General features: G+C 43.1%; 2 protein-coding genes across 2 annotated transcripts in view; both read left to right on the plus strand.

The window, feature by feature from the left end:
* The first annotated feature begins 12,818 nt into the window (after positions 1-12,818).
* LOC103346610 (zinc finger protein 569) lies at positions 12,819-64,333 on the plus strand. The gene is given in 7 exon segments (XM_051839864.2): positions 12,819-14,041; positions 48,916-48,972; positions 50,601-50,658; positions 53,683-53,809; positions 54,048-54,140; positions 57,187-59,062; positions 59,064-64,333. Coding segments are annotated over 6 exon segments (2,478 nt in total). The 5' UTR covers positions 12,819-14,041; positions 48,916-48,949; the 3' UTR covers positions 59,365-64,333.
* Positions 64,334-134,290: 69,957 nt separating this feature from the next.
* LOC138843444 (zinc finger protein 569-like) overlaps positions 134,291-144,179 on the plus strand; it is a 16,473-nt gene continuing 6,584 nt past the window's right edge. Inside the window, 5 exon segments of the mRNA XM_070047300.1 lie at positions 134,291-134,714; positions 138,496-138,552; positions 140,181-140,238; positions 143,270-143,396; positions 143,635-143,727. Coding sequence (XP_069903401.1) covers positions 138,530-138,552; positions 140,181-140,238; positions 143,270-143,396; positions 143,635-143,727 — 301 coding nt within the window. The 5' untranslated portion in view covers positions 134,291-134,714; positions 138,496-138,529.

A 144,179-nucleotide genomic window follows, 5' to 3' on the forward strand; every position in this document is an offset into this window, starting at 1 on the left:
AAACCCAGACCCACTTCTGCCCCCTGTGTTCCTGGCCTCCAGGGCAGGCATAGGAGCGGTCAGCACCATCTGCCATTTCGCCTGCGGAGACTGTCAGACCCCTGGCTCTAGGAGGCTGCCCAGCTGGCATTGCAAACTGGCCCCAGGTGCTAGCTAGAGGAAGCGGCCGGCCTCAGGAGCACACATGCGGACATGCCCATGCCACAAAAACATTCTCTGGGGGAAGCAAGAGCCCCAGCAGTGGCAGCGCTGTCCTCTGGCTTGCTGGCTCCAGGGCTCATGCATGTGCAGTCCAGGATTCCTCCACTGAGAACTGGTAGTGCGGGCTGTACCAGGGGGCTGCCGCTGGGACACACCCACTCCTGACACCCACTGGAGCAGTCTAGGCGAGATGAGTTCAGAGCTGGGGTAGGGGCTGTCCCACCCTGGCCTCCTGAGCCTGAGCGCACACGCGTGTGCCCTCTAATAGTGCCTGCAGGAACGGAGTCTGGGCCCTCCTGCGTTTCTGGGCATCTCCTATGTTCCCACCACCACCCTTGTGCCAGAAAGAGGCGCAGCCCCAGGAAACCTCTGCCATCTTGCACGTGGAAGCCCCGCCCATGGGCAGGGCAGCAAGCTAATAGGCCCTTGGCCGCCACCAACCCTGCAGCCCGCCTGGACGGCTGAAGGCACAGAGACGGGAGGTCTCCCCGGGCCAAGCCAATAATTGGCAGCACGCACCCCCAAAGCTTCCACTGGTCATTCCTGGGAGGATGGACTTGGCTGCACCTCGGCTGGCTGGACCCTTCTGTCTGGGCATTGCAAACCCAGACCCACTTCTGCCCCCTGTGTTCCTGGCCTCTAGGGTGCACCTAGGTGTGGCGGCCCCCCTGGGTTCCGTTTGCCATTCGCCCGCGGAACCTGTTGGACCCCTGGCTCTAGGAGGCTGCCCAGCCAGCACTGCCAACTGGCCCCAAGTTCTAGCTATAGGCAGCGGCCGGCCTCAGGAGCACACCTGTGGGTGTCCCCAGGCCCTACAAACATTCTCTGAGGGAAGCCGGAGCCCCAGGCAGGCTTGTCCTCTGGCTTGCTGGCTCTAGGGCTCATTCATGTGCAGTCCACGATTCCCTCCACTGAGAGCTGGTAGCTCGGTACATTCCCGGGGGCTGCTCCTGGGACACACCCACTCCTGACGCCCACTGGGGCAGTCCACGTGAGTGAGCTCGGAGCTGGGGTACGGGCTGTCCCACCCTGGCCTCCTGAGCCTGAGCGCACATGCGTGGGCCCTCTCATAGTGTCTGTAGGACCAGCGTCTGGACACTCCTGCGTTTCTGGGCGCCTTCTAGGTTCCCTCTACCACCCTTGTGCCAGGACAAGGCACAGCCCCAGGAAACCTGTGCCACCTTGCCCTTGAAGGCCCTCCCACGGGCAGGGCAGCAAGCTCCATAGGCCCATGGCGTGCCCGACCCTGCAGCCTGCCTGGACGACTGGAGGCACAGAGACAGGAGGTCTCCCCAGGACAATCAAGAGTTGGCAGCGCGCACCCCCAAAGCCTCCACTGGCAGTTCCCAGGAGGATGGACCTGGTTGCGCCTCGGCTGGCTTCCTTCCTCTGGTTGGGCATTGCAAACCCAGACCCACTTCTGCCCCCTGGGGTCCTGGCCTCCAGGGCTGGGTTTCCATCTGCCATTCGCCTGTGGAGCCTGCTGGACCCCTGGCTCTAGGAGGCTGCCCAGCCAGCACTGCCAAGTGGCCCCAGGTGCTAGCTAGAGGCAGCTGCTGGCCTCGGGAGCACACCTGTGGGAGCCCCCAGGCCGCACAAACATTCTCTGAGGGAACCTGGAGCCCTTGCCTGCGTAGTCCTACTCAGGCTCCGGGTTCCCTGGCTCATGCACAAGCAGTCCAGGATTCCGTGCACTAGGGGCCTGTACACCCCCCCCCCCAGGCCTTTACTAGAAGCCAGGTGGCCTCACGGCCTAACCACTGGTAGGAAGCTCCACTCTCATTCGAATGGGATTCACTGCTCCTGCTCATCCCTGCCTGCCCTCCAGCTAAGTTTTAGAAGGAGTTGTTCCTGAACATGGGGTTCTCTCCTCAGTCTTGCTCCCTTCTCTCCTCTCCCGTCTCCCTCTCAGCTGCTCTCATCTCTCTCTCACTCTCCTCTCTCTCTCTTTCTCTCCATCTCCTGGCCTATATCTCTCACATTCTCCTTCTCCCTCTTTTCCTTCCTTGCTCCTTCCCTCTGGCCTGCTGCGTTTTAGTCAATAAACCCTTTCCCTTACTCCAGTGTTTGGTGTGTTTTGTGGCGACCTTACAATAAGAGAACCTGCAGGAGAAGGAGACCTGAAAAATGGAGTGGAGTTTTTTTAACTAGCTTGTTTTTGTTAAAACAAAAATCCAGCTGAATAGTAGTTAGGTAGGAAGTCAGTTATGAGCTTATGTGTGTGTGTGACATGAAGGCCTAGAGAGAAGACATCTATGTCCAGCATATGCTGCATCTCAAGGTCGTCCTGATGGTGTTTCAGGGGCAGCCCAGTATTCACATCCTGTCCTGCCCTGCCCCCTTCCACCTGATAACCTGCCAGGTGGGGGTCCCCGCCCCTTCTGCCTGACAAGTCTTCCACAGTCTCCCAAGTGCAGCCCAGTATCTGCATCTCAAACACCCTGCTCCCTTCCTCCTGGTCTGATAACATTTGCATCCATAAAGTCCTTTGTTTCAGACCTTCAAGAGAAAACTCAGAAGTTTTTCTATTTACATCCAAAAAGCCCTTTGTTCCAAGAGGAGCAGGGGTGAGGAAATAAGCCCATCTCCTTAAAAACCCCCAGCCTCAACCAGAAGGCAGGCTCAGCCCTCTGCCTCTCTGCTGAGCCACCGGCCTGGTCTGGCCAGGTGTACTTCACTCAACTATGTAACCTCAATCCTTCCTCCCCTCCCTCCCCCCCCCCCAGTCTGAGCGAGAGCGATTGCACTCTCTCTCAGGTCCTGTCTGGAGAGGTGCCCATCCGTTCTTGCGGATGTCCCTACCCTAATAAACTGCTACTTTTACTTTCCACTTCTCTGTCTCACACCTGAATTCTTTCTTGCGCAAAGACAAGAACCCTGCAATTTCTCCGGTAACATTTCCATCCAAAATCACCTTGAGTTGCATCATGGCTGATTGGGCAAGATATAGTTACGATCTTATGACTAAGAAAAAAATGGTGTTCTATTGTAATATTGCATGGCCTGCATATGTATTAAATTTAAGAGAAGGTGGTTGTTAAATGGAATTTTTTAATTTTTATTTTATTTGAAAAGCAGAGTTACAGAGAGACATGAGGGGGCCTGTTAGGAAAAGAGGCACAGAATAGAGAGGAAGCAGTGTATGAATTGATAGCCAGACCAAATTTATTCAGAGAAAATAAATCCACAGAGATGGGTGATCAACTGCAACTGCCCATGTGCCCATGATGGAACACCTGACAGAAGGCCCTGACACCCAGGGACCGGACCTTTTTATATTTTAGGAAGCTGGGGATGGGGGTGGGGTAGGGGCAGCAGGCAGAGGGGAATTCCTGGAACTGGTCTTTCAGGTGTTCAGAGCAACTGGTCTTTCAGGTGGCTGTAAGGGGTGGAGTAAGGAGACAATGGAGTGTGAGACCCGACTGAGGTTTGTTGTTTTTTTTTTTTTTAAGATTTATTTATTTACTTGAAAGTCAGAGTTAAACAGAGAGAGAAAGAGAGGAAGAGAGAGAAAGGTGGCTTCCATCCTCTGGCTCACTTCCCAGATGGCCACAATTGCCAGAGGTACACCAATCTGAAGCCAGGAGCCAGGAGATTCTTCTGGGTCTCCCACATGGGTGCAGGGCCCCAAGGACTTGGGCTGTCTTCCACTACTTTCCCAGGCCATAGAAGAGAGCTGGATTGGAAATGGAGCAGCCAGGACTTAAACCAGCACCCATAAGAGATTCCTGCACTGCAGGCAGTGGCTTTAACCGCTATGCCACAGCACAGGCCCTCCAAATTGTTTCTTGGGCCAAGAGTACATTCCAATGTTTATCTCTTTTGTTCAATGCAGGAGAATGGCTGAGGCTTATGTCCTTGTTCCTTGTTCCATCAGGTCCTTCATCTACTGGTTTACTTCTCAGATGGCTGCAATGGCCAGAACTGGGCCCATTCGAATCCAGGAGCCAGGAGCTTTCTCTGGGTTCACACCCACATACCCGGTGCAGGGGCCCAAGGGCCTGAGCCATCCTCCACTGCTCCCCCAGGGCCACATCAGAGACCTGGATCACAACTGGAGCACCCAGGACCAGCTCTAATGGATGCTGGCACTCACTGCGGGTGGCTGCTTTACCCAAAATGCCACAGTATTGGCTCCTGTTAAATGGATTTCTAACAGTAGAGGTTTTGTGAGAGATCTGGTAAATGGGATGGAGTAATCATTTAAATCCCTTAACCCTTCCAGCAATTGTGTCTGTGGCTGTTGATGCCCAAAGAAACAGGTTAGGAGTCCTTGTCAATTTAGAAAAAGCAGGATCTTCAGCTCTGCCTCAGCCCAATGGTTGAGCAGAGACCCTGGGACTCCCTGATCTCTTAAAAATCTATTGTTAGGGGCCAGCACCATGGCTCCCTTGGTTAATCCTCTGCCTGCGGTGCCAGCATCCCATATGGGTGCCGGGTTCTAGTCCCAGTTGCTCCTCTTACAGTCCAGCTCTCTGCTATGGCCTGGGAAGGCAGTGGAGGATGGCCCAAGTGCTTGGGCCCCTGTACCCTCATGGGAGACCAGGAAGCAGCCCATGCCTCCTGGCTTCGGATCCATGCATTGTCAGCCATGGTGTGCATTTGGTGAGTGAACCAATGGAAGGAAGACCTTTCTCTCTGTCCCTCTCACTGTCTAACTCTATCTGTCAAATAAATAAATAAAAATATTTAAAAATGTATTGTAACTTTCCACAGACATCTCTGATAAAATTGTGAAGTACAAGAGTTAATAATGCAATAAAAGATGTTTCTCTAACAGAGTGCCTACTGAATCTCTAATGAAGATATAATTATCTTTATGTATGTTAGTTTCCAGTACCATTACTAGGACTACAGTTGCTTTCCAAGTTCAATGCTCAAGTAAATTTTTCAGGTTCCCACTGAGGAACAAATAGGGTTAACTGAGGTTACTAACAGCAGGAAGTAATTATATTCAGTTCATTGGAACTTTCAAAAAGCAGTTGTAACCATACTAAAATCATCCTCCTTCCCTTTTCCTTTTCATATTTTATGTAGGAAAAGCAATTACTGATATTCTGAATTACCTGAATTACTCTGGTGAATAGTAGCATTTGTATAATAGTGGACTTTTGCCCCAGCTAACAAAGAAACCTTCACCCAACTGATGCTGAGCCCCCTGGTTAAGAGGTTCCCATCATGGAGCCCACGCTGTGGCACAGCAGGTTTACACCCTGGCCTGAAGCACCAGCATCCCATATGAGCACTGATTCGAGACCTGGCTGCTCCACTTCCAATCCAGCTCTCTGATATGGCCTGGGGAAACAGTAGAATATGGCCTTAGGCTCCTGCACCCATGTAGGAGACCCGGAAGAAGCTCCTGGCTCCTGGCTTCAGGTTGGCACAGCTCTGGCTATTGAGGCCAATTGGGGAGTGAACCATCGGATGGAAGATCTCTCTGTCTCTCTCTGCCTCTCCTCTCTCTGTGTAACTCTGACTTTCCAATAAATAAATAAATCTTTAAAAAAAAAAAAAAGAGGCCTCTTCAGAAAAAAGCTTGGGTATTTACATATTGTCAATTGAGGTGACTCATTGTTTTATTTACCTCCCCCTGAAGCTACCCTTGTCTTTAAGAAACCCTTTATCAATTATGGCCTGGGATAGCAGTAGAAGATGGCCCAAGTCCTTGGGCTCCTGCACCCAAGTGGGAGACCCAGAATAATCTCAGGCTCCTGGCCTTGGATTGACATAGCTCTGGCCATTGCAGCCAATTGGGGAGTGAACCTTTGGATGGAAGACCTCTCTCTACCTCTCCTTCTCTCTCTGTGTAACTTGGACTTTCAAATAAATAAATAAATAAATCTTTTTAAATATTAACCCTTTAACAGATATTACATTTTATATCAAGAGCTCTCTTTTGGGGCTGTACTGTGGCATATAGAGCTGGACCTCCACCTATAGTGCTGACATCCCATGTGGGCACTGTTTCATGTCCCTGTTGGTCCTCTCCTGATCTGGATCTCTGCTTTGTGGCCTGGGAATGTAGTGGAGGATGTCCAGGGGGGCTTGGGACCCAGTACCCATGTTGGGGATATGGGGGAGGCCCTGGCCCCTGGCTTTGGATCAGCCCAGTCCTGGCCGTTGTGGCCATTTTGGGGGTGGTCTTGCTGGTGGAGGACCACTCTCTGTGGCTCTGTCTCTCTAATGAATAAATAAAATCTTAAAAAGAGAGAAATTTCTTTCCCCAAGATGCCAGCTTCTAGAAATAAGCTTTTTCTTTTCTCTTACCAACATTCATCACTGTTCAATTGGCTACCCACATGGTGAGCCATAGGGCCTGATTAAAAGATTTAAAAAGAGTTGCAGAGATTTCTGTATTTTTCTGTGTCATAATGTATGCTATGCATTATGTGTGTAATGTTGTATGTGTAAAAGTTGCTTGTGCTTATTTGTGTTATTTAAAATCAAAACATAATTTTCACCTAAGCACAAACAATATATGAAAAGATGATGCAGTGTTCATTGCTTGCTATGAAGTCCAATTTAAAGTTGTTCTTTGGCAAGATCATGACTTAAGAGAATAACCATACTTATCTAATATGGTAGTTTCTCAGGCAATGTAAGTATAATTGCTGAAAAATGAATTGATGGTCTTTGCTGTGGCACCTTGTGCATCATCAGGTCCCTGCAACCTAAGGGATGTCTCCCTCTCCTCACCTTCCTGAGAAATAGACTCAAGTGTACACTGACTGGAGAGGAGGTAGAGAAGATAATGTAGCAGTGCTGGGTCAGAATCCACAGCAAGGTTCAAGCTGATGCTGCAAGCCTTGCTGGATTCATGGATATGTGTGAGATGGAGCAAACATCAGCATCAAGCCGACAGGTGAGTATTTGTGCCTGATCTTTGACACCACAGGGCCATCTTGCTGTTCACTACATCACAGCAGAAGCCACGTGGTGGCAGACATGAGCTGGAGGTGGTATACAAACTGAACACACACTGAAGAGAATGCCCAGTACAAGCTGTGCAAGGTGAGGAGGATGACTGGGTACAAAGGGAATCCCACCCCTACTGGCTCATGATGCTTGTGCCATGCGCAACCCAGATCCTCTCATCAAGGTGATCATGGGATGGATTACTGATTTGGGGACCCTATCCAATTTGACATGAGGTAATAGACCTCAGGTTTTCCTGCCCAAGTATAAGAGCATCTCTGACTTACAGTGACTGAAGAGAGATAAAGCAGTACAGCAGCTAGAGAGACCAAGGGCTACTCCGCAATAGGATGACTTTTCTTTGCTCCAATAAATGATAAATGCTCATGAAAAAAAAAAATAAAAAATGAATTGCTAAATGTGAAAGATTTTTCTAAATACATGTACTCTTGGCTTCTTAAAATATATAGAAGGGAGCCGGCGCCGTGGCTCAATAGGCTAATCCTCCACCTTGCGGCGCCGGCACACCGGGTTCTAGTCCCGGTTGGGGCGCCGGATTCTGTCCCGGTTGCCCCTCTTCCAGGCCAGCTCTCTGCTATGGCCAGGGAGTGCAGCGGAGGATGGCCCAGGTGCTTGGGCCCTGCACCCCATGGGAGACCAGGAAAAGCACCTGGATCCTGGCTCCTGCCAGGATCAGCGCGGTGCGCCGGCTGCAGCGGCGGCCATTGGAGGGTGAACCAGCGGCAAAGGAAGACCTTTGTCTCTCTGTCTCTCTCTCTCTGTCCACTCTGCCTGTCAAAAAAAAAAAAAAAAAATATATATATATATATATATATATATAGAAGGGATTGGGCCTTTTGGTAAATGTTTTCATAAGTTGTTATATAACTGTTCAAAATTACCTGCTAAGTTTTCACTAAACAGTAAGCTACCAAGGATAAGAAATATTTTTAAGATTTATTTATTTAAATATTTGCAAAGCAGAATAACAGAGAGAGGGAGAGAGGTCATCCATCCACTGGTTCACTCTCCAGAGGGCTGCAATGGCTGGACCTTGCAGATATCAAGCCAGAAGCCAGGAGTCTCCTCCCACTCTCCCACATGGGTGCAGGAACTAAAGGACTTTGGGCCACCTTCCACTGCTTTCCTAGGTCGTTAGCAGGGAGCTGGATTGGAGTGGAGCAACCAGGACTTGAACCAGTACCCTTATGGGATGCCAGCACTCCAGCACTGTGGGTGGAGGCTTAACCTACTGTGCCACAGCACCAGCCCCAATAAGAAATAATTCTAAGTCAACATCCCAAAGTTTAGAATTTTTGAAAGATTTATTTATGTATTTGAAAGGCTGAGTGAGAGAGACAAACATCTTCCATCTACTGGTTCAACCCAAGATGTCTGTAATAATCAAGCACTGGGCCAGACTGAAGGTAGGAGCCTGGAGCTCCATTCAGGTCTCCCACATCAGTAGCAGGGTCCTAAACACTTGTGCCATTTTCCTCTGCTTTTCCAGGCCATTAGCAGGGAGCTTGATCTGAGGTAGAGCAGCTGTGAGATGAACCAGTGCCCATATGGGATGCCAGCATCACAGATGGTGGCCTTACCCATACATCACAACACTGGCCCTAACATAAAAAATTTTCAGAGTGGGGGCAGCATCATAGTTAAATGCAGTCTATCATACCTGCATCCCATAAGAGTGCTTCTTTGAGTCCAAGCTGCTCCGCTTTAATCCAGCACCCTGCTAATGTGCCTGGGATAACAGAAGATGGCCCAAGTGCTGGGACCCCTGCCACACATGTGGGAGAACCACATGGACTTCCCTGGCTTTTGGCTTCAACCTGTCCCAGCTCTGGCTGTTGCAGATGGTTGGGGAGTGAGCAGATAGACAATCTCTTTCTCATTGTCTTTATATTTCTGTAACTCTGTCTTTCAAATAAAACTAGGATTTAGTCCCCCATGTTAAATCACCTAATTTTTTTAAAATATTTATTTATTTATTTGAAAGTCAGAGTTACACTGAGAGAGGTGAGACAAAGAGAGAGACAGGTCTTCCATCCACTGATTCACTCCCCAGATGGCCACAATGGCCAGAGCTGCGCTGATGTGAAGTCAGGAACCAAGAAGTTCTTTCAGGTCTCCCATATGGGTACAGGAACCCAAGGACTTGGGCCATCTTCTGCTTTCCTAGGCCATAGCAGAGAGCTGGATAGGAAATAGAGCAGCCCTTATGAGATGCTGGCACTGCAGGCAGTTGCTTTACCCGCTACACCACAGCACCAACCACTATACCTAGGTTTTTTTTTTTTTTTTTTTTTTTAGCTCTTTTTATTTGAAAGGCAGAGTTTACAGAGAGAGGGAGAGACAGAGATCTTTGGTCTACTGCTTCACACCCCAAATGGCCACAATGGCTGAACTTGAGCTGTTGGGTTCCTGAACTAGGACCCCGACTGGTCGAGATGCGCACCCCAAAGACTCAGATTCCAAACCAGTAGATGCAACATGCAAGAGGATTTATTCAACGTCTGCGCAGATGGGCCATCCAAAAGAAGCCCCGAACAGTTGTTAACGAGCATTTTTAAAGGGAAAAAGCACATAATTTACTTAATACACACAATTTACACGCTAAGTGGAGGGTTTAAATGATACACACACGATTCACACACTGATTGGAGGATTTAAATGAGGGGGTTAGTGGAGGGAAAATTTTTCTGGCTATCGCAGGAGTCACTTTAAGACTTTAGGGTGGGATATCTGCTGTTCACCAGAAGGTGCTCTGCAACTGGGAGCTATCACAAAGCCTCGAGGCGGGGTTCCTGCTGCTACCACATCTCAAGTGACAGCTGGTGCCTAGGACTCTTTCTAGGAACTAGCACACTAAGTAGGGCAAAGGTTACTTCTAAGAACTAACTCACTAAGTAGGGCAAAGGTTACTTCATCTGGGATGGAGAGGAGTGGCTCTTCAGAGCCACAATAGCCAGGAATCAGGAGCTTCTTCTGGGTCTCCCACCTTGCTGTCAGGGGCCCAAGGACTTGGCCATTTTTCATTGGTTTTCTAGGCACATTAGCAGGGAACTGTATCAGAAATGGAATAGTCAGGACTAGAATCAGTGTGCATGTGGAATGCCTGTGTCACAGGTGGTGGCTTTTACACACCACACCACAACACTGGCCCCTACACCTGACTTTTCTAGATGTATTTAAATTGTTCTATGGGATTTTTTTCTGCTTTTGTTTCTAAGGTGTATTTTCTTTTATTTTTGTTAAAGATTTTTTTATTTGTTTAAAATGCAGAGTTACAGAGAGGCAGAGAGAGAGAGAGAGGTCTTCCATTTGATAGTTCACTCCCCAGATGACCACAATGGCCAAAGCTGCAGTGAGCTGAAGCCAGGAGCTTCTTTTGGGTCTCCCACAGGGATGCAGGGGCCTAAGGACTTAGGCAATCTTCTGCTTCTTTCCCAGGCCATAGCAGAGAGCTGGATCAGAAGTGGAGCAGCCAGGACTTGAACTGACACCCGTATGGGATCGCAGCACTGCAGGCGGCTTTACTTCCTAAGCCACAGTGCCAGCAACAGGTGAATTCTTTTCTAAGTTTTTTCATTCTAAATGCTCACAGCCTTCAGTGTCTAAGTTTGGGTGTGGGGGAGGCTGAATCTTGAGAGGCCTAGAGGAAATTTCCTGAGCCTGCCTCCAATTTGAAAACCTGTCTTTAAGTTTGAAATCCCTGGTAGCAAACACCCCAGCCCCAGGGCGCTTTTGCCTAATGATCATTAAGGTGGTAGGTGGTATAATAGGAGTGGCTAAGACTCTTTTGCATTACATCACCCCACCCCTTGCCTGCATCCAGTCATCTCATCTGCTCTGTACCTCCGCTATATATACACCTCCCTTTTATAATAATGAAGAGAGACCCTGCTTTGACTGGGCTCCACACCACGCCTGATTGTCCCCTGGGTTTGGGGAAGGCTGAGTGGCGGGTGGCACACTTCCCCTCCTCGGTCAAGGCAAGCTTTGGGCAGCCTGTCTAATTCTCCGGTGGTGGTGAGGAACAGTCACCACATTTGGGTACCTTTCCATTGGGTTTAACTTCTAAGTAATCTGGAGGAGCTTCCCATTAGAAGAAATACAGCACAAAAGAATTTTCTTTTTACCTTTTGGTTATTACAGAAGGGAAAGAAATTTTGTGTTTTGTCAAGATTATCTCATGTATTCTCTGACTTTGGGTTTAGAAAACTGAGTTTTAAGAGTTGAGATTTTTAGGCCGGCGCCGCGGCTCACTAGGCTAATCATCCGCCTTGCGGCGCCGGCACACCGGGTTCTAGTCCTGGTCGGGGCGCTGGATTCTGTCCCGGTTGCCCCTCTTCCAGGCCAGCTCTTTGCTGTGGCCCAGGAGTGCAGTGGACGATGGCCCAAGTCCTTGGGCCCTGCACCCCATGGGAGACCAGGAGAAGCACCTGGCTCCTGCCATCGGATCAGTGCAGTGCATGGGCCACAGTGCGCTGGCCACGGCGGCCATTGGAGGGTGAACCAACGGCAAAAAGGAAGACCTTTCTCTCTGTCTCTCTCTCTCACTGTCCACTCTGCCTGTCAAAAAATTAAAAAATTTAAAAAAAAATCTTGTGATAAAAAAAGAAAAAAAAAGAGTTGAGATTTTTAATATATTTTAAATGTCTACATTAATTAAATATTCAATATACTTAATATATTTATACATAATTTGACTTAATATTATGTAAGTGATTATTATCTCATAGTGATCAGGGATCCTATGTTGACCAATTATTTTCTTTTTAATTTTTGATCTCTTTTACAGTCTTTTCTAGAAAATCAAAATACTAAATTAACTGTTTTGACCTTGATTTATTAGTGGACCCCTGGAAATTATCAAAGGATTTAGTTTCAACTTGCAGAGGAGAGAGCTAATTAGGCTCACTTTGCGTGAAAAGATCTGCCAGTTGCAAGATCATAAACTTTGGGTACCTTTCCATTAGGTTTAACTTCTAAGTAATCTGGAGGAGCTTCCCATTAGAAGAAATACAGCACAAAAGAATTTTCTTTTTACCTTTTGGTTATTACAGAAGGGGAAGAAATTTTGTGTTTTGTCAAGATTATCTCATGTATTCTCTGACTCTGGGTTTAGAAAACTGAGTTTTAAGAGTTGAGATTTTAATATATTTTAAATATCTATATCAATTAAGTATTCAATATACTTAATATAAACATTTATACATAATTTGACTTAATATTAATGTAAGTGAATGATTATTATCTCATAATAATCAGGGATCCTATGTTGACCAAATGTTTTCTTTGTAATTTTTGATGTCTTTTACAGTCTTTTCTTGGCCAGTTGCAAGATCATATACTTTAAGTTACATTGATATAAAATGTTATTGATGTCAATTTTCCAGGAGTTATATAACATTGAGACAAGTCCGATATTCCTGGTGGGATATTATCAGTTGCTGTTCTTAAAAAAAAAAGGAGGAGGAATGCTTGGGTACTTTTTTTTTTTTTTTTTTTTTTTTGACAGGCGGAGTAAGACACTGAGAGAGACAGAGAGAAAGATCTTCCTTTTTCCATTGGTTCACCCCCCAGATGGCCGCTATGGCCAGTGCACTGTGCTGATCTGAAGCCAGGAGCCAGGTGCTTCCTTCTGGTCTACCATGCAGGTGCAGGGCCCAAGCCATTGGGCCATCCTCCACTGCACTCCTGGGCCACAAGAGATCTCAGGAGATGGACTGGAAGAAGAGCAACTGGGACAGAATCTGGCACCCCAACCGGGACTAGAACCTGGGGTGCTGGAGCCACAGGTGGAGGATTAGCCTAGTGAGCTGCGGCGCCAGCCAACGCTTAGGTACTTTTGAAGATCTTTGAAATTGCTCCTATGCCATCATTGCCTGAAATGATGGACTGGTTTGTAAAATACTGCTGTGCTTTTTAAAGTTCGGTGTGCATCTTCTTGTCCATTGGTAAATTACCTTCCAAATTTCAATTGTGATGATTTTAAGGTATACATGCTATGAGGTAAGGCATTTAGTCCCTTAATCTTGCTCCTAGAAGATACTTAGCAATGTTCTGTATCCAGTTCCCTTCTGTGTTTCTATGCTTGAGGAATTAAAAGATGGTGTAAACTGATTTGAGAAGAACTATAAACATCAATAAAACACAAATAAAATTGTATTATCAAATCTGCATGTTAAACTCTACCCTCTACACCTCTGCTAAAAGGTATATTGCTTTCATAATCATTTATTATGTGAGAGAAGTTTCCAGGAACAATGCAACCTGTAAGATGTTTCTGGAAGAAGACAGAGGTTATGAAGGAGCCAGGATTTGGGATCAGTTAGCATAAGAGAGTGCAATGCTTTAAGATTTTGATTCAGGAAAGAACACCAACTGATCCTTGAGATTTTGGGATGGGAAGGAAAAGAAGGGGGGATGTGAACAGAAGCGAACGCCCTCTGCTGGCCAGTATTTCTCCATCCACTCCACACTGAAGCCCTTGGGGATCGCCCACCGGTCTCTAGAAATGCGCAGCCTGGACTCCATTTCCCAGAGTCACCAGGTGCCCTGACGTATTCTGCGTTCTGAATGCCTGTGCGTGTGGACGTGGGAGTACCTGTGCCTGCATTTGCGCATGTCGGTGTCTGCCCTCTGGTGCAGAGTTGAGAACAGAGGAAGTTTATTCACGGGGAGTCAGCCTGAGAGGCCACGCTGCTCCTTCTCCCACATTCACTGCCACTCTTGCTCTGCACACAATCCCAGGAAGTCTGCGGAGACACCCTGAGCCGCCACCCGCTACTTCTGTGCCTCTTCATCTGCCGCCTGTGGTTCCCACATGCCGGGGACTTTTTCTGCCCCACACTCTCCGCTTTGCTTCCTGAGTGTCCTGAAGAAGGGGGACGGGCTCCCGGGACTTTCCACGGCAAGTATGGAGAACAGAAGGGGGCACAGATGTGTGTGTGGGAGAGAGGTGGGAGAGAGGGCGGGTGGCGGCTCCACAACATGGCTCACTTGCTTCTCAGTGATCCTGGTGGCTTCCCGGGGCATGGTCAGGGCTGGGACCTTGGCTCTCCTGTCTCCCGCCGCCAGTGCCCACCCTCCCAGTGCCGGCCGGTCCGCGTGTTACCTTGCTCAAATTTTCCTCAATGTGCTTTATGTGGTGGTTATGAAACAGAGAGCACTGGTGAGGGCAACTGCACAAGCAGGGCAGGTGAGAGGGTGGGGAAGGCAGGCCATGAGGCTCCCAGTTTGCTCTATTTAAATAAGCCCAGCTTCCACTTCGGGTGGGTCACAGAATGCCTTCTGGCTGCTGCTTCTGCGGGGCGGGGCTCAGTGGCCTTCAGAGGAGTGCGGGAGGCAGCAGGGTGGGAAGGAGGGCAGAATAGGAACTGCTCCATGGCCCCCATTCTGCACCTCATTGGGCCGTTGGATTCCCCAAGGACACACCTAGCAGCAGTGGCCCTGCTGCTGAGCTTTTCGCCAGAGGGAACGGCATGAAGGGTGAGCAGTAACTTTGCGGATTGGTCCTTCTTCCGTGTTTAGTTAACAGACTTTTTCAATCTGGAGTTTGAGGCCACAGAATCTTAGCTGATGATTTAATTGTCTGCTTTTCAATTTCTGTCATCAGCCCTTCTTCCTTCTCCTGTTAGGAAGGATGTCAACTGCTATTGCCTGTCACGGTGAGTGAACTGTGCGGGTCAACAACTGGAGCTATTTTAGTCTGGATTTGCATGAAGTGGAGAACTATAAAAAAGTAGCACTTTCTCTGCCCAGTTCTTCAGTCACCCAGTGCTCCACCAGGCTGATTATCTTACAGTCCATACTTTTTTTTAAAAAAAAAAGATTTATTTATTTATCTGAAAGTCAGAGATAGAGAGGGGCAGAGGCAGAGAGAGTGGGAGAGGTCTTCTATCTGCTGGTTCATTCCCCAGATGCCTGCAATGGCCAGAGCTGGGCTGACCTGAAGCCAGGAGCCAGGAGCTTCTTCTGGGTCTCCCATTGGGTGCAGGACCCAAGGACCTGGGCCATCGTCTACTGCTTTCCCAGGCCATAGCAGAGAGCTAGATTGGAAATGGGTAACTGGGACTTAGAAAAAATTCCCCCCTCCCTTTGAAAAAAAGCCACCTGGCATGGCCCATATGGGATGCGGGCACTGAAGGGGGCAGCTTTACTCACTCTGCCACAACCCTGGACCCCACACTGAACTAATGAAGAAGTCCAGTTACTTGTTCTGTGTTTTATCCATGACATTTTTTTTTAACATAGAATGACATTAGTTCTACATTTTCATAAAGACCGTGGTCTGGGGAAGCATCTGTACAAGTTGTTAATGTGAGGAGCAAAAAGAGGGGAAAGAAAGTTCACCTCTCCCCCAAAAGAGATGTAGAGTAGAAGTGACCTTGCAAACTGTTGCTGAGTGAGTTTCAGTGTAATGCAGTTTTCACATGAATAACTGAGTGATTCCAGTGTCGTGATAGAATGTCATTGTCACCAGATTACCAGTTTATGAAACTCACTTAGCATAATGAGGCCATCTAGGAAGTGAACACAGAAAGTGATTTCTGGATAGAGGGTGTTAGGGTGACAGCATTTCTCCTCTCAGCCCCAGTGTGTTGTTTGTGACCTTTTCCCCAGTGCCCTCCCTATCACAGTGCTTGTGAGTGGACAAGCGTTTTTGTGTTTCTGGTGGGAAGAGCTGCTTCACACCCATGAAACAACTGTAAGACCACTTTCTGAGCAACCATGTTGTTTGCCTGTTAATACGACTTGGAAAAAGCTGAGAACAGGATGCTTAGACTCATCAGGCTAACTGGCTGTCCTTGGCACATCCTTCCCCTCATGGCTATAGGTTTCTGGCAAGTTTTATAAAATGTGTAAGAGAGAAATATTTTGTATGAGATGCATAAGCTGGTAATGAAGTAGCACCTGGACAGTAGGGACTCCATTTTGGAGCACCTGAGACTCCATCTTGAGAAAGCACCCACCCACAACCATGAGACTCTGGTCTGAAACTATGATCTAAAGCACCATGCATTTGTATCCCTTCCTCCTTCTTTCCTTCAATGCTGGAGCAGCCTTAACAGAGTTAAACTGGGTAGCACTGGTCATTTTGGCTTTTGGTGCTTGGAAAGCAAGAGGAATTGTTTTTTCTGCAGAAAGGGATTGAGGAGGCACTAGACAAAGTCAGCAGTAGCTTTCTTGGCTCCATCATATGTCAAATTGAGTCAGAATATTTGTGGTCAGTTTTTTTTTTAAATTTTTTAAAACTTTTTTAAAACAGAAAGGCAGAATGAGAGAGGGACTTTTTTTATTTGTTCGCCTTAATTTTAATTTTTTTCTATTTTTAAAAGTTTTTTTTATTTATTTGAGATGTGGAGTTATAGGCAGAGAGAGAGAGAGAGAGAGAGAGGTCTTCCATCTGCTGGTTCACTCCCTAGTTGGCTGCAATGGCTGGAGCTTTGCTGATCTGAAGCCAGGAGCCAGGAGCTTCTTCTGGGTCTCTCACATGGGTGCATGGGCCCAAGGACTTAGGCCATCTTCTACTACTTTCCCAGGCCACAGCAGAGAGGTGGATTGGAAGAGGAGCAACCAGGACTAGAACCGGCGCCCATATGGGATGCCAGCGCTGAAGGTGGAGGATTAACCTACTGCACCACAGCACTGACCCCTCTTTATTCCAAGAGAGAGATCTTCATCTTCTGGTTCACTCCCCAAATAGCCACAACAGCCTCTGCTGTGCTAGACTGAGGCCAGGAGCCAGGAGCCAGATCTCCTACTTGGGTGTAGGGGCCCAAGTACTTGATCCCAGACCATTGGCAGGGAGCTGGATGGGAAATGGAGCCACCAGAACTGGTACCTATATGGGATGCCAGTGCTGCAAGGGATGTTTTCAACTAGCTGCACCATAGTGTGAACCCCTTTCTAAAACTTTTTAAAAGAAATTTATTTGATAGGCAGAGTTAGAGGAAAAGATACACACACACACAGATATCAATCTTCCATCCACTGGTTCACATCCTCAGTGGCTACAACAGCCAGGGCTGGGCTGGGTCAAAGTGGGAGCCAGGAGATTCATCCATGTCTTCCATGAAGGAGCAGGGACACAAGCACTTGGGCTATCCTCTGATAATTTCTCAGGCACATTACCAGGGAGCTGCATTAGAAGTAGGGTAGCTGGGACATGAACCACAGCCCATGTGGGATGTCAGTGTCACAGGCAGTGGCTTTACATAATATGCCTCAATACTGGCTCCACATATGCTGGAAACACATCTAAGGGTTATTAGAAGGCCAGTTGATTGCCATCATGCCATTCAGGTCTGTCCTACAGAACCATTTTGAAATAAGTAACATTTCTCTCATGACTGAACGTCAGTCTACAAGACTGCTTCCTAAGGGAGAGAGCTTCAGGGGCAAAGGGGGCAGTGATGTAGAAAGGGAGTAGGAGTGAAGGAGGAGGGAGGAGGTGGAGGTCAGTAGAGAGGTTGGGAAGTGCTCAAAAGCAAAAAGTAATAGGACGCAGGTCATTTGTGCAGATTGCCAAAATTAACCATGTATATTATAGCTTTTTAAAATTCAGAGTTAATTTCTGACATAATTTCTGATATAGTTAACTCTCATTTCTGTTTTTTCATATAATGTTTATAAGCAGTAGAGAATGGGTGTAATTAAATGCAAAACCATACTCCTATATAAGAAATTTGTATTAGATGCCAGCACCACAGGCAGTATTATTTCCTATGAAATTATTCCCATGTTTCCTGATTAACATTCTCTGTTGGTTGAAGAGGATGGCAGGTTGGGAGACCAGGGAAAGAGCGAGCACCTGTTTTCTGTTCAGTCATGCTGAGCTGCAGGGAAACTATCAGGGAAGTTTGTGAGCAGCAAAAGTGAGGTCAGAGGGTGAGAGAAAGCAGTGTAGAAGGTAAATAGAGAGGAAATAATTGCAGAACATATTCACAGATTAGTTTGGCAAAAGCCAAGTGTGATCAGAGACCTAAAAAGAGGGAAAGAAAAGTTGAAGACAGAGAGCAGAAGAAATGGGAAATTGGAAGCATCGGAAGGGAGTTTGACTCTGATCACACACACTTTTGGAAGGTGTGGGGAAACAGGCCCTTGCACTCATATTGGCAGGAGAATAACACAGTACTCTCTTTGGAGGATAATTTGGCAGATCAAAGTTCTTTAAATGTTAATGTCCCTTGCTAGGATTCAACTGCAAATTTATCTAACATATATTTGGTCAAATACATAAAGAGCAAGTCAGGTCTTTGTTGTGTTGTTGAAGATGGGAATAAAACAGAAGCAACCTAAATATATATTGATAGAGAAGTGGGAAAATGCATTATGGTATATCTGTACAGTCAAATACTAAATATGTAATAGGTCTGAAAAATGATGTAGGGACAGAGTACTTGTGTAAAACAAAGTACAGAAAAAATGCCCCTTTTAAAACAAAAGGGCACATGTGTATGTATCTCTAATTTTTTTTAAAAGATTTATTTACTTGAAAGAGCTACATGGAGAGAGGTGAGGCAGAGAGCGAGAGAGAGGTCTTCCATCTGATGGTTTCTCCACTTGGCTGCAATGGCCAGAACTGTGCCTGTCCGAAGCCAGGAGCCAGCAGCTTCCTCTGGGTCTCCCACATGGGTACTCTTGTATATATGCATATAGAAATCTCAGAAGATAATGTAAGAAATAGTTAAGAGTAGTTTGTTCTGCTTTCTCAGGCCATAACAGAGAGCTGGATTGGAAGAGGAGCAGCTGGGACAAGAATTGGTGCCCATATGGATGCTCGCACTTCGGGCCAGGGCGTTAACCCACTGAGCCACAGTGCTGGCCCCAGCCACAGTGCTGGCTCCATGTATCTCTTTTTATAAAATTTATTTATTCATTTTTATTTCATTCAGAAGGAGAGATTTTCCATCTCTCCCTTTGAATCTGCTGATTCACTCCCCAAGTGGCTGCAATGGCTGGGGCTGAGCCAGGCCAAATCCAAGAGCCAGGAGCCAGGAGCCAGGAGCCAAGAGCTTCAACCAGGTCTCCCACATGGACTTTGGCCATCTTTCACTGCTTTCCCAGGCACATAAACAGGGATTTGGATCAGAAGTGGAACAGTGCAACACAAACTAGTGCCCATAGTGGATGCCAGCATTAAAGGTGGTGGCTTAACCCATTTATGCCACAATGCTGGCCCTCTGCATATATATGTTTATGAAGGCACTTCAAAAAGTTCATGAGAAATGGAATTAAATATGGCATTATTTTGGTGCAAAACTTGCAATTCATTCACTTCTTTTCATAATACACACTACACAAATATTTTTGAAACCTTCTTGTATCCATGGACTTTGAAATTAGTTACAAGGGCTGGCACTGTGGTGCAGCAGGTAAAGCTGTCACCTGCTGTGCCCACTGAGCACCAGTTCAAGTCCCGGCTGCTCCACTTCTGATCCAGCTCTCTGCTATGGCCTGGGAAAACAGTGGAAGATGGCTCAAGTCCTTGGACCCCTGTACCCATGTGGGAGATCTGGAAGAAGCTCCTGGCTTTGGATCTGCTCAGCTCCAGCCATTGTGGCCATCTGGCGAGTGAACCAACAGATGGAAGACCTCACTCTCACTCTCACCCTCTCTGTTTCTGCCTCTCTGTAACTCTGATTTTCAAATAAATAAAAATTTAAAAAGAAATTAATTACAGAAAGCTAGACTTAATCATTTACATTTTTCATGATACTTTAAAGTACTCCTGTATATATGCATATAGAAATCTCAGAAGATAATGTAAGAAATAGTAAAGAGTAGTTTGTTCTGGGAAATATGACTAGTATAGAATGCAGGGAGTCATGCTTTCATTTTATACTCTTCTGCAGTCTTTTTTTTTTTTTTTTTGACAGGCAGAGTGGACAGAGAGAGACAGAGAGAAAGGTCTTCCTTTTCCGTTGGTTCACCCTCCAATGGCCGCCGCGGCCAGTGCACCGCGCTGATCCGATGGCAGGAGCCAGGTACTTCTCCTGGTCTCCCATGGGGTGCAGGGCCCAAGCACTTGTGCCATCCTCCACTGCACTCTTGGGCCACAGCAGAGAGCTGGCCTGGAAGAGGGGCAACCAGGACAGAATCCGGCGCCCTGACCGGGACTAGAACCCGGTGTGCCGGCGCCGCAAGGTGGAGGATTAGCCTAGTGAGCCGTGGCGCCGGCCTTCTGCAGTCTTTAATAGCTAACATGTGTGTTGTTATGAAGATGTACTTTTAAAGGTAGAGAAAGAGAGGGAGAAGTTGAGGGAGTGAGGGAGAGAGAGAACTTCCATCTATGTTTTCTTCTAGAAATGGCTTCAATATCTAGGGTGGGCTAGGATAAAGCCAGAGACCAGGAACCCTATCTGGGTCTCCCACATAGGTGATAGGGATCAATGTGGTAGAATGAGAAGGTGAGAAGGTTGTGCCAAGAGGGCCACTGGCAACAGAAACTGCCTGGCAACAGGCCGTGATTGGATGGCTTCAGAAACCACATGACAACAGAGCCTGGCTGGCAACAGGCTGTGATTGGATGGATTTGGAAACTGCCTGGCAACAGGCTGTGATTGGTTAGGGTATAGACCACCCCTTGACTGGATTGGCTGCCTTAGCTATATAAGCAGCTGTAGCAACTGAAATAGATGAGTCTGCAGACTGCTTGCCTCAGGCCTGCTTTCACCTGACTCCCGGGGTCTGTGTGGTGACTCTGCATCTCTTGCCCCCACCACGCTCTTCCTCTTAGAAATAAATCCACAGCTACAGGGATCTAGGCACTTGGGTCACTGTCTTTCCAGGTGCATTACCATGAAACTGGATTATCAGGAAGCTGGAACAGGAGAGCAGGTAGGACTCATATTAGGCTTTCTATTATGGGATACTGGTATTTTTTTTTTAATTTTTTTTTTGGACAGGCAGAGTGGACAGTGAGAGAGAGAGACAGAGAGAAAGGTCTTCCTTTGCCATTGGTTCACCCTCCAATGGCCGCCGCGGCCTGCGTGCTGTGGCCGGCGCACCGCGCTGATCCAATGGCAGGAGCCAGGTACTTATCCTGGTCTCCCATGGGGTGCAGGGCCCAAGCACTTGGGCCATCCTCCACTGCACTCCCTGGCCACAGCAGAGAGCTGGCCTGGAAGAGGGGCAACCGGGACAGAATCTGGCGCCCCGACCGGGACTAGAACCCGGTGTGCCGGCGCCGCAAGGTGGAGGATTAGCCTAGTGAGCTGCGGCACCAGCTTGGGATACTGGTGTTCTAAGCAACAGCTAAACCTGCAGAATCACAATGCCACCCCCATGTATTATTTTTATAATTAAAATGTCTAGATTTTGATTTTAAAATGATAATTTGTAGTTACACAAGACAGAAAAAGTATATTGTGCAATAATTGAGGAATTGAAAATGAAAAAGAATTTAGTTAATGATATGTCAATATCAGGGCCAGTGTTGTGGCACTATGGGTTAAGCCACCTCTGTATGCAAGCAATCCCACCTGCATGTTGGTTGCAGTCTCAGCTGCTCCACTTCCAATCCAGCTCCCTGCTCATGATGTGGAAAAACTCAAGGTAGATAGATAGTTCATGAGCTGAAAGCTACACCTCCTCCACCCCCAGGTAGTCCTATCACCCACATGTCAAGCAGACTATGTAAACACTGCCCTTTTGGAAGCTGTCGCTCCCCCTCTTCGTGGAGGAACGACACAGGACCCTGCGCTGTTCTTTCGTCTGCTCGGCCCTCCCCAGGTTTGCTGCTGGTTCTTCCCGGGTTGGCTACTATCCCTTCCACCTCCGTGGAAGGGCAGTTCCCCCTGGCCACATTCCCCACTTCCGCGGGGGAGCGGCACACCGCCGGCCGGCTCTCTGGGGGCTGCACGGGTGTTCCTTCAGCTAGATGTTCCCCATAGATGTTCCCGGTGCATGCCGTCTCTCTCCTCCTTTATAGTCCTCCTCCGCCAATCCCAACTCGGCTGCCCACATGCCGAGTACGCTGCTCTCCTCCAATCAGTAGCAAGTCCTACAGTTTATTGGTTGAACTGGAGGCAGCTGTGCGGAAGCTGTTTACTTCTCTCCCAGCGCCATATTGTGGGAGAGCAGATGCATAGAATAAGCCTTAATTCCAGTAACTTAGTCCAGTCCAGATTGCTCCCCACAGAAGCTCATAAGAAGCTTGGTGAAGGGGAATGCAAGCTTGTTCTCTCTCCCCTCATGGACACAGAAGAGCCTGGTATGGAAGTCTGTCTTTCCCCTTCCTGCCACACTCTGCTTTAATAAAGACTATTTATTCCTATGTATTCTCACTGTAAATAAGCCTCATCATGCTGCATGTTTTATTTGTGCCTGAACTTAGAATTCTTCTTTAAGTAAAAGGCAAGAGCATGAAATTGAAGTTTGAGCCTAAGCTAGCCCACAACACTAGTGCACCTGGGAAAGTAGCCCAAGTGCTTGTGTCCCTGCCATCCGTGTGGGAACTCAGATGGAGTTCTAGGCTCTTGGCTTTGGCTTATGATGGGACAAGGACATAAGCTTCAGTCATTTTAGGTTCTTGCTACCCCTGTCTTCTTTCAAGAGACCAGTCCTGTCTCACATCCTATATTGTTCCCACCTCACCCCCTACATTCTTCTCCAGGTTTGGAAGCCCTTGAAAAACTTGAAAAACCTATATGAAGAAGCTCATCTCTACCTACTATTCCCTACCTTTACCCTAACCCACCTAAGATATAATAAGGCCCAGGTTGCTGGTGTCTGGGACTTCAGCCACATGTTTGGTCTTTGTGCACACTGGCAGCTGGTCAACTTCTGCAAGTTCATTTTCTTTGAATAAATTCAGTCTGTGAGTTCGTATCATCTCCTTACATGTGGTGTGCCATGTGAGGGGGGAGTGAGGGAATGGCAACTGGCTCCAATCAACCACTCCTTTTGATAAGAGCTGTGCATATCAACCTTTCTCCAGACTTCATTCTCCTTTCTGAACTCTTTTCCCTTTTTACTGTCTCTGCCCCCCCACCTTCTCTTTCCCACCATGTTCTTTTCCCTTCTGACTCAGATGGTGCTGAGAGATGCTCTCCAGATCACTTTCTCATCTGCTTGCACTTTCTCATTTCTCAATGCATTCACAGAGCCTTTGCCAGATCTCATCACTGCAGGCCACAGTGAACCTAATTCTCAACCCACTGGCTTGGTAAGAGAGGTCTCTGTCACCTCAAGCATATTGGGGCGATGCTCATGAGGCTTCTTCCTCCCTTTAGTGCCTGGGGTATTTGGTTGGGCCAGTTCGTGCCCCCTCTTAGGGCCTGGCATGTTTAGTCAGTTTCCTTCTCTTGGGGGAAATGCTTATCTGTAACAGCTTAAAACTGGGACACCAGTCCAAGCTTGGGGATTCTCGTGGTCTCCTCTTAGAGAACTCAGAACTTAGGTTCTCGGTTGGGGTGACTCTTTCCTGAGGGACACCCTGTGAAAGGACCTTCTTCCTTCAGGCTGTATTTTGCTTAATTCATGGGTTCTAAATCTCAATTCCCCTCTAGTCTGCCTCTTTTTTTTTTTTTTAGATTTTATTTATTTTATTTGAGAGTTATAATTACAGACAGTGAGAGGGAGAGACAGAGAGAAAGGTCCTCCTTCCATTGGTACACTCCCCAAATGGCCACAATGTCTGGAGCTGCACCAACCTGAAGCCAGGAGCCAGGAACCTCTTCCCAGTCTCCCACGTGGGTGCAGAGGCCCAAGGACTTGGGCCATCTTCTACTGCTTTCCCAGGCCATAGCAGAGAGCTGGACTGGAAGTAGAGCAGCCAGGACTAGAACTGGCACTCACGTGGGATGCCGGCACTACAGGCGCAGGATTAACCTACTGTGCCACACCACAGGCCCTTCTAGCCTGCCTCTTAAAGACTTTTGGAAGAAGAGCTTGAATGAGGAGATAAAGCAGAGGTGATTAATCTACCTCTGCACTGAAATTTGGCCTCAACGTAAGTTGGACAATGATTCTAAAATGGGCAGAATTTGGCATGTTCGTCTCATAGTTCTCTAAGATTTTAGTAACTTTACACAGAGAAATGGCAAGTTGTCAGAGGTCCCCAGATCCAAGCCTTTTTCCTCCTTTGGATCAACTTTGCTCACTCCAAGTTCTCATAGAAGAAGATGGCCTGGGGCCTCCCCTTCAATCTGTCACTTCCCCCCTCCACCTGAGAAGTCAGCATCTCAGGAACACAGCACTCACTCACTCCACCCCACCCTATCTCACAGCCTCCTCCTCTTCCCTTCACCAAGGGCAGCAGGGGCAGTTGCTACCCCTCCACCATCTTCTCCCCTGTATTCTCTTTATCCTGTTCTCCCAAAGGGAGAAAAATTTCCCTGTAAGCCCTCTCTGCTCCTCCCTATTCCCACCCCTGAGATCCTGACCCAGCAGAGGATCCTTTCCCCTACTTGCTCCAGGGCCCCCCTGAGCCTCCATCTGGTACTTCCTCTCTGGCAGGCCATCTGATTCCCCTACATCCAAGCTTTTGTCCTCCTCCAGAGGTCAGCATTCCCCATTGCAAGCCCTCAGCAGGAGAAAGGCTTGGAGCCACCTCTTGAATCCTTTCCCTTCTTTCACTTTTGCTCTTCCCTCAGGTCATTGCTGCCTCAGGAACATGACCTGTTACTTGCCCTGTCCCCCATCTGGCTCTTCCCTTCTCCTTCCCCCCAGCAGCAGCCACAATCACCTCTCCTCTCTTCCTGACCCCTCCTTGATCTGCCACTCTCCCCCTGGGTGCAGCAAGAGTGTGAAATCTAGCAGCATGTTTATTGCTCTGGGAAGCACTCTCTCTGGGAATCCCAAACTCCTAAGATAATGTGCTGTAAACTTCACCAAGGAGCTTTTCTCTCATACCAGCCCACCTTATCAGGCTCCATGTGGCAAGCTGCACTTCCCCCAACAAGCAGATTAAGAAAGGATTCTGCCTGCTCTTCAAATGCAATGAAGCCCAACTTCAACACCCCCACCCTCACCCCCACCCCCTGTCATGGGGAGCTCAGTCCCTATTCTCCCTTTACAAGCCTCCACCACATTCTGCCCTCTGTAAAATCAAGTCTTTTTTAAAAAAATAAAGAAAAAGGTTTATTTATTTATTTAAAAGGCAGAGTTACAGAGAGGCAGAGGCAGAGAGAGAGAGAGGTCTTCCATCTGCTGCTTCACTCCCCAGTTGGCTACAATGTCTGGAGCTGTGCTGATTGGAAGCCAGGAGCCTCCTTCTTCTGTGTTTCCCACAGGGTACAGGGGCCCAAGGACTTGGGCCATCTTCTACTGCTTTCCCAGGCCATAGCAGAGAGCTGTATTGGAAGTGGAGCAGCCAGGACAGGAACAAGCACCCACATGGGATGCTGGCACTGCAGGTGGAGGCTTTATTCCCTATGCCACAGCAGTGGCCCATAAAGTCTTCTTTAATTAGCTACTTCCTCTCCTTCTATGAGTCCTAAAATCCTAAAACCTAACATAATGCAGCCACATCTCACACTGCTACTCTATATCACATCTAAATTCTCTCTCACATGAAGACAAAAATCTCTGTTCCAGCCGTCTCCAGTAATATATTTGGCAGTGCTAGCAAAGAAATCCCAGGAACTGTGGCAAGTCCTGAGCAACTTCACTTGAAAGAATGCCCCATGCCTAAGCCTTCTTCTATCTTTTCCCCTGCCTTGTCTAGCGGCAGTCAAAATCTCTTCGCTAATATTTCATGGAGACAAAGTCTTGTCTGTTATTTTAACCTGGCCACCTTGGAATTTCTCACGTCCTTCACCAAGAGGGCCACCAAGTCCTTCCTAAAGTCCTGGTAGGAATTTCAGGAATTCCACACCCATGAAGCCCTCTACCCAGCAATATTCCACACAAGGAGTGGAAAGGAAATAAAGGGCCTCTCCCATGGAAACATTACCCTGGGAGATAGCTCTCCTAATCTATGTGGAATAATGCTCAAACCAACTGGCTCACTGGGTTCATTACTATTTCCAGGCACAGCTCTCTCTCCACACTAGCACTTCATTCTGTCACCTATTAGATTGTCCTCATTGGGAATCTCTTCAACAAGAAGGTGCCCATCTGCTCTGATGAACGCCCTCCTTCATTAAATCTAATGTGATGTTGAACAATCACTAGTGAGTAACTCGTCTGTGGCACCCTGGCCACTGGGCACAGTCAACCTTGGGGTCATGGAGCTGCCTGAAGATGTAGTTGTTTCAGACAGTTCCAAGTAGCTGATAGTTGACCAAACATTATTAGCCCAAGGTGTTTTCTGGGTAAAAAACTAGACTCAACTTCATTTTAAAATCCAAAATGATGTCTTTGGTAAATAACAATCTCATGCATGAAATTTTGGTTCAGCTGTAAAATTCAACTGGACATTGGGTTTGAAAGAATTTCTGTCTTGAATCTAGGAAGATTATTTAAAGAATTATTTTATTTATTTGAAAGACAGAGTTACAGAGAGAGGTACAGCCAGAGAGAGAGGTTGCTCATTCAACTGGTTCACTCTCCAAAAGACCGCAATGGCCAAAGCTGATCTGATCTGATCCAAAGCCAGGAACCAGGAGCTTTTTAGAAGTCTCCATGGGTGCAGGGGCCCCAGGATGTGAACCATCTTCTACTGCTTTCACAGGCCATGGCAGAAAGCTGGATCAGAAGTGGAGCAGCCGGGACTTGAACCATCACCCATATGGGATGCTGGACAAGCTGGGGCTTTAACACACTGCACCACAATGCTGGCTCCTATTTTGTAATCTCTGATTTACAGTCTATAAAAAAATTTAAATTTGTTAACAAATATGTTTTTATAAATGTTCATATATGAAAAATTATTCAAGACTGCTTGAGACTAAAGTCGAAATTTGCTATATTTTATTTAGAAAATGTCTTAATTTGGAGATTTTTAAAGGATCATTTCAAAATGTAACTCAAGGAAATCAGCAGAATTATTTGGGAATTGTCTTAACCTCTAATTCTGAAATAGATTTAAACATTTCCTTTTAATAGTTTTTTGTTTAATTGATGACACTTTCAGTTTCCTACCAACTCCAGTAAGTCTTTTCTTCCTTTTTTTTTTTTTTTTTTTTTTTTTTTTGGACAGGCAGAGTTAGACAGTGAGAGAGAGACAGAGAAAGGTCTTCCTTTTTCTGTTGGTTCACCCCCCAAGTGGCCGCTACAGCCGGTGTGCTGCACCACACTGATCTGAAGCCAGGAGCCAGGTGCTTCCTCCTGGTCTCCCATGTGGGCACAGGGTCCAAGGACCTGGGCCATCTTCCACTGCACTCCCAGGCCACAGCAGAGAGCTGGACTGGAAGAGGAGCAACCAGGACAGAATCCGGCACCCCAACTGGGACTAGAACCCAGGGTGCCGGCACCACAGGAGGAGGATTAGCCAAGTGAGCCATGGTGCCAGCTTCTTCCCTATTTCTGACTGTTAAAAATTATTTCAAATTATGAAATGATTTTATATGCTAACTCATTTAAGGTTTTACTTTTCCATTTTAGAAAAAGACCAAAGAGATCAATTGTTTAAAAACACCTGAGTTTTTATTAATAAGAGTTGTGGTTTGTTTGATTATATGCTCATTTTAAAGCATTTGAGGGGATCACTTTTGAACAATGATCAAGTCTGGTCTATATTATATTAAGATGTTAAGGGATCCTATTTCTACCAGACATTTTAAGCCTTGGCATCTTTGCAGATATTCAAAAAATAAAGTTCCAAATTCTTTGGACTTTGATATTTCCAGTTGGGCCCCTGGAAATGCCAAAGGATATTTCTTTCATCTTGTAGAGACATCCACTAATTAGGCTAATTGGATTATATTAAAGGTAGTGTCAAGATGTGAAGTGGTACTAAATGTTAAATTATGATGATGTAAAATGCTATCAATACAAATGTCCAAATGCTACAAAAGTCCTATCATCTTGCTGTGTTGCTGTCAGTCATAATGGTTATCTTAATGAAAAGTTCCTAGAGGCCTAAAAGAGATAAATGTTTTATGAAATCTTGCAGATGCTTTTGAAAATACTGTTTGGAGTAGGCAATCATCTCTTCTTTTTAGTTAATGAGTTTATAAATTTAACCATTTACAACTTTACCTATTTAAAGTCTTTCATCATTCACATTTTGTATTCTGCTCCAAGTACTAAAAATCATATTTACTGTTCATGGAAATTAAAACATTGTTGGCTCTATGTTTAAAATGTGTAATCTTCAAGGTTCTGAAAGACTTTTTGCTTGTATTCAATACTTTGGGACAGTTGGATATGCAGGTAATGTCCAGTAATGGACTACAGGTTCCAACTAAGAATTAGTATAGTGAATTCAGGCTACTAGCAGCAGGAAGTAATTCTAATTGATTAGTGATATATTTTTTTTTTTTTTGACAGGCAGAGTAGATAGTGAGAGAGAGACAGAGAGAAAGGTCTTCCTTTGCCATTGGTTCACCCTCCAATGGCCGCCATGGCCAGCGCACTGCGGCCGGCGAACTGCACTGATCTGAAGTCAGGAGCCAGGTACTTATCCTGGTCTCCCATGGGGTGCAGGGCCCAAGATTGGTGGCAATTTTTAAAAAGGCAGTTAAAGATTTTAAAAGCTTTATTGAAGCTCTTTTGTTTTTCACTCCTGTAATGCATGATATATAAGTGTGTATATATTGTATGTCTACATGGGGAAATTTATGAAGAGTTATATTATAATTGACTTAAACTTGTGTTATATATTCAAGAAATAGTTTCAACTATATATATATATATATATATATATATACTGTTGTCTAAACAAGATAAGAGTCGGAGAACTCAGAGGGCTTCCATAGCCTTGGAAACTCATGACTGGAGCATAGGGAGATTACTGAGGCCATAGACAGGAGTGTCAATTGGAAAAGTCAACAACAGGAGTCACTGTGCACTTACTCCTCATGTAGGATCTCTATCCTTAATGTGCTGTACATTGAGATTTCATGCTATAACGAGTACTCAAACAATATATTTCACTTTGTGTTTCTATGGGGGTGCAAACTGTTGAAATCCTTACTTAATGCATACTAAACTGATCCTCTGTAAAAAAAAAAAAAAGAAAAAAAAAAAAGAAATTATCAATTCCCAACTTGACTCTCACTGGGATTAAACATGACAATAGGTCTGCTCTGATTTCATCATCATTTAAAAAAAATCATCTATTATTTTTCACTTTATGTTTCTGTGTGGGAGCAAACTGTTGAAATCCATACTTGATGTATACTAAGCTGATCTGTATATTAAGATAATCAAAAATGAATCTTGATGTGAATGGAAAGGGAGAGGGAGTGGGAAAGGGGAGGGTTGTGGGTGGGAGGGACGGTATGGGGGGGAAGCCATTGTAATCCATAAGTCGTACTTTGGAAATTTATATGCATTAAATAAAAGTTTAAAAAAAATAAAAAAATAAATAAAAGTTAAAAAAAAATTTATAGAAAGTATTGAACCATTTGGTAAATGTTTTCATAAGTTATTTAACAGTTAAAATTGTTTGCTAAGTTTTCACTTGATATTGTTACTAAGAGTAAACAATCTGGATAGCCTAATTCCCCCTTTTCTCTGTTCTCTTCAAGGTAGGAAACTGATTCTGTTTTGAAGGGCTCTCCATCAGGATGTATAGTCTGATCTTTAAGCTTTATAAAAAGGATGGCTAGCAATTTTCTGTAATAATATCCTGGCCACATATAGAAGAAATTTTGATTTTACAGCTAGATTTATTTTGCCATGAGCACAGTAAACATTTAAAACCTTCCTTTTCAAACCAAACTAAGAGAGAGAGGATCTTAATAATTACTTCAAAATGCATGACAGTTTAGATAAGATGGTCTTAATGTTTGATCTTACCTAGAGGGACATACCTTTCCTTATGGGCATAATCTTATCTTTCTTTTTTTATTTTTATTTTTTAAAGGTTTATTTTTATTTTATTTATCTGAAAGAATTACAAAGAGAGAGAAGTCTTTCATCTGCTGGTTCACTCTGCAAATGGCCACATGAGCAGAACTATTCCAAATCCAGGAGCAGAGCTTCTTCCTAGTTCTCCCACATGGATCCAGGGGCCCAAGGAATTGTGCCATCCTCTGCTGCTTTCCCAGGTGCATTAGCAGGGAGCTGGATCAAAAGTGAAGCATCTGGGACTTGAACTGGCATCCATATGGTGAACCAGCACTGCATGCTGGGGCTTTAACCTGCTGTGCCACAGTACCAGCCCTGAAAAACACTGTGATAACATGCCTGTGACCACAGATTTGTAGCTCTGGCCACCAAGGATTAGGGATGGGATCGAGCACCCCCTTGGCTGACCTTCCCGAAGGCTGCCTCTATAGTCTACTTTAACAGAGACTAGGAGGAAGAAGAGTTATTTAGGCAGCCAATGTACAGGAGCAATGTAAGGATAGATGGCAGGCCAATTAATGGCTGCCTTACATAGGAGTCTTCCACCAAGGAGACCCAACAAAGCCGGTCTACTGCAAATGGCACTGATAGGCAATATGAGCAATCTGGGCATTGGGCAAGCAGCAGTCATGCTAGAAGATGGCTCCTGAAGGGGTCTGACAACTCTACCAAGAGCGACACTAGTGGAAATGGAACTGCTCTGGAGGTTGAAGGACTCCAGGGTCAGAGCTGCAGACCCTGTTGGCCATCCCTAAACTGAAAAAGCCCTTCACTCTTCCCAACTTCCAAAGCAACCAGCATGGTTGAAGGGATGACCTAGGATCAGTAACATTGCAGGTAGAGCTCTAAATTTCTTTTAGAGATGTCACCTATTAAAACTAATCTATTCAGGCCAGCTCTCCTCCCAGGCCAACTGGGTAATGGAAGTCAACAGGGTGTCTTCCCTAAGGAGGTTCCCACCTCATTTATGACGTCACTTACAGTACCCCATGTGAAAAGATAGATAGGTCTGGGCCTCACTTATACCTGGCCAGGTGTTAACATCCACCTGATAATTATCAAGCCCTTCTTGTCAGTTTCCTTTTATCTCTCAATGGAAAAACTCCCTCTTGGTTTGGACAGCACCTTTCTTAGATACTCTAATACTGACTGTTTTGGTCTCTGTGTATCTAATTTGCTTGTTAGATTAATTTTCTCCAGACTTAAGCAGAGAAATTCTAGATGGTCATGCACATGAAACCTTGAATGGAGACAGTTTCTGTGAGCTGGCACTGCAACCCCCTTGAGAGGCCAGCTTCTGCTGGAATGCTGTCTTGATTACAGGTCCCTACTTCACCCCTGTTCAGCTGGAAGAAAGCAGAACAGTCTTCGCCTTAGCCCCTGACAGCAACCAGGGTTCCATAAACAGAGGGAGGAAATGAGGGGCCCCAGGACTAGAAGCAGGCCAGACTAACTACCCACAGCTCCTTGACTACACATACACACTAAACAAAACAGGAGCGCTCAGGCATACATCTGTCTTCACATTAACTGGGCAGGACTCTTTTGCTCTCCTATATCCCTCTTTGTTCTCCTCATTTTGGCCATCTTTCCCACCATGGGCAATGTTTCTAATTTCTCCTTTTATCCTCATAATCATAATGCTTCCATTATTACCATGTACAATTAACATATTTCAAAAGTCTTTACAGGAAAGCCATTGTAACACATGAGTCGTACTTTGGAAATTTATATTCATTAAATAAAAGATTAAAAAAAAAAAAGTCTTTACAGGAGCATATGACTACTATATCCCCAGCAATTATGCAGGAAAAACCCAAGACTGCTCTTCAATCAATCCAACCCAGAGTATATGTCAATGGTTCATATCAGCAAGAAGTAGCCAGAAAGAAACTGGCACCCCATGTCCTTATCTATACTCAGGGTCAGGACTGATGGAACAAGGACATAAGCCTCAGTCATTTCAGGTTCTTGTTACCCCTTCTGTTTTCTTTTCTTTTCTTTTCTTTTCTTTTCTTTTCTTTTCTTTTCTTTTCTTTTCTTTCCTTTCCTTTCCTTTCCTTTCCTTTCCTTTCCTTTCCTTTCCTTTCCTTTCCTTTCCTTTCCTTTCCTTTCCCTTCCTTCCTTCCTTCCTTCCTTCCTTCCTTCCTTCCTTCCTTCCTTCCTTCCTTCCTTCCTGTTTTCCTTCCTTTCTTCCTTTCAATATTTATTTTTAATTTGAAAGAGTTACACAGAGAGAAGGAGAGGCAGAGAGACTGAGCAAAAGAAGTCTTCCATCTGCTGCTTCACTTCTCAAATGTCTGCAATGGCCAGAGCTGAGCTGATCTGAAGCCAGGAGCCAGGAGCATCTTCCGGGTCTCCCACAAAGGTGCAGGGGCCCAAGGACTTGGGCCATCTTCTAGTGTTTTCTCTGGCCACAGCAGAGAGCTGGATCAGAAGAGAAGCAGCCAGAACTCAAACTGGCACCAGAAGGGATGCTGACACTACAGGCTGGGTTTTAACCTGCTGTGCCACAGTGTCGGCCCCACAAAATTAGTTTTCTGAATAAGTTATTTCTTTTTTAATTAAGCAATGGATAATTAAATTTCACCATCCAAAAATCACAGACTCATGGGGAGGTACATAGTGAATAGAGTTTAAAAATGAAAGCCTTGAGGTGAGTGTTGTGTTGCAGTGGATTAAGCTTCCACCTGGCTTGTCCTTATCCCATGATGGAGTACATAGAGTCTATTCCTGTCACCACTCCAATCCAGCTTCCTGCTAGTGCACAAGAATGAGAAGCAACATATGAGGTTCCAAGTACTTAGATTCTTTCCACCATCATGAGGGACCCTGGCTCCTGTGTCAGCATGGCCCACTTTCATTTGGGAAGAGAACCAACAGATGGATTGTCTTTCTGTATCTTTGTGCATTCTCCTTTTTTGTTCACTCTTTCAAGTAAATAAATGAATGCATAAATAATTTTTTCTAAATGAGGTGACTTAAAAGTGGTCAAATGTTTGCTATTTTCTTTACATGAACAGAATGGAGTGGACAGAGCAGATGTGTGTGGTCCGTGTAATTCCATTTAAGCAGCTCTGTGAGTGGTCATTTCTATAACGTTTTCCTTCAAGATGGCATCATACGTGGCAGACCAGGAAACTCCATCCCTGGCCATCTTCCACATTAGAGCACTTTGCTCATCATGCACTATCAAGTCCAATTGTAGCCACTGACTAAGTTCTTTGCAGGATTAAGATTGAGAAAGAGACTTGCCATTGTCTCAGTATGATATGTGCTCATCTCTCTTCCTGCCTTTGGTTAAGACCAAATGTGAGAAATTACCCCTTTGAATCAATTTGTATTCTCACCAGAGATCTCTGGACCCTATCAGCAGTTGGCATTGGCAACCAGATGAAGAAGGGAGATCCTTGGTAGTTTTGGGTACAATCATTGTATCCTGGAAATCTCCCCTCCCTTGGCTTCTGGAACACTTGACTGCCATTGTCTACTTCTTTAGGACTCAAACCTAGGTACTCCTACACATGATGAGTAACCTGTTACCCACTCTTCCAAATAGCTACTTCTTCTTTTAATAGAGTTCCATTTTGTCTACTCCATTAAGGATATCCATCAGGGATAAATGTTTGCTAACTTGTCTTTTGATAATTTTCCTAGAACTTAAAATATACATTTACAACTCATTTAAACTGACTTTCAATTAGCAGTACACTATTTATTGGGTACTAAAACTATTATATTTCTATAGTTTCTTTTAAAATTTTTTTACTTTTTTATTTGAAAGAGTTATATATAGAGAGAGAATCTTCCAACTGTTGGTTCACTCCCCAGATGGCTACAATAGTTAAGGCTGGGATAGGCTGAATTCAGGAGTCAGGAGCTTTTTCTGAGTCTCCCTTGGGAATGGCAGGGGTCCAAATAATTGGGCCATTTTTGCTGTTTTTCTTAGGCTATTATCAGGGATCTGGATTGGAAGTGGAGGAGTTTGGCACAGATCAGCACCCATATGGGATGCTGCCATTGCATATGGTGACTACCACTACTCCGTGCTGCTTGCCCTTCTCTAATTTCTTTCAGCTATTAGAAGCTACAACTATCCAGTTCATTGTTTATATTATTGCTTTAAATAAATATTTATCCATTAGATGAAGTGGAAATAAGTTAAATATTGTATTATACTTTTTTTGGAGATTTAAAAGTATTCATTCGAGGGGCCGGCACTATGGCACAGTAGGTTAATCCTCTGCCTATGGCACAGGCATCCCATATGGGCACTGGTTCTAGTCCTGGCTGCTCCTCTTCCCATCCAGCTCTCTGCTGTGGCCTGGGAGGGCAGTGGAGGATAGCCCAAGTCCTTGGGTCCCTGCACCTGTGTGGGAGACCAGAAAAAAGCACTTGGCTGCTGGCTCTGGATTGGCACAGCTCTGGCCATTGTGGCCACCTGGGGAGTGAACCAGTGGATGGCAGACCTTTCTCTCTGTCTCTCCCTCTCATTGTCTGTAACTCCATCTCTCAAATAAATAAATAAATAAAAACATTTTAAAAAAAAGTATTTATTAGAATCAAGGCCCTCCAGCCAGAGTGGCATGGAGTGGAGATTCCAAGAGAGGAAAACCCAAAGGGGACTGATGGCAGTTGGCTTTAAGTACAATTTTGAAGGAAAAAAAAAATGTGGCAAACAGATTGGCATGTTACCAGGTGGAGACAAAAATCATCAAAAGACCTCATTTGCAATTCTCCATCCTGTCTGGCCTGCTAAGGGTGGGAGCTCAGGAGGAGCTCCTTTGCTATTCTCAAGGTAAATTTGGAGATTCAGAAAGAAGGAGGGCAGTGTGTTCGTTCTTGCTAAAGATAATATTTTGGGGAAGGAAGCAAATATGTTATACTCAAATTCCATTGGGCTCCCCTGACTTTCTAGTAACCCATCTGACTCCTCACATTCCTTCCTCCCAGATGGAAGCCATGACATCTGTTAGTGGGAACTGGATGATGGTGGTCTGGCTGTTTCCTGCTGAAAAGGGGTGTCTTTGGGAAGGGGAATCAAGAGAGGGTTGCTCCAGGAAGTGGCTTCTCCAGGGTGATGCAGCACCAGCCTGCAGAAACTGCTTCCTTTGGAGGTTCCATGTGCATGGCCACCTAGAATTTTACTTTTTTTAAGTCCAGAGAAAAGAAATCTCACAAGCAGTTTAAACTCATAGGATCTAAAATCACAGGATCTAAAACCAAGAACAGAGTAATTTTTAAAGGCACTAAGAAAAGTGTCTAAACCATCAGCAAGTTTTTGCATGGAGAGGCAAATACAAACTGACAGAAAAGGTTTGAAAATAATTAAATGGGCTTAAGGTCTTGTCAGTTATGAGGCTCAGACCTATCTATATCCCCTTACATGTGGTACATCATAAAGGAGGCACCCTGTTGTCTTCCATTATCTAGCTGGCCTGGGAGGAGAGCTGGCTTGAAGAGAAGGTTGGTAGCATTTCTAAAAGGAAACATTTATTAGTTAATATACAGTTCTGCCTACAATGTTGGTGACCCTACTTGGCCATCCCCTCAATAGCAGTGGCTCCTTTGGGAGTTGAGGTGAGTGAAGGGCTTGGCTTTTCAGCTTAGAGCAACCAAGGCCTGTGGCTCTGACCTGCATTCCTTTGACTCCAGGGCCGGTCAGCTTCCAGTGACCCAACTATTTGCTGCCAGGGCACTTCATAAGCTGATTCTGCTGAAGCCTGCCTTTCCACCTCAAAAACCAACGCAGTGGACTGGCCTGTTGGGTCTCCTTGATGGCAGATCACTGTGTAAAGCAGCCACTAATTGGCCTGCCACCTACCTTTACACTGCTTCTGAAGCCCAGAGGAAACCTTTAAGAGGATGCAAATCAATGGGGTGCTTCATCCCTAATCTTTGGTGGCTTAAACTAGAAATCTGTAGTTACAGGCAAGATTGAACAGTAGTTTTCTTTGAGGTGGACAATACCCATGAGGAAAGCTATGTCAAAAATGAGGACCACCTTATTTATTAAATTTCTTTACATTTTATTTATTTGACAGATAGAGTTAGACAGTGAGAGACAGAGAAAGGTCTTCCTTCCATTGGTTCACTCCCCAAATGGCTGCAACAGCCAGTGCTGCACCAACCCAAAGCCAGGAGCCAGGTGCTTCCTTCTGGTCTCCCATGTGGGTACAGGAGCCCAAGCACTTGGGCCATCCTCCACTGCCTCCCGGGCCATAGCAGAGAGCTGGACTGGAAGAGGAGCAACCGGGACTAGAACCCGGTGCCCATATGGGATGTAAATAACAAATAAAGTTAACCATGTGAGCTACGGCACCGACGCCCTTTATTTATTAAATTTTAAGTCATTAGTAAAACTCTTTCCCTTTGGTTAAAAAAAAAAAGGAGGTTTTGCCTGTTTTCTGTGCTCATGGCAAAGTAAATCTAGCTGTGAAATCATCATAATTGAAGCTCTCATTTTGGCTTTTTTATTATCACAGAAAAGTGTTAGCCATTCCTTTTATAAGGTCATAAGATCAAATTGTACATTGCAGAGAGTTCTTCAGAATAAACTTCCTCTCTTTAAGAGGAATGTGGGAACAAATGAGGCTTCCTAGATCACTTATTGACAATAACAATGTCAAATGAAAACTAGCAAACAATTTAAACTGGTAAGTAACAACTTATGAAAACACCTGAAGGTCCAATGCCTTCTATAAATTTTAAGACAATAGTGTACCTATTTGGAAACATTGCTTAAATATCTAACACAAGTGTAACTTGTTTGTCTAGCAAACCCAAGTGCAAACATCTGATACAAAAATTTAGGTCACACAAACCAAAAAGGTATCATTGATTAACTTAGTTTGGATTTGAGTGATTTTTTTAAAAGATTTATTTGTTTATTTGAAATTCAGAGTTAGAGTTAGAGTTAGAGAGAGAGAGAGAGAGAGAGAGAGAGAGGTCTTCAATCAGATGGTTCACTCTCCAATTGGCCGCAACAGCCAGAGCTGCACTGATCCAAAGCCAGGAGCCAAGAGATTCCTCTGGGTCTTCCATGCCGGTACAGGGGCCCAAGGACTTGGGCCATCTTCTACCACTTTCCCAGGCCATAGCAGAGAGCTGGATCAGAAGTGGAGCAGCCAGGTCTCTAACTGGCACCCATATGGGATGCCGGTGCTTCAGACCAGGGCATTAACCCAATGCGCCACAGCGCCAGCCCTGGATTTGAGTGGTTTTACCTATAAGCTAATTAAAACAGAACTCTTAATACATTTCCCATGTAGACATTCAGTATGTGTACACATGTAACATAAACACGCATAATAGAACAATAAAGCAGCTTCAGTAACAGTTTCCTAAGATAGTTAGCTGATTTTTTTTCTACCATCACCAATTAGAGTTACTTTCTGCTCTTAGCAATATTAATTAACCATACTTTTTGAAGTTGGAATCTGTAGAACATTATTGGCTTTATCTGTTTATGGAACTGTCCCAGAGTATTGAACACAATAGAGGTCAAGGAAAAAGAGGTCCTTTGGAATCTGAAAGGACACATTTAAACACAGAACCAACAATGTTTTAACTTTATGAGCAGAAACTCTGATTCTTAAGGTTTGGAGAATACAAAACTGTGGATGCAGAGGCTTTAAATAGCCATGTTTACAATTATAAACTCCTTAATCAGCAAGAATAGGCACTTGCTTATTACTTTAATGACCAGAGTGTTGCCAGGTTGAAGTCAGGAGCTTCTTCTGGGTCTCCCATGTGGGTGTCAGGAGTCCAAGTACTTGGGCTATCTTCTACTGCTTTTCTCAGACCATTAACAGGGAGCTGGTCAAAAGTGGAATAGCTGGGATTTGAACTGGCACCCATAGAGGTTGGTAGTGTAACAGGTAGCAGCCTTATCTACTGCAACACAACACCAGCCCCCCTCTGCCTTTCAAATAAATAGAATTTTTAAAAAAGAAATGAAAAAGACCTTAAGGTAGTAAAAGTCACCATGACTGAGCATTGGAGAATCTTTTTATGTGATCTATTTTTTGAAAGAATTATTTATATATTTGAAAGGCAGTGTTATATTGTGTGTGGGAGAGAAATTGATCTTCAGGTTTGCTCACTTCCCACATGGCTGCAATGACTGTGGCTAAGCCAGGCTGATGTCACAAGCCAGGAGCTTCTTTCATGTCTCTTACATGGGTGCACAGGCTATAGCATTTGGCTCATCATGTGCTGCTTTCCCAGATGTAGTAGCAGGAAGCTGGATCACTTTGGAGCATTACTGTCCATGATACTCTTCTTGTGGTTCAAGGATGTAGAACCCATGTGGCACAAAGTCTCATTTATGTGTGGGCCAAATATGACAGCTTCCAACTGTTCAAGGGTGAAGGAGGTGGGTCCTGAAATATTGTGTTAAAATAGATTTTAAGCTATAACTCTTGGTTTAAGCTTTTGTTAGCAAAATTTTATGTTGCCAATGATAATTCCAATGGCAACTTTGGGTCTCTGGAATGCAACAAATGAAGGCATGCAGACCAACAGTAATGAGATCAATAGTCAGCACAATGATGTCCAGCTGAACTTAAATGGCTTTTACTGTTTATTAAAAGGGTGACCTGCAGTATCCTGACATCTGCACATAGACAGTAGACATTGGAGGTCATCCCCTCTGCCACATAGAGTATGCCAAGTTTTGGTCCACCATATATATATATCTATATATATCTAGCTATACATCTATATATATATATGGAATCTTTTATTTTATAAATATGAATTTCATGATTTCATAGGTACAGCTTTTGGAATATATCAGTTCTTCTTCCCATATCCATCCCCGCCACTCCCATCTCACTTCCTACTCCCTCTCTCATCTCATTCTTCATTAAGATTCATTTTTAATTATCTTTATATACAGAAGATCAATGCTATACTGAGTAAAGATTTCAAAAGTATGCATCTACACAGACATTCAAAGTATAAAGTACTGTTTGAAGACAGGATTTACCATTAATTCTCATAGTACAACAAATTAAGGACAGAGGTCCTACATGAGGAGCAAGTGCACAGTGACTCCTGTTGGTTTAACAATTGACACTTGGGGCTGACGCTGTGGAGCAGTGGGTTAACGCCCTGGCCTGAAGCAACAGCATTCCATATGGGTGTTGGTTCTAGTCTCAGCTGCTCCTCTTCCAATCCAGCTCTCTGCTATGGCCTGGGAAAGCAGTACAAGATGGCCCAAGTCCCTGGATCCCTGCACCCATGTGAGAGACCTGGAAGAAGCTCCTGGCTTTGGATCGGTGCAGCTTTGGCCAACTGGGGAGTGAACCACCAGATGGAAGACCTCTTTCTCTCTCTGCCTCTCCTCTCTGTGTGTAACTCTGACTTTCAAATAAATAACTAAATCTTTGGAAAAAAACAATTGACACTCTTATTTATGATGTCAGTGATCACCCAAGGCTCTTGTCATGAGCTTCCAAGGATATGGAAGCCTTTTGGGTCCACAAACTCCATCATTATTTAGGCAGAGCTATAAGCAAAGTGGATGTTCTCTGCTCCCTTCAGAGAAAGATATGTCCTTCTTTGATGGTCCCTTCTTTCCACTGAGATGTCACAGAGATCTTTCATGTAGGCCATTTTGCCACAGTGTCTTGGCTTTCCATGCCTGAAATGCTCTCATGAACTTTTTGTCAGATCTGAATGTCTTAAGGGCTGATTCTAAAGCCAGAGTGCTGTTTAGGGTATTTGTCATTCTATTAGTCTTTTTAATTCTATTGATTATCATTAGCAAACATTTGATCTCATCTATGTGATCCCTTTGAAATTTATTCCTTTCTTTATGATCAGTTGTGCACTTAAAATGATCATTTTTAACTAGTAACATGGCATTAGTACCTGTCTACTTAATGTGTATCCTATATTAAGGAGGCCTCAGTAGCCATGCTCTGATTTTACTGTTCTATATCTGTGACCAAAGTCCTAGTAGACAACATGGTTTGGAGAATCACAGGCTCAAAGTGTATGGGAGACTATAGCACAATGAATAGCCATGTAATTTAATTTTACTGGCATATAGCAAGGTTTCAAAAGAGGTAATTTTTTTGCATGATAGCCCTTGAGAACAAATGAACAGTACAGATGATCCTGAGAATTTAGGATGCATGTGAGCCCATAGAGTTAAGAAGTCACTGAGAATACTAAAGACAGTGCCTATAGAATTTATTTTGATTGATTTCAGTACCTTTTGTTGGAGGAGGATCCATATAAGCTGCAATGATTTATAGCTGATAGATAGGGAAGAATGTTATTTGAGTCACACTACAGGGAACATCTATGAAACTTTGTGAATAACTGTATTTTTTTACTTTGTTTTTATTTAATAGAAACCTTCTCTTTAAAAAAATATGTTTCATAAGTAAAACTTTTGGATTATAGCGATTCTTCCCCCCATACCAACCCTCCCACCCCCAAACCATCCCAACCCCGACTCCCTCGCCCATCCCATTCTTCACTAAGATTCATTTTTAATTCTCTTTATACATAGAAGATCAACTTAATATATGCTAAGTAAAGATTTCAACAGTTTGCACCCACAGACACAAAAAGTATAAAGTACTGTTTGAATAGTTTCACCATTAATTTGCATAGTACAACACATTAAGGACCAAGGTCCTACATGGGAGCAATAGCCAGATCCAAATGCCTTAAGGGCTGATTCTGAGGCCAGAGTGCTGTTTAAGACATTAGTCATTCTATGAGTCTGCTGTGTGGCTTGCTTTCCATGTTGGATCATTCTCCTTTTTAATTCTATTATTATTATCAGACACTTGGTCTTACATATGTGATCCTTTTGACACTTAATCCTATCTTTATGATCAGTTATGAACTTAAAATGATCACTTTAACTAGTAAGATGGCATTGGTACCTGCTAACTTAATGGGATTTGGAGTCCCATGGCAAGTTTTCAGCTTTACCCTTAGGGGTAAGTTCAAGGGAACATATGCCAAGCTATACATCTTCTCCATCTTTTATTCTCTTATCACTCTTATTTTTTTTTAACAGGGATCAATTTTCAGTTGGATTTAAACACATAAGAATAATTCTGTGTTAAGTAAAAAGTTCAAACAATGGTATTAAGTAGAAAAAGAAAATACTAAAAAGAATGGCCAGTGCTGTGGCACAGTGGGTTAATGCCCTGACCTGAAGCATTGGCATCCCCTATGGGTGCCAATTCTAGTCCCTGCTGCTCCACTTCCAGTCCAGCTTTCTGCTATGGCCTGGGAAGGCAGTGAAAGATGTCCTAAATCCTTGGGCCCCTGCACTCATGTGGGAGACCCAGAGGAAGCTCCTGGCTCCTGGCTTCTGATTGGCACAGCTATGGCCATTTTAGCCATCTGGGAAGTGAACCAGTGGATGGAAGATGTCTTTCTCGGTCTCTACCTCTCTCTGTGGCTGTGTCTTTCAAGTAAATAAAATAAATTTTAAAAAATACTAAAAAGAATAAAATAGTAACCTGTTCCTCGACAGTCAGGACAAGGGCTGATCAAGTCATTGCTTCTCATAGTGTCAGTTTCACTTCTACAGGTTTCCTTTTAGGTGCTCAGATAATTGTCACAGATCATGGAGAAAATATGGTATTTGTCCCTTTGGTACTGGCTTAATTCACTACACGTGAAGTTTTTGAGATTCCTTCACTTTGGTGCAAATGACTGGATTTTTTTTTATTGCTGTGTAGTATTCCATATGGTACATATCCCAAAATTTCTTTATCTAATCTTCCGTTGATGGGCATTTAGGTTGATTCCATGTCTTAGCTATTTGAATTGAACTGCAATAAACATTGAGGTGCAGATAGCTCTTTTATTGACAATTTAATTTCGCTTGGGTAAATTCCAAGGAATGGGATGGCTGGGTCATGTGGTAGGGCTATATTCAGATTTCTGAGGTATCTCCAAACTGTCTTCCACATTGGCTTTACCAGTTTGCAATCCCACCAACTGTGGATTAATGTTCCTTTTTCCCCACATCCTCGCCAGCATCTGTTGTTTGTTGATTTTTCTATGAAAGCCCTTCTAACTGGGGTAAGGTGAAACCTTATTGCGGTTTTGATTTGCATTACTGACAGCTAGTGATCCTGAACATTTTTTCATGTGTCTGTTGGCCATTTGGATTTCTTCTTTTGAAAAATGTCTGTTTAAGTCCTTGGCCTATCTCTAAATGGGTTGTTTGTTTTGTTGTTATGGAGTTTCTTGATCTCTTTGTAGATTCTGGTTATTAAACCTTTATCAGTTGTACTATTTGCAAATAATTTTTCCCACTCTGTCAGTTGCCTCTTCATTTTCCTGACTATTTCTTTTGCTGTACATAAACTTCTCAATTTGATGTAATCCTAGTTCTTAATTTTGGCTTTGGCTGCCTGTGCCTCTGGGGTCTTTTCCAAGAAGTCTTTGCCTTTGCCCATATCTTGCAGGGTTTCTCCAATGTTCTCTAATAATGTGATGGTGTTGGGTCATAGGTTTAGCTCTTTATTCAAAATTGAGTGGATTTTTATGTAAGGCATAAGGCAGGGGTCTTGCTGCATACTTCTGCATGTGAAAATCCAGTTTTCCTAGCACCATTTGTTGAATATGCTGTCTTTGCTCCAGAAACTGGTTTTAGCTCCTTGATAAAATATAAGATAGTTGTAGAAGTTTGTATTGCATTCTGGTGTTTCTATTCTGTTTCATTGGTCTATTCATCTGTTTTTGCACCAATATCAGGCCATTTTGATTATAACTGCCCTGTAGTGTGTGTTGAAATCCAGTATTATGATGTCTCTGGCTTTGTTTCATTGTATAAGATTGCTTTAGCTATTTGAGGTCTCCTGTGCCTCCATATGAATTTCAGCATCATGCTTTCCAGGTCATCTTTGGTATTTTGATTGGTATCTCATTGAATCTGTAAATTGCTTTTAGAAGAATGGACATTTTGATGGTATTGATTCTTCCAATGCATAAAGATGGAATAATTTTCTATTTTTTGTGTCTTCTTCTATTTCTTTAAAGTTTTGTAATTCTCATCATAGAAATCTTTGACATCCTTGGTTAAGTTTATTCCAAGGTATTTGATTTTTTTTTATAGCTATTGTGAATGGGATTGATCTTAGAAGTTCTTTCTCAGCTGTGGCATTGTCTATGTATACAAAGGCTGTTGCTTTTTGTGTATTCATTTTATCTTCTGCTACTTTACCAAAGTTTTCTCTGAGTTTCCATAGTCTCTTAGTGGAGTTCTTTGGATCCCTTAAAGAAAGAATCATTTCATCTGCAAATAGGGATATTTCAACTTCTCCCTTCCCAATTTATATCCCTTTGATTACTTTTTCTTGCCTAATGGCTCTGGCTAAAACTTCCAGTACTATATTGAATAGCAGTGGTGAGAGTGGGCATCCCTCTCTGGTACTGGATCTGAGTGGGAATGCTTCCAACTTTTCCCCATTAAATAGGATGATGGCTGTGGGTTTGTCATAAACTGCTTTTATTGTGTTGAGGAATGTTCCTTCATCACCCAATTTGCTTAGAACTTTTATCGTGAAAGGGTGTTGTATTTTATCCAATGCTTTCTCTGCATTTATTGAGATAATCATATGGTTTTTGTTCAGCAGTTTGTTAATGTGGTATATCACATTCATTTATGAATGTTGAACCATCCCTGCATACCAGGGATAAATCCCACTTGTTCTGGGTGGATGATTTTTCTGAGGTGTTGTTGGATTCTATTGACTAAAATTTTGTTGAGAATTTTTGGATCTATGTTTGTCAGGGAAATTGGTCTGTAATTCTCTTTCACTGTTGCATCTTTTTTCAGATTTAGGAATTAAGGTAATGCTGACTTCGTAGAAAGAATTTGGGAGGATTCCCTCTCTTTCAATTGTTTTGAATAGCTTGAGAAGAATTGGAGTTAGTTCTTCTTTAAATGTCTGGTAGAATTCAGCAGTTAACCCATCCAGTTCTAGGCTTTTCTTTCTTGGGAGGGTCCTCATTACTCTGAATTTCTGTCTTGGTTATGGGTCTGTTTAATTTTCTATGTCTTCATGGCTCAATTTAGGTAGGTTGTATGTGTCCAGGAGTAAGTATATCAGTTTCTGCTAGATTTCCCAGTTTGTTGGCATACAACTCTTTGTAGTAATTTCTTTCTCTTTCTTTCTTTCTTTCTTTCTTTCTTTCTTTCTTTCTTTCTTTCTTTCTTTCTTTCTTTCTTTCTTTCTTTCTTTGACAGGCAGAGTTAGACAGAGAGAGAGAGAGAAAGGTCTTCCTTCCATTGGTTCACTCCCCAGTTGGCTGCTATTGCCGGCGCACTGCACCGATCTGAAGCCAGGAGCCAGGTGCTTCCTCCTGGTCTCCCATGTGGGTGCAGCACCCAAGCATTTGGGCCATCCTCCACTACCCTCTCGGGCCACAGCAGAGAGCTGCACTGGAAGAGGAACGACTGGGACAGAACTGGTGCCTCAACCGGGATGAGAACCTGGAGTGCCAGCACTGTAGGTGGAGGATTAGCCTAGTGAACTGTGATGCCAGCCTCTTTGTAGTAATTTCTGATGACTCTTTTTATTTCCATGGTGTCTGTTGTTACATTTCCTTTTTCAACTCTAATTTTATTGATTTCGGTCTTCTCTCTCCTTTTTTTGATTAGTTGGGCCAATGGTGTGTCAGTTTTGTTTATTTTTTCAAAAAACTAGCTCTTCATTTTGCTGATCTTTTGTATTGTTTGTTTGGATACAGTTTTGTTGACTTAATCTCTAATTTCAATTATTTCTTTTCTCCTACTGGTTTTTGGTTTGGTTTGCTGTTGTTTTTCTAGATCCTTGAGATGCAATGATAGCTCATTTATTTGGTGCCTTTCCAATTTCTTGTTGTAGGGACCTATTGCTATAAACTTTCCTCTTAACACTGCTTTTGCTCTATTCCATAAGTTTTGATATGTTGTGCAGTCATCTTCATTTGTTTCCAGAAATTTTCTGATTTCTCTTTTGATTTCTTCTGTCACCCACTGTTAATTCAGGAGCAAGTTGTTCAGTCTCCATGTGTTTGCATATGCTCTAGAGATTCCTGAGTTGCTGATTTCCAGCTTCATTCCAAGAGGTATGATTTTGATTTTTTTTTTTAATTTGCTGAGACACTTTATGGCCTAGCATGTGGTCAATCCTAGAAAAAGCCCCATGCACTGCTGAGAAGAATGGGTATTCTGCAACTGTAGAATGAAAAGTTCTGTAGATATGTGTTAGGTCTATTTGCTCTATAGTGTCAATTAAATCTTCTGTTTCCTTGTTGATTTTCTGTCTGGTTGATCTGTCCATTCCTGAAGGTGGAGTATTGAAGTCCCCCAAAACTATTGTACTAGAGTCTAAGTCTCCCTTTAAATCCCTTAACATATCTTTTAAATAGCCCAGTGTCCTGTAATTAGGTGCATATACATTTACAATAGTTACATCTTCCTTGGGAATTGATCCTTTAATCATAGTGCCCTTCTTTGTCTCTTGTAACAGTTTTTGTGTTAAAGTCTATTTTGTCTGATATTAAGATGCTACATCAGCTCTTTTTTGGTTTCTGTTGGCATGAATATCTTTTTCCAACATTTCACTTTCACTCTGCTTGCATCTTTGTTGATAATATGTGTTTCTTGTAAGCAGCAAATAGATTTTTTAATTCATTCAGGCAGTCTGTGCCTTTTAACTGGGGAGTTGAGGCCATTGACATTCAATGTGACTATTGTTAAGTGATGACTTTTCCTACTGTTTTTCCACAAATATTCCTAATTTATACTTTGATCTACCTTTGATCTTTTACTGAGTGATTTTCTTCCTTTATTTTCTTTTGTATTGATGACCATGTTTCTGTGTCTCTTAAGCATTTTTTTTTGCAGGACTGGGTGGTTGGTGACAAATTCTATCAATTTCCATTTGCTATGAAAGGTCTTTATTTCAACTTCATTCACAACTGAGAGCTTTGCAGGATATAATATTTTGTGCTGGCAGTTTTTTTTCTCTTAGGACTTGGTCTAAATCTCATCACTCTCTCCTAGCCTGTAGGGTTTCTGATGAGGAGTCTGCTGTGAGTCTAATTGGAGATCCTTTGAAAGTAATCTTGTGCTTCCCTCTTGCACATTTTAGAATCTTCTCTTTAAATTTCACTGTGGTGAATTTGATTACAATGTGTCATGGTGAGGATCTTTTCTGGTTTTGTCGATTGGGAATTCCGTGTGCTTCCTGTACTTGAATGTTCCTTTCTTTCTCCAAACCTGGGAAGTTTTCTGCTAGTATTTCACTAAAAAGGCCTTCTAATCCTTTCTATCTCTTCAAGCTTTCAGAAACTCCAAGAATCCAATATTTTTTTTTTTTGTAGTATCCTATAGATTCCCAATAGTATTTTTTAGATTTCTAATTTCTTCTTCTTGTCTTTGGTTTGACTATACTTTCCTGTGCTTTCTCTCCTAAGTTCAATATTCTCTCTTTTGCCTCACTGATTATGTTTTTAAGGCTCTCCACTGCATTTATTTCTTCTATTGATTTTTTCATTTCAGTTTGATTTCTCTTTATGATCTCCATTTCACGTTCTATTGAATTCATCATTTCATGTTGATTCCCCCTTAGGATCTCAATTTCATGGGTGAGATAATTTTTCATGTCCTGCATGGATTTCAGTAGTTCTTGTGTTTGCTTTTGATTACTTATATGGAATCTTATATTCAATTTTTTGAGTTCCATTTCTTAGATTTCTTCTATCTCATTGTCTTCATAATCTAATATTAATGTGTTATGTTCTTTTGAAAGCATCATGTTGTCTTCCTTATTCTTTTTTTTTTTTTTTTTTTTTGACAGGCAGAGTGGACAGTGAAAGAGAGAGACAGAGAGAAAGGTCTTTCTTTGCCATTGGTTCACCCTCCAATGGCCGCCAAAGCCGGTGCGCTGCTGCCGGCGCACCACGCTGATCCAAAGGCAGGAGCCAGGTGCTCATCCTGGTCTCCCATGGGGTGCAGGGCCCAAGGACCTGGGCCATCCTTCACTGCACTCCTGGGCCATAGCAGAGAGCTGGCCTGGAAGAGGGGCAACTGGGACAGAATCTGGCACCCCAACTGGGACTAGAACCCAGTGTGCTGGCGCTGCTAGGTGGAGGATTAGCCTGTGGAGCCATGGCCCTGGCTTCCTTATTCTTGTTTCTTGGATTATTGCATATGTTTTTCAGCATTTGTGGAGATATCCATTGGTTTCTTCTTCTTTTTTCCACTGTGACAGCTTTTATTGTACTATGACTCTGTAGTTAAGTGGGCTTTCCAATTTCTGTGACTCTCTAGATGTTTGTACTGGGTGTGGCCAGAGAGTTCTGTTCAGTTCTCCATAGTTAAGGGCATGCCTAAGGTGACACACCCAGTTTTGGAGTGTTAAATCTTCTCTTTTTTTAAACCAGAAGGTAAATATATTCTGCACAACTGAACTCTTCTCTTCAATCGAGACCAGTTCCTGAGCGCTAGCCTCAATGGGTATAATATCCATCTGCTCTGTCCCAAGGACCACACAAAGGATTGGTGCAGTCCTCAGTGTAAGTTTAGATTCCCTAACAATGTCTCTCAGCATGAATCCAGGAACTCCTGAGCTTGTGGCATCTCCCACTGAGACTGCTTAAAGTCCCAGCCACACCATGAATTCTCCCACACACCCTCAGTTTTTTTTCACAGTGCCAGTTCAGAAGTTTCACACAGTCACAAGCTCCTAGCCCCCTGTTATTTCTTCCCACCATAGTCAGGAGTCTCCACTCAGTTGACTACCAGGCATAGATGTGAGCTGGTGCAGCTGGTACATATGTCCACAATGGCACCCGCTCTGTTGGCTTGTCACAGTACACTTTTGTAAAGTGAGCAGAGAGAGAGAAATGTGTCCATCCTGACCTTTTTTTTTTTTTCTCCTCTAGTTTGGCTGATGCACATTTTGCCATGGGGCTTCATTCCCTCTAGGCTCTTCCCCGCATTTTTTTTGCTAGTGGCTTGGGCTTCTGTGGTCTGATCTCACCTCACTTTCCAGCACTGGTGCATAAGCTCTTGGCTGTTGGAGTCCCAAACTGTGGACACTCACAACCTCCACATAAGTCCATTGTGTCCCTCTAATTTCCATAGAGTTTCCTCTGTCATTTTTTCCCCTAAGTCTTCCCTGAGACTACACTATATCCACTTTTTTAAACTATCTTTTCTTGGGCTGGAGCAGGAACTCTCTCTCTATTCTGCCATCTTGGAACCTCCTAATAGCTGAAAATTGACCTCAAATTTTAGTCCTTTTGGAATCCTAAAATAGTCAATTTCACTCTGTGGTTATCATTCTCTTCATATCACAATGACTATATTTTTCATTCTTACTTTAGTGCTAATCAAGTATTAGAGCTCTCTTATTGACTAAGTGCTTGATATTACCATGGCAAGTCATTAGTCAGAAGGTACATTTAAGACATGTAGAGGCCAGCACCATGGCTCACTAGGCTAATCCTCCACCTGCTGTGCTGGCACCCCAGGTTCTAGTCCCGGTTGGAGTGCTGGATTCTGTCCCAGTTGCTCCTCTTCCAGTCCAGCTCTCTGCTATGGCCCAGGAAGACAGTGGAGAATGGCCCAAGTCCTTGGGCTCTGCACCCACATGGGAGACCAGAAGGAATCACCTGGCTCCTGGCTTCAGATTGGCACACTGCACCAGCCATAATGACCATTTGGAAGGTGAACTAATGGAAGGAAGACCTTTCTCTCTGTCTCTCTCTCTCTCTCTCTCATTAACTCTGCCTGTCAAAAATAAAAAATTAAAAAAGACCCATGGAGAGAAAATTATTTGTTAAAGTCCAATCAACAACAACTGAGTGTGGCCTTTCCACTTTCTCTCTTCTCAGGACTCACCTCAGAATCTTCATCTGCAGTTACAAAATGAGCAACTCCTATTGTCAGAGGTATGTGGCTACCACTACAGGGAGCAATAACTCTTGGAAAGGACAAGGGAATCCACTACTTCATGGTACCATTCTAGTTCATTAGTGTCTGCAACTTCATCTTCTGTTTAAGTTGTATGATGCTGAGAACTAAGTAATAATTTGCTTTTGGGTCTGAGGTGAAGTTACTTAAGATGGAAGCTCAAGACTGAGATCTCCCAATTTGTAGAATAAAGTCACTGAAAGGCAATTACCAGATCAGAGATGGTACAGAAATTTGAACAGCATAATTCACACATTGTACTTAGAAACCAAAAATGACCAATATTTTTGGGCCAAGAGTACATGCCCATGACACTACCAGTCAGATCAGGAAGAATTTGATAATAATTTCATGCCTATTCTCATTTAGACAGGAAAACAAGGAAAAGTAGGAGATCTTTAACACCCTTATTTTGTCTCATTGCCTAATTTGTGGGAGAAACCAGAAATTAAGTGCAGATCTAAAAAAATGTTTTGTTAGATATATACAGATAATCGGTTGGGCTGATGAATAGATGAATTTCAGGAACTTTTGGGTAAAGAAATATCAGATAGTACAATTTATAATATTCACAAAGATATTAGAGAATATTCACCCTGTTTTCTAGCCATACTAACCCACTAAATGTATTAGAATAATTTTCCTCACTGGGAAGTATAATCCATTGATGGCCAACAAATTGTTTTTGTAGGAAAGATCAAGCATAATTTTAAAGGATTAAAAATGCGTTATTCAGGAATATTAATTGCTTCAATGAAGATTTTAAGTTAAAAAGAGCAAGCCAGGGACAGGCTGAGGTCAGGATCCAGAAGCTTTATCTGGGTCTCCCACATTGCAGCATTTGCCCAACTTCCTGATGAGATTGTGAAGTGGTGTTAATCGTATAAATTTTCATGTAATTCAGATTTCTCCCCAACTCACACAGTATGTATCAGCGTTGTGTGTAGGACAAATCTGAAAACACAAAGCTTTACAAATAGCCATTTGATTTGAATTTCTGTTTCAGTATTTTGGGATGAGCTCAGCTGGGCAGTTTCTATTTTCATTCTGGGATGAGAAATAAGGGTTCAGTCATCTGAGGGATGGATTGAGGCTGGAATCTTAGAGCTGACTTCTTTTAGATGTTTGGTAGTTTGTGGTGAATCTTGTCTAGATCCTATCTCTTCAAATGGTAGGTCCCAGGGTTTTCCAGAAGATAACCGTCAAAAAAGGAAAATCTGAGAAGGGAAATGCTTTACAAAATATCTGTTTCTATCACATTTACTGATATATCATGGGGTAAAGTGAATTAAATTGTGAGTTCCAGGGTCTTGTGAAGGGATGGATATAAGGAATGACATTATTTGGAATCATTAATGAAACAGTGTACTACATTAAATATACATTAAGTATAGTTGTTCCAATGCAATTTTGGCCAAAAATGTGAAGCTGTAAGTTGCATATTTTCTATAGAATTTCACATCTCCACAATGAAGCTGATGTTTTCTCAGTTAATATATTCTTTGCTCTTTATTCATTCTACCATTTTCTTTTTTCTCCACAGTTTAATGTAGAAGCAAACCAGAAGAGTTTTCTTTTAACTCCTTCCATTCACCTTCTGTTCCAGGTATCATTCTGGGCACCTCCAGATATTTCCAAGAGCAAAGAAAATTAATACATCACCTGTAAGTGGTTTTCTTTTTGTAAAAGATTTACTTTTTTATTTGAAAGCAAAATTTACAAAGATAGAGGCGGGGGAGAGGTCTTCCATCTGCTGGTTCACTCCCCAAGTGTCTGCAATGGCCAGAGCTGAGCTGATCTGAAGCCAGGAGCCAGGAGCATCTTTCAGGTTTCCCATGTGAGTGTAGGGGCCCAAGGACTTGAACCATCTTCCACTGCTTTCCCAGACACAATTTTAGGTAATTGGATCAGAATTGGGCAGTTGGGACATGAACTGGTGCCCATATGAGATGCCAGCACTGTAGGCACCACAGTGCTTTCCCCTGTAATTGGTTTTCTTAATTATTCCTCAGCTTGTTGTCATTTTTCATTTTAGGAGATGTGTAATAGTTTATTAATTAAAATGGAAAAATAAGCATAAAGTTTATTCTCAAGGAATATACACAAATAAGATTACTGATGAATTTGGAATGATTATGAAACATAGTCATCTAAGATAAGGCAATTTGGTCTCTTTCTGTTGCCATAGAAAAACATACATTTGTTACATGTTTTGAGTTGAAACTTAGAGTACATTATGCTAATTTTTGGCAGCCATGCTGTCCAAAACAGTCTTTATAGTCATATAGATGATGTAGTGGGCAATGTTTTAGTGCCACCCTGGAAATAAACACTTAACATTCTGCAAGGGTAAGAATTACTTAATGCTAAAACATAAATTAGTTAAATTTGTTTTTGAATTGTTAGGATAATGCAGTCCTTAATAATTTTGAGAAGCTGAACTGGATTCAGGGATAGGATAAGGAATGTGTGCAGTAAAGAATCTACTGCAGGTTGTTTTTTATGATTTGTTCATTTATTTGAAAGGCAGAGTTACAGAGATTGGGAGAGACAAGGAGAAAGAGATACCTTCCATCTATGGGTTTATCCCCAAATGGCCACAATGGCCAACACTGGGCCAGGCCAAATCCAAGAGCCCGGAACTTCATGTGAGTCTCCCACATTGATGGAAGGGACCCATATATTTAGGCCATCTTTCATTGTTCTTTCAGGCACATTAGCAGAGAGCTGGATTGGAACTCAATTAGCTAGGACTTAAATTATCTGTTCACATGGATTGTCAGCATTGCATGTGGGGGCTTAACCTGCCACACCACAATGTTGCTGCTTACTTTAGGTTCATAAACAAATCTCTATGAATTTCTTTCAGTAAGTCACAAATGCAGATTGTACTTCAGATTTTCCCAAACTCTGATTTTGGGCAAATAATTATATTGTTTTCACTTTAATTTGGTATAATGTATTTTTTCTTTTTTTTATATTTAAGCTTCAATTTTATTTGAAGCCACAGAATTGGAAACCATGTAATATCTTTATTTTTTTGTAGAAACCTTTTATTTGATGAGTACAAATTTCTTAAGTAAAACTTTAGGAATATAGTGATTATTCCCACCATACCTGCCCTCCCACCCTCACTCCCTCCCCACTTCCTCATCCCTCTCCTATTCCCAGTCCCATTCTCCATTAAGATTCATTTTCAATTAACTTTATACACAGAAGACCAATTCTATACTAAGTAAATATTTCAATGATTTGTATGCACACACACAGACACAGACACAAACACACATACAAAACATAAAAAAAAACTATTTGAGAATAAGTTTTACAGTTAATTCTCATAGTACAATTCATTGGCAAAGGTCTTGCATGGAAAGTGAGTACACAGTGACTCCTGCTGTTAATTTAAAAATGAACACTCTTATTTATGTCAGTGATCACCTGAGGCTTTTTTTTTTTTTTTTGACAGGCAGAGTGGACAGTGAGAGAGAGAGACAGAGAGAAAGGTCTTCCTTTTGCCATTGGTTCACCCTCCAATGGCCGGTGCGGCTGGAGTGCTGTGGCTGGTGCATCATGCTGATCTGAAGCCAGGAGCCAGGTGCTTCTCCTGGTCTCCCATGTGGGTGCAGGGCCCAAGGACCTGGGCCATCCTCCACTGCACTCCTGGGCCATAGCAGAGAGCTGGCCTGGAAGAGGGGCAACCAGGACAGAATCTGGTGCCCCGACTGGGACTAGAACCTGGTGTGCCAGCACCACAAGGCGGAGGCTTAGCCTATTGAGCCACAGCACCAGCCAACACCTGAGGCTCTTGACATGAACTGCCAAGGCTATGGAAACCTTTTGAGTCCACAGTCTCCATCAGTGCTATAATGTATTTTCATTTCTTCAAATGTTTCTCAGTAGAATAATCAGAGACAAAGCCAAAAGCTATTTTCTGTCCTATGTCTTACTTGAATCTTCTCTCTTATTTAAAAATATTTATGAGCTTGATAGAGAAAGAAGTTGATGGAGCCTAAGAGAGATAAATAGCTCTCATGCATTTGTTTACTCCATAAATAACCATACCAACCAGAAGTAGGGCAAGACTGAAGCCAGGAGTCAGGAATGGAGTCTAGTCCTCCCTCATTGGTAGCATCACCATTGCTTCACCAGATCTGCATTAGCTGGGAGCTGGAAACTAGAGCTGGCACTGGAAATCCAACCTGGGCACTCTGAGGTAGAGTATCTTGGTTGCCATAAAAAACACGAAGCTAAATGCTTGCCCTCTCTTAAATTATTTTTTCTCTGCCATATTTCAAGTGACTGTGGTTTCCTGGAAATTCTTCTCTGTTCATTCCCATCATAGATGATTTCTAGACTTTTTCCTTGAACACTTCTATATTCTCCTTAACATAGCTCATTCAAGAGTCAATATTGTCCCCCTTTTGGGCTGCTGTGCAATTCCCTTTGACAGACATGGTCCTTTGTGATCTGAAACTCCTATTTCCCTCTAGCTTGGGCATTTTTCACTGCCTTTAGACCATAGGTTGACTCCCTGTCAAATGCCTCTCTGTTACTGTCCAAATGCTCAACAAGTCTAAAATGAAATCATATTATTCCTTCTTCCTTCATACCTGTATACAAGATACACAACTGAAAGTCTGTTTTGTGACAGAGTTGAGATGTTGACCAGAAGTCTTCAATTACAGGTGATGATAGCATTTGAAGACCTGGCTGTGTACTTTAGCTGGGAGGAATGGCAGAAAATGAACAATGCTCAGAAAATCCTGTACAGGGATGTGATGTTGGAGACCTATAGCAGCCTCTTCTCCTTGGGTGAGTGACAGCCATCACTCAATGGTAATAGTTTCTTGCTATTTGACAAACAAATGAACACTTTATGAAGTTCAGTGATGGGCAGGTATAGAATTTGAGTCCATGAGTAATATGAATGTCTACCATCTAAGAAAGGTTTCAAATTGGAACATTTGTTGCATAGCTCATGAACCAAGCTGTAGTCCTTTAAATAACCCAAGATAGTGATTTCACAGTCTTACATTGTTTCCATTAATAGGGCACTGCACTACCAAACCTGACTTGATCTTCAAGTTGGAGCGAGGAGCAGAGCCATGGATGGTGGAAGAATGCCTGAATCAGAGCCTTCCAGGTCAGTCTGCACATAGTGGGCAGGGAGGCCAAGGCAGAAAGAGTGCAGCAGATGTTGACTGGTGCTGTTTCCATGAATTTTTCCCAAGTCTTACTCCTGAGGACAGCTGGTTTTGTGCATCAGACACATGCATTCTAGAATATCTAGAGTATCTATTCTATTTCTATCTCTAATTCTTTTATTCTTGGTGAATATCTAGGTTAGATACAGTCCCCAAATTCTAACTTGTCATTCTCTACACTTTTATATCTTTCCTTCCTTGTTAATTTGAAAACTTATAAAAACTTGTTTCTTACTCATTGCTCAGATTGATTTCCTACTCATGGTTTTGGCCAGAAACAGAACTTGCTATTTTAAGCATCTTAGGACTAAACCAATAAATGTGGACTCTCCATTTCTTTGTTTCTTTCTCTCTCTCCTTTTTTCCCATTCTTTGTGCCTGTCAAATAAATAGGAAAATTATATGTTGCTGGAAACATTTGAAGAGTGATCCTGTGGCTGGCAACCCTCTGTTTCATTCTCTCTTTGTGTCTCATTCTCTGTCTCTCTGACTTTCAGGTAAGTAAATAAGTAAATAGTAAGAGATGGCCGGAAGTACACCTCCCTGCTGTGGCATCAGAAATCATGAAGTTAAGCAGGAACTTGTATAGGAACATGAGAATAAGTGATCCTAGACTCACTATGAAAGTGATGAGATTCTGAGACCCAAGGTCAAGTAACCTCATGGGTTTATGTTGAGTGGCTCAGATTTGTTAAAGAGTGGAGTTTGAAGTATGAATTTTCTCTTATTTTTCAGTATCACTTAAAAACAAACAAAAAGAAAAGAAAGGCACAGGAAATGGAGTTTTCTGTGAAAATAGGAGACAACTATTCAAAAGCCTTCAGAATCACAAATTGTCACAGATTAGTGTTTATAGAAGAATTGAGAAGAGATAAAAGGGGCTGGTGATTTCAGAATGACATATAAAACACTTTTCAAAGAAGGTCAACATATCCTGGATTGCAGAAACAGACTCTTTAAACTGGTAGAGGAGCCGGCGCCGTGGCACAGCAGGTTAAAGCACTGGCCTGAAGTGCCGGCATCCCATATGGTGCCAGTTCTTGTCCTGGCTGCTCCTCTTCTGATCCAGCTCTTTGCTATGGCCTGGATAACAGTAGAAGATGGCTCACATCCTTGGGTCCCTGCACCCACATAGGAGACCCAGAAGCTCCTGGCTCCTTGCTTTGGATCAGCACAGCTCCAGCTGTTGGAGCCAACTGGGGAGTGAACCAGTGGATGCAAGATCTCTCTGTGTCTCTACCTCTCTTCATAACAATATCTTTCAAATAAATAAAATAAATCTTTAAAAAATAAAAATAAAAAATTAAACTGGTAGGGAGTGTATACCCAAGGCAGTATATTAGGACTTTGTACCTGTTGTAGTTCTGAGAAGCTGAAGATGTCAGGTTTCCTTAGGAATATGGGGAAGCTGTCACTGAATGCAAATAAAAGTGGAATTTTTCAATTGAAAAATCCCATGAATGCTGTTTCCCTGGGAAGATTGAATATGAGAAAATCATAGATTCAATCTTATTCCTCAAATGTGGTCCTGCCTAGAGTATAGACACTTTTCATTTATTTTAAAGATTTATTTCATTATTTGAAAGACAGAGTTACAGAGAGAGAGAGTCAGAGAGAGAGAGAGGTCTTCCATCCACTGGTTCACTCCCTAATTAGGTGAAATGGCCAGAGATGAGCCAATCTGAAGCCAGGAGCCAGGAATCTCTCCCAGTTCTCTCACATGGGTGCAGGGGCCAAGGATCTGGGCCATCTTCTACTGCTTTCTCAGGCCACAGCAGAGAGCTGGGTCAGAAGTGGAGCAGCCAGGGCTCAAACTGGTACTCATATCAGATGCCAGTGCTGCAGGCCAGGGCTTTAACTTGCTGCACCACAGCATTGGCCCCACATTTCATTCTTCTCCATCTGCAAGTAAATGAACAAATAAAACCTTCCCATATTTATGGTTGAAACATCAGAGAGAGCATAAAACATACACTTGTTATAAAAATATGCTGGAAAAAAAGACCAGGGAATAATTGGCTGCTAGCGAATTGGTGAAGATTTCTACTAAATATTTGTTCATTTTTAAAAAATCTTCTATAGTCGTTTCATCTTTGTGAAAGGCAATGACAGTGAGAGGGGAAGAAGATCTATTAGCTCACTCTCCAAATGCCAGCAAAACTTAGGTCTTACTAGTCTGAAACCCAAAGTCTAGAATTCCATTTAGTTTTCTTTGATGTATTACAGGGCCCTAAGCATATGATCCATCATTTGCTGCCTCCCAGTTTACATAAGTAGAGAGCTATATTGGAAGCAGAGTAGCCACAGCTCAAACTGTCATTTTGTTATGCAGGCATCCCAAGCAGTGTATTAACACAACTGACTACAAAAGCCATTCTGCCATACTTGTTAAAAATTCAGGTAGTAAGGCTGGTGCCATGGCTCACTAGGCTAATCCTCCACCTGTGGTGCCAGCACCCCAGGTTCTAGTCCTGGTTGGGGCACTGTTTCTGTCCCAGTTGCTCCTCTTCCAGTCCAGCTCTCTGCTGTGGCCCAGGAAGGCAGTGGAGGATGACCCAAGTGCTTGGACCCTGCACCTGCATGGGAGACCAGGAGGAAGCACCTGGCTCATGGCTTCAGATTGGTGTGGTGCGCCAGTTGCAGTGTGCCAGCTCTAGCGGCCATTTGGGAGGTGAACGGAAGACCTTTCTCTCTCTCTCTTTCTCACTGTCTAACTCTGCCTGTCAAAAAAAAAAAAAAAATTCAGGTAGTAAACAGGATCATGAGTAAAAATTGGTAAGTCTATTGGTACAATTGAATATATTAATATGTTAAGGAGAAAAACAAATAATGGCATAACTAAGTAACTTGCACTTATTTTAATAAAATCTTATGCCACTTGTTTAACAAGTAACTTCATTTCTTTACATGAGTATGCCAGGAGAAACAGTTACATGTGATTCTGTGATGTAGTTTTTTTTTTTTTTTTTTTTTTTCTCATTTCAGTTGCCATGAAAAGGGATGACCTGATTTGGACAAATCAGGAAAATCAGGACAAAATTCTGAGTCAGCATGTTATGAAAAATAACAAAACATCAACTCTCAAGAGAGTTGAAGTAAGAAAAAAACTTCATTTAAGTTCAAGCCATGTTCCAAATCTGATTAGCAAAAAGGGAAACTATTTAAGAATGAAACCTGAAGAATGCAATGGATATCACAATGTGTATCCCCTCAGTGGGCCTGATCAACTACAAGCTGGTGAAAAATGTGATGCCACTAAGGTACCTGGGAACTCACTCCAGTTCTGTGAGCCTATTAGTCAGCATCACAAGAGTCAGACTGTGAAGAACCCACTTGAAAATATTGGACCAGAGAAAGTCTTCACAAGGGAGAATATACTCTGTAAATCTGAAAGGATTCATATGGAAGAAACCTGTAATACATCAACTGTCACTGTTGAAAAGACAACTCAAATAAAAAAAACTTCCTATAAAAATTCTAATCTTAGTATGCATCAAGAAACCCACACAAGAGAAAAATTATATGAAAATATTAGATATGTGGATCCCAACACTTACCAATCACATCTTGCAATAAATCAGAGACCACATACAGGGAAAAAACCCTATGCATGTAAACCTTGTGAAAAATCATTCGATTCTAAGTGCTGTCACAACATCCATTACAGTACTCACATACAGGAAAACCGCAATGTGTGTAATGAATATGGAGAGCCCACTTATCAGATGTCAGATCTCATTACACATCAGAAAATTCACAAGCAGAGGAGGCCACATGAATGCAAAGAATATGGAAAAGCCATTTTCCAGAAATCATATTTCATAACACATCAGAGAATTCACACAGGGGAGAAACCTTATGAATGTCATGACTGTGGAAAAGCCTTTGGCCGTAAGCCACACCTTATAAGGCATCAGAAAATTCACACAGGGGAGAAACCTTATGAATGTAATGACTGTGGAAATGCCTTTCGCAATAAGTCAGAACTCAGAATGCATCAGATAACTCACACAGGGGAGAAACCTTACGAATGTAATGACTGTGGGAAAGCCTTTGGCCGGAAGTCAAGCCTCATAATTCATCAGAGAATTCACACAGGGGAGAAACCTTATGAATGTAATGACTGTAGAAAATCCTTTTGTTCTAAATCATATCTTATTGCACACCAGAGAATTCACACAGGAGAGAAACTTTATAAATGTAATGACTGTGGAAAAGCCTTTGGCTTTAAGTCAGTTCTCAGCAAACATCAGAGAATTCACACAGGGGAGAAACCTTATGAATGTCATGACTGTGGAAAAGCCTTTGGCTGTAAGTCAGCCCTCAGTAGACATCAGAGAATTCACACAGGGGAGAAACCTTATGAATGTAATGACTGTGGAAAATCCTTTTGCTCTAAATCATATCTCATTGCACATCAGAAAATTCACACAGGGGAGAAACCTTATGAATGTAATGACTGTAGAAAATCCTTTTGTTCTAAATCACATCTCATTACACACCAGAGAATTCACACAGGGGAGAAACCTTATGAATGTAATGACTGTGGGAAAGCCTTTGGCTGTACATCAGCCCTCAGCAAACATTGGAGAATTCACACAGGGGAGAAACCTTATGAATGTAATGACTGTGGGAAAGCCTTTTGCTCTAAATCACATCTCATTGCACACCAGAGAATTCACACAGGGGAGAAACCTTATGAATGTAATGACTGTGGAAAAGCCTTTGGCTTTAAGTCAGTCCTCAGCAAACATCAGAGAATTCACACAGGGGAAAAACCTTATGAATGTAATGTCTGTGGAAAAGCCTTTGGCCTCAAGCCACAGCTCATAAGGCATCAGAAAATTCACACAAGGGAGAAATTATTTATGTGATGACTGTGAAAAGGCCTTTGGCCATAAATCACAACTCAAAATGCATCAGAGAATTTACATAGGGGAGAAGTCTCATGAATATAATGACTGTAGAAAAGCCTTCGGCCAGAAGTCAAACCTCATAATGCATCGGAGAATTCACACACAGCAGACAATCATTCGTGTAATGACTAGAAAATCCTTTTGTTATAAATCACAACTCATGAAACACCAGAGAATTCACACAGGGGAGAAACTTTATGAATGTTATAGTGTGGGAAAGTCTTTGGCCATAAGTCACATCTCATAATCCATCACAGAATTCACACAGGAAGAAATCTTATGAATGCAATGACTATGGAAAATCCTTTTGCTATAAATCATAACTCATGACACATTGGAGAATTCACACAGGGAGAAACCTCATGAACCCAGAAACTGGAAAAGCCTTTGGCCAGAAGTCAAACTTCATATTACATGAAAGAATTCACATGAGAGAAGCTTTATGAATATAATGACTCTGAAAAGCCTTTGGCCATAAGCCACAGCTAATAATCTATCAGAATTCACAGAGCGGAGAAATTTCATGAATGCTGCTCAAATTCTGGAGGTAACTGAAGTGTATTAAATAGATGAGCACAATCTCTGGTGGTAGATGTCAAAATAATGATCTGATCCGGGAAGATGGGCAGAGTGCTAGTAGGATCAACAACAGATTGATCAGGTAGCTTCCTGATACAGATCTAAGTATTAATATATGGCAATTCTTTCCTTAACAACATCAATGTTGGAAAATACATGATGTGGTGCACCTTTAGAAGCCATTTCTTAAGTCTATGTGGAATGCTTTTTGTGTGTTGTCGCTCCCCCTCTTCGCGGAGGAACGACACTGGACCCTGCGCTGTTCTTTTGTCTGCTCGGCCCTTCCCAGGTTTGCTGCTGGTCCTTCCTGGGTTGGCTGCTGACCCCTCCACCTCTGTGGAGGGGTGGCACCCCCTGCCACTTTCCCCGCTTCCGCGGAGGAGCGGCACACCGCCGGCCGGCTCTCTTGGGGGCTGCTCAGGTGTTCCTTCAGATGTTCCTCGTGCATGTTGTCTCTCTCCTCCTTTATAGTCCTCTTCCACCAATCCCAACTCTGCTGCCCACACGCCAAACACACTGCTCTCCTCCAATCAGCAGCAGGATCAGCTCCTGCAGCTCATCAGTCAAATTGGCGAGAGGCAGCTGCGTAGAAGTTTACTCCTCCCCAGCGCCATATTGTGGGAGAGCAGATGCATAGAATAAGTCTTAATTCCAGTAACTTAGTCTAGTCTCAGCTGCTCCCCACAGTGTGTGTGTATTTTTCCAATGTTTTTAATCACTAATGCCTCAACATATTTCTATATTCTAAAGCTCATTGGCATACAATCCATTTACAAATAAACCTGAGTGGCAGGAAGAGGACAGTTATTTTCAGAAATCCTCTACTATCTCAGAATTTTAATTTTGGTGTTTGATTCCTCCATGGATTATGGCTTTCATTGAGTGAGGCACTGGTTAATTTGATGACTGATGCTGCCATGATCTCTGATTCTGGGAAATTGTGCATTTTCTGGCTTAGTATTGTTTTCCTCTATTCTGAAAGAGTTGCTGGTTTTCTGTATGGGCTTTCTGTAATTATATAGGACTTGATCTGAATAGGGGATGTGTGGGGAGCAACCCGGACTGGACTGAGTTACTGGAATTGGGACTTATTCTATGCATCTGCTCTCCCACAATATGGCACTGAGAGGGGAGAGACGGCTTCTGCACAGCTGCCTCCAGTTCAACCAATAGGCAGCAGGACTTGCTCCTGATTGGAGGAGAGCAGCGTACTCGGCGTGTGGGCAGCCGAGTTAGGATTGGCGGAGGAGGACTATAAAGGAGGAGAGAGACGGCATGCACCAGGAACATCTAAGGGGAACATCTAAGGGGAACACCTGTGCAGCCCCCGAGAGAGCCGGCCAGCAGTGTGCCGCTCCCCCGCGGAAGTGGGGAATGTGGCAGGGGGAACCGCCCTTCCACGGAGGTGGAAGGGACGGTAGCCAACCCGGGAAGAACCAGCAGCAAACCCGGGGACGGCCGAGCAGACGAAAGAACAGCGCAGGGTCCTGTGTCGTTCCTCCACGAAGACGGGGAGCGACATAATGGTGCCGTGACTCGGATATGAAGCCTAGGCAGGCTTTAGTGTCGTTCCTCCACGAAGAGGGGGAGCGACAGGGATGTTTTGATCTGGTTGGATTTCTTTCCATCTTATTTTTCTTTTCCTCCATAACAGGACTGAGACTGTAGCACATGAGTGATTTGTTTAGGACTTGAGGCCAAAGAAAGAGTGAAGGCATAAAAAACATGAGAAGGGGGAGCAAATTCACAGAAGAAAGTGCTGCTGACTAGGTGGCTAATGTGAGCCAGCTGGTCTATATATTGAACTATGTGGTGCCAAGATACTGCTGTCAACTGATCTCCTGAGATTTGGAATCTGAGGCCATTGTGTATCACTGGATATTTTCTCTGATCTTTTCATAACCTTGTTAACTTGAGTAAGCAGTAAGAGAGACTGGAATATTCAATACAAATTAAGAAAACAGCTTTGTATGTTTGTTATACTAAAATGTGCCAGTCAATGAAGAACAGATCATAGAGGTCCACTCAGTAGAAACACAGTTGGTCACAAGAGTGAATGAATGGAAAATTGTGAACAAGCTTTATATTATGCATTTATGTTTCAAGTTAATTGATTTGGGAAAAGGTCTTTGGTGCAATGCTTAATAAAGCACTTGGGATGTCCACACTCTAGTATGAATATGGAGATTTCTGTCCAGTTCCACTTCTGATTCTAGCATCCTGCTAATGCACATACTGGGAGGCTGCAGGTGATGGTTCAAATATTTGGATCTTGCCATTCAAATGGAAACCTAGACTCAATTTTCACCTCCTGGTTTTAATCCGTCGTGGTCCAGCTGTTGGGAAACTTTAAGAATTAGACAAGTAGTAGATCATTTCCTGCCTCTGAGTGTCTGCCGTCAAAATTTAAAAACAGCTAAAGATTCTATAGTTTAGCTTATTCCTGTTCTTTGGATAAAGGATCTGTTCATGGTTTCTTATGTATTTGTCCCTGTGATGATAAGGGTATGTATATTGTGGCTCAGCCATAAGTTTCCAAGGGAGAAGACACTTTGTGTGAGGTCAACTGTGGCTTGTCAGGAATGGCAATGTACAACCATAAATATGGAAGCTAAATATTGAATAAATACAGCATTGAAAAAGGTTTATTGGGGCTGGCGCTGTTGTGTAGGCGAGTAAAGCTGCCAGCTGCAGTGTTGGCATCCCATATGGGCACCAGTTTGAATCCCAGCTGCTCCACTTATTCAACTTTGTGCTATGGCCTGGTAAAGCAATAGAAGATGGCCCAAGTTCTTAGGCCCCTTGCACCCATGAGGGAGACCTGGAAGAAGCTCCTGAATCCTGGCTTTGGATAGGCCCAGCTCTGGCCATTGCAGCCATTTGGGGAATAAACCAATGGATTGAAGACCTCTCTCTCTCTCTGTGTTTCTCTTTCTGCCTCTGCTTCTGCCTCTTTGTAACTCTGCTTTTCAAATAAACACATCTTTTTCTGAAAAAAAAGTTTACTGAAATTTAAACATTGAAATTTTTATATCAGATTTTGACTAGAACTTTTGGATATTTAAGTGGCTTGAATACTAGTATGGATTTATACCATACTTTAAGTATCTAGGCGCATAGAATATTTATGATAAAATATAAAAGAGAACCACAAATAGAATTTTTTCAGTGTTTCTTTTTTAAATTTAATTTAAGGTATACAAATTTCATGTACTTCATACATAAAGATTCAGGAATATAGTGATACTTTCCACCCTATCCTTCTTCCTACTTATGCTCTCACACTTCTTCCTCCACTTTATTCTTTTCTCATTGTTATTTTTTATAAAAGTCTGTTTTTAGTCTAATTAATGCTTATCAAATTAACCCAGACTAAATAAAGTGTTCATCAAATTGTATGAAAAATTATTCATCAAGACAAGGACTATTAAAAACCATCACATTTTTAAATTTTTTAAAAGATTTATTTTACTTGAAAGAGTTACACAGAGAAGGAAAGGCAGAGAGAGAAGGGTCTTCCATCTGTTTGTTTACTCCTCAATTGGTTACAATGGCTGGAGCTGTGCTGATCCTGAGCCAGGAGCCAGGAGTTTCTTCCATGTCTCTCACATGGGTGCAGGGGCCCAAGGACTTGGGTGATCATCTACTGCTTTCTCAGGCCATAGCAGAGAGCTGGATAGAAAGTGGAGCAGCTGGGACTCAAACTGGGGCCCATATGGGATGCAGGCACTGCAGGTGGCAGCTTTACCCACTACAGCACAGTTCCAGCCCCCCAAATCCTCACATTTTAAAGGGTCAATTTCACTTCTATAGATTACCTTTTAGGTTCTCTATTAATGAACACAGATCAGGAAGAATATGTGGCACTTCTGGTTTGGGGACTGGCTTATTTCACTAAATACAATCATTTACAATTGCATCCTTTTTGTTGCAAACAACAACAGGCTTTCATTTTTTATCACCATGTGATAATTCATAATATGCATATACCAGAATTTTTTTATCCAGTCATCAGATGGTAGACATCTGGATTGATTCCATGTCTTAGCTATTGTGAATTGGGTTACAATAAACCTGGGGTTTCAGATCACTTTCATATGCTGATTTCTTTTGGGTAAATAACCAGGAGTGGAAGGGCAGGGTTGTATTGTAGTTTTATATTCAGATTTCTGAAGTATCTCCATATTGTTTTCAACAGTGACTGAACCAGTTTAAATTCCCACCAACAGTGGAATGAGGTACCTTTCTCCTCACATTCAAGCCAATATTTGTTATTTGTTGATTTTAGTAGAGAGCCATTCTATCTGAGGTGAGATAAAAACATCATGGTAGTTTTGATTTTCATTTCTTGATGCCTAGTGATCTTGAGCAGTTTTTATATGTCTGCTGATCATTTGAATTTTCTCCCTTGAAAAATTTTTGTTTAGGTACTTTGTACATTTCCTAACTGGATTGTTTAGTTTGTTATTGTTGAGGGTCTTGAGCTCTTCATGGATTCTGGATATTAATCCTTTATCGGTTGCATAGTTTGAAAATATTTTCTCCCATTCTGTAGGTTTCCTTTTCACTCTGCTCAGTGTTTGTTTTGCACACTGCAGAAGCTTCTCAGTCTGAAGTAATCCCATTTGTCAATTTTGGCTTTGACTGCCTGTGCTTCTGGGTTATTTTCCAAGAAGTTTTTGCCTATGCTCATGCCTTGCAGGTTTTCTCAATGTTCTCTAGTAATTTGATGCTATTGGGTTGTAGAGTAAGGCCTTTGATCTATTTTGAGTGGATTTTGTGTAAGGTGTAATGTAGGCATGCAGTTTTATATTTCTGCCTGTAGAGATTCAGTTTTCCCAGCACCGTTTGTTGAAGAGGTTGTCTTTGCTCCAGGAATTGATTTTAGCTCCTTTATCAAAGCTAAGTTGGTTGTAGATGTATGACTTTATTTCTGGAATTTCTATTCTTTTCCACCAGTTTATGTTTCTTTTCTTTCTTTCTTTTTTTTTTTTTTTTTTTTTACTAGTATCAGGCTGTTTTGGTTATAACTGCCCTGTAGTATGAGAAAGGTCTTCCTTTTCCGTTGGTTCACCCCCCTATTGATGCTGTGGCTGGCACACCATGCTGATCTGAAGCCCAGATCCAGGTGCTTTTTTTCTGGTCTCCCATGCGGGTGCCGGGCCCAAGGACCTGGGCCATCCTCCACTGCCTTCCTGGGCCACAACAGAGAGCTGGACTGGAAGAGGAGCAACCGGGACAGAATCCAGTACCCTGACTGGGACTACAACATGGGGTGCCGGCATTCAGGTGGATGATTAGCCTAGTGAGCTGCGGCACTGGCCCAATTGTTTCTTTTTTAAAAAAATATTTATTTATTAATTTGAAAGGCAGAATTACAGATAGGCAGAGAGAGAGAGAGAGAGGTCTTCCACTCACTGGTTCACTCCCTAGACAGCTGCAACAGCTGGAGCTGTGCCCATCCAAAGCCAGGAGCCAGGAGGTTCCTTCAGGTCTCCCACATGGGTGCAGGAGCCCAATGACTTGGGTCATCTTCTGTTTTCCTCCCAGGCCATAGCAGAGATCTGGATGGAAAGTGGAACAGCTGGGACTCAAACTGGCACAATATGGGATGCCGGCACCACAGGTGGCAGCTTTACATGCTATGCCACAGTGCCAGCCCCTAATGCATTTCTTTTTTAAAAAGATGTCTTTATTTGAAAGACAGAGTTTCATAGAGAGAAGAACAGAGACCTTTTATGCTCTGATTTACTCCCCAAATGCTGTAGTGGCCATGGCTGGTCTGGACCAAAACTAGAGAAATGGAGCCTCACAGGGGTCTCTCAAATGCGTACAGGGGCTCAAGTACTTGGGCCATGTTTCACTGCTTTCTCAGACACATTAGCAAGGAGCTCAGTTGGAAGAGGAGGAGCCAGGTCTTGAACTGGCACATATATGGGATGGTGGTGCTGCAGATGGTGGTTTAATCCTCTACGCCATAACACTGTCCCCATGTAATACATTTCATTTGAATGATTTGATTTTTTTATATTGGCTCATTTTATTTAACTTAATTTGGGCTTTATAGGGTCCCATTTTATCTAGCCAATATGTCACCTCCAAAAATTGCTTTAGATTTATTACTCATGCAGTTGCAGTCTCAGCCACCAATGGGATATTTGGTCACATTGAACTGTGGAAAATTGAAGCAGTGTTAAAGTGAACTGACCAAGTAATGTCCTTGTTTTATATTTATTAATTTTCTTAAGATTACAAGTGGCTCTCTAAATTTATTTTTTTAAAGAATTTTTATTTGTTTATTTGAAAGTCAGAGTTACACAGAGAGAGAAGAGGCAGAGGGAGAGAGAGAGAGAGAGAGAGGTCTTCCATCTGATGGTTCACTCTCCATTTGGCCGCAATGGCCGGAGCTGCACCAATCCAAAGCCAGGTGCCAGGAGCTTCTTCCAGGTCTCCCACATGGGTGCAGGGGCCCAAGGACTGGGCCATCTTCTACTGCTTTCCCAGGCCATAGCAGAGAGCTGGATCCGAAGTTGAGCAGCCAGGTCTCAAACCGGCACCGATATGGAATGCTGGCGCTTCAGGCCAGGGCAGTAACCCACTTCACCACAGCGCTGGCCCCTCTAAATTTATTGTAATGCCTAGGTAAGATTCTGATTTCACCCACCCCATTCATTACACCCATAAATCTGTAGATATGTGGCTTTTTAGGAGCTGTGAAAGGTAATTTAGAACTTATGTTGTAGGAACACACAATTCAATTAGTGTCATTTTTATGTTTATCTAAAAGAAATTTTAGATTTCTAACTGTTTCAGGTTGCTCTTCTTCCAGTCCAGCTCTCTACTGCAGCCTGGGAAGGCAGTGGAGGATGGCCCAAGTCCTTGGGCCTTGCGCCCTCATGGGAGACCAGGAGAAAGCACCTGGCTCCTGGCCTCGGACTGGCATGGCGCGCCAGCCACAGCGTGCTGGCCATGGTGGCCATTTGGAGGTTGAACCAATGGAAGGGAGGACCTTTTTCTCTGTCTCTCTCTCACTAACTCTGCCTGTCAAAAAATAAAATTATATATATATACACATGTACATGTATATGTACACAGCTAATTTATTCTTTTTTGTGTTTTCTTCCTATTTCTAGTTTATTTTTGCCTGAACAGTTTTTGGTTTATAAGAAATTTTCTTAATTTGGAAGTCACAGTGACTACATGGAAGAGATAGAGATATATAGAAATCTTTATGGCATATTCACTCCTAAAGTGGCCACATGGCCAGGGCTAAACCATGCCATGTCCGGGAGTCTGGAACCCCATTAAAGTCTACTACATGGTTGGCATTGGACCAAGAACTTGGGCCATTCTTACTGCTTTTTAGTCACATAAGCAGGGACTGAATTATAAACATTGTAGGTGGGACTTAACTGGTATTCTGGTATGAGATGCCAACATCAGAAGAGTTGTTAACCTAGTGTACCACAATATCAGCTGTGATTTTTTTTTTTAAATCTTTTGATTTTTTTCTTTTCTTTCCTTTTTTCCCCTTGGTTTTGATTTAGGCACCTAAAGCCACAGGTTTCAAATTGTGTTTCTTTCTTATACCCTGCTGTGTAGATGTTCAGTGCTCTGCACCTAACGCATGCATAAGTGAGAATGTACCATTTTGCCTTAGTCTCCATAATATATTGCCCTGGTTGGGATAATCTCTCATAGTTTTTTACATTGGAATTCCAAGTCCAAAATATAGACTTGATTTCCTCTGGGTCCTCTTTACCTGATTTCTAATCAGCCACCATTTTGCTTTGTGTTTGCATGGTACTTCCTCTGTTTTTGTGCATCCCTAGTGCCTTATAAAGATCCCACTCATTTGGATTAGGGATTCACTCCATGATACCATTATAATTTAATTACGTATGTAATTGTTTTATTGGTAAATAGTTTAATTTGGGATTAGTGTTTCTTTTTTTTTTTTTTTTTTAATAACCAGAGCTGCACCGATCTGAAGCCAAGAGCCAGGTACTTCTTCCTGGTTTCCCATGCAGGTGCAGGGGCTCAAGGACTTGGGCCATCCTCCACTGCTATCCCAGGCCATAGCAGAGAGCTGGATCAGAAGAGGAGCAGCCAGGACTAGAACTGGTGCCCATATGGGATGCCGGTGCCACAGGCAGAGGATTAACCTGTGCCATGGTGCTGGCCCCCGGGATTAGTGTTTCAAGATATGAATTTTGGCTGGTGCCGCAGCTCAATAAGCTAATCCTCCACCTGTGGCACTGGCACACCAGGTTCTAGTCCTGGTCAGGGCACCAGATTCTGTCCCAGTTGCCCCTCTTCCAAGCCAGCTCTCTGCTGTGGCCCAGGAGTGCAGTGGAGGATGGCTCAAGTCCTTGGGCCCTGCACCCGCATTGGAGACCAGGAGAAGCACCTGGCTCCTGGCTTTGGATCAGTGTGATGTGCCGGCCACAGCACGCCAGTCATGGCGGCCATTGGAGGGTGAACCAATGGCAAAGGAAGACCTTTCTCTCTGTCTCTCTCTCACTGTCCACTCTGCCTGTCAAAAAAATTAAAAAAAAAAAGATATGAATTTTGAGGACAAACAATTCAGCCCAGAACAATGAAAAGGGACCCAGTGCTTTGCCTCAGAGTCAGGCAGTTCTAAGGAGGACTGATTATTTGAATTAGAAGTAGGGCTCCTCACAGCATTTTCAATACAATAGCTGTCTTATATGGGCACCTGCATGAACACACATACACACAGACACTTACACTTGTATACACATATAAAAACCAGTATGGGATGTCTAAGTGCTTTGTACAGGTAAAATCAATATAGTATATGATATGATGAAATTAGGGAACAATTAACTGTGATGAGAAGTAGAAAAATGGTAATAAAATCTGCAGTTACACATATATATGACATCCACCATTCATTTTTTCTAAAAAGTAAACATTAGAATACATGATTTCTAATACATGATTTCTAGAAATCATGCCTTACATCAATACAGACTAGTCTACATGAGAGATGTTTTCTTAAAGACCTTGCAATTTTTAACTTGTTGCTCTAAATTAGCCATTAGGATTATAGGACACATAGGAAAAAAAAATCCAAAAAGGCATAATCTATTGATGCAACTAAAATTTTGGCATATTCTCTCATTTATCTTTTCATTACCTACTAAATTAAGTGCATACTTCATTATCAATGAATTTTCAATTTCTTGAAATTTTGCATATGATCTGAAGTTTTCAAAATTATTGTCAAAGTTGTTTTAAATTCTTGAATGAATTTTACTAATTCAATGAACTTGGGGTGACTAGTACAGAATTTTTTTCTAAAGATGTATTTTTTATTTGAAAGTCAGAGTTACACAGAGAGAGAAGGGGAGGCAGAGAGAGAGAGAGGTCTTTCATCTGCTGGTTCACTCCCCAACTGTCTGCAATGGCCGGAGCTGTGCCGATCCAAAGCCAGGAGCCAGGAGCTTCCTCCAGGTCTCCCACGTGGGTGCAGGGGTCCAAGGACCTGGGCCACCTTCCACTGCTTTCTGAGGCCATAGCAGAGAGCTGGATTGGAAGTGGAGCAGCCAGGAATCAAACTGGCACCCACATGGGATGCCAGCACCACAGCGGCAGCTTTACCTGCTACACCAGAGTTCTGGCCTCTAGAATTTTTTAGTTGCTAAATTATAACAACACATATGACACCTTGGCTTCCTCAAAGCCTCCAAAGAATGTCAATAACAATGTGACTCTCAGGATATTGACAATTGATTGATGATGTTAATTGTTTGTCAGAGTTAATGTGTCATTACTGTATGACAATTACAAGTAATTCATGAATTACTGAGCATTTATTCATTACAATTGAAAGATCTTTATAAAGATTTCTTATAGGACAGCAAGTAGTTATATAGACCTACATTATTCTTTTTTTATTTTTAAACTTTTATTTAATGAATATAAATTTCCAAAGTACGACTTACGGATTACAATGGTTTCCCCCCCATACCGTCCTTCCCACCCACAACCCTCCCCTTTCCCACTCCCTCTCCCCTTCCATTCACATCAAGATTCATTTTCGATTATCTTAATATACAGAAGATAAGCTTAGTATACATCAAGTATGGATTTCAACAGTTTGCTCCCACACAGAAACATAAAGTGAAAAATAATAGATGATTTTTTTTAAAATGATGATGAAATCAGAGCAGACCTATTGTCATGTTTAATCCCAGTGAGAGTCAAGTTGGGAATTGATAATTTCTTTTTTTTTTTTTTACAGAGGATCAGTTTAGTATGCATTAAGTAAGGATTTCAACAGTTTGCACCCCCATAGAAACACAAAGTGAAATATATTGTTTGAGTACTCGTTATAGCATTAAATCTCAATGTACAGCACATTAAGGATAGAGATCCTACATGAGGAGTAAGTGCACAGTGACTCCTGTTGTTGACTTTACCAATTGACACTCCTGTCTATGGCCTCAGTAATCTCCCTATGCTCCAGTCATGAGTTTCCAAGGCTATGGAAGCCCTCTGAGTTCTCCGACTCTTATCTTGTTTAGACAAGGTCATAGTCAAAGTGGAGGTTCTCTCCTCCCTTCAGAGAAAGGTACCTCCTTCTTTGATGACCTGTTCTTTCCACTGGGATCTCACTCGCAGAGATCTTTTGCCAGAGTGTCTTGGCTTTCCATGCCTGAAATACTCTCATGAGCTTTTCAGCCAGCTCTGAATGCCTTTAGGGCTGATTCTGAGGCCAGAGTGCTATTTAGGACATCTGCCATTCTATGAGTCTGCTGAGTATCTCACTTCCCATGTTGGATCACTCTCCCCTTTATTTACTGCATTGGTTAGCGTTAGCAGGTACTAGACTTGTCTATGTGCTCCCTTTGACTCCCAGTCCCTCCACCATGACCAACTGTGAACTGAAACTGATCACCTGGAACAGTGAGATGGCATTGGTACATGCCACCTCGATGGGATTGAATTGGAATCCCCTGGTATGCTTCCAACTCCACCACTTGGGGCAAGTCAGCCTGAGCATGTCCCAAATTATACATCCCCTTCCCTCTCCCATTCCCACTCCCATGTTCAACAGGGATCACATTTTAGTTAATTTTCAACACTTAAGAATAACTGTGTGATAATTACAGAATTAAACCAGTCATATTAAGTAGAACAGATAAAAAAAACTACTAAGAGGGATAATGTATTAAGTTGTTCATTAACAGTCAGGGCTATGCTGATCAAGCCACCGTTTCCCATAGTGTCCACCTCACTCCAACAGGTTTCCCTCTTGGTGTTCAGTCAGTCGTCACCGATCAGGGAGAACATATGGTATTTGTCCCTTTGGGACTGGCTTATTTCACTCAGCATGATGTGTTCCAGATTCCTCCATTTTGTTGCAAATGACTGGATTTCGTTGATTCTTACTGCGGTATAGTATTCTAAAGAGTACATATCCCATAATTTCTTTATTCTTTATTCTTTATTCTTTATTCTAAAATTGGTGAAAATTCCTTAAATATAAAACAGAAATCCAACCCTCTAAATGCTCTTTAAATGGTCTCAAAGATAGCCGTGAATGAAAACCTAACTGCTAAAATCTACTAAGATTGAGGCTGGTGCTGTGGCATATTGGGTAAAGCTCCACTTCTGATCCAGCTCTCTGCTATGGTCTGGGGGAGCAGTAGAGGATGGCCCAAGTCTTTGGGCCCCTGAACTCACTTGGGAGACTCGAAAGAAGCTCCTGCCTTCTGGCTTTGGATCAGTGCATGTCTGGTAGTTGCAGCCATCTGGGGAGTGAATGAGTGGATGGAAGACTTTCTCTCTCTCTCTCTCTCTCTCTCTCTCTCTCTGTCTCTGACTTTCTGTAACTTTGCATTTCAAAATAAATAAATCTTTTTTTTTAAATCTGCTAAGATTAAGTAACAGCATGGAAATTCAATGATATTTGAATTTAGATGTTCTCTTTCCCTCTCCTTTCCTGAATCTTTGTCAGTAAACTGCAGTCCAATTGTGTGAAGCCAAGAATGGGAAGTTTTCCTTTCTGGCAGTTGACTGGATACCTTGGATGTGAGAAATCATCACTATTTCTCCTCCTTTCCATGGACCTGTTGCTGTTCCTATGCACTGGGTGAGTGCAATTGTGAGGCGGGCCCCGGGCCCAACTTGTGGATGGGCTCCACATTGGGCATGAGAACTCTTGGAAACCTGCATCCATCATATGGGATGTTCACAGTATAAAAATCTGAAAAAACTAAGTAGATTTGTGTTGAGTTCGGGTTGGAGGAATGAAGCCATCATTAAGGAACAGTTATAGGGTACTGAGTTTGTAGCTGAAGTGGTAAATGTGTTCTAAATTGACAGCCATCATGATTCCATATATCTGTTAAAACCACTCAATTGTACACTCTGAATGGAAAAATTACATGATAATTAAGTGAAAATAATATCTCCATAAGTAATTAAAATTTTATATTTCAGATAATTTTAAAACATGTACATTTAATTATTTGAATTCATGTAACACTTTATACACTAGTATTCCAAAATCAAGTATGCATAAAATGAGAATTCTCATCTTTGTTATGCATTCTATATGTAGACATGGCTAAAAATGCTTGAGAAAATTAAACTTAATAGAATGATTAACTCAGGGAGCAGGTTTTCTGTGGGTGGTGAAGAGGAAAGTGATATTTATCTTATCTATGTCTGTTTCTAAAGAATATTAAATGAATTAATATAGAACTAAACATAATCAGACACGAGATGCATGAATGTATATATTTTCATTAATGATTATTACAAGATTGACTTAATTTTTGTAAGATCCTAAGTCAATTCCACTCTGATTATTACTCTATGTTTATCACAGCAGCTATATTATATACATTTTTGTAGATTTAACACAAAATATATATTAGTACTCAGGTCATTGATCAGCAGCTTGAAATTACAAGCGCTAATCACTATGTGGGAGGTATAACATTGATTCAGACAGAGGAATTGAGTTGACAAAGGGAAGTCAGCAACAATTGAGTGTGGCTTTCCCACTTTCTCTTCTCAAAGATCCCCATCGAATCTATATCTCCAATTTCAAAAAAAAACAACTCCTGCTGGCACATTGTGGGGAATCCCACAGGAGTCCCAAAAGAGTTACAGAGCACCACTAGCCCAAAAAGAAAGAGAAAAATCAAAGCAAGATGGAGTTACTTGAGCTAATGCTACTAAGCATGAGGAACTGCCCAGACCTTCTGCCAGAAACAGACACAGCTTGTCAGCACGATAAGGACAGGGGAACATTACATCATAAAGAAGCAGCCAACCAGCTGGCCACTACTTTACTTCACCCACTTTACTGTATCACAATTGGTCACACTCAGAAGGCTTCTATCACACCATTGGCCACACCCAAAATCAACTTCTGGTTGGTGACACCCAAAAAGGATGGACCTGTGATTGAGGATGCCCTAGATCACAATCACTGCCCACCTACCCCAGAGGGGGGATAAAAATCAAGCCTCACAACTGCTTTCCATCCTCTTGGGCAACAATGGCTTATTACAAGTGATGGCTGAGTGGATCTGCTGCATCTTGTCAAAGCTCTGCCAAATTGTTCACTGGCCAAAACTCTGCTTGCCAGACACTATATCTTCTATTTGCTTTGCAGTATTCTTTGCATCGTTCTGTATAAACATACTGACTTACATAAAAGCAGAAGGGATATTTGGCATAAAAGTTATTAATGTTATAAGAGATGTTTTTGGCAAGCTATTTATGATCAAAGTATCTGGCCACTTTGGTAATATTTTCATCAAGATGTTTCCAGATTGTCAGTATGATTGTAGATTGGAGTAGTAGGGTTGGTGGTGAAATGTGGCGGGGTGGGGGGAGGCTTGAGATTGAAATTTGAAGACATTGAAGGATAATATAGGAAATGATGAGGCATCTCATACTATTCTGTTTCTGTCTCAGGAGCAGTAGTAAAATTTGTCAAGATGTCTTCTCATTGGTTATGCCAATAATTGGTATACAATGGTGAGATGATGAATATTTAATTGTGGAAGTAAGTCATTGATATAGGTTATTATATTTTTGATGAACTATTCTTGATTTATACCAATGCTGTCTGTCTCATCATCAATCAAGATGATATCTTCATCATTTTCATCTGTTTCCATACACTCCTAGGCTCTTTATTCACATTCCTGGGTTGTGTATCCAATTGGGAATTGATCCGGTGTAAAAGGTGATGAATGGAATCTTTGTATAATTCCATCTGGGCTCTACAGGTCTACCATATATGTATATGGGTTTGTAGTGATTATAGTCCAGTTATTAATATCCACTGAATTTTATTCTTTTAAGGTTTTGATCAAACAAGGTGTAGTTGGACATGAGCTTTCTCTACCAGTCAGTGCTGTTCACTGACTGTTCATAAAATGTTAATGTCAAGACAGGACAACCACAGTAAAGGTTAAACAGGTTGTATATATTGTAGGAAGCATGTTTGGAAGAATCTTGAAGTTGATTTCATGGGGTTGCACAGGCAGATTGGCATCCCATCATCAGGGTAGATCAGTGTTATTGAATGTTAAATTTAATGTCTGTGTCAGTGTAAATGTTGAAGATGTTGGACTCAAACTCTGAGGTTGGACTCTTGTCCAGGATACTCACCAGGATGTCTAGTAGTTGGTTGTCATAAATCCATCCAAGGGCAGTAATGGTTTTGATGAAGGTAGTGATGGCCTGCACTGTTGATGGATCCAGGTTGGGTTGGCTATTTGCCGGCATGGTCCTACTCCAGATAAGCACAAGTGTTTTTTTTTTTTTTCTTTCTTTTTTTGTAAAGATTTATTTATTTATTTGAAAGTCAGAGTTACACAGAGAGAGGAGAGGCAGAGAAAGAGAGAGAGGTCCTCCATCCGTTGGTTGGCCAAAATGGCTGGAGCTGTGCTGATCTGAAGCCAAGAGCCAGGAGCTTCCTCCAGGTCTCCCACGTGGGTGCAGGGGCCCAAGGACTTGAGCCATCTTCCACTGCCCTCCCAGGCCACAGCAGAGACCTGGATCAGAAATGGAGCAGCTGGGTCTCAAATGGTGCCCATATGGCTTGCTGGCACCTCAGGCCAGGGCATTAACTTGCTGCACCACAGTGCTAGCCCCAGCACAAGAAAATTGACTTGAGTTTACAAAAATATTAACTCATCTCTCCTTGGGAGTTTTGATTGTTCTTTATTGCTTGTAGTCCAGTATGTGTTTCCTGGTCCATTAGCTATAATTTCTTGTGAGGATAACATTTGATCCTTAAATGTTTTTTTGTTTTTTGTTTTTTGTTTTTTGTTTTTTTTTTTTTTTTGGACAGGCAGAGTGGACAGTGAGAGAGAGACAGAGAGAAAGGTCTTCCTTTGCCATTGGTTCACCCTCCAATGGCCGCTGCAGCTGGCACGCTGTGGCCGGCACACCGAGCTGATCCAAAGCCAGGAGCCAGGTACTTATCCTGGTCTCCCATGGGGTGCAGGGCCCAAGGACTTGGGCCATCCTCCACTGCACTCCCTGGCCACAGCAGAGAGCTGGCCTGGAAGAGGGGCAACTGGGACAGAATCCGGCACCCTGACTGGGACTAGAACCCGGTGTGCCGGCACTGCAAGGCGGAGGATTAGCCTAGTGAGCCACGGCACCAGCCCTTAAAGGTTTTTTTAAATTAACTTATAAGTTTTGACTTTGTGTTTTGAATTTTGTTGTGATGTTACTTCTAATAAGTCATTGGCATTTTGTATTATACTTTATGTGGGTGTTCTGTTTATTCTTGCTCTGGAGTTTAATTCAGAAACTGCAATGTCTAGGGCATTTTGCAATTTTTTAAATTATTATTGTCTAGAAGTATTTCAGGTTTAATTCATCTGTTAAACCTTTCTATGTTACCACTAGCATGTGGATTATATGCCATATGATAGTTCCATATTATTTTTTATTGATTTATTTGAAAGTCAGAGTTACACAGAGAAAGGAGAGGCAAAGAGAGAGAGAGAGAGAGAGAGAGAGAGAGAGAGAGAGAGAGAGAAAGAGAGGTCTTGCATTTGATGGTTCACTCCTCAATTGTCCTCAATGACTGGAGCTGCACCAATCTGAAGCCAGGAGCCAGGAGCTTCCTCCAAGTCTTCCATGCAGGTGCAGAGGCCCAAGGACTTGGGCCATCTTGTACTTCTTGCCCAGGCCATAGCAGAGAGCTGGATAGGAAGTCGAGCAGTCAGGACTAAAACTAGCACCCATATGGGATGCCAGTGCTTCAGGCCAAGATGTTAACCCATGGCGCCATAGTGCCAGCCCCAGTTCCATATTATGTCAAAATTTTCTGCCCATCTTTTAACTTTATATCCCATAAAATGAGATCCTTAATCACTTTCAATCACTGTTGGGACTCCAAAGAGTGAAATCCATGTCCATAAAGTACTAATAGTGTTGTCCTGGTTTGGGTGTTTGCATTCTCTAGCAATTTCCAGTCTTGTTGCAGTATCTACTATTGTACATGCATATCTCTTTTGGAGCTTGAGTAATGAATCTATAAAGTCGATTTGTAGTAAACAGCTAAATGTTCTAATTTTATAATTTAATGGTGGCTATCTGTGTCTAAATCTTGGTGATATATTTGGACAATCTGTACACATTTTAATAGCATTCTTACACTGTTGCCATGAGATGGGTAGGTTTCAATCAGGAACCCATTTGTACATTGCATGTGTTCCTATGTGTCCTAGCCATTGATGTAATTGAAGGGTTTCTTTTGTTATCTCTAATGGATCAGTATTAACTATTTTCCATTTGGATTTTTCTTTAATTTTAGTGTATTTTTACTTTATATTCTCAATTTTGTTTAGTGATTTTCAATTTAGGTATGTTAATTTACCAATTATTACAGTTTTTTTTTTTAGCTTAATAGTTGCTATTTGATCTATTTTACTAAATCTGTCTACAACCTCATTGTATTGTGCTTCATGATTGGGTTTGTTAGTATGGGCATCTACATGAGCAATCATTACTTTAAGTTTGTTAAATCATTATTTTAAGTTTATTTGGACTCAGATATCTTAGTACAAGTCTCATTGGACCATATATCGTTACCATAGATTTGCCAATCATTTTTCTTCCATTTACTAGGCCAAATTGTGACTGCATTGTATGAGCACTGTGAATTATTGCAAATGTAAATGCCTTTGTGTCCTTCTTGGATTGTTTTCTCTACTGCTAACCAAATTGCAAGAGTTTCTGCATGTTGTGCTGATTTGTCTATTCCCTCTATTGTCAGGATCATTCCATCTGAGGGTCTATAGGCTGCACCTTTCCAGGGTCTACCAAGGCTGAGCCATCTGTAAACCAGGCATTCCTGAGTTGCTCTGATCACGTTGGTCCCCAAGTGCCAAAGGGTTTAGATGGTGGGTTTTGTGTTTGTGGTAGTGGTGTTGTCATCTCAGCCACCTGTGCACTGACTTTTGATACGTTGCCACCTATCTTTGCCTTGTGGTTCTTCATGAATTCTTGGATATGCCATTTCCAAGTTAAAGCCTTTGGTTCCAGATGTTCTCTGTGGATTGCCTACCCAGTCAAATTAACCCTTGGTAGTACAAGTATTATGGTTTGGATTTCTATAGGTTGGTCCTGGCATAGGGGTTCACATTTCTCAGCACTTCATATAAAGTCCATATTATTTTTTGAAATAATCAATACTTGAAAGCTGAGTATGGAAAGCACTTGCAGTAGAATTCAATTGGTATACTGTGTTTTTCAATAATTTTATAAAGTGCCCAGTTACCATACCCTTCCAAAAATATAATGTCTATAGTACTTTTGCCTCCCTTTATATTATGTAATTCTTAGTATGTTTTAACATATTATACATATTCTTTGAAAGTTTGGAGGGCTTGTTGTTGTTGCCCTATGTAAATTTGGATGCTTTTCTAGTAATTTTATATATTGCTTTAAATATAATTTGTAAATATGGACTGTGACTCCTCCAATATCCAAATAATCCAATTAATCTTGTGCTCCATTTTTTTTCTGTTGTAGCAGATAAACTCCCTATTTTATCTATTATAGTATTAGGGATTGTTTTACCCTCATTGTTCCATTCTATGCCTAAGAATTTTACTTGGTGGCTTGAATTTTGTATTTTAGATTGGGTGATTGTCCATCCATTACTTCTTAAATGTTTGATAAGCTTATCTAAAGTGTGTTAGCCACTCTTTCTTATCTCCATAAATTATTAAATCATCAGTGTATCTTAAAACTTGCATATCTGGATTTTTATTTTTAATTTCTTTTAGATATCCATTTATTATTGTATGTGCAATATTTGGAATATTTTATATCCCTGACATAGCCTAGTGAATTGATATTGAATTTTATTCCAAGTAAATGTAGTTTGTTCTCTTGAATTTTTAGATAATGGAGTGCTAAAGAACATATCAATTAGGTCTATTGTGGCAAAATATTTAAGATTGTCCATAGTAAGCTTATTGATAATTTTTCTACCTCTGGTAAGTTTCCTGGCATGGCAGGTACATTTTTATTTAAGTTTCTAACATCTACTTTGAATCTATACTCACCATTGTGGTCTTTTTATAGACCATACCTGACTATTGAAATTAAAGGTTTCAGTTTGTTCAATTATTCCCTACTTTAAAAGCTCCCCTATTTTGTTATTATTTCTTTATTCTACTTTTAGGGGGTATTGTTTAGTAAAAGTTGATTTTGGTATTGATAATTCAATTGGTTGAATATTAATAGCTGCTAGTAATGATTGTTTTACTGATTTTTAAGGTGAATGTGGTCTTTAAATATCATTGGGATCCAATTCATTTCCAAAATATTACATGGGGATTATGCTAGAATTGCTTTACCTAAAATCTTTCCTAACATAATTTTTTATTTTAATCAGGATGTCATACACCTCTATAGTCTGTCCACTAATGGCTTCAATAGTTATCTTAGTTTTAGTTTTAGTGTCTATGTTTCTAATTATGGTTACTTGGCTTCCTGTATCTGTTAAGAATTTTAACATAACCTATATTTTTAATGTTAATTACTAAATTTATAAATATCTAATATATATACAGTTACATTTTAATTGTATCTTGGGTTTGGGTTTCCATTTTGGGAACTTGAATTTCCTGTATCCCCATTGAGGGGTGCTGTTGAGCTGATTGGGCTATTCCCTGACTCTTGCCTGTTTTGGCGGTATGAGGGAGACTTTGTTGGCCTTAGAGATTTTGGAGGGAATTTGAGGCCCAACAGATTTCTGGTGTAAGGTGGGTAATTCTGGAGTCCCCTGTTGGAGTTTTTTTGCTATGTTTCCCCTTTGGTAATTATTTTATGTTTAGTTTGGGTTTCCACTGTATGTTTTTAAACCCTTCCCCATTAGGATTTGCAAAGAAAGAGGCAGATGTCTGAGTTTGGGTGTTAAAAATGATAAATGTTGACCCTCTTCTAGGTCTCTAGCCTGGTGGAAGTAATCAACAATTTCTTGCATTACTCTGGTCCCCATCTGGGTGGAGATCATGGTAAGATGCAAGTGTTGTGGTCCACCTTTAATAATTACATTTTTAATCCATTGACACCATCATTGGAGTGGTTACCTCTCAGGAATATATCATTAACACCCCAATTTTTCTACATAGCCTTATGGCTTGGTTGATATTATTACATTTAATCCGGGCATTGAAAGATTCTAAATCTAATATTGGGAAAGCTTGCTGCCAAGCTTCTGCTATCCAGTCAAAAATTGACTGTTCATCATATAATCATCTATCATTTGACAAAGTTTGTCATGTATTACCCAATTTTCTACTATTCCAGCTAGAATATTCATTTCTCACCCACTAACTGAAATGCCATTTGCTCCTTTAGTCCAGAGCTTGTATAAGAACTCAACATCTTAAGTCCCTTTTTGGGCAACGTCCTACCTGTATTTTTGAAGTTCAGCTTGTGTAAACTCTGATTTCTATGCTGACTTTGTGATCTCTTGTTCTTTGAGTCCTATTTTCTTTATTAGCAGCTACTGGTAAGCTGGACTTAGCTTGTTTATTTTCTAAGAATGGGTAATTATTTAAGAATGGATTAATTTGGGTCTTGTCTAATACCCGTCCGGCTAATTCCCTTCCCTTAGATAAATCTGAGTCAGTATCTGCATATTATCTTAGGGACTTCATGAGGGGGAGCTCTTGCCAGGATTGGCTCCACTACTTCTGGAGAGTGTAAGTTAATTGTAAACATCAGTCCCCTTTTTACTCTTAGTGAATTTTTCTTGAGTAATTAATTCCACCTTGTATCAAGATTTATTAACCATTAATTCATTTACCTCTTTTTTCTTTCATTTTTTTTATTTTCTCCCAGATCTCACTAATTTTGTCTCATATTTATAAACAATATGGCAATTTGTACCCATATTATGTAAATATCTACACAAAGTACAAAATATCCATATGACTTGGTTATACCAATATAAATAAATACATATGTATTTATGCTGATATTTAGTTTTTTTTAACCAAGGTTAATTATGCTATATAGATGGCCAGACTGATTAGCACTTTAACCTACTTTCCCCTCAAATACCTCCTAACCTTCACACATTGATCTTTAATGCTTACTAGGTAGTAAAATTCCCATTCTAGGTACTTATATAGCCTTTTAGACAGCCAGCCACACATTTAAAACTTAGTTCTCATGAGATCAGCATCAAAGGCCCATTTTACCCCTACCAGAGCTGCTCTTACCATAACCTTGTTCTCCTAGCCTTAGACATGGGTGCCTTTTGGAGGCAACTAGTCTGGTGCCCCTGTGGTCAAGAGACTTAGTATTGGAGTCTTGAGTCTAGAAACCCATTTTGCCCCTACGAGAGCCAGTCTTTTTACAGCCCTGACCACCTGGCCTTAGCTCTGTGTACATTTTGGAGGTCACTAATTTGGGTCCCCTTCATCAAGGCCCCAACTTATATGGGTATTAGTGATCCCTTACCAGAGCCAGTCTTACCACAGCCTTAGCCACCTAGCCTTAGCCATGAATGCCTTTTGGAGGTGACTCTTGCAAATACTCATACCAAGCTTAAAATCACCTGGGAGAGATTTTGAGTGGATATTTTAAAAATCCTGCTGACTACACCAACTGTCATGAGTGTAGTAATGGCATGGAGCTGGTCTTGGTTCCAATAAGGCTTTTTATTATGCAGTAGTAAAATCACATGTTTTAATTTGTATAATACAACACACTGTATAAACCAACCACTCAGGGATCCCAAAGAACCTCTCGTGCTCCTCATGACATGTCTTAGACCCAGAGAGAGGAATTGCACAGAGTCTGCAGGAGTGGTGCCTCTGAGCCAGAAAGCACAGATCTCCAAGGCAATTAGAGTCTCAGCATCTGGCTGGTGTTTGGGCTTCAAAAAGGAAGAATCTCAGCTCAGGCAGAGCAGAGCCTCAACACCCAGTGAGTGCAGGGCTGGCTGGGAGAACTTCTCTCACAGGAATGTGAGTGTGGTGGGTCAACTTGGAGCTTTCAGATGACTGCACTCACCTGAGGCTCTTAACATGAGCTGCTTGGGCTATGGAAGCTTTTTGGATCCACAAACTTTATCAGTATTTAGACAAGGCCATAAGAAAAGTAGTTCTCTCCTCCATTCAGAGACAAATATATCCTTCTTTGATGACCACTTCTTTTCACTGATGTCTCATCCACAGAACTTCTTCATCTAGAACATTTTTTATCACATTGTCTAGGCTTTCCATGCCTGAAATGCTCTCCTGGGCTTTTCAGTCAGACCAGAATGGCGTTAAGGGCTGATTCTGAGATCAGAGTTCTACTTAAAGCAATTGTCATGCTATGAGTCTGCTGTATGGACTACTTCCCATATTGGAGCATTCACTCCTTTTGAATTCTATTATTATTATTACCAAACACCTAATACTACTTATCTGATCAGTTTAACACTTGATCCTATCTATATGATCACTTTACCACTTAAGCCTATCCATATGATCTATAATACTTGAGTTGCTATTTCTATCAGCAGCTTATGGGAATTTGGGGTGCCATTGCAAGTTTTTATACTGTACCTTTAGAAGTAAGTCCATATGAATGTATGCAAAACTATACTGCTTTACAATTACAAAATTCATACATTTTATAATTACATACTTAGAATCTTGGTAATTCTTCTTACTGTGCCTGCTCTCCCACCCACACCCCCACCCTCTTCCTCTTCCTTTTTATTTTCTCTTATTTTTTGCTAACACCTATTTTCTATTAACTTTTTACACATATGATTAACTCTATGTTAAGAGTCCAACAATTAGTATGAAAGAAAAAATAAGGAAAATATGATAAAGGAAAACAAAAGAAAAGCAAAAATTAAAAAACAACTGTTTCTCAACAGTCAAGAGAAAGGTTGTTCAAATTCATTGTTTCTTAAAGCATCATTTTCTTTTTTTTATTATTTTTTTTTTTTTTGACAGAGTGGACAGTGAGAGAGAGAGAGAGAAAGGTCTTCCTTTGCCGTTGGTTCACCCTCCAATGGCCACGGACACCGGTGAGTTGAGGCTGTCGCATCGTGCTGATCCAAAGCCAGGAGACAGGTTCTTATCCTGATCCCCCATGGGGTGCAGGGCCCAAGTACTTGGGCCATCCTCCACTTCACTCCCTGGCCACAGCAGATAGCTGGCCTGGAAGAGGGGCAACTGGGCAGCAAGCTCCATAGGCCCATGGCCACCGGGCCCGACCCTGCAGCCTGCCTGTTTGGCTGGAGGCACAGAGAGGGCAGGTCTCACCCAGCCAAGCCCAGAGTTGGCAGCACGCACCCATAAAGCCTCTACTGGAAGTTCCCGGGAGGATGGACCTCCCTCTGGTTGGGCATTGCAAAGCCAGACCCGCTTCTGCCCCCTGGGTTCCTGGCCTCCAGGGCGCACTTAGGAGCAGGTGGGCCCCCCCAGATTCCGTCTGCCCTTCGCCCGCGGAGCCTGCAGGACCCCTGGCTCTAGGAGGCTGGCCAGCTGGTGCTGCCAACTGGCCCCAGGTGCTAGCTAGAGGCAGCGGCCGGCCTCAGGAGCACACCTGCGGGCGCCCCCAGGCCACACAAACATTCTCTGAGGGAAGCAGGAGCCCCAGGCAGCATCTCCCTCTGGCTCAATGCCTCGTGCATGCGCCCTCCAGGGCTCCCCACACTAAAGGCTTGCCTAGGGCGGGGCCATTCCTGGGGGGGGGGCTGCTGCTGGAACACACAACTCCTGACGCCCACTGGGGCGGTCCACGCGAGATGAGCTCGGTGCTACGGTACGGGCTGTCCCACTGTGGCCTCCTGAGACTGAGTGGACACGCATGCATCCTCTCAGAGTGCCTACAGGACTGCAGTCTGGGCCCTCCTGCATTCCTGGGCACCTCCGAGGTTCCCCCCATCTCCCTTGGGTCCCCGGGTTGCACAAACATTCTCTGAGGGCACCTAGAGCCCCTGGCAGCATCCTCATCTGGCTCTCTGGCTCCCTGGCTCATGCATGCACAGACCAGGACTCCCTGCACTAAGAGCTGGTAGGGCAGGGCTGTTCCCAGGGACTGCTGCTGCGGGGACACTCCGACTCCTGATGCCCACTGGGTGGTCCACACGAGATGAGCTCAGTGCTGGGGTACGGGCTGTCCCACTGTGGCCTCCTGAGCCTGTGCACACGCGTGGGCCCTTTCAGAGTGCTGGCAGGGCCGGAGTCTGGGCCCTCCTGCGTTCCTGGGTGCCTCCGAGGTGCCCCCACCTCCCTTGGGCCGGGATGAGGCGCAGCCCCAGGAACCCTGTGCCACCTGGCTGGCGCGTGGAGGCCCCGCCCACGGGCAGGGCAGCAAGCTCCAGAGCCCCACGGCCGCTGTGCCCGACCCTGCAGCCTGCCTGTCCGGCTGGAGGCACAGAGATGGCAGGTCTCCCCCGGCCAAGACAAGAGTCGGCAGCACGCACCCCCAAAGCCTCTGCTGGCACTTCCCGGGAGGATGCAACTGGCTGCCCCTGGCTGGCTCCCTCCTGCTGGTCGGGCAATGCAAAGCCAGACCCACTCCTGCCCCCTGGGTTCCTGGCCTCCAGGGTGCGCTTAGCAGCGGGCGGGCCCCCCTCGGCTTCCATCTGCCCTTCACCCGCCCACGGAGCCTGCCACAGCCCTGGCTCTAGGAGGCTAGCCAGCCGGCACTGCCAACTGGCCCCAGGCGCTAGCTAGAGGCAGCGGCAGGCCTCGGGAGCACACCTGTGGGCACCCCCAGGCCGCACAAACATTCTCTGAGGGAAGCAGGAGCCCCAGGCAGCATCCCCCTCTGGCTCACCTGCTAGTGCAGGCACAGTCCAGGACTCCCACATGAAAGGCTTGTCTAGGAAGGGGCCGTTCCCGGGGACGGCTGCTGCTGGGACACACGGACTCTTGACGCCCACTGGGGCGGTCCACGCCAGATGAGCTCGGTGCTGGAGTACGGGCTGTCCCACCGTGGCCTCCTGAGCCCGAGCGGACACGCGTGGGCCCTCTCAGAGTGCCAGCAGGGCCGGAGTCTGGGCCCTCCTGCGTTCCTGGGTGGCTCCAAGGTTCCCCCCACCTCCCTTGGGTCCCCGGGTCATACAAACATTCTCTGAGAGCAGCTGGAGCCCCTGGCAGCATCCTCCTCTGGCTCTCTGGCTCCCTGGCTCATGCATGAGCAGACCAGGACTCCTTGCGCTAAGAGCTGTTTGGGCGGGGCTGTTCCCGGGGACTGCTGCTGCTGGGACACACCGAATCCTGATGCCCACTGTGTCGCTCCCTTGCCCGCAAAGCTACGACAGTGCTCCCAGCTGATCGGTCTTCAGTAGACTTTTATTTAAGCAGGAAAAAGAAAGCTCCTGTTACCATTTCACAAACAATTATATAGTATAACATTGTTGAAGCATGTAATGCAAACTTAGTCCATGCTACAGTCCATGCGGCGGTGCTCCAATCGGGTGCCTGATCATGCACAGTCCATGCGCTCCTTGTCCAACCATAGAGGTGATCACCCGCCTTCATCCAATCAAGCTCCTGGTCACGTAGCAGGTGACTCCGATGCTAACAACAAGCTTCCACCTGGTGTTTTCTCAGCCTTGGTCACTGGGAAAAGAAGTACAGGAAGCCCCAAGGCCATAGTTGTTTTGACTCTAGCCTGGGGTTATGAACGATCTTGATATCACCATAAACATCCACACAGCAGTAACTATTGCAAATGGTCAGCAAGCCGGCTCATGGGTCCCCACACACTGAGTGGTCAATGCGAGATGAGCTCGGTGCTGGGGTATGGGCTGTCCCACCGTGGCCTCCTGAGCCCAAGTGCACATGCGTGGGCCCTCTCCGAGTGCCGGCAGGGCCAGAGTCTGGGCCCTCCTGCGTTCCTGGGCACCTCCGAGGTTCCCCCCACCTCCCTTGGGCCGGGATGAGGCGCAGCCCCAGGAACCCTGTGCCACCTGGCTGGCGCATGGAGGCCCCGCCCACAGGCAGGGCAGCAAGCTCCATAGGCCCACGGCCACCGTGCCTGATGCTGCAGCCTGCCTGTCCGGCTGGAGGCACAGAGACAGCAGGTATCCCCTGGCCAAGCCCAGAGTTGGAAGCGTGCACCCCAAAAGCCTCCGCTGGCAGTTCCTGGAAGGATGGACCTGGCTGCACCTAGGCTGGCTCCCTCCCTCTGGTTGGGCATTGCAAAGCCAGACCTGCTTCCCCCCCCCCCCCCCCCCCCGTGTTCCTGGCCTCCAGGGTGAGCATAGGAGCGGGTGGGCCCCCTTCGGTTTCCATCTGCCCTTTGCGCACACCAGCTGGCGATGCCAACTGGCCCCAGCTGCTAGCTAGAGGCAGTGGCTGGCCTCAGGAGCACACCTGCGCGTGCCCCCAGGCCACACAAACATTCTCTGAGAGAAGCAGGAGCCCCAGGCAGCATCTCCCTGTGGCTCGCAGGCTCGCCGTCTCTCGCTTGCGCAGTCCAGGACTCCCCACAGGAAAGGCTTGTATAGGGAGGGGCCGTTCCGGGGGGGGGGGGGGGGGGGGGGCGGCTGCTGCTGGGACACACCTACTCCTGACGCCCACTGGGGCGGTCCACGCGAGATGAGCTCGGTGCTACGGTACGGGCTGTCCCACCGTGGCCTCCTGAGCCCGAGCGGACACGCGTGGGCCCTCTCAGAGTGCTGGTAGGGCGGGCCGGAGTCTGGGCCCTCCTGCGTTCCTGGGCACCTCCGAGGTTCCCCCCACCTCCCTTGGGTCCCCGGGTCATACAAACATTCCCTGAGGACAGTTAGAGCCCACGGCAGCGTCCTCCTCTGGCTCTCTGGCTCCCTGGCTCATGCATGCGCAGACCAGGACTCCCTGCGCTAAGAGCTGGTAGGGCGGGGCTGTTCCTAGGGGCTCCTGCTGGGACACACCTACTCCTGATGCGCACAGGGTGGTCCACGCCAGATGATGAGCTTGGTGCTGGGGTACTGGCTGTCCCACCGTGGCCTCCTGAGCCCGAGCGCACACGCGTGGGCCCTCTCCGAGTGCCGGCAGGGCCAGAGTCTGGGCCCTCCTGCGTTCCAGGGCGCCTCCGAGGTTCCCCCCACCTCCCTTGGGCCGGGACGAGGCGCAGCCCCAGGAACCCTGTGCCACCTGGCTGGCGCGTGGAGGCCCCGCCCACGGGCAGGGCAGCAAGCTCCAGAGCCCCACGGCCGCTGCGCCCGACCCTGCAGCCTGCCTGTCCGGCTGGAGGCACAGAGATGGCAGGTCTCCCCCAGCCAAGACAAGAGTTGGCAGCGCACTCCCCAGAAGCCTCCGCTGGCAGTTCCCAGGAGGATGCAACTGGCTGCCCCTGGCCGGCTCCCTCCCGCTGGTCGGGCAATGCAAAGCCAGACCCACTTCTGCCCCCTGGGGTCCTGGCCTCCAGGGCGCGCTTAGGAGCGGAGCGGGCGGGCCCCTTCGGCTCCCGTCTGCCCTTCGCCCGCCCGCCCGCCCGCGGAGCCTGCCTGCCACAGCCCTGGCTCTAGGAGGCCGGCCAGCCGGCACTGCCAACTGGCCCCAGGTGCTAGCTAGAGGCAGCGGCAGGCCTCGGGAGCACACCTGTGGGCGCCCCCAGGCCGCACAAACATTCTCTGAGGGAAGAGGAGCCCCAGGCAGCATCTCCCTCTGGCTCGCAGGCTCGCGCTTGCGCAGTCCAGGACTCCCCACGGGAAAGGCTTGTATAGGGAGGGGCCGTTCCCGGGGGAGGGGGGGGCGGCTGCTGCTGGGACACACCTACTCCTGACGCCCACTGGGGCGGTCCACGCGAGATGAGCTCGGTGCTCATAAGATATAAGATATTACTTTGGTGCCATGGCTGGGATAGCCTCATTTTGGTAATCCAGCATGCTCCAGTGCTCTGGGGTCCTGGATTTCTGTTGGTCACAAAGCACACCTCTGGAATTCTTTGCAAGCCACTTAATGCTCTTTAATCTTCATCCACACATCGGCTTTCCATATTTTGATATAAGACAGGGAACGGGAAGCCCTCACTGCGAGTTCTATTTGAGTCGTGGTCTAATGTGGGATACTCGCCTGACTCTAGCACTGAACTCTAGCCACCACTCCTACTTAAGGCCTTTAGACTCTTCGGACACTGTGTCCAGGCAACAGTGGGTTCGTGTGACGACTCCATCTCTGTTCACCTCTTTACAGGTGAGGCCCTGGGCTCCAGCGGGTGCTTGGGTGACGACCCCGCCTTCTGTTCCTGAAGAGTTTAAATTGTATATGTGCGGGTGTAAAAAGTTAAGCTTAAGCTTACAGGTTTAAAGCTTCCTGCTGCAGCTGTGAAAATAAGACAGAGTAAAGTAGCACCTTGACAGTAGGGACTCCATTTTGGAGCCCTTGAGACTGCATTCTGGGAAAGCACCCCCCCCCCACCCCGTGAGACTCTGGTCTGAAACTATGATCTCAAATTGTCGGACAATAGCAGTACACTACATAACCCTTGGCAACGCACAAAAACCCCCTAGTATGACTGCTCAAGCTTAAAAATAAAAAGGTTACACCTGGGTTACCTGAGCTAATAATGAAAATGTGATTTGTCTATGTCTTAAAATCATAATTGCTGATTGTAAGATATTAGCAACCGCTTAGCAACCGTGTATTCTCTCCCCCCTCCCGATTTTGCGGTTTTTGCCTTTACAAACCCTAACCTTTGGTTATTCGGGGCTGCTCTGCTCATGATGATCAGACAGCCCCAGCATGCTGGATAATCAATAAAACTTCCCCGTGCTGTTTGCATAAGATACATGTCTCTTGGTGACGTTTTTCGGGTGGTCGACTCTAACATTCCCATATTCTCTCCTTAGTCAGATAGCCGGGATGCAAGGACGCTTGCAATCCACGGGTCTGACTCTACAGGTTGCAATAGGAACTTTTCTCTAACCACGTTCTGTCTGATGGTCCCTCTCAAATTGGCCCCAGCCCTCAAAAGCGGCCCCTCCATGGTGGGGCATTTGGCCCTGAGGGATCAGAATTCAGAGTAGTTTGACCCTGATAACACTGAAGATCTTTATCATTCAAGTTCAGTATCACTCCCGTGAGCATTGGGGAAAATGGAAGGAGATTCCATACGTTCAAGCCTTTTCCTATCTTCGAACTAAACCTTCCCTGTGTACTTCTTGCTCTCCCGCTCAAGTCCTTCTGGTCTCCAAGATTCGCACTAGGGGCCAGAAGCCTGAGCAAAAAATCCTCTCTTCTGCCCTGATCCTGTTCCTGCCACTACCACCGCTTCCTTTGATCTTGCAGATGACTTCCTCCTGAGCTCCTACTCCCACTCACTGTATTTCCCCCTCCCACCTAGGAATTCTTTATCTCAGAGACGAAAGTCTACTATCTCTGTCTTATTGGTTTGGGAATGGCGGTCTCCATGGTTTTCAACTGGTCTTTTGTCCCTCTCCAGTCCCAGTCTTACCATAAGAATAGCAAGGGAATGGTAGTCGCAGCCTTGTGGGCTCCCTGCTTATTGAGAAACAAATTAGGTATCCCACCCTCTTAGGGCTCTTTTGTTTTATCATGAACAAGCCAGACAGGAAAATCAGATTTCCTGCTTGGACCTGGCTCACTGTAATTTTTCTTTAGGAATACCACTACCTTTAAAACTATTGCTTTGTAAAATGCTAAATTTATTTTGCAATTTATTTTAACAGGTTTCCGGGTAATCAGTACTCAATGAAACAGCAATGAGTATGAATGCAATTTTAATTTCAATTAAATTCAGATAAAAATATATCAGCATCCTAAGTCATTTAGGTGTAACTGCTAATTTAAATTGGGTAAAACTTTTGTATACTCAACATGTTATATTCTATAAAAATCTATTCGGGTTAGTTTATAAACTGAAAATAGTTCAACACTGTTTAAAGTAACTCAGGCTGAAATTTGATGTGTTACCTTAATCTTACTCTAAAAATTTTTAATGGGTTATTTCAAAATTAAATCAAGGACATTGGCAGATGGAAAACATCACAAGTATACTAATCTATTCCTCTTTGACATAAAATTAAAATCTAATCCTCTGTTAAAGCAATGTGTTAAAGTAACCTGTTATATTCTCTTGATGTCTGTTAAATTCTAATTGTTTAAAAACAGCTGAATTTTTATTAACAGCTATGGGTTCTTTAAATATGTGCTTCTTTTCAAACATTTAAATAATTACCTTGTAACAATGATCAAATTTGGTCTATATTATGTCATGATGTTAAAGAATCTTACTTCAACCAGATATTTTGGATTTTGAGGCTTCTTGACATTCCTGACAGGCATTCAAAAAATCAAAGATCAAAGTTTCAAAGAACTTGGATTCTGAAATTTCCAGTAAATTTTGGACTTCGGTTTTTCCAGTTTGGGCCCAACTGAAAAAATCGAAGGACTTCTGTCTCTCACCTTGTAGAGACACCAACTAATCAGGCTATTTGGATTATATTAGAAGTACTGTCAAGATGTGAAGTGGTACTAAATTTTAAGTTTCTATAATATAAAATGCTATTAATACAAATGTCAGAATTAAAAAGTCTAATGATCTTGTGTTACTAGACACAATAGTTATCTTAGTAAAAAAGCCCCAGAGGCCTAAAGGGTTAAATACTTTGTAAAATCCTACAGGTGCTTTCAAAAATACTGTGTGCAGTAAGCAAATGCCTCTTGTTGGTTAATGAGTTTATAATTTTAAATGTGGCAACTTAAAACTTTGTCATCCACAGTTTTATATATCAGAATTGCTCATAAAACTAAGCATTGTTGTTTCTGTGTTTAGCTGTCCTATAGGTTCTGATGGAATTTTTCCAGCCACATGTATTCTATTCAGTACTTTGGGATGACTCTGTAAACAGATGAAGCCAATAATATAATAAAGGTAACAACTGTGAGAAAGTATGGTTAGCTGAGGTTACTAAAAACAAAAGTAATTCAAATCAATTGGTAATTTACAAACAGAAGTTAGATTTTTTAAAATATTGGTCTATTATGTTATGCTACATGTGTATATATATATTGTATGTCTACATGGGAAAATTTATTGAGAAATTTAATTGGCTTATAGATAAAAAAAATTGCTCAATTTAAACAGCTAAAATTATTCAAAGATATATTTTAATTCATGTGACCTGAATCTCTGTATCATATGTTTTAAACTTGTTAATAGAAAAAAACTAAAAACATTTTATATGTTTGTGCTTTAATTTGCTGGTTAAACAAGCTACATCATGTTAGATATTTAAGAGATATTTCCAAATATATGTATCAATATTTATGGAAGGCATTGGGCCTTCTGGTAATGTTTTCTTAAGTTGTTATCTAATGGTTAAAACTGCTTTCTAAGTTTTCATGTGATATTGCTATTGTCAGTAAGTGATCTGGGACTGGCTCCCCCATTTCTCTATTCTAAGCCCAACTTGTTCTCTCATTTCTCTGTTCTCCTCAAGGTAGGAAACTAATTCTATTATGAAGGAATCTCCAAGATGCAAAATTTGATTTTAGATCTTATAAAAGAGATGGCTAACACATTTCTGTAATAGCATAGCCAAAATAAGAGCTTAAGTTATAATTTCTTAGCTAGATTTACTTTGCCATCAGCGAGGTAAACAGTAAATAGGAAAGACCTCCCTTTCAGAACAAAGGAAAAAAAGGTTTTAAAGTCAGGATATAGTTTTCCTCCTGGGCATTGTCTGCCTCAACATAAACTACTACAGAACATGCCTGTGACTATAGGCTTCTAGTTTAGGCCACTGAAGATTAGAGATGGGACTTGAGCACCCCCTTGACTTGCATCCTCTGGTCTGCTTTAACAAAAACCAGGAGGAAAAGAAAGCTAGGCATCAGAAGCAATGGGTGGCAGGCCTATTAATGGCTGTTCTGTGCAGTGATCTGCCCTCAAGGAGACCCAACAGGCCAGTCCACTGCAGTGGCTTTCAATGTGGCAAGCCTGGGCTTCAGCAGAAGTCAGCTTGTGAAGAGCCCTGGCAGCTCTGCCAAGAGTTGGATCACTGGAAATGGACCTGCCCTGGAGTTGGAGGACACCCAGGTCAGAGCCACAGATCTTATTGGCTCTAAGCTGAAAAGCCCTTCACTCAGCCCAGCTTCCAAAGTGACCACCACAGCTGAGGGGACAGCCAACCAGGGTCAGCAACACTGCAGGCAGAGCTGTAAATTTCCTGTTAGAGATGCCACCTGCCTTTACCTGGCCAGCTCTCCTCCCAGGCCAGCTAGGTAATGGAAGTCAACAGGGTGCCTTCCCCAAGGAGGTTCACACCTCCCTTAGGATGTAGGCTATATGAAGAGATAGATGAGTCTGAGCCTCATAATTTACAAGGCTTTAAAGCCCACCTGATTATTATCAAGCCCCTTCTGTCAGGTTCCATTTGCCTCTCAATCAGAAAACTTAATTGTAGCTCAAATAGCACCTTTCTTAGCTCCTCTAATAACAATTCTGTCCTCTGTATCTAGCCCCCTTGAGCCTCATTCCTTTGTAACCATAGCCTCTACCACCAATGGCTCTACTCCCAACCTGTGTGTACTGATGGTCCTCCTCACCACTTAGTGTTGTATGATTGTTCAGAATCTCTCTACAGACAAACCCCACTACCTGCAAAAGTTAGTGGCCTTTCTCCCAGTCTTGGCTGGAATCAGCTTTAAGCTACATCCACCAAACTGTCCCCACAAGGGTCCAGAGACCCCCTCCATTTCCTCTCTATAAAATCCCCTTATTAACTGGTTAATGCTACTCTTAGGATCATTGGTTACTATTCTCACCCTGTCTTTTATACTACAGTGTCTAAGTGTTTACAGCAGGTGATAATGGCCTTCAGCAACCAGGCAGTCAACCAAATGCTGCTACAGGGATGTACTCGGCTCCCCACCCAGGAGACAGCAGCTTGAGACATCGCCCCATGCCAGCGAAGAGTACATCATCGTCCCATGTCAGCAGGAAGTAGCTCTAAAGACAGATCATTGTCCCTCTACCCCTCTTGGACTTTTGGGACTAATGTAATCCCATACAAACCTTGCTTTATAAAAAACAAAAGGGGGGAATGTTAGGAAACTGGCACAGTTGGCCACATGGCCCAGCTACCTGAGCCAGGCTCCACCCCCATCCTAATGGGATTTGCTGCTCCTGCTTCCCTGCCTGCCCTCAGGCAAAGTTTTAAAAGGGCCTGTTCCTGAACATGAGCCCCTTCTCTCCTGCTCCCTCTTGGTTCCTCTCTCTAGCCTCCTCCTCTGGGCTCTTGGCTCTGCTCTCTTCTCTCCTCTTCTCTGCTCAATCTTCTTTCCTTGCTAGCTCCTCTCCTCTCTGTTTCTCTCTTATATACTCTTTCTCACTTTTTCCTTCGCCGCCCCTTCACTCCGGTCTGTAGGTTGTTCCCCAATAAACCCTTTCCCTTGCTCTGGTGTCCAGTGTGCTTTGCGACAGCTAACATTAAGATATAACAGTAGGATAGGCAAATTCTTTCTATTCTCATGTTAAAACTAGAAGCTCAGAAGGGTGGCATCATTGCTTCCTCACTATTCTCATGATAAAGCTAGAAACTGCTAATAGGTTCTGGGGAGAAGCAAGCATCTTGTCCACTCTTACAAGGACTCCCCATTAGGTCATCTAGTCCTTACACCAGCACCCCCTGCCTTAGAACCTCTTTATAAACCCCCAATCACCCTCCTCCAACAGCATGGTAGTCCTAATGAAGGCATCCTACCTTCCCCTAATCTTGTGAGTAATATTTGCAGAGGAGTTTCAGAAGCCTACTGAAAAAAAGGAGATTATTTGGAAGGGCAGGCTTTTGATCCAGCTGACAGAGAACCCTCCCCCAACTGAGGTAGAAAGCACCTCTCACTTGACACCCTGGACTCCCCTTTCTAGTCAGACCTCCCTCAGAACAAAGCCTGAAAATCTGCATAATTATCAATTGAATAGACTCATTGTTTTATTTCAAGCCCTGTGCTCCAATTACCCCTGTCCCTTTAAACATCCTCTGTGCTTCTGGGTTTGGTAGAAAAAGGCTTCTTTGGATTGGGAGGACTTTCTTTCCCCAAGACTGCAGCTGCCTTCTGGAAGTACACCCTTTCCTCTAGCCAGTACTCAGCTATGACGAATTGAAGTGGTGAGCATCAAGAGCCGGATTATGTGTCTGGAAACAACACTGGTGAGCTAGCCCAGGAGTCTGCGATGTATTTTTGTTGTTGTTTAAAGATTTTATTTATTTATTGGAAAGGCAGAGTTACATAGAGGAGAGGCAGAGAGGCCTTCCATCTGATGATTCACTCCTCAATTGGCCATAATAGCTGGAGCTGCACCGATCTGGAGCCAGGAGCTTCTTCCGGGTCTCCCACACAGGTTAGGGGCCCAAGTCCTTGGGCCATCTTCTACTGCTTTCCCAGGCCATAGCACAGAGCTGGATGGGAAGAGGAGCAGCCGGGACTAGAACTGGTGCCCATATAGGATGCTGGCACTTCAGGCCAGGGCATTAACCCACTGAGCCACAGCACTGGCCCCTGGAATGTATTTTTGAAGTGGCTTAATCCTTTCACATTAGTAAGGAGGGCAGTGGTCACTTGTACCTCCACCCCAGAGCTGCTTTTGAGCTAACATTTTGGCTGGGACTCTGGGGACATCCCCACAGTTTCTGAGAGCACTTTCTCTCTGAGACTTTCCTTTCTCTTCCTGCTGTGACATTAGCTACCTTTTGGGAGTCAATGGCTCCCCTTTGTGTACGAAGTCAACAGCTCTGAGACTGGGTAAGTTGAACCAGGGGCATACCTGAAATTTCTGTCTCTGCTCTTTGGGCTCATGGCATTTGGACCTGGTTTACGTCATTTTTTGTAGTACTGGTATATGGGAAACAGTTTCTAAGATTTTTACTTCAGCCTCCTGTGAGAAAATTTGGATATTTTTTGGAAGAATACTCATTTGGTTGTTTGTATGAGAATTTCTTCCTCTTGGGTGGAATATGAGTGGTTCAATTTAATTTCCATCCAAAATCACCTTGAGTTGCATCGTGGATGATTTGGCAAGATATAGTTACGATCTTATGACTAAGAAAAAAATAGTATTCTATTGTAATATTGCATGGCCTGCATATGTGTTAAATTTAAGAGAAGGTGGTTGTTAAATGGAATTTTTTTAATTTTTATTTTATTTGAAAATCAGAGTTACAAAGAGACATGAGGGGGCCTGTTAGGAAAAGAGGCACAGAATAGAGAGGAGGCAGTGTACAAATTGATAGCCAGACCAAATTTATTCAGAGAAAATAAATCCATAGAGATGGGTGACCAACAGCAACTGCCCATGTGCCCATGATGGAACACCTGACAGAAGGCCCTGACACCCAGGGACCGGACCTTTTTATATTTTAGGAAGCTGGGGATGGGGGTGGGGTAGGGGCAGCAGGCAGAGGGGAATTCCTGGAACTGGTCTTTCAGGTGTTCAGAGTAACTGGTCTTTCAGGTGGCTGTAAGGGGTGGAGTAAGGAGACAATGGAGTGTGAGACCCGACTGAGGTTTGTTGTTTTTTTTTTTTTTAAGATTTATTTATTTACTTGAAAGTCAGAGTTAAACAGAGAGAGAAAGAGAGGAAGAGAGAGAAAGGCGGCTTCCATCCTGGCTCACTTCCCAGTGGCCACAATTGCCAGAGGTACACCAATCTGAAGTCAGGAGCCAGGAGCTTCTTCTGTGTCTCCCACATGGGTGCAGGGCCCCAAGGACTTGGGCTGTCTTCCACTACTTTCCCAGGCCATAGAAGAGAGCTGGATTGGAAATGGAGCAGCCAGGACTTAAACCAGCACCCATAAGAGATTTCTGCACTGCAGGCAGTGGCTTTAACCGCTATGCCACAGCACAGGCCCTCCAAATTGTTTCATGGGCCAAGAGTACATTCCAATGTTTATCTCTTTTGTTCAATGCAGGAGAATGGCTGAGGCTTATGTCCTTGTTCCTTGTTCCATCAGGTCCTTCATCTACTGGCTTACTTCTCAGATGGCTGCAATGGTCAGAACTGGGCCCATTCAAATCCAGGAGCCAGGAGCTTTCTCTGGGTTCACACCCATATACCCGGTGCAGGGGCCCAAGGGCCTGAGCCATCCTCCACTGCTCCCCCAGGGCCACATCAGAGACCTGGATCACAATTGGAGCACCCAGAACTGGCCCTAATGGATGCTGGCACTCGGCTGCTTTACCTAAAATGCCACAGTGTTGGCTCCTGTTAAGTGGATTTCTAACAGTAGAGGTTTTGTGAGAGATCTGGTAAATGGGATGGAGTAATCATTTAAATCCCTTAACCCTTCCAGCAACTGTGTCTGTGGCTGTTGATGCCCAAGGAGACAGGTTAGGAGTCCTTGTCAATTTAGAAAAAGCAGGGTCTTCAGCTCTGCCTCAGCCCAGTGGTAGAGCAGAGACCCTGGGACTCCCTGATCTCTTAAAAATCTATTGTTAGGGGCCAGCGCCATGGCTCCCTTGGTTAATCCTCTGCCTGCGGTGCCAGCATCCCATATGGGTGCCGGGTTCTAGTCCCAGTTGCTCCTCTTACAGTCCAGCTCTCTGCTATGGCCTGGGAAGGCAGTGGAGGATGGCCCAAGTGCTTGGGCCCCTGTACCCTCATGGGAGACCAGGAAGCAGCCCATGCCTCCTGGCTTCGGATCCATGCATTGTCAGCCATGGTGTGCATTTGGTGAGTGAACCAATGGAAGGAAGACCTTTCTCTCTGTCCCCCTCACTGTCTAACTCTATCTGTCAAATAAATAAATAAAAATATTTAAAAATGTATTGTAACTTTCCACAGACATCTCTGATAAAATTGATTGTGAAGTACAAGAGTTAATAATGCAATAAAAGATGTTTCTCTAACAGAGTGCTTACTAAATCTCTAATGAAGATATAATTATCTTTATGTATGTTAGTTTCCAGTACCATTACTAGGACTACAGTTGCTTTCCAAGTTCAATGCTCAAGTAAATTTTTCAGGTTCCCACTGAGGAACAAATAGGGTTAACTGAGGTTACTAACAGCAGGAAGTAATTATATTCAGTTCATTGGAACTTTCAAAAAGTAGTTGTAACCATACTAAAGCCATCCTCCTTCCCTTTTCCTTTTCATATTTTACATAGGAAAAGCAATTACTGATATTCTGAATTACTCTGGTGAATAGTAACATTTGTATAATAGTGGACTTTTGCCCCAGCTAACAAAGAAACCTTCACCCAACTGATGCTGAGCCCCCTGGTTAAGAGGTTCCCATCATGGGGCCTGCACTGTGGTACAGCAGGTTTACACCCTGGCCTGAAGCACCAGCATCCCATATGAGCACTGGTTCGAGACCTGGCTGCTCCACTTCCAATCCAGCTCTCTGCTATGGCCTGGGGAAGCAGTAGAAGATGGCCCAAGTCCTTGGGCTCCTGCACCCATGTAGGAGACCCAGAAGAAGCTCCTGGCTCCTGGCTTCAGGTTGGCACAGCTCTTGCCAATTGGGGAGTGAACCATCGGATGGAAGATCTCTCTGCCTCTCTCTGTGTAACTCTGACTTTCCAATAAATAAATAAATCTTAGAAAAAAAAAAAAGCCTCTTCAGAAAAAAGCTTGGGCATTTACATATTGTCAATTAAGGTGACTCATTGTTTTATTTACCTCCCCCTGAAGCTACCCTTGTCTTTAAGAAACCCTTTATCAATTATGGCCTGGGATAGCAGTAGAAGATGGCCCAAGTCCTTGGGCTCCTGCACCCAAGTGGGAGACCCAGAATAATCTCAGGCTCCTGGCCTTGGATTGATACAGCTCTGGCCATCGCAGCCAATTGGGGAGTGAACCTTTGGATGGAAGACCTCTCTCTCTTTACCTCTCCTCTCTCTGTGTAACTTGGACTTTCAAATAAATAAATAAATCCTTTAAAATATTAACCCTTTAACAGATATTACATTTTATATCAAGAGCTGTCTTTTGGGGTTGTACTGTGGCATATAGAGCTGGACCTCCACCTGTAGTGCTGACATCCCATGTGGGCATCATTTCATGTCCCTGTTGGTCCTCTCCTGATCTGGATCTCTGCTTTGTGGCCTGGGAATGTAGTGGAGGATGTCCAGGGGGGCTTGGGACCCAGTATCCATGTGGGGGATATGGGGGAGGCCTTGGCCCCTGGCTTTGGATCAGCCCAGTCCTGGCCATTGTGGCCATTTTGGGGGTGGTCTTGCTGGTGGAGGACCTTTCTCTCTGGCTCTCCCACTCTCTGTGGCTCTGTCTCTCTAATGAATAAGTAAAATCTTAAAAAGAGAGAAATTTCTTTCCCCAAGATGCCAGCTTCTAGAAATAAGCTTTTTCTTTTCTCTTACTAACATTCATCCCTGTTTAATTGGCTACCCACATGGTGAGCCATAGGGCCTGATTAAAAGATTTAAAAAGAGTTGCAGAGATTTCTGTATTTTCCTGTGTCATAATGTATGCTATGCATTATATGTGTGTAGTGTTGTATGTCTAAAAGTTGCTTGTGCTTATTTGTGTTATTTAAAATCAAAACATAATTTTCACCTAAGCACAAACAATAGATGAAAAGAATGATGCTATGTTCATTGCTTCCTATAAAGTCCAATTTAAAGTTGTTCTTTGGCAAGATCATGACTTAAGAGAATAACCATACTTATCTAATATGTTAGTTTCTCAGGCAATGTAAGTATAAGTGCTAAAAAATGATTTGTCTTTGCTGTGGCACCTTGTGCATCATCAGGCCTCTGCAACCTAAGGGATGTCTCCCTCTCCTCATCTTCCTGAGAAATGGACTCAAGTGTACACTGACTGGAGAGGAGGTAGAGAAGATAATGTAGCAGTGCTGGGTCAGAATCCACAGCAAGGTTCAAGCTGATGCTGCAAGCCTTGCTGGATTCATGGATATGTGTGAGATGGAGCAAACATCAGCATCAAGCCGACAGGTGAGTATTTGTGCCTGATCTTTGACACCACAGGGCCATCTTGCTGTTCACTACATCACAGCAGAAGCCACGTGGTGGCAGACATGAGCTGGAGGTGGTATACAAACTGAACACACACTGAAGAGAATGCCCAGTATGAGCTGTGCAAGGTGAGGAGGATGACTGGGTACAAAGGGAATCCCACCCCTACTGGCTCATGATGCTTGTGCCATGCGCAACCCAGATCCTCTCATCAAGGTGATCATGGGATGGATTCCTGATTTGGGGACCCTATCCAATTTGACATGAGGTAATAGACCTCAGGTTTTCCTTCCCAAGGATAAGAGCATCTCTGACTTACAGTGACTGAAGAGAGATAAAGCAGTACAGCAGCTAGAGAGACCAAGGGCAACTCTGCAGTAGGATGAATTTTCTTTGCTCCAATAAATGATAAATGCTCATATAAAAAATAAAAAAATGAATTGCTAAATGTGAAAGATTTTTCTAAATACATGTACTCTTGGCTTCTTAAAATATGTAGAAGGCATTGGGCCTTTTGGTAAATGTTTTCATAAGTTGTTAACATATAACTGTTCAATTTTGCCTGCTAAGTTTTCACTAAACAGTAAGCTACCAAGGATAAGAAATATTTTTAAGATTTATTTATTTAAATATTTGCAAAGCAGAATAACAGAGAGAGGGAGAGAGGTCGTCCATCCACTGGTTCACTCTCCAGAGGGCTGCAATGGCTGGACCTTGCAGATATCAAGCCAGAAGCCAGGAGCCTCCTCCCATTCTCCCACATGGGTGCAGGAGCTAAAGGACTTTGGGCCACCTTCCACTGCTTTCCTAGGTCATTAGCAGGGAGCTGGATTGGAGTGGAGCAACCAGGACTTGAACCAGTGCCCTTATGGGATGCCAGCACTCCAGCACTGTGGGTGGAGGCTTAACCTACTATGCCACAGCACCAGCCCCAATAAGAAATAATTCTAAGTCGACATCCCAAAGTTTAGAATTTTTGAAAGATTTATTTATGTATTTGAAAGGGTGAGTGAGAGAGACAGAGACAGACATCTTCCATCTACTGGTTCAACCCCAGATCTCTGTAATAATCAAGCACTGGGCCAGACTGAAGGCAGGAGCCTGGAGCTCCATTCAGGTCTCCTACATCAGTAGCAGGGGCCTAAACACTTGTGCCATTTTCCTCTGCTTTTCCAGGCCATTAGCAGGGAGCTTGATCTGAGGTAGAGCAGCTGTGAGATGAACCAGTGCCCATATGGGATGCCAGCATCACAGGTGGTGGCCTTACCCATACATCACAACACCGGCCCTGACATTAAAAATTTTCAGAGTGGGGGCAGCATCATCGGTTAAATGCAGTCTATCATACCTGCATCCCATAAGAGTGCTTCTTTGAGTCCAAGCTGCTCCTAATCTAGCACTTCTAATCTAGCACCCTGCTAATGTGCCTGGGATAGCAGAAGATGGCCCAAGTGCTGGGACCCCTGCCACACATGTGGGAGAACCACATGGACTTCCCTGGCTTCTGGCTTCAACCTGTCCCAGCTCTGGCTGTTGTAGACGGGGAGTGACCAGATAGACAATCTCTTTCTCATTGTCTTTATATTTCTGTAACTCTGTCTTTCAAATAAAACTAGGATTTAGTCCCCCATGTTAAATAACCTAATTTTTTTAAAGATTTATTTATTTGTTTGAAGATTTATTTATTTATTTGTTTACACAGAGAGAGGTGAGGCAGAGAGAGACAGGTCTTCCATCCACTGGTTCACTCCCCAGATGGCCACAATGGCCAGAGCTACGCTGATGTGAAGCCAGGAACCAAGAACTTCTTTCAGGTCTCCCACATGGGTACAGGAACCCAAGGACTTGGGCCATCTTCTGTTTTCCTAGGCCATAGCAGAGAGCTGGATAGGAAATAGAGCAGCCCTTATGAGATGCTGGCACTGCAGGCAGTTGCTTTACCCGCTACGCCACAGCACCAACCACTATACCTAGTTTTTTTTTTTTTTAAGCTTTCTTTTTATTTAAAAGGCAGAGTTTACAGAGAGAGGGAGAGACAGAGATCTTTGGTCTACTGCTTCACACCCCAAATGGCCACAATGGCTGAACTTGAGCCACAACGGCCAGGAATCAGGAGCTTCTTCTGGGTCTCCCACCTTGCTGTCAGGGGCCCAAGGACTTGGCCATTTTTCATTGGTTTTCTAGGCACATTAGCAGGGAACTGTATCAGAAATGGAATAGTCAGGACTAGAATCAGTGTGCATGTGGAATGCCTGTGTCACAGGTGGTGGCTTTTACACACCACACCACAACACTGGCCCCTACACCTGAGTTTTCTAGATGTATTTAAATTGTTCTATGGGATTTTTTTCTGCTTTTGTTTCTAAGGTGTATTTTATTTTTGTTAAAGATTTTTTTATTTGTTTAAAATGCAGAGTTACAGAGAGGCAGAGAGAGAGAGAGAGAGGTCTTCCATTTGATAGTTCACTCCCCAGATGACTACAATGGCCAAAGCTGCAGTGAGCTGAAGCCAGGAGCTTCTCTTGGGTCTCCCACAGGGATGCAGGGGCCTAAGGACTTGGCAAACTTCTGCTGCTTTCCCAGGCCATAGCAGAGAGCTGGATCAGAAGTGGAGCAGCCAGGACTTGAACTGACACCCATATGGGATCGCAGCATTGCAGGCAGCTTTACTTCCTAAGCCACAGTGCCAGCAACAGGTGAATTCTTTTCTAAGTTTTTTCATTCTAAATGCTCACAGCCTCCAGTGTCTAAGTTTGGGTGTGGGGGAGGCTGAATCCGGAGAGGCCTAGAGGAAATTTCCTGAGCCTGCCTCCAATTTGAAAACCTGTCTTTAAGTTTGAAATCCCTGGTAGCAAACACCCCAGCCCCAGGGCGCTTTTGCCTAATGATCATTAAGGTGGTAGGTGGTATAATAGGAGTGGCTAAGACTCTTTTGCATCACATCACCCCACCCCTTGCCTGCATCCAGTCATCTCATCTGCTCTGTACCTCAGCTATATATACACCTCCCTTTTATAATAATGAAGAGAGACCCTGCTTTGACTGGGCTCCACACCATGCCTGATTGTCCCCCGGGTTTGGGAAAGGCTGAGTGGCGGGTGGCACACTTCCTCTCCTTGGTCAAGGCAAGCTGCGGGCAGCCTGCCTAATTCTCCGGTGGTGGTGAGGAACAGTCACCACATTTGGGTACTTTTCCATTGGGTTTAACTTCTAAGTAATCTGGAGGAGCTTCCCATTAGAAGAAATACAGCACAAAAGAATTTTCTTTTTACCTTTTGGTTATTACAGAAGGGAAAGAAATTTTGTGTTTTGTCAAGATTATCTCATGTATTCTCTGACTCTGGGTTTAGAAAACTGAGTTTTAAGAGTTGAGATTTTTAATATATTTTAAATGTCTATATTAAATATTCAATATACTTAATATATTTATACATAATTTGACTTAATATTATGTAAGTTGTGGGGAGCAACTGGGAGCAACTTGGACTAGACTAAGTTACTGGAATTAAGACTTATTCTATGCATCTGCTCTCCCACAATATGGTGCTGAGAAGGGAGAAACAGCTTCTACGCAGCTGCCTCCAGTTCAACCAATAAACTGTAGGACCTGCTCCTGATTGGAGGAGAGCAGCGTACTCGGTGTGTGGGTAGCAGAGTTGGGATTGGTGGAAGAGGACTACAAAGGAGGAGAGAGACAACATGCACCAGGAACATCTAAGGGGAACACCTGTGCAGCCCCCGAGAGAGCCGGCCGGCGGTGTGCCACTCCCCCGGGGAAGTGGGGAATGTGGCAGGGGGAACCGCCCTTCCACGGAGGTGGAAGGGTCGGTAGCCAACCCGGGAAGAACCAGCAGCAAACCCAGGGAGGGCCGAGCAGACGAAAGAACAGCGCAGGGTCCTGTGTCATTCCTCCATGAAGAGGGGGAGCGACATAAGTGATTATTACCTCATAATGATCAGGGATCCTATGTTGACCAAATATTTTCTTTTTAATTTTTTATCTCTTTTACAATCTTTTCTTGAAAATCAAAATACTAAATTAACTGTTTTGACCTTGATTTATTAGTGGACTCCTGGAAATTATCAAAGGATTTAGTTTCAACTTGCAGAGGGGATAGCTAATTAGGCTCACTTTGCATGAAAAGATCTGCCAGTTGCAAGATCATAAACTTTGGGTACCTTTCCATTAGGTTTAACTTCTAAGTAATCTGGAGGAGCTTCCCATTAGAAGAAATACAGCACAAGAGCATTTTCTTTACCTTTTGGTTATTACAGAAGGGGAAGAAATTTTGTGTTTTGTCAAGATTATCTCATGTATTCTCTGACTCTGGGTTTTGAAAACTGAGTTTTAAGAGTTGAGATTTTTAATATATTTTAAATATCTATGTCAATTAAATATTCAATATACTTAATACAAATATTTATACATAATTTGACTTAATATTAATGTAAGTGAATGATTATTATCTCATAATAATCAGGGATCCTATGTTGACCAAATGTTTTTTTTGTAATTTTTGACGTGTTTTACAGTCTTTTCTTGGCCAGTTGCAAGATCATAAACTTTAAGTTACATTGATAAAGAAATGTTATTGATGTAAATTTTCCAGGGGTTATATAACATTGAGACAAGTCTGATATTCCTAGTGGGATATTATCAGTTGCTGTTCTTAAAAAAAAGGAGGAGGAATGTTTGGGAACTTTTTTTTTTTTTTGACAGGCAGAGTAAGACACTGAGAGAGACAGAGAGAAAGGTCTTCCTTTTTCCATTGGTTCACCCCCCAAGTGGCCGCTATGGCCGGTGCACTGTGCTGACCTGAAGCCAGTAGCCAGGTGCTTCCTCCTGGTCTACCATGCAGGTGCAGGGCTCAAGCCCTTGGGCCATCCTCCACTGTACTCCTGGGCCACAAGAGAGCCCAGGAGATGGACTGGAAGAAGAGCAACTGGGACAGAATCTGGCACCCCAACCGGGACTAGAACCTGGGCTGCTGGTGCTGCAGGCAGAGGATTAGCCTATTGAGCCGTGGCACCAGCCAATGCTTAGGTATTTTGAAGATCTTTGAAATTGCTCCTATGCCATCATTGCCTGAAATAATGGACTGGTTTGTAAAATACTGCTGTGCTTTTTAAAGTTCTGTGTGCATCTCCTTGTCCATTGGTAAATTACCTTCCAAATTTCAATTGTGATGATTTTAAGGTATACATGCTATGAGGTAAGGCATTTAGTCCCTTAATCTTGCTTCTAGAAGATACTTAGCAATGTTAGTTCTGTATCCAGTTCCCTTCTTTGTTTCTATGCTTGAGGAATTAAAAGATGGTGTAAACTGATTTGAGAAGAACTATAAACATCAATAAAACACAAATAAAATTGTATTATCAAATCTGCATGTTAAACTCTACCCTCTACACCTCTGCTAAAAGGTATATTGCTTTTTCTGCCCCACACTCTCTGCTTTGCTTCCTGAGTGTCCTGAAGGGGGACAGGCTCCTGGGACTTTCCAAGGCAAGTATGGAGAACAGAAGGGGGCACAGGTGTGTGTGGGAGAGGGGTGGGAGAGAGGGTGGGTGGCGGCTCTGCCACGTGGCTCACTTGCTTCTCAGTGATCCTGGTGGCTTCCCAGGGCATGGTCAGGGCTGGGACCTTGGCTCTCCTGTCTCCCACCACTACTGCCCAACCTCCCAGTGCCCAGCTGGCCCATGTGTTACCTTGCTCAAATTTTCCTCAATGTGCTTTATGTGGTGGTTATGAAACAGAGAGCACTGGTGAGGGCAACTGCACAAGCAGGGCAGGTGAGAAGGCGGGGAAGGAAGGCCATGAGGCTCCCAGTTCACTCCATTTAAATAAGCACAGCTCCCACTTTGGGTGGGTCACAGAATGCCTTCTGGCTGCTGCTTCTGCGGGGCGGGGCTCAGTGGCCTTCAGAGGAGCGAGGAGTGCGGGAGGCAGCAGGGGTGGGAAGGAGGGCAGAATAGGAACTGCTCCATGGCCCCCATTCTGCACCTCATCGGGTATTGGATTCCCCATGGACACACCTGGCAGCGGTGGCCCTGCGTGCTGAGCTTTTCGCCAGAGGGAACGGCGTGAAGGGTGAGCAGTAACTTTGCGGATTGATCCTTCTTCCCTGTTTAGTTAACAGACTTTTCAATCTGGAGTTTGAGGCCATAGAATCTTAGCTGATGATTTAATTGTCTGCTTTTCAATTTTTGTCATCAGCCCTTCTTCCTTCTGCTGTTAGGAAGGATGTCAACTGCTATTGCCTGTCACGGAGAGTGAGTGAACTGTGCAGGTCAACAACTGGAGCTATTTTAGTCTGGATTTGCATGAAGTGGAGAACTATCAACACAAATACAGAAAAGTAGCACTTTCTCTGCCCAGTTCTTCAGTCACCCAGTGCTCCACCAGGCTGATTATCTTACAGTCCATACTTTTTTTTAAAAAAAGATTTATTTATTTATTTATCTGAAAGTCAGAGATACAGAGGGGCAGAGGCAGAGAGAGTGGGAGAGGTCTTCCATCTGCTGGTTCATTCCCCAGATGCCTGCAATGGCCAGAGCTGGGCTGACCTGAAGCCAGGAGCCAGGAGCTTCTGGATTTCCCACTGGGTGCAGGACCCAAGGACCTGGGCCATCGTCTACTGCTTTCCCAGGCCATAGCAGAGAGCTAGATTGGAAATGGGTAACTGGGACTTAGAAAAAATTCCCCCCTCCCTTTGAAAAAAAGCCACCTGGCATGGCCCATATGGGATGCGAACACTGAAGGGGGCAGCTTTACTCACTCTGCCACAACCCTGGACCCCACACTGAACTAATGAAGAAGTCCAGTTACTTGTTCTGTGTTTTATCCATGACATTTTTTTAACATAGAATGACATTAGTTCTACATTTTCATAAAGACCGTGGTCTGTGGAACCATCTGTACAAGTTGTTAATGTGAGGAGCAAAAAGAGGGGAAAGAAAGTTCACCTCTCCCCCAAAAGAGATGTAGAGTAGAAGTGACCTTGCAAACTATTGCTGAGTGAGTTTCAGTGTAAATGCAGTTTTCACATGAATAACTGAGTGATTCCAGTGTCGTGATAGAATGTCATTGTCACCAGATTACCAGTTTATGAAACTCATTTAGCATAATGAGGCCATCTAGGAAGTGAACACAGAAAGTGATTTCTGGATAGAGGGTGTTAGGGTGACAGCATTTCTCCTCTCAGCCCCAGTGTGTTGTTTGTGACCTTTTCCCCAGTGCCCTCCCTATCACAGTGCTTGTGAGTGGACAAGCGTTTTTGTGTTTCTGGTGGGAAGAGCTGCTTCACACCCATGAAACAACTGTAAGACCACTTTCTGAGCAACCATGTTGTTTGCCTGTTAATACGACTTGGAAAAAGCTGAGAACAGGATGCTTAGACTCATCAGGCTAACTGGCTGTCCTTGGCACATCCTTCCCCTCATGGCTATAGGTTTCTGGCAAGTTTTATAAAATGTGTAAGAGAGAAATATTTTGTATGAGATGCATAAGCTGGTAATGAAGTAGCACCTGGACAGTAGGGACTCCATTTTGGAGCACCTGAGACTTGAGAAAACACCCACCCCACAACCATGAGACTCTGGTCTGAAACTATGATCTAAAGCACCATGCATTTGTATCCCTTCCTCCTTCTTTCCTTCAATGCTGGAGCAGCCTTAACAGAGTTAAACTGGGTAGCACTGGTCATTTTGGATTTGGGTGCTTGGAAAGCAAGAGAAATTGTTTTTCCTGCAGAAAGGGATTGAGGAGGCACTAGACAAAGTCAGCAGTAGCTTTCTTGGCTCCATCATATGTCATATTGAGTCAGAATATTTGTGGTCAGTTTTCTTTTTTTTAAATTTTTTAAAACTTTTTTAAAACAGAAAGGCAGAATGAGAGAGGGACTTTTTTTAATTTGTTCTCCTTAATTTTAATTTTTTTCTATTTTTTTAAAAGATTTTTTTTTATTTATTTGAGATGTAGAGTTATAGGCAGAGAGAGAGAGAGAGAGAGAGAGAGGTCTTCCATCTGCTGGTTCACTCCCTAGTTGGCTGCAATGGCCGGAGCTTTGCTTATCTGAAGCCAGGAGCCAGGAGCTTCTTCTGGGTCTCTCACATGGGTGCATGGGCCCAAGGATTTAGGCCATCTTTTACTACTTTCCCAGGCCACAGCAGAGAGGTGGATTGGAAGAGGAGCAACCAGGACTAGAACCGGCACCCATATGGGATGCCAGCACTGAAGGTGGAGGATTAACCTACTGCACCACAGCACTGACCCCTCTTTATTTCAAGAGAGAGATCTTCATCTTCTGGTTCACTCCCCAAATAGCCACAACAGCCTCTGCTGTGCTAGACTGAGGCCAGGAGCCAGGAGCCAGATCTCCTACTTGGGTGTAGGGGCCCAAGTACTTGATCCCAGACCATTGGCAGGGGGCTGGATGGGAAATGGAGCCACCAGAACTGGTACCTATATGGGATGCCAGTGCTGCAAGGGATGCTTTCAACTAGCTGCACCATAGTGTGGACCCCTTTCTAAAACTTTTTAAAAGAAATTAATTTATTTGATAGGCAGAGTTAGAGGAAAAATAAACACACACACACACACACACACAGATATCAGTCTTCCATCCACTGGTTCACATCCTCAGTGGCTACAACAGCCAGGGCTGGGCTGGGTCAAAGTGGGAGCCAGGAGATTCATCCATGTCTCCCATGAAGGATCAGGGACACAAGCACTTGGGTTATCCTCTGATGCTTTCTCAGGCACATTACCAGGGAGCTGCATTAGAAGTAGGGTAGCTGGGACATGAACCACAGCCCATGTGGGATGTCAGTGTCACAGGCAGTGGCTTTACATAATATGCCTCAATACTGGCCCCACATATGCTGGAAACACATCTAAGGGTTATAAGAAGGCCAGTTGATTACCATCAGATGCCATTCAGGCATGACCTACAGAACCATTTTGAAATAAGTAACATTTCTCACATGATTGAATGTCAGTCTACTGTGGGGAGCAACTGGGAGCAACTCGGACTAGACTAAGTTACTGGAATTAAGACTTATTCTATGCATCTGCTCTCCCACAATATGGCGCTGAGAAGGGAGAAACAGCTTCTACACAGCTGCCTCCAGTTCAACCAATAAACAGCAGGACCTGCTCCTGATTGGAGGAGAGCAGAGTACTCGGCATGTGGGTAGCAGAGTTGGGATTGGTGGAAGAGGACTATAAAGGAGGAGAGAGACAACATGCACCAGGAACATCTAAGGGGAACACCTGTGCAGCCCCCGAGAGAGCCGGCCGGCGGTGTGCCGCTCCCCCGCGGAAGTGGGGAATGTGGCAGGGGGAACCGCCCTTCCACGGAGGTGGAAGGGTCGGTAGCCAACCTAGGAAGAACCAGCAGCAAACCCGGGGAGGGCCGAGCAGATGAAAGAACAGCGCAGGGTCCTGTGTCATTCCTCCACGAAGACGGGGAGCAACAGTCTACAAGACTGCTTCCTAAGGGAGAGAGCTTCAGGGGCAAAGGGGGCAGTGATGTAGAAAGGGAGTAGGAGTGAGGGAGGAGGGAGGAGGTGGAGGTCAGTAGAGAGGTTGGGAAGTACTCAAAAGCAAAAAGTAATAGGACGCAGGTCATTTGTGCAGATTGCCAAAATTAACCATGTATATTATAGCTTTTTAAAGTTCAGAGTTAATTTCTGACAATTTCTGATATAGTTAACTCTCATTTCTGTTTTTTCATATTATAATGTTTATAAGCAGTAGAGAATGGGTGTAATTAAATGCAGAAAGCATACTCCTATATAAGAAATTTGTATTAGATGCCAGCACTGCAGGCATTATTATTTCCTATGAAATTATTCCCATGTTTCCTGATTAACATTCTCTGTTGGTTGAAGAGGATGGCAAGTTGGGAGACCAGGGAAAGAGTGAGCACCTGTTTTCTGTTCAGTTGTGCTGAGCTGCAGGGAAACTATCAGGGAAGTTTGTGAGCAGGAAAAGTGAGGTTGGAGGGTGAGAGAAGGCAGTGTAGAAGGTAAGTAGAGAGGAAATAATTGCAGAACATATTCACAGATTAGTTTGGCAAAAGCCAAGTGTGATCAGAGACCTAAAAGAGGGAAAGAAAAGTTGAAGACAGAGAGCAGAAGAAATGGGAAATTGGAAGCATCGGAAGGGATTTTGACTCTGATCACACACACTTTTGGAAGGTGTGGGGAAACAGGCCCTTGCACTCATATTGGCAGGAGAATAACACAGTACTCTCTTTGGAAGATAATTTGGCAGATCAAAGTTCTTTAAATGTAAATGTCCCTTGCTAGGATTCAACTGCAAATTTATCTAACATATATTTGGTCAAATACATAAAGACCAAGTGAGGTCTTTGTAGTATTGTTGAAGATGGGAATAAAACAGAAGGAACCTAAATGTATATTGACAGAGAAGTGGTAAAATGCATTATGGTATATCTGTACAGTCAAATACTAAATATGTAATAGATCTGAAAAATGATGTAGGGACAGAGTACTTGTGTAAAACAAGGTACAGAAAAAATGCCCCTTTTAAAACAAAAGGACTCTCTATTTTTTTTTTAAAGATTTATTTATTTACTTGAAAGAGCTACATGGAGAGAGGTGAGGCAGAGAGAGAGAGAGGTCTTCCATCCAACGGTTCTCTCTCCACTTGGCTGCAATGGCCAGAACTGTGCTGGTCTGAAGCCAGGAGCCAGCAGCTTCCTCTGGGTCTCCCATGTGAGTACAGGGGCCCAAGGACTTGGGCCATCTTCTACTGCTTTCTCAGGCCATAGCAGAGAGCTGTATTGGAAGAGGAGCAGCTGGGACAAGAATCGGTGCCCATATGGGATGCTAGCACTTCGGGCCAGGGCGTTAACCCACTGAGCCACAGTGCTGGCCCCAGCCACAGTGCTGGCCCCATGTATCTCTTTTTATAAAATTTATTTATTCATTTTTATTTCATTCAGAAGGAGAGATTTTCCATCTCTCCCTTTGAATCTGCTGATTCACTCCCCAAGTGGCTGCAATGGCTGGGGCTGAGCCAGGCCAAATCCAAGAGCCAGGAGCCAGGAGCCAGGAGCCAAGAGCTTCAACCAGGTCTCCCACATGGACTTTGGCCATCTTTCACTGCTTTCCCAGGCAGTTTGATTTGGATCAGAAGTGGAACAGTGCAACACAAACTAGTACCCATAATGGATGCCAGCATTAAAGGTGGTGGCTTAACCCATTTATGCCACAATGCTGGCCCTCTGTGTGTATATCTTTATGAAGGCACTTCAAAAAGTTCATGAGAAATGGAATTAAAGATGGCATTATTTTGGTGCAAAACTTGCAATTCATTCACTTCTTTTCATAATACATACTATACATCACAAATATTTTTGAAACCTTCTTGCATGCATGGACTTTGAAATTAGTTACAAGGGCTGGCACTGTGGTGCAGCAGGTAAAGCTGTCACCTGCTGTGCCCATTTCTGATCCAGCTCTCTGCTATGGCCTGGGAAAGCAGTGGAAGATGGCTCAAGTCCTTGGACCCCTGTACCCATGTGGGAGATGTGGAAGAAGCTCCTGGCTTTGGATCTCCTCAGCTCCAGCCATTGTGGCCACCTGGGGAATGAACCAACAGATGGAAGACCTCACTCTCGCTCTCACCCTCTCTATTTCTGCCTCTCTGTAACTCTGATTTTCAAATAAATAAAAATTTAAAAAGAAATTAATTACAGCAACCTAGACTTAATCATTTGATTACATTTTTCATGATACTTTAAAGTACTCTTGTATATATGCATATAGAAATCTCAGAAGATAATGTAAGAAATAGTTAAGAGTAGTTTGTTCTGGGAAATATGACTAGTATAGAATGCAGGGAGTCATGCTTTGATTTTATACTCTTCTGCAGTCTTTAATAGCTAATATGTGTATTGTTATGAAGATGTATTTTTAAAGGTAGATAGAGAGAGAGAGGGAGAACCCCTCTCTGGAACCCCATCTGGGTCTCCCACATAGGTGATAGGGATCAATGTGGTAGAATGAGAAGGTCGTGCCAAGAGGGCCACTGGCAACAGAAACTGCCTGGCAACAGGCCGTGATTGGATGGCTTCAGAAACCACATGACAACAGAGCCTGGCTGGCAACAGGCTGTGATTGATGGATTTGGAAACTGCCTGGCAACAGGCTGTGATTGGTTAGGGTATAGACCACCCCTTGACTGGATTGGCTGCCTTAGCTATATAAGCAGCTGTAGCAACTGAAATAGATGAGTCTGCAGACTGCTTGCCTCAGGCCTGCTTTCACCTGACTCCCGGGGTCTGTGTGGTGACTCTGCATCTCTTGCCCCCACCACGCTCTTCCTCTTAGAAATAAATCCACAGCTACAGGGATCTAGGCACTTGGGTCACTGTCTTTCCAGGTGCATTACCACAAGACTGGATTATCAGGAAGCTGGAACAGGAGAGCAGGCAGGACTCATATCAGGCTTTCTATTATGGGATACTGGTATTCTAAGCAGCAGCTAAACCTGCAGAATCACAATGCCACCCCCATGTATTATGTTTATAATTAAAATGTCTAGATTTTTATTTTAAAATGGTAATTTGTAGTTATACAAGACAGAAAAAGTATATTGTGCAATAACTGAGAAATGAAAATGAAATAAAGACTTTAGTTAATGATATGTCAATATCAGGGCCAGTGTTGTGGCACTATGGGTTAAGCCACCTCTGCATGCAAGCAATCCCACCTGCATGTTGGTTTCAGTCTCAGCTGCTCCACTTCCAATCCAGCTCCCTGCTCATGATGTGGAAAAACTCAAGGTAGATAGATAGTTCATGAGCTGAAAGCCATACCTCCTCCACCCCCAGGTAGTCCTATCACCCACATGTCAAGCAGACTATATAAACACTGCCCTTTTGGAAGCTCATAAGAAGCTTGGTGAAGAGGAATGCATGCTTGCTCTCTCTCCCCTCATGGACACAGAAGAGGCTGGTATGGAAGTCTGTCTTTCCCCTTCCTGCCACACTCTGCTTTAATAAAGACTATTTGTTCCTATGTATTCTTACTATAAATAAGCCTCATCATGCTTCATGTTGTATTTGTGCCTGAACTTAGAATTTTTTAAGTAAAAGGCAAGAGCATGAAATTGAAGTTTGAGCCTAAGCTAGCCCACAACACTAATGTACCTGGGAAAGTAGCCCAAGTGCTTGTGTCTCTGCCATCCGTGTGGGAACTCAGATGGAGTTCCAGGCTCTTGGCTTTGGTTTATGATGGGACAAGGACATAAGCTTCAGTCATTTTAGGTTCTTGTTACCCCTGCCTTCTTTCAAGAGGCCAGTCCAGAGAAGAATGTCTTTGGTATCTTGATTGGGATTGCATTGAATCTATAAATTGCTTTTGGGAGAATGGACATTTTGATGATATTGATTCTTCCAATCCATGAGCATGGAAGATTTTTCCATTTCTTGGTATCCTCTTCTATTTCTTTCTTTAAGGTTTTGTAATTTTCATCGTAGAGATCTTTAATGTCCTTGGTTAAGTTTATTCCAAGGTATTTGATTGTTTTTGTAGCTATTGTGAATGGGATTGATCTTAGAAGTACTTCCTCAGCCATGGCATTGTCTGTGTATACAAAGGCTGTTGATTTTTGTGCATTGATTTTATACCCTGCTACTTTGCCAAACTGTGCACTTACTCCTCATGTAGGATCTCTGTCCTTAATATGCTGTGCATTGAGATTTAATGCTATAACGAGTACTCAAACAATATATTTCACTTTGTGTTTCTATGGGGGTGCAAACTGTTGAAATCTACTTAATGCATACTAAACTGATCCTCTGTTAAAAAAAAAAAAAGAAATTATCAACTCCCAACTTGACTCTCACTGGGATTAAACATGACAATAGGTCTGATCTGATTTCATCATCATTTAAAAAAAAAAATCTATTATTTTTCACTTTATGTTTCTGTGTGGGAGCAAACTGTTGAAATCCTTACTTAATGTATACTAAGCTGATCTTCTGTATATTAAGATAATCAAAAATGAATCTTGATGTGAATGGAAGGGGAGAGGGAGTGGGAAAGGGGAGGGTTGTGGGTGGGAGGGACGGTATGGGGGGGAAGCCATTGTAATCCATAAATCGTACTTTGGAAATTTATATTCATTAAATAAAAGTTAAAAAAAAAAAAAAGAGAGAACAGTCCAGTCTCACATCCTACATTGTTCCCACCTCACCCCCTACATTCTTCTCCAGGTTTGGAAGCCCTTGAAAAACTTGAAAAACCTATATGGAGAAGCTCATCTCCACCTACTATTCTCCACCTCTACCCTAACCCACCTAAGATATAATAAGGCCCAGGCTACTGGGGTCTGGGAATTCAGCCACATGTTTGGTCTTTGTGCACACTGGCAGCTGGTCAACTTCTGCAAGTTCATTTTCTTTGAATAAATTCAGTCTGTGAGTTTGTATCATCTCCTTACATGTGGTGTGCCATGTGGGAGTGAGGGAATGGCAACTGGCTCCAATCAACCACTCCTTTTGATAAGAGCTGTGCATATCAACCTTTCTCCAGACTTCATTCTCCTTTCTGAACTCTTTTCCCTTTTTACTGTCTCTGCCCCCCCCCCACCTCCTCTTTCCCACCATGTCCTTTTCCCTTCTGACTCAGATGGTGCTGAGAGATGCTCTCCAGATCACTTTCTCATCTGCTTGCACTTTCTCATTTCTCAATGCATTCACAGAGCCTTTGCCAGATCTCATCACTGCAGGCCACAGTGAACCTAATTCTCAACCCACTGGCTTGGTAAGAGGTCTCTGCCACCTCAAGCACATTGGGGTGATGCTCACGAGGCTTCTTCCTCCCTTTAGAGCCTGGGGTATTTGGTTGGGCCAGTTCATGCCCCCTCTTAGGGCCTGGCATGTTTAGTCAGTTTCCTGCTCTTGGGGGAAATGCTTATCTGTAACAGCTTAAAACTGGGACACCAGTCCAAGCTTGGGGATTCTCGTGGTCTCCTTTTAGAGAACTCAGAACTTAGGTTCTCAGTTGGGGTGACTCTTTCCTGAGGGACGCTCTGTGAAAGGACCTTCTTCCCTCAGGCTGTATTTTGCTTAATTCATGGGTTCTAATCTCAATTCCCCTCTAGCCTGCCTCTTTTTTTTTTTTTAAGATTTTATTTATTTTATTTGAGAGTTATAATTACAGACAGTGAGAGGGAGAGAGAGAGAAAGGTCCTCCTTCCATTGGTACACTCCCCAAATGGCCACAATGTCTGGAGCTGCACCAACCTGAAGCCAGGAGCCAGGAACCTCTTCCCAGTCTCCCACATGGGTGCAGGGGCCCAAGGACTTGGGCCATCTTCTACTGCTTTCCCAGGCCATAGCAGAGAGCTGGACTGGAAGTGGAGCAGCCAGGACTAGAACTGGCACTCACATGGGATGCCGGCACTGCAGGCGAAGGATTAACCTACTGTGCCACACCACAGGCCCTTCTAGCCTGCCTCTTTTGGAAGAAGAGCTTGAATGAGGAGATAAAGCAGAGGTGATTAATCTACCTCTGCACTGAAATTTGGCCTCAACGTAAGTTGGACAATGATTCTAAAATGGGCAGAATTTGGCATGTTCGTCTCATAGTTCTCTAAGATTTTAGTAACTTTACACAGAGAAATGGCAAGTTGTCAGAGGTCCCCAGATCCAAGCCTTTTTCCTCCTTTGGATCAACTTTGCTCACTCCAAGTTCTCATAGAAGAAGAAGGCCTGGGGCCTCCCCTTCAATCTGTCACTTCCCCCCTCCACCTGAGAAGTCAGCATCTCAGGAACACAGTATTCCACTCACTCCACCCCACCCTATCACAGTGTCCTCTTCCCTTCACCAAGGGCAGTGGGGCAGTTGCTACCCCTCCACCATCTTCTCCCCTGTATTCTTTTTATCCTGCTTTCCCAAAGGGAGAAAAACTTCCCTGTAAGCCCTCTCTGCTCCTCCCTATTCCCACCTCTGAGATCCTGACCCAGCAGAGGATCCTTTCCCCTACTTGCTCCAGGGCCCCCTGAGCCTCCATCTGGTACTTCCTCTCTGGCAGGCCACCTGATTCCCCTACATCCAAGCTTTTGTCCTCCTCCAGAGGTCAGCATTCCTCATTGCAAGCCCTCAGCAGGAGAAAGGCTTGGAGCCACCTCTTGAATCCTTTCCCTTCTTTCACTTTTGCTCTTCCCTCAGGTCGTTGCTGTCGCTCCCCCTCTTCGTGGAGGAACGACACAGGACCCTGCGTTATTCTTTTGTCTGCTCGGCCCTCCCCGGGTTTGCTGCTGGTTCTTCCCGGGTTGGCTACCGACCCTTCCACCTCCGTGGAAGGGCGGTTCCCCCTGCCACATTCCCCACTTCCGCGGGGGAGCGGCACACCGCCGGCTGGCTCTCTCGGGGGCTGCACAGGTGTTCCCCTTAGATGTTCCTGATGCATGTTGTCTCTCTCCTCCTTTATAGTCCTCCTCCGCCAATCCTAACTCGGCTGCCCACACGCCGAGTACACTGCTCTCCTCCAATCAGGAGCAGGATCAGCTCCTGGAGGTCACCCAAGTTGGCAAGAGGCAGCTGCGTAGAAGCTGTTTTCTCCTCTCCCAGCGCCATATTGTGGGAGAGCAGATGCATAGAATAAGTCTTAATTCCAGTAACTTGTCCAGTCCGGGTTGCTCCCCACAGTTGCTGCCTCAGGAACATGACCTTTTACATGCCCTGTCCCCCATCTGGCTCTTCCCTTCTCCTTCCCCCCAGCAGCAGCCACAATCACCTCTCCTCTCTTCCTGACCCCTCCTTGATCTGCCACTCTCCCCCTGGGTGCAGCAAGAGTGTGAAATCTAGCAGCATGTTTATTGCTCTGGGAAGCACTCTCTCTGGGAATCCCAAACTCCTAAGATAATGTGCTGTAAACTTCACCAAGGAGCTTTTCTCTCATACCAGCCCACCTTATCAGGCTCCATGTGGCAAGCTGCACTTCCCCCAACAAGCAGATTAAGAAAGGATTCTGCCTGCTCTTCAAATGCAATGAAGCCCAACTTCAACACCCCCACCCTCACCCCCACCCCCTGTCATGGGGAGCTCAGTCCCTATTCTCCCTTTACAAGCCTCCACCACATTCTGCCCTCTGTAAAATCAAGTCTTTTTTAAAAAAATAAAGAAAAAGGTTTATTTATTTATTTAAAAGGCAGAGTTACAGAGAGGCAGAGGCAGAGAGAGAGAGAGAGGTCTTCCATCTGCTGCTTCACTCCCCAGTTGGCTACAATGTCTGGAGCTGTGCTGATCGGAAGCCAGGAGCCAGGAGCTTCTTCTGGGTTTCCCACAGGGTACAGGGGCCCAAGGACTTGGGCCATCTTCTACTGCTTTCCCAGGCCATAGCAGAGAGCTGTATTGGAAGTGGAGCAGCCAGGACAGGAACAAGCACCCACATGGGATGCTGGCACTGCAGGTGGAGGCTTTATTCCCTATGCCACAGCAGTGGCCCATAAAGTCTTCTTTAATTAGCTACTTCCTATCTTTCCATGAGTCCTAAAATCCTAAAACCTAACATAATGCAGCCACATCTCACACTGCTACTCTATATCATGTCTAAATTCTCTCTCACGTGAAGACAAAAATCTCTGTTCCAGCCGTCTCCAGTAATATATTTGGCAGTGCTAGCAAAGAAATCCCAGGAACTGTGGCAAGTCCTGAGCAATTTCACTTGAAAGAATGCCCCATGCCTAAGCCTTCTTCTATCTTTTCCCCTGCCTTGTCTAGCGGCAGCCAAAATCTCTTCACTAATATTTCATGGAGACAAAGTCTTGTCTGTTATTTTAACCTGGCCACCTTGGAATTTCTCACGTCCTTCACCAAGAGGGCCACCAAGTCCTTCCTAAAGTCCTGGTAGGAATTTCAGGAATTCCACACCCATGAAACCCTCTACCCAGCAATATTCCACACAAGGAGTGGAAAGGAAATAAAGGACCCCTCCCATGGAAACATTACCCTGGGAGATAGCTTTCCTAACCTATGTGGAATAATGCTCAAACCAACTGGCTCACTGGGTTCATTACTATTTCCAGGCACAGCTCTCTCTCCACACTAGCACTTCATTCTGTCACCTATTAGATTGTCCTCATTGGGAATCTCTTCAACAAGAAGGTGCCCATCTGCTCTGATGAACGCCCTCCTTCATTAAATCTAATGTGATGTTGAACAATCACTAGTGAGTAACTCGTCTGTGGCACCCTGGCCACTGGGCACAGTCAACCTTGGGGTCATGGAGCTGCCTGAAGATGTAGTTGTTTCAGACAGTTCCAAGTAGCTGATAGTTGACCAAACATTATTAGCCCAAGGTGTTTTCTGGGTAAAAAACTAGACTCAACTTCATTTTAAAATCCAAAATGATGTCTTTGGTAAATAACAATCTCATGCATGAAATTTTGGTTCAGCTGTAAAATTCAACTAGACATTGGGTTTGAAGGAATTTCTGTCTTGAATCTAGGAAGATTATTTAAGAATTATTTTCTTTATTTGAAAGGCAGAGTTACAGAGAGAGGTACAGCCAGAGAGAGAGGTTGCTCATTCCAGTTGTTCACTCCCCAAAAGACGGCAATGGCCAAAGCTGATCTGATCTGATCCAATGCCAGGAACCAGGAGCTTTTTACAAGTCTGCATGGGTGCAGGGGCCCCAGGATGTGAACCATCTTCTACTGCTTTCCCAGGCCATGGCAGAGAGCTGGATCAAAAGTGGAGCAGCCGGGACTTGAACCATCACCCATATGGGATGCTGGTGCCACAAGCTGGGGCTTTAACACACTGCACCACAATGCTGGCTCCTATTTTGTAATCTCTGATTTAGAGTCTATTAAAAATTTTAAATTTGTTAACAAATATGTTTTTATAAATGTTCATATATGAAAAATTATTCAAGACTGCTTGAGACTAAGGTTGAAATTTGCTATATTTTATTTAGAAAATGTCTTAATTTGGAGATTTTTAAAGGATTGTTTCAAAATGTAACTCACAGAAATCAGCAGAACTATTTGGGAATTGTCTTAATCTCTAATTCAGAAACAGATTTAAACATTTCCTTTCAATGGCTTTTTGTTTAATTGATGACACTCTCAGTTTTCTACCAACTCCAGTAAGCTCTCTTTTCTTCCTTTTTTTTTCTTTCTTTTTTTTCTTTTCTTTTTTTTTTTTTGACAGGCAGAGTTAGACAGTGAGAGAGAGACAGAGAAAGGTCTTCCTTTTTCTGTTGGTTCACCCCCCAAGTGGCCGCTACAGCCGGTGTGCTGCACCACACTGATCTGAAGCCAGGAGCCAGGTGCTTCCTCCTGGTCTCCCATCCAGGCACAGGGCCCAAGGACCTGGGCCATCCTCCACTGCACTTCCAGGCCACAGCAGAGAGCTGGACTGGAAGAGGAGCACCCGGGACAGAATCTGGCACCCCGACTGGGACTAGAACCCAGGGTGCCGGCACCACAGGAGGAGGATTAGCCAAGTGAGCCATGGTGCCAGCTTCTTCCCTATTTCTGGCTGTTAAAATTATTTCAAATTATGAAATGATTCTATGTGCTAACTCATTTAAGGTTTTACTTTTCCATTTTAGAAAAAGACCAAAGAGATCAATTGTTTAAAAACACCTGAGTTTTTATTAATAAGAGTTGTGGATTGTTTGATTATATGCTCATTTTAAAGCATTTGAGGGGATTACTTTTGAACAATGATCAAGTCTGGTCTATATTAAGATGTTAAGGGATCCTATTTCTACCAGACATTTTAAGCCTTGGCATCTTTGCAGATATTCAAAAAATAAAGTTCCAAATTCTTTGGACTTTGATATTTCCAGTTGGGCCCCTGGAAATGTCAAAGGATATTTCTTTCATCTTGTAGAGACATCCACTAATTAGGCTAATTGGATTATATTAAAGGTAGTGTCAAGATGTGAAGTGGTACTAAATGTTAAATTATGATGATGTAAAATGCTATCAATACAAATGTCCAAATGCTACTGGTTGGAGTAGGCAATCATCTCTTCTTTTTAGTTAATGAGTTTATAAATTTAACCATTTACAACTTTACCTATTTAAAGTCTTTCATCATTCACATTTTGTATTCTGCTTCAAGTACTAAAAATCAGATTTACTGCTCATGGAAATTAAAACATTGCTGGCTCTATGTTTAAAATGTGTCCTCTTCAAGGTTATGAAAGACTTTTTGCTTGTATTCAATACTTTGGGACAGTTGGATATGCAGGTAATGTCCAGTAATGGACTACAGGTTCCAACTAAGAATTAGTATGGTTAATTCAGGCTACTAATAGCAGGAAGTAATTCTAATTGATTAGTGGTATTTTTTTTTTTGACAGGCAGAGTGGACAGTGAGAGAGATACAGAGAGAAAGGTCTTCCTTTGCCATTGGTTCACCCTCCAATGGCCACTGCGGCCAGCGCACTGCGGCCGGCGAACTGCACTGATCTGAAGGCTGGAGTCAGGTGCTTATCCTGGTCTCCCATGGGGTGCAGGGCCCAAGATTAGTGGCAATTTTTAAAAAGGCAGTTAAAGATTTTAAAAAGCTTTATTGAAGCTGTTTTGTTATTCACTCCTGTAATGCATGATATATGTTATAAGTGTGTATATATTGTATGTCTACATGGGGAAATTTATTGAGTTATATTATAATTGACTTACACTTGTGTTATATATTCAAGAAATAGTTTCAACTATATATATATATATATATATATATACTGTTAAAATTTATAGAAAGTATTGAACCATTTTGTAAATGTTTTCATAAATTATTTAACAGTTAAAATTGTTTGCTAAGTTTTCACGTGATATTAAGTTACTAAGAGTAAGCAATCTGGGTAGCCTGACTAATTCCCCCGTTTCTCTGTTCTCTTCAAGGTAGGAATCTGATTCTGTTCTGAAGGGCTCCCCATCAGGATGTATAGTCTGATCTTTAAGCTTTATAAAAAGGATGGCTAGCAATTTTCTGTAATAATATCCTGGCCACATATAGAAGAAATTTTGATTTTACAGCTAGATTTATTTTGCCATGAACACAGTAAACATTTAAAACCTTCCTGTTCAAACCAATCTAAGAGAGAGAGGATCTTAATAATTACTTCAAAATGCATGACAGTTTAGATAAGATGGTCTTAATGTTTGATCTTTTTTTTTTTTTTTTGACAGGCAGAGTGGACAGTGAGAGAGAGAGACAGAGAGAAAGGTCTTCCCTTGCCGTTGGTTCACCCTCCAATGGCCGCCACAGCCGGCGTGCTGCGGCCGGCGCACCGCACTGATCCGATGGCAGGAGCCAGGAGCCAGGTGCTTTTCCTGGTCTCCCATGGGGTGCAGGGCCCAAGGACTTGGGCCATTCTCCACTGCACTCCCTGGCCACAGCAGAGAGCTGGCCTGGAAGAGGGGCAACCGGGACAGAATCTGGCGCCCCAACCAGGACTAGAACCCAGTGTGCCAGCGCCGCTAGGTGGAGGATTAGCCAGTGAGCCGCGGTGCCGGCTTAATGTTTAATCTTATCTAGAGGGACATACCTTTCCTTATGGGCATAATCTTATCTTTCTTTTTTTCATTTTTATTTTTTTAAAGGTTTATTTTTATTTTATTTATCTGAAAGAATTACAAAGAGAGAGAAGTCTTTCATCTGCTGGTTCACTCTGCAAATGGCCACATGAGCAGAACTATTCCAAATCCAGGAGCAGAGCTTCTTCCTAGTTCTCCCACATGGATCCAGGGGCCCAAGGAGTTGTGCCATCCTCTGCTGCTTTCCCAGGTGCATTAGCAGGGAGCTGGATCAAAAGTGAAGCATCTGGGACTTGAACTGGCATCCATATGGTGAGCCAGCACTGCATGCTGTGGCTTTAACCTGTTGTGCCACAGTACCAGCCCCAGAAAACACTGTGATAACATGCCTGTGACCACAGATTTCTAGCTCTGGCCACCAAGGATTAGGGATGGGATTGAGCACCCCCTTGGCTGACCTTCCTGAAGGCTGCCTCTATAGTCTACTTTAACAGAGACTAGGAGGAAGAAGAGTTATTTAGGCAGCCAATGTACAGGAGCAATGTAAGGATAGATGGCAGGCCAATTAATGGCTGCCTTACATAGGAATCTTCCACCAAGGAGACCCAACAAAGTCGGTCTACCTCAAATGGCACTGATAGGCAATATGAGCAATCTGGGCATTGGGCAAGCAGCAGTCATGCTAGAAGATGGCTCCTGAAGGGGTCTGACAACTCTACCAAGAGCGACACTAGTGGAAATGGAACTGCCCTGGAGGTTGAAGGACTCCAGGGTCAGAGCTGCAGACCCTGTTGGCCATCCCTAAACTGAAAAAGCCCTTCACTCTTCCCAACTTCCAAAGTAACCAGCATGGGTGAAGGGATAACCTAGGATCAGTAACATTGCAGGTAGAGCTCTAAATTTCTTTTAAAGATGTCACCTATTAAAACTAATCTGTTCAGGCCAGCTCTCCTCCCAGGCCAGATGGGTAATGGAAGTCAACAGGGTGTCTTCCCTAAGGAGGTTCCCACCTCATTTATGATGTCACTTCCAGTACCCCATGTGAAAAGATAGATAGGTCTGGGCCTCACTTATACCTGGCCAGGAGTTAACATCAACCTGATAATTATCAAGCCCTTCTTGTCAGTTTCCTTTTATCTCTCAGTGGGAAAACTCCCTCTTGGTTTGGACAGCACCTTTCTTAGATACTCTAATACTGACTGTTTTGGTCTCTGTGTATCTAATTTGCTTATTAGATTTATTTTCTCCAGACTTAAGCAGAAAAATTCTAGATGGCCATGCACATGAAACCTTGAATGGAGACAGTTTCTGTGAGCTGGCACTGCAACCCCCTTGAAAGGCCAGCTTCTGCTGGATTGCTGTCTTGATCACAGTTCCCTACTTCACCCCTATTCAGCTGGAAGAAAGCAGAACAGTCTTCGCCTTAGCCCCTGACAGCAGCCAGGGTTCCATAAACAGAGGGAGGAAATGAGGGGCCCCAGGACTAGAAGCAGGCCAGACTAACTACCCACAGCTCCTTAACTGCACATACACAGTAAACAAAACAGGAACACTCAGGCGTACATCTGTCTTCACATTAACTGGGCAGGACTCTTTTGCTCTCCTGTATCCCTCTTTGTTCTCATTTTGGCCATCTTTCCCACCATGGGCAATGTTTCTAATTTCTCCTTTTATCCTCATAATCATAATGCTTCCATTATTACCATGTACAATTAACATATTTCAAAAGTCTTTATAGGAGCATATGACTACTATATCCCCAGTGATTATGCAGGAAAAACCCAAGACTGCTCTTCAATCAATCCAACCCAGAGTATATGTCAATGGTTCATATCAGCAAGAAGTAGCCAGAAAGCAACTGGCACCCCATGTCCTTATCTATACTCAGGGTCAGGACTGATGGAACAAGGACATAAGCCTCAGTCATTTCAGGTTCTTTTTACCCCTTCTGTTTTCTTTCTTTCTTTCTTCCTTTCCTTTCCTTTCCTTTCCTTTCCTTTCCTTTCCTTTCCTTTCCTTTCCTTTCCTTTCCTTTCCTTTCCTTTCCCCTTCCTTCCTTCCTTCCTTCCTTCCTTCCTTCCTGTTTTCCTTCCTTCCTTCCTTTCAATATTTATTTTTAATTTGAAAGAGTTACACAGAGAGAAGGAGAGGCAGAGAGAGTGAGCAAAAGAAGTCTTCCATCTGCTGCTTCACTTCTCAAATGTCTGCAATGGCCAGAGCTGAGCTGATCTGAAGCCAGGAGCCAGGAGCATCTTCTGGGTCTCCCACAAAGGTGCAGGGGCCCAAGGACTTGGGCCATCTTCTAGTGTTTTCTCTGGCCACAGCAGAGAGCTGGATCAGAAGAGAAGCAGCCAGAACTCAAATTGGTACCAGTAGGGATGCTGACACTACAGGCTGGGTTTTAACCTGCTGTGCCACAGTGTCGGCCCCACAAAATTAGTTTTCTGAATAAGTTGTTTCTTTTTTAATTAAGCAATAGATAATTAAATTTCACCATCCAAAAATCACAGACTCATGGGGAGGTACATAGTGAATAGAGTTTAAAAATGAAAGTCTTGGGGTGAGTGTTGTGTTGCAGTGGATTAAGCTTCCACCTGGCATGTCCTCATCCCATGATGGAGTACATAGAATCTAGTCCTGTCACCACTCCAGTCCAGCTTCCTGCTAGTGCACAAGAATGAGAAGCAGCATATGAGGTTCCAAGTACTTAGATTCTTTCCACCATCATGAGGGACCCTGGCTCCTGCGTCAGCATGGCCCACTTTCATTTGGGAAGAGAACCAACAGATGGATTGTCTTTCTGTATCTTTGTGCTTTCTCCTCTTTTGTTTACTCTTTCAAGTAAATAAATGAATGCATAAATAAATTTTTTTTTAAATGAGGTGACTTAAAAGTGGTCAAATGTTTGCTATTTTCTTTACATGAACAGAATGGAGTGCACAGAGCAGATGTGTGTATTCCATGTAATTCCGTTTAAGCAGCTCTGTGAGTGGTCATTTCTATGAGAACTTTTTCCTTCAAGATGGCATCATAGGTGGCAGGCCAGGAAACTCCATCCCTGGCCATCTTCCAAATTAGAGCACTTTGCTCATCATGCACTATCAAGTCCAATTGTAGCCACTGACTGAGTTCTTTGCAGGATTAAGATTGAGAAAGAGACTTGCCATTGTCTCAGTATGATATGTGCTCATCTCTCTTCTTGCCTTTGGTTAAGACCAAATGTAAGAAATTACCCCTTTGAATCGATTTGTATTCTCACCAGAGATCTCTGGACCCTATTAGCAGTTGGCATTGGAAACCAGCTGAAGAAGGGAGATCCTTGGTAGTTTTGGGTACAATCATTGTATCCTGGAAATCTCCCCTCCCTTGGCTTCTGGAACACTTGACTGCCATTGTCTACTTCTTTAGGACTCAAACCTAGGTACTCCTACACATGATGAGTAACCTGTTACCCACTCTTCCAAATAGCTACTTCTTCTTTTAATAGAGTTCCATTTTGTCTACTCCATTAAGGATATCCATCAGGGATAAATGTTTGCTAACTTGTCTTTTGATAATTTTCCTAGAACTTAAAATATACATTTACAACTCATTTAAACTGACTTTCAATTAGCAGTACACTATTTATTGGGTACTAAAACTATTATATTTCTATAGTTTCTTTTAAAATTTTTTTACTTTTTTATTTGAAAGAGTTATATATAGAGAGAGAATCTTCCAACTGTTGGTTCACTCCCCAGATGGCTACAATAGTTAAGGCTGGGATAGGCTGAATTCAGGAGTCAGGAGCTTTTTCTGAGTCTCCCTTGGGAATGGCAGGGGTCCAAATAATTGGGCCATTTTTGCTGTTTTTCTTAGGCTATTATCAGGGATCTGGATTGGAAGTGGAGGAGTTTGGCACAGATCAGCACCCATATGGGATGCTGCCATTGCATATGGTGACTACCACTACTCCGTGCTGCTTGCCCTTCTCTAATTTCTTTCAGCTATTAGAAGCTACAACTATCCAGTTCATTGTTTATATTATTGCTTTAAATAAATATTTATCCATTAGATGAAGTGGAAATAAGTTAAATATTGTATTATACTTTTTTTGGAGATTTAAAAGTATTCATTCGAGGGGCCGGCACTATGGCACAGTAGGTTAATCCTCTGCCTATGGCACAGGCATCCCATATGGGCACTGGTTCTAGTCCTGGCTGCTCCTCTTCCCATCCAGCTCTCTGCTGTGGCCTGGGAGGGCAGTGGAGGATAGCCCAAGTCCTTGGGTCCCTGCACCTGTGTGGGAGACCAGAAAAAAGCACTTGGCTGCTGGCTCTGGATTGGCACAGCTCTGGCCATTGTGGCCACCTGGGGAGTGAACCAGTGGATGGCAGACCTTTCTCTCTGTCTCTCCCTCTCATTGTCTGTAACTCCATCTCTCAAATAAATAAATAAATAAAAACATTTTAAAAAAAAGTATTTATTAGAATCAAGGCCCTCCAGCCAGAGTGGCATGGAGTGGAGATTCCAAGAGAGGAAAACCCAAAGGGGACTGATGGCAGTTGGCTTTAAGTACAATTTTGAAGGAAAAAAAAAATGTGGCAAACAGATTGGCATGTTACCAGGTGGAGACAAAAATCATCAAAAGACCTCATTTGCAATTCTCCATCCTGTCTGGCCTGCTAAGGGTGGGAGCTCAGGAGGAGCTCCTTTGCTATTCTCAAGGTAAATTTGGAGATTCAGAAAGAAGGAGGGCAGTGTGTTCGTTCTTGCTAAAGATAATATTTTGGGGAAGGAAGCAAATATGTTATACTCAAATTCCATTGGGCTCCCCTGACTTTCTAGTAACCCATCTGACTCCTCACATTCCTTCCTCCCAGATGGAAGCCATGACATCTGTTAGTGGGAACTGGATGATGGTGGTCTGGCTGTTTCCTGCTGAAAAGGGGTGTCTTTGGGAAGGGGAATCAAGAGAGGGTTGCTCCAGGAAGTGGCTTCTCCAGGGTGATGCAGCACCAGCCTGCAGAAACTGCTTCCTTTGGAGGTTCCATGTGCATGGCCACCTAGAATTTTACTTTTTTTAAGTCCAGAGAAAAGAAATCTCACAAGCAGTTTAAACTCATAGGATCTAAAATCACAGGATCTAAAACCAAGAACAGAGTAATTTTTAAAGGCACTAAGAAAAGTGTCTAAACCATCAGCAAGTTTTTGCATGGAGAGGCAAATACAAACTGACAGAAAAGGTTTGAAAATAATTAAATGGGCTTAAGGTCTTGTCAGTTATGAGGCTCAGACCTATCTATATCCCCTTACATGTGGTACATCATAAAGGAGGCACCCTGTTGTCTTCCATTATCTAGCTGGCCTGGGAGGAGAGCTGGCTTGAAGAGAAGGTTGGTAGCATTTCTAAAAGGAAACATTTATTAGTTAATATACAGTTCTGCCTACAATGTTGGTGACCCTACTTGGCCATCCCCTCAATAGCAGTGGCTCCTTTGGGAGTTGAGGTGAGTGAAGGGCTTGGCTTTTCTGCTTACAGCAACCAAGGCCTGTGGCTCTGACCTGCATTCCTTTGACTCCAGGGCCGGTCAGCTTCCAGTGACCCAACTATTTGCTGCCAGGGCACTTCATAAGCTGATTCTGCTGAAGCCTGCCTTTCCACCTCAAAAACCAACGCAGTGGACTGGCCTGTTGGGTCTCCTTGATGGCAGATCACTGTGTAAAGCAGCCACTAATTGGCCTGCCACCTACCTTTACACTGCTTCTGAAGCCCAGAGGAAACCTTTAAGAGGATGCAAATCAATGGGGTGCTTCATCCCTAATCTTTGGTGGCTTAAACTAGAAATCTGTAGTTACAGGCAAGATTGAACAGTAGTTTTCTTTGAGGTGGACAATACCCATGAGGAAAGCTATGTCAAAAATGAGGACCACCTTATTTATTAAATTTCTTTACATTTTATTTATTTGACAGATAGAGTTAGACAGTGAGAGACAGAGAAAGGTCTTCCTTCCATTGGTTCACTCCCCAAATGGCTGCAACAGCCAGTGCTGCACCAACCCAAAGCCAGGAGCCAGGTGCTTCCTTCTGGTCTCCCATGTGGGTACAGGAGCCCAAGCACTTGGGCCATCCTCCACTGCCTCCCGGGCCATAGCAGAGAGCTGGACTGGAAGAGGAGCAACCGGGACTAGAACCCGGTGCCCATATGGGATGTAAATAACAAATAAAGTTAACCATGTGAGCTACGGCACCGACGCCCTTTATTTATTAAATTTTAAGTCATTAGTAAAACTCTTTCCCTTTGGTTAAAAAAAAAAAGGAGGTTTTGCCTGTTTTCTGTGCTCATGGCAAAGTAAATCTAGCTGTGAAATCATCATAATTGAAGCTCTCATTTTGGCTTTTTTATTATCACAGAAAAGTGTTAGCCATTCCTTTTATAAGGTCATAAGATCAAATTGTACATTGCAGAGAGTTCTTCAGAATAAACTTCCTCTCTTTAAGAGGAATGTGGGAACAAATGAGGCTTCCTAGATCACTTATTGACAATAACAATGTCAAATGAAAACTAGCAAACAATTTAAACTGGTAAGTAACAACTTATGAAAACACCTGAAGGTCCAATGCCTTCTATAAATTTTAAGACAATAGTGTACCTATTTGGAAACATTGCTTAAATATCTAACACAAGTGTAACTTGTTTGTCTAGCAAACCCAAGTGCAAACATCTGATACAAAAATTTAGGTCACACAAACCAAAAAGGTATCATTGATTAACTTAGTTTGGATTTGAGTGATTTTTTTAAAAGATTTATTTGTTTATTTGAAATTCAGAGTTAGAGTTAGAGTTAGAGAGAGAGAGAGAGAGAGAGGTCTTCAATCAGATGGTTCACTCTCCAATTGGCCGCAACAGCCAGAGCTGCACTGATCCAAAGCCAGGAGCCAAGAGATTCCTCTGGGTCTTCCATGCCGGTACAGGGGCCCAAGGACTTGGGCCATCTTCTACCACTTTCCCAGGCCATAGCAGAGAGCTGGATCAGAAGTGGAGCAGCCAGGTCTCTAACTGGCACCCATATGGGATGCCGGTGCTTCAGACCAGGGCATTAACCCAATGCGCCACAGCGCCAGCCCTGGATTTGAGTGGTTTTACCTATAAGCTAATTAAAACAGAACTCTTAATACATTTCCCATGTAGACATTCAGTATGTGTACACATGTAACATAAACACGCATAATAGAACAATAAAGCAGCTTCAGTAACAGTTTCCTAAGATAGTTAGCTGATTTTTTTTCTACCATCACCAATTAGAGTTACTTTCTGCTCTTAGCAATATTAATTAACCATACTTTTTAAAGTTGGAATCTGTAGAACATTATTGGCTTTATCTGTTTATGGAACTGTCCCAGAGTATTGAACACAATAGAGGTCAAGGAAAAAGAGGTCCTTTGGAATCTGAAAGGACACATTTAAACACAGAACCAACAATGTTTTAACTTTATGAGCAGAAACTCTGATTCTTAAGGTTTGGAGAATACAAAACTGTGGATGCAGAGGCTTTAAATAGCCATGTTTACAATTATAAACTCCTTAATCAGCAAGAATAGGCACTTGCTTATTACTTTAATGACCAGAGTGTTGCCAGGTTGAAGTCAGGAGCTTCTTCTGGGTCTCCCATGTGGGTGTCAGGAGTCCAAGTACTTGGGCTATCTTCTACTGCTTTTCTCAGACCATTAACAGGGAGCTGGTCAAAAGTGGAATAGCTGGGATTTGAACTGGCACCCATAGAGGTTGGTAGTGTAACAGGTAGCAGCCTTATCTACTGCAACACAACACCAGCCCCCCTCTGCCTTTCAAATAAATAGAATTTTTAAAAAAGAAATGAAAAAGACCTTAAGGTAGTAAAAGTCACCATGACTGAACATTGGAGAATCTTTTTATGTGATCTATTTTTTGAAAGAATTATTTATATATTTGAAAGGCAGTGTTATATTGTGTGTGGGAGAGAAATTGATCTTCAGGTTTGCTCACTTCCCACATGGCTGCAATGACTGTGGCTAAGCCAGGCTGATGTCACAAGCCAGGAGCTTCTTTCATGTCTCTTACATGGGTGCACAGGCTATAGCATTTGGCTCATCATGTGCTGCTTTCCCAGATGTAGTAGCAGGAAGCTGGATCACTTTGGAGCATTACTGTCCATGATACTCTTCTTGTGGTTCAAGGATGTAGAACCCATGTGGCACAAAGTCTCATTTATGTGTGGGCCAAATATGACAGCTTCCAACTGTTCAAGGGTGAAGGAGGTGGGTCCTGAAATATTGTGTTAAAATAGATTTTAAGCTATAACTCTTGGTTTAAGCTTTTGTTAGCAAAATTTTATGTTGCCAATGATAATTCCAATGGCAACTTTGGGTCTCTGGAATGCAACAAATGAAGGCATGCAGACCAACAGTAATGAGATCAATAGTCAGCACAATGATGTCCAGCTGAACTTAAATGGCTTTTACTGTTTATTAAAAGGGTGACCTGCAGTATCCTGACATCTGCACATAGACAGTAGACATTGGAGGTCATCCCCTCTGCCACATAGAGTATGCCAAGTTTTGGTCCACTATATATATATATCTATATATATCTATCTATACATCTATATATATATATGGAATCTTTTATTTTATAAATACGAATTTCATGATTTCATAGGTACAGCTTTTGGAATATATCAGTTCTTCCTCCCATATCCATCCCCGCCACTCCCATCTCACTTCCTACTCCCTCTCTCATCTCATTCTTCATTAAGATTCATTTTTAATTATCTTTATATACAGAAGATCAATGCTATACTGAGTAAAGATTTCAAAAGTATGCATCTACACAGACATTCAAAGTATAAAGTACTGTTTGAAGACAGGATTTACCATTAATTCTCATAGTACAACAAATTAAGGACAGAGGTCCTACATGAGGAGCAAGTGCACAGTGACTCCTGTTGGTTTAACAATTGACACTTGGGGCTGACGCTGTGGAGCAGTGGGTTAACGCCCTGGCCTGAAGCAACAGCATTCCATATGGGTGTTGGTTCTAGTCTCAGCTGCTCCTCTTCCAATCCAGCTCTCTGCTATGGCCTGGGAAAGCAGTACAAGATGGCCCAAGTCCCTGGATCCCTGCACCCATGTGAGAGACCTGGAAGAAGCTCCTGGCTTTGGATCGGTGCAGCTTTGGCCAACTGGGGAGTGAACCACCAGATGGAAGACCTCTTTCTCTCTCTGCCTCTCCTCTCTGTGTGTAACTCTGACTTTCAAATAAATAACTAAATCTTTGGAAAAAAACAATTGACACTCTTATTTATGATGTCAGTGATCACCCAAGGCTCTTGTCATGAGCTTCCAAGGATATGGAAGCCTTTTGGGTCCACAAACTCCATCATTATTTAGGCAGAGCTATAAGCAAAGTGGATGTTCTCTGCTCCCTTCAGAGAAAGATATGTCCTTCTTTGATGGTCCCTTCTTTCCACTGAGATGTCACAGAGATCTTTCATGTAGGCCATTTTGCCACAGTGTCTTGGCTTTCCATGCCTGAAATGCTCTCATGAACTTTTTGTCAGATCTGAATGTCTTAAGGGCTGATTCTAAGGCCAGAGTGCTGTTTAGGGTATTTGTCATTCTATTAGTCTTTTTAATTCTATTGATTATCATTAGCAAACATTTGATCTCATCTATGTGATCCCTTTGAAATTTATTCCTTTCTTTATGATCAGTTATGCACTTAAAATGATCATTTTTAACTAGTAACATGGCATTAGTACCTGTCTACTTAATGTGTATCCTATATTAAGGAGGCCTCAGTAGCCATGCTCTGATTTTACTGTTCTATATCTGTGACCAAAGTCCTAGTAGACAACATGGTTTGGAGAATCACAGGCTCAAAGTGTATGGGAGACTATAGCACAATGAATAGCCATGTAATTTAATTTTACTGGCATATAGCAAGGTTTCAAAAGAGGTAATTTTTTTGCATGATAGCCCTTGAGAACAAATGAACAGTACAGATGATCCTGAGAATTTAGGATGCATGTGAGCCCATAGAGTTAAGAAGTCACTGAGAATACTAAAGACAGTGCCTATAGAATTTATTTTGATTGATTTCAGTACCTTTTGTTGGAGGAGGATCCATATAAGCTGCAATGATTTATAGCTGATAGATAGGGAAGAATGTTATTTGAGTCACACTACAGGGAACATCTATGAAACTTTGTGAATAACTGTATTTTTTTACTTTGTTTTTATTTAATAGAAACCTTCTCTTTAAAAAAATATGTTTCATAAGTAAAACTTTTGGATTATAGCGATTCTTCCCCCCATACCAACCCTCCCACCCCCAAACCATCCCAACCCCGACTCCCTCGCCCATCCCATTCTTCACTAAGATTCATTTTTAATTCTCTTTATACATAGAAGATCAACTTAATATATGCTAAGTAAAGATTTCAACAGTTTGCACCCACAGACACAAAAAGTATAAAGTACTGTTTGAATAGTTTCACCATTAATTTGCATAGTACAACACATTAAGGACCAAGGTCCTACATGGGAGCAATAGCCAGATCCAAATGCCTTAAGGGCTGATTCTGAGGCCAGAGTGCTGTTTAAGACATTAGTCATTCTATGAGTCTGCTGTGTGGCTTGCTTTCCATGTTGGATCATTCTCCTTTTTAATTCTATTATTATTATCAGACACTTGGTCTTACATATGTGATCCTTTTGACACTTAATCCTATCTTTATGATCAGTTATGAACTTAAAATGATCACTTTAACTAGTAAGATGGCATTGGTACCTGCTAACTTAATGGGATTTGGAGTCCCATGGCAAGTTTTCAGCTTTACCCTTAGGGGTAAGTTCAAGGGAACATATGCCAAGCTATACATCTTCTCCATCTTTTATTCTCTTATCACTCTTATTTTTTTTTAACAGGGATCAATTTTCAGTTGGATTTAAACACATAAGAATAATTCTGTGTTAAGTAAAAAGTTCAAACAATGGTATTAAGTAGAAAAAGAAAATACTAAAAAGAATGGCCAGTGCTGTGGCACAGTGGGTTAATGCCCTGACCTGAAGCATTGGCATCCCCTATGGGTGCCAATTCTAGTCCCTGCTGCTCCACTTCCAGTCCAGCTTTCTGCTATGGCCTGGGAAGGCAGTGAAAGATGTCCTAAATCCTTGGGCCCCTGCACTCATGTGGGAGACCCAGAGGAAGCTCCTGGCTCCTGGCTTCTGATTGGCACAGCTATGGCCATTTTAGCCATCTGGGAAGTGAACCAGTGGATGGAAGATGTCTTTCTCGGTCTCTACCTCTCTCTGTGGCTGTGTCTTTCAAGTAAATAAAATAAATTTTAAAAAATACTAAAAAGAATAAAATAGTAACCTGTTCCTCGACAGTCAGGACAAGGGCTGATCAAGTCATTGCTTCTCATAGTGTCAGTTTCACTTCTACAGGTTTCCTTTTAGGTGCTCAGATAATTGTCACAGATCATGGAGAAAATATGGTATTTGTCCCTTTGGTACTGGCTTAATTCACTACACGTGAAGTTTTTGAGATTCCTTCACTTTGGTGCAAATGACTGGATTTTTTTTTATTGCTGTGTAGTATTCCATATGGTACATATCCCAAAATTTCTTTATCTAATCTTCCGTTGATGGGCATTTAGGTTGATTCCATGTCTTAGCTATTTGAATTGAACTGCAATAAACATTGAGGTGCAGATAGCTCTTTTATTGACAATTTAATTTCGCTTGGGTAAATTCCAAGGAATGGGATGGCTGGGTCATGTGGTAGGGCTATATTCAGATTTCTGAGGTATCTCCAAACTGTCTTCCACATTGGCTTTACCAGTTTGCAATCCCACCAACTGTGGATTAATGTTCCTTTTTCCCCACATCCTCGCCAGCATCTGTTGTTTGTTGATTTTTCTATGAAAGCCCTTCTAACTGGGGTAAGGTGAAACCTTATTGCGGTTTTGATTTGCATTACTGACAGCTAGTGATCCTGAACATTTTTTCATGTGTCTGTTGGCCATTTGGATTTCTTCTTTTGAAAAATGTCTGTTTAAGTCCTTGGCCTATCTCTAAATGGGTTGTTTGTTTTGTTGTTATGGAGTTTCTTGATCTCTTTGTAGATTCTGGTTATTAAACCTTTATCAGTTGTACTATTTGCAAATAATTTTTCCCACTCTGTCAGTTGCCTCTTCATTTTCCTGACTATTTCTTTTGCTGTACATAAACTTCTCAATTTGATGTAATCCTAGTTCTTAATTTTGGCTTTGGCTGCCTGTGCCTCTGGGGTCTTTTCCAAGAAGTCTTTGCCTTTGCCCATATCTTGCAGGGTTTCTCCAATGTTCTCTAATAATGTGATGGTGTTGGGTCATAGGTTTAGCTCTTTATTCAAAATTGAGTGGATTTTTATGTAAGGCATAAGGCAGGGGTCTTGCTGCATACTTCTGCATGTGAAAATCCAGTTTTCCTAGCACCATTTGTTGAATATGCTGTCTTTGCTCCAGAAACTGGTTTTAGCTCCTTGATAAAATATAAGATAGTTGTAGAAGTTTGTATTGCATTCTGGTGTTTCTATTCTGTTTCATTGGTCTATTCATCTGTTTTTGCACCAATATCAGGCCATTTTGATTATAACTGCCCTGTAGTGTGTGTTGAAATCCAGTATTATGATGTCTCTGGCTTTGTTTCATTGTATAAGATTGCTTTAGCTATTTGAGGTCTCCTGTGCCTCCATATGAATTTCAGCATCATGCTTTCCAGGTCATCTTTGGTATTTTGATTGGTATCTCATTGAATCTGTAAATTGCTTTTAGAAGAATGGACATTTTGATGGTATTGATTCTTCCAATGCATAAAGATGGAATAATTTTCTATTTTTTGTGTCTTCTTCTATTTCTTTAAAGTTTTGTAATTCTCATCATAGAAATCTTTGACATCCTTGGTTAAGTTTATTCCAAGGTATTTGATTTTTTTTTATAGCTATTGTGAATGGGATTGATCTTAGAAGTTCTTTCTCAGCTGTGGCATTGTCTATGTATACAAAGGCTGTTGCTTTTTGTGTATTCATTTTATCTTCTGCTACTTTACCAAAGTTTTCTCTGAGTTTCCATAGTCTCTTAGTGGAGTTCTTTGGATCCCTTAAAGAAAGAATCATTTCATCTGCAAATAGGGATATTTCAACTTCTCCCTTCCCAATTTATATCCCTTTGATTACTTTTTCTTGCCTAATGGCTCTGGCTAAAACTTCCAGTACTATATTGAATAGCAGTGGTGAGAGTGGGCATCCCTCTCTGGTACTGGATCTGAGTGGGAATGCTTCCAACTTTTCCCCATTAAATAGGATGATGGCTGTGGGTTTGTCATAAACTGCTTTTATTGTGTTGAGGAATGTTCCTTCATCACCCAATTTGCTTAGAACTTTTATCGTGAAAGGGTGTTGTATTTTATCCAATGCTTTCTCTGCATTTATTGAGATAATCATATGGTTTTTGTTCAGCAGTTTGTTAATGTGGTATATCACATTCATTTATGAATGTTGAACCATCCCTGCATACCAGGGATAAATCCCACTTGTTCTGGGTGGATGATTTTTCTGAGGTGTTGTTGGATTCTATTGACTAAAATTTTGTTGAGAATTTTTGGATCTATGTTTGTCAGGGAAATTGGTCTGTAATTCTCTTTCACTGTTGCATCTTTTTTTCAGATTTAGGAATTAAGGTAATGCTGACTTCGTAGAAAGAATTTGGGAGGATTCCCTCTCTTTCAATTGTTTTGAATAGCTTGAGAAGAATTGGAGTTAGTTCTTCTTTAAATGTCTGGTAGAATTCAGCAGTTAACCCATCCGGTTCTAGGCTTTTCTTTCTTGGGAGGGTCCTCATTACTCTGAATTTCTGTCTTGGTTATGGGTCTGTTTAATTTTCTATGTCTTCATGGCTCAATTTAGGTAGGTTGTATGTGTCCAGGAGTAAGTATATCAGTTTCTGCTAGATTTCCCAGTTTGTTGGCATACAACTCTTTGTAGTAATTTCTTTCTCTTTCTTTCTTTCTTTCTTTCTTTCTTTCTTTCTTTCTTTCTTTCTTTCTTTCTTTCTTTCTTTCTTTCTTTCTTTCTTTTTCTTTCTTTCTTTCTTTCTTTCTTTCTTTCTTTGACAGGCAGAGTTAGACAGAGAGAGAGAGAGAAAGGTCTTCCTTCCATTGGTTCACTCCCCAGTTGGCTGCTATTGCCGGCGCACTGCACCGATCTGAAGCCAGGAGCCAGGTGCTTCCTCCTGGTCTCCCATGTGGGTGCAGCACCCAAGCATTTGGGCCATCCTCCACTACCCTCTCGGGCCACAGCAGAGAGCTGCACTGGAAGAGGAACGACTGGGACAGAACTGGTGCCTCAACCGGGATGAGAACCTGGAGTGCCAGCACTGTAGGTGGAGGATTAGCCTAGTGAACTGTGATGCCAGCCTCTTTGTAGTAATTTCTGATGACTCTTTTTATTTCCATGGTGTCTGTTGTTACATTTCCTTTTTCAACTCTAATTTTATTGATTTCGGTCTTCTCTCTCCTTTTTTTGATTAGTTGGGCCAATGGTGTGTCAGTTTTGTTTATTTTTTCAAAAAACTAGCTCTTCATTTTGCTGATCTTTTGTATTGTTTGTTTGGATACAGTTTTGTTGACTTAATCTCTAATTTCAATTATTTCTTTTCTCCTACTGGTTTTTGGTTTGGTTTGCTGTTGTTTTTCTAGATCCTTGAGATGCAATGATAGCTCATTTATTTGGTGCCTTTCCAATTTCTTGTTGTAGGGACCTATTGCTATAAACTTTCCTCTTAACACTGCTTTTGCTCTATTCCATAAGTTTTGATATGTTGTGCAGTCATCTTCATTTGTTTCCAGAAATTTTCTGATTTCTCTTTTGATTTCTTCTGTCACCCACTGTTAATTCAGGAGCAAGTTGTTCAGTCTCCATGTGTTTGCATATGCTCTAGAGATTCCTGAGTTGCTGATTTCCAGCTTCATTCCAAGAGGTATGATTTTGATTTTTTTTTTTTAATTTGCTGAGACACTTTATGGCCTAGCATGTGGTCAATCCTAGAAAAAGCCCCATGCACTGCTGAGAAGAATGGGTATTCTGCAACTGTAGAATGAAAAGTTCTGTAGATATGTGTTAGGTCTATTTGCTCTATAGTGTCAATTAAATCTTCTGTTTCCTTGTTGATTTTCTGTCTGGTTGATCTGTCCATTCCTGAAGGTGGAGTATTGAAGTCCCCCAAAACTATTGTACTAGAGTCTAAGTCTCCCTTTAAATCCCTTAACATATCTTTTAAATAGCCCAGTGTCCTGTAATTAGGTGCATATACATTTACAATAGTTACATCTTCCTTGGGAATTGATCCTTTAATCATAGTGCCCTTCTTTGTCTCTTGTAACAGTTTTTGTGTTAAAGTCTATTTTGTCTGATATTAAGATGCTACATCAGCTCTTTTTTGGTTTCTGTTGGCATGAATATCTTTTTCCAACATTTCACTTTCACTCTGCTTGCATCTTTGTTGATAATATGTGTTTCTTGTAAGCAGCAAATAGATTTTTTAATTCATTCAGGCAGTCTGTGCCTTTTAACTGGGGAGTTGAGGCCATTGACATTCAATGTGACTATTGTTAAGTGATGACTTTTCCTACTGTTTTTCCACAAATATTCCTAATTTATACTTTGATCTACCTTTGATCTTTTACTGAGTGATTTTCTTCCTTTATTTTCTTTTGTATTGATGACCATGTTTCTGTGTCTCTTAAGCATTTTTTTTTGCAGGACTGGGTGGTTGGTGACAAATTCTATCAATTTCCATTTGCTATGAAAGGTCTTTATTTCAACTTCATTCACAACTGAGAGCTTTGCAGGATATAATATTTTGTGCTGGCAGTTTTTTTTCTCTTAGGACTTGGTCTAAATCTCATCACTCTCTCCTAGCCTGTAGGGTTTCTGATGAGGAGTCTGCTGTGAGTCTAATTGGAGATCCTTTGAAAGTAATCTTGTGCTTCCCTCTTGCACATTTTAGAATCTTCTCTTTAAATTTCACTGTGGTGAATTTGATTACAATGTGTCATGGTGAGGATCTTTTCTGGTTTTGTCGATTGGGAATTCCGTGTGCTTCCTGTACTTGAATGTTCCTTTCTTTCTCCAAACCTGGGAAGTTTTCTGCTAGTATTTCACTAAAAAGGCCTTCTAATCCTTTCTATCTCTTCAAGCTTTCAGAAACTCCAAGAATCCAATATTTTTTTTTTTTTGTAGTATCCTATAGATTCCCAATAGTATTTTTTAGATTTCTAATTTCTTCTTCTTGTCTTTGGTTTGACTATACTTTCCTGTGCTTTCTCTCCTAAGTTCAATATTCTCTCTTTTGCCTCACTGATTATGTTTTTAAGGCTCTCCACTGCATTTATTTCTTCTATTGATTTTTTCATTTCAGTTTGATTTCTCTTTATGATCTCCATTTCACGTTCTATTGAATTCATCATTTCATGTTGATTCCCCCTTAGGATCTCAATTTCATGGGTGAGATAATTTTTCATGTCCTGCATGGATTTCAGTAGTTCTTGTGTTTGCTTTTGATTACTTATATGGAATCTTATATTCAATTTTTTGAGTTCCATTTCTTAGATTTCTTCTATCTCATTGTCTTCATAATCTAATATTAATGTGTTATGTTCTTTTGAAAGCATCATGTTGTCTTCCTTATTCTTTTTTTTTTTTTTTTTTTTTGACAGGCAGAGTGGACAGTGAAAGAGAGAGACAGAGAGAAAGGTCTTTCTTTGCCATTGGTTCACCCTCCAATGGCCGCCAAAGCCGGTGCGCTGCTGCCGGCGCACCACGCTGATCCAAAGGCAGGAGCCAGGTGCTCATCCTGGTCTCCCATGGGGTGCAGGGCCCAAGGACCTGGGCCATCCTTCACTGCACTCCTGGGCCATAGCAGAGAGCTGGCCTGGAAGAGGGGCAACTGGGACAGAATCTGGCACCCCAACTGGGACTAGAACCCAGTGTGCTGGCGCTGCTAGGTGGAGGATTAGCCTGTGGAGCCATGGCCCTGGCTTCCTTATTCTTGTTTCTTGGATTATTGCATATGTTTTTCAGCATTTGTGGAGATATCCATTGGTTTCTTCTTCTTTTTTCCACTGTGACAGCTTTTATTGTACTATGACTCTGTAGTTAAGTGGGCTTTCCAATTTCTGTGACTCTCTAGATGTTTGTACTGGGTGTGGCCAGAGAGTTCTGTTCAGTTCTCCATAGTTAAGGGCATGCCTAAGGTGACACACCCAGTTTTGGAGTGTTAAATCTTCTCTTTTTTTAAACCAGAAGGTAAATATATTCTGCACAACTGAACTCTTCTCTTCAATCGAGACCAGTTCCTGAGCGCTAGCCTCAATGGGTATAATATCCATCTGCTCTGTCCCAAGGACCACACAAAGGATTGGTGCAGTCCTCAGTGTAAGTTTAGATTCCCTAACAATGTCTCTCAGCATGAATCCAGGAACTCCTGAGCTTGTGGCATCTCCCACTGAGACTGCTTAAAGTCCCAGCCACACCATGAATTCTCCCACACACCCTCAGTTTTTTTTCACAGTGCCAGTTCAGAAGTTTCACACAGTCACAAGCTCCTAGCCCCCTGTTATTTCTTCCCACCATAGTCAGGAGTCTCCACTCAGTTGACTACCAGGCATAGATGTGAGCTGGTGCAGCTGGTACCTATGTCCACAATGGCACCCGCTCTGTTGGCTTGTCACAGTACACTTTTGTAAAGTGAGCAGAGAGAGAGAAATGTGTCCATCCTGACCTTTTTTTTTTTTTCTCCTCTAGTTTGGCTGATGCACATTTTGCCATGGGGCTTCATTCCCTCTAGGCTCTTCCCCGCATTTTTTTTGCTAGTGGCTTGGGCTTCTGTGGTCTGATCTCACCTCACTTTCCAGCACTGGTGCATAAGCTCTTGGCTGTTGGAGTCCCAAACTGTGGACACTCACAACCTCCACATAAGTCCATTGTGTCCCTCTAATTTCCATAGAGTTTCCTCTGTCATTTTTTCCCCTAAGTCTTCCCTGAGACTACACTATATCCACTTTTTTAAACTATCTTTTCTTGGGCTGGAGCAGGAACTCTCTCTCTATTCTGCCATCTTGGAACCTCCTAATAGCTGAAAATTGACCTCAAATTTTAGTCCTTTTGGAATCCTAAAATAGTCAATTTCACTCTGTGGTTATCATTCTCTTCATATCACAATGACTATATTTTTCATTCTTACTTTAGTGCTAATCAAGTATTAGAGCTCTCTTATTGACTAAGTGCTTGATATTACCATGGCAAGTCATTAGTCAGAAGGTACATTTAAGACATGTAGAGGCCAGCACCATGGCTCACTAGGCTAATCCTCCACCTGCTGTGCTGGCACCCCAGGTTCTAGTCCCGGTTGGAGTGCTGGATTCTGTCCCAGTTGCTCCTCTTCCAGTCCAGCTCTCTGCTATGGCCCAGGAAGACAGTGGAGAATGGCCCAAGTCCTTGGGCTCTGCACCCACATGGGAGACCAGAAGGAATCACCTGGCTCCTGGCTTCAGATTGGCACACTGCACCAGCCATAATGACCATTTGGAAGGTGAACTAATGGAAGGAAGACCTTTCTCTCTGTCTCTCTCTCTCTCTCTCTCTCATTAACTCTGCCTGTCAAAAATAAAAAATTAAAAAAGACCCATGGAGAGAAAATTATTTGTTAAAGTCCAATCAACAACAACTGAGTGTGGCCTTTCCACTTTCTCTCTTCTCAGGACTCACCTCAGAATCTTCATCTGCAGTTACAAAATGAGCAACTCCTATTGTCAGAGGTATGTGGCTACCACTACAGGGAGCAATAACTCTTGGAAAGGACAAGGGAATCCACTACTTCATGGTACCATTCTAGTTCATTAGTGTCTGCAACTTCATCTTCTGTTTAAGTTGTATGATGCTGAGAACTAAGTAATAATTTGCTTTTGGGTCTGAGGTGAAGTTACTTAAGATGGAAGCTCAAGACTGAGATCTCCCAATTTGTAGAATAAAGTCACTGAAAGGCAATTACCAGATCAGAGATGGTACAGAAATTTGAACAGCATAATTCACACATTGTACTTAGAAACCAAAAATGACCAATATTTTTGGGCCAAGAGTACATGCCCATGACACTACCAGTCAGATCAGGAAGAATTTGATAATAATTTCATGCCTATTCTCATTTAGACAGGAAAACAAGGAAAAGTAGGAGATCTTTAACACCCTTATTTTGTCTCATTGCCTAATTTGTGGGAGAAACCAGAAATTAAGTGCAGATCTAAAAAAATGTTTTGTTAGATATATACAGATAATCGGTTGGGCTGATGAATAGATGAATTTCAGGAACTTTTGGGTAAAGAAATATCAGATAGTACAATTTATAATATTCACAAAGATATTAGAGAATATTCACCCTGTTTTCTAGCCATACTAACCCACTAAATGTATTAGAATAATTTTCCTCACTGGGAAGTATAATCCATTGATGGCCAACAAATTGTTTTTGTAGGAAAGATCAAGCATAATTTTAAAGGATTAAAAATGCGTTATTCAGGAATATTAATTGCTTCAATGAAGATTTTAAGTTAAAAAGAGCAAGCCAGGGAAAGGCTGAGGTCAGGATCCAGAAGCTTTATCTGGGTCTCCAAAATTGCAGCATTTGCCCAACTTCCTGATGAGATTGTGAAGTGGTGTTAATCGTATAAATTTTCATGTAATTCAGATTTCTCCCCAACTCACACAGTATGTATCAGCGTTGTGTGTAGGACAAATCTGAAAACACAAAGCTTTACAAATAGCCATTTGATTTGAATTTCTGTTTCAGTATTTTGGGATGAGCTCAGCTGGGCAGTTTCTATTTTCATTCTGGGATGAGAAATAAGGGTTCAGTCATCTGAGGGATGGATTGAGGCTGGAATCTTAGAGCTGACTTCTTTTAGATGTTTGGTAGTTTGTGGTGAATCTTGTCTAGATCCTATCTCTTCAAATGGTAGGTCCCAGGGTTTTCCAGAAGATAACCGTCAAAAAAGGAAAATCTGAGAAGGGAAATGCTTTACAAAATATCTGTTTCTATCACATTTACTGATATATCATGGGGTAAAGTGAATTAAATTGTGAGTTCCAGGGTCTTGTGAAGGGATGGATATAAGGAATGACATTATTTGGAATCATTAATGAAACAGTGTACTACATTAAATATACATTAAGTATAGTTGTTCCAATGCAATTTTGGCCAAAAATGTGAAGCTGTAAGTTGCATATTTTCTATAGAATTTCACATCTCCACAATGAAGCTGATGTTTTCTCAGTTAATATATTCTTTGCTCTTTATTCATTCTACCATTTTCTTTTTTCTCCACAGTTTAATGTAGAAGCAAACCAGAAGAGTTTTCTTTTAACTCCTTCCATTCACCTTCTGTTCCAGGTATCATTCTGGGCACCTCCAGATATTTCCAAGAGCAAAGAAAATTAATACATCACCTGTAAGTGGTTTTCTTTTTGTAAAAGATTTACTTTTTTATTTGAAAGCAAAATTTACAAAGATAGAGGCGGGGGAGAGGTCTTCCATCTGCTGGTTCACTCCCCAAGTGTCTGCAATGGCCAGAGCTGAGCTGATCTGAAGCCAGGAGCCAGGAGCATCTTTCAGGTTTCCCATGTGAGTGTAGGGGCCCAAGGACTTGAACCATCTTCCACTGCTTTCCCAGACACAATTTTAGGTAATTGGATCAGAATTGGGCAGTTGGGACATGAACTGGTGCCCATATGAGATGCCAGCACTGTAGGCACCACAGTGCTTTCCCCTGTAATTGGTTTTCTTAATTATTCCTCAGCTTGTTGTCATTTTTCATTTTAGGAGATGTGTAATAGTTTATTAATTAAAATGGAAAAATAAGCATAAAGTTTATTCTCAAGGAATATACACAAATAAGATTACTGATGAATTTGGAATGATTATGAAACATAGTCATCTAAGATAAGGCAATTTGGTCTCTTTCTGTTGCCATAGAAAAACATACATTTGTTACATGTTTTGAGTTGAAACTTAGAGTACATTATGCTAATTTTTGGCAGCCATGCTGTCCAAAACAGTCTTTATAGTCATATAGATGATGTAGTGGGCAATGTTTTAGTGCCACCCTGGAAATAAATACTTAACATTCTGCAAGGGTAAGAATTACTTAATGCTAAAACATAAATTAGTTAAATTTGTTTTTGAATTGTTAGGATAATGCAGTCCTTAATAATTTTGAGAAGCTGAACTGGATTCAGGGATAGGATAAGGAATGTGTGCAGTAAAGAATCTACTGCAGGTTGTTTTTTATGATTTGTTCATTTATTTGAAAGGCAGAGTTACAGAGATTGGGAGAGACAAGGAGAAAGAGATACCTTCCATCTATGGGTTTATCCCCAAATGGCCACAATGGCCAACACTGGGCCAGGCCAAATCCAAGAGCCCGGAACTTCATGTGAGTCTCCCACATTGATGGAAGGGACCCATATATTTAGGCCATCTTTCATTGTTCTTTCAGGCACATTAGCAGAGAGCTGGATTGGAACTCAATTAGCTAGGACTTAAATTATCTGTTCACATGGATTGTCAGCATTGCATGTGGGGGCTTAACCTGCCACACCACAATGTTGCTGCTTACTTTAGGTTCATAAACAAATCTCTATGAATTTCTTTCAGTAAGTCACAAATGCAGATTGTACTTCAGATTTTCCCAAACTCTGATTTTGGGCAAATAATTATATTGTTTTCACTTTAATTTGGTATAATGTATTTTTTCTTTTTTTTATATTTAAGCTTCAATTTTATTTGAAGCCACAGAATTGGAAACCATGTAATATCTTTATTTTTTTGTAGAAACCTTTTATTTGATGAGTACAAATTTCTTAAGTAAAACTTTAGGAATATAGTGATTATTCCCACCATACCTGCCCTCCCACCCTCACTCCCTCCCCACTTCCTCATCCCTCTCCTATTCCCAGTCCCATTCTCCATTAAGATTCATTTTCAATTAACTTTATACACAGAAGACCAATTCTATACTAAGTAAATATTTCAATGATTTGTATGCACACACACAGACACAGACACAAACACACATACAAAACATAAAAAAAAACTATTTGAGAATAAGTTTTACAGTTAATTCTCATAGTACAATTCATTGGCAAAGGTCTTGCATGGAAAGTGAGTACACAGTGACTCCTGCTGTTAATTTAAAAATGAACACTCTTATTTATGTCAGTGATCACCTGAGGCTTTTTTTTTTTTTTTTGACAGGCAGAGTGGACAGTGAGAGAGAGAGACAGAGAGAAAGGTCTTCCTTTTGCCATTGGTTCACCCTCCAATGGCCGGTGCGGCTGGAGTGCTGTGGCTGGTGCATCATGCTGATCTGAAGCCAGGAGCCAGGTGCTTCTCCTGGTCTCCCATGTGGGTGCAGGGCCCAAGGACCTGGGCCATCCTCCACTGCACTCCTGGGCCATAGCAGAGAGCTGGCCTGGAAGAGGGGCAACCAGGACAGAATCTGGTGCCCCGACTGGGACTAGAACCTGGTGTGCCAGCACCACAAGGCGGAGGCTTAGCCTATTGAGCCACAGCACCAGCCAACACCTGAGGCTCTTGACATGAACTGCCAAGGCTATGGAAACCTTTTGAGTCCACAGTCTCCATCAGTGCTATAATGTATTTTCATTTCTTCAAATGTTTCTCAGTAGAATAATCAGAGACAAAGCCAAAAGCTATTTTCTGTCCTATGTCTTACTTGAATCTTCTCTCTTATTTAAAAATATTTATGAGCTTGATAGAGAAAGAAGTTGATGGAGCCTAAGAGAGATAAATAGCTCTCATGCATTTGTTTACTCCATAAATAACCATACCAACCAGAAGTAGGGCAAGACTGAAGCCAGGAGTCAGGAATGGAGTCTAGTCCTCCCTCATTGGTAGCATCACCATTGCTTCACCAGATCTGCATTAGCTGGGAGCTGGAAACTAGAGCTGGCACTGGAAATCCAACCTGGGCACTCTGAGGTAGAGTATCTTGGTTGCCATAAAAAACACGAAGCTAAATGCTTGCCCTCTCTTAAATTATTTTTTCTCTGCCATATTTCAAGTGACTGTGCATGGTGGTTTCCTGGAAATTCTTCTCTGTTCATTCCCATCATAGATGATTTCTAGACTTTTTCCTTGAACACTTCTATATTCTCCTTAACATAGCTCATTCAAGAGTCAATATTGTCCCCCTTTTGGGCTGCTGTGCAATTCCCTTTGACAGACATGGTCCTTTGTGATCTGAAACTCCTATTTCCCTCTAGCTTGGGCATTTTTCACTGCCTTTAGACCATAGGTTGACTCCCTGTCAAATGCCTCTCTGTTACTGTCCAAATGCTCAACAAGTCTAAAATGAAATCATATTATTCCTTCTTCCTTCATACCTGTATACAAGATACACAACTGAAAGTCTGTTTTGTGACAGAGTTGAGATGTTGACCAGAAGTCTTCAATTACAGGTGATGATAGCATTTGAAGACCTGGCTGTGTACTTTAGCTGGGAGGAATGGCAGAAAATGAACAATGCTCAGAAAATCCTGTACAGGGATGTGATGTTGGAGACCTATAGCAGCCTCTTCTCCTTGGGTGAGTGACAGCCATCACTCAATGGTAATAGTTTCTTGCTATTTGACAAACAAATGAACACTTTATGAAGTTCAGTGATGGGCAGGTATAGAATTTGAGTCCATGAGTAATATGAATGTCTACCATCTAAGAAAGGTTTCAAATTGGAACATTTGTTGCATAGCTCATGAACCAAGCTGTAGTCCTTTAAATAACCCAAGATAGTGATTTCACAGTCTTACATTGTTTCCATTAATAGGGCACTGCACTACCAAACCTGACTTGATCTTCAAGTTGGAGCGAGGAGCAGAGCCATGGATGGTGGAAGAATGCCTGAATCAGAGCCTTCCAGGTCAGTCTGCACATAGTGGGCAGGGAGGCCAAGGCAGAAAGGGTGCAGCAGATGTTGACTGGTGCTGTTTCCATGAATTTTTCCCAAGTCTTACTCCTGAGGACAGCTGGTTTTGTGCATCAGACACATGCATTCTAGAATATCTAGAGTATCTATTCTATTTCTATCTCTAATTCTTTTATTCTTGGTGAATATCTAGGTTAGATACAGTCCCCAAATTCTAACTTGTCATTCTCTACACTTTTATATCTTTCCTTCCTTGTTAATTTGAAAACTTATAAAAACTTGTTTCTTACTCATTGCTCAGATTGATTTCCTACTCATGGTTTTGGCCAGAAACAGAACTTGCTATTTTAAGCATCTTAGGACTAAACCAATAAATGTGGACTCTCCATTTCTTTGTTTCTTTCTCTCTCTCCTTTTTTCCCATTCTTTGTGCCTGTCAAATAAAT

This window comes from Oryctolagus cuniculus, chromosome 8 (genome assembly GCF_964237555.1).
Source record: "Oryctolagus cuniculus chromosome 8, mOryCun1.1, whole genome shotgun sequence".
In the NCBI taxonomy this organism is placed as follows: domain Eukaryota; kingdom Metazoa; phylum Chordata; class Mammalia; order Lagomorpha; family Leporidae; genus Oryctolagus; species Oryctolagus cuniculus.